The following is a 144,179-nucleotide window of genomic DNA, read 5'->3' as shown; positions in this document are numbered from 1 at the left end:
GAAACGCAGTGGATCTAATTTACCTAGATTTCAGTAAGGCGTTTGATACCGTGCCACATGGGGAATTATTAGTTAAATTGGATAAGATGGGGATCAATAGGAAAATTGAAAGGTGGATAAGGAATTGGTTAAAGGGAAGACTACGACGGGTCCTACTGAAAGGTGAACTGTCAGGCTGGAGGGAGGTTACCAGTGGAGTTCCTCAAGGATCGGTTTTGGGACCAATCTTATTTAATCTTTTTATTACTGACCTCGGCACAAAAAGTGGGAGTGTGCTAATAAAGTTTGCGGCTGATACAAAGCTGGGAGGTATTGCCAATTTAGAGAAGGACAGGGATATCCTACAGGAGGATCTGGATGACCTTGTAAACTGGAGTAATACTAATAGGATGAAATTTAATAGTGAGAAGTGTAAGGTCATGCATTTAGGGATTAATAACAAGAATTTTAGTTATAAGCTGGGGACACATCAATTAGAAGTAACGGAGGAGGAGAAGGATCTTGGAGTATTGGTTGATCATAGGATGACTATGAGCTGCCAATGTGATATGGCCGTGAAAAAAGCTAATGCGGTCTTGGGATGCATCAGGAGAGGTATTTCCAGTAGGAATAAGGAGGTGTTAGTACCGTTATACAAGGCACTGGTGAGACCTCACCTGGAATACTGTGTGCAGTTCTGGTCTCCCATGTTTAAGAAGGATGAATTCAAACTGGAACAGGTACAGAGAAGGGCTACTAGGATGATCCGAGGAATGGAAAACTTGTCTTATGAAAGGAGACTCAAGGAGCTTGGCTTGTTTAGTCTAACTAAGAGAAGGTTGAGGGGAGACAGGATTGCTCTCTATAAATATATCAGAGGGCTAAATACAAGAGAGGGAGAGGAATTATTTAGCTCAGTACCAATGTGGACACAAGAACAAATGGTTATAACTGGCCACCAGGAAATTTAGACTAGAAATTAGACGAAGGTTTCTAACCATCAGAGGAGTGAAGTTTTGGAACAGCCTTCCAAGGGAAGCAGTGGGGGCAAAAGATCTATCTGGCTTTAAGATTAAACTCGATAAGTTTATGGAGGAGATGGTATGATGGGATAACATGGTTTTGGTAATTAAATATTCATGGTAAATAGGCCCAATGGCCTGTGATGGGATATTAGATGGGGTGGGATCTGAGTTACCCAGGAAAGAATTTTCTGTAGTATCTGGCTGATGAATCTTGCCCATATGCTCAGGGTTTAGCTGATCGCCATATTTGGGGTCGGGAAGGAATTTTCCTCCAGGGCAGATTGGAAGAGGCCCTGGAGGTTTTTCGCCTTCCTCTGTAGCATGGGGCACGGGTCACTTGCTGGAGGATTCTCTGCTCCTTGAAGTCTTTAAACCACGATTTGAGGACTTCAATAGCACAGACATAGGTGAGAGGTTTTTTGCAGGAGTGGTGGGTGAAATTCTGTTGCCTGTGTTGTGCAGGAGGTCAGACTAGATGATCATAATGGTCCCTTCTGACCTAAATATCTATGAGTCTATGAGGATCTTGGCAGCTCCTGGCACTGCTTCCCAATTGTGGCCAGATCCACTCACTGCTCTATCTCTTTAGTTCCCTCCTCTACAATTTCCCCTCAGAGGCCTTATTAACACTAGGAATATCGACAAGCATTTTTCTGCACGAGTGCAGCTCTGCTAGTTGTGGCAGGGTTAGATGACCATGGTAAAAACACCTGTCTCCATCAGTACAGCTGCACAGGTGCAGAAAAACTCCTACGGATTTTCCCAGTGTACATGCACCCAGTGTCCCCCTGTTTGCGAATAAAGCTACAGGACTTCAGACCAGGGATGACAGTAACTTACTGGTATGCAGGGCGGCCGGGGTCCTGGGCAAGGGGGAGGGGGGCGCTCTGGGCCCCTGGAAGGGGCAGGACCTCAGGCAGAAGGGGTGGGGCTGGGGCCAGACTACCCAGCCAGCCCTTCAGCGCTGCCCAGCCTGGCTCGGTAGCGGCAGTGGTGGCCAGGAGCCCCGGGCCCTTTAAATCACCGCTGGAGCCCTGGGGTAGCGGTGGCAGCCGGGAGGGTAGGCCCGGGCCCTTTCAAATCACCGGGCTCCGGGGCAACTGCCCCCTTTCCTCCCCTCACCCCCCTTCAGCGGCCCTGCTGGTACAGTTGGCTGTGTACCGGTGGCCACTTTCTTACGAGTACGCTGGACCGGACCGGACTGGCTTACTTTCACCTCTGCTTCAGACACATGAGAAGACACTCTGCTCGGCCTTCATGCAACTCTGTTCCTATTTGTGGGGTCATGGGCTTCTCCTTAAGGGACCCCTAAAAAGGCACTGCATATTAGATATGCATCTAGCAGTCCTGCAGAATCCACCATGGCCCTGATGCATCTCACTGCTTCAGCATGAAACCTGGAAGGCTTTGGCTGGATTCAAATCAGGGGTTGGGAATGAGTTGTGAGGTTGTTTCCTTTTCCAGCTGAACCAGTTGACCCACCCTAAGTCCTCTTTCCTTTCCCATTCCTCCTTCTCTCTTTGGGCCTAATACAAGGCCCACTGGCATTTATGGGCATTGGATCAGGCCCTTAGTCTCTCAAGAAGGAAAGGAAAACTGTTAGAAAGTGGCCATCACTTCAGTGACGCAGCACACTGAGATTATGTGGAATCCTTAGGAACTGATAAGATATCGGTGGAACTGTTATGAAATAGTCCTTGGAACTATTTTTCAAGTCCATATCCTTACATATGTGCATCTTGGGTTTGGTCGAATATTACTTACACACCTTAAAGAATGCCTCCCTGTGCCCAGGATTCTGAGCTGCCTGCTGTATGAACTGTGAGTTTACATCCGGGGAGAAACACAACTGCAAGTCTTTCCCTTTGGGAGACCTGCTCTACATTCACGACCCACTGAGATAGCTGAGCTTCTCTGGGATGACGAAATGGGGAGTGCTTAGCATGGTCAAGACCCAGATTTTCCAAAGTGGCCTCTAATTTTGGATGCCTGGATTTTTGCGTATTTTATTATAGACACCTGGGGCCAGAACTGACATGTGGGGAGAGGTATATGGGGTCACATGCCCCTCCCCCCATCAGATTTGCTGCTTGGCTTGTACTGAGCATGCTCACACAAAATGAGCATGCTCAGTAACACTTTTGAAGCCAGCTGCCCTCACTCTGCCCCTTCTCCCCCCACTATCAGTAGGCATTGGTCATCTCTACCTGAGGCTCCAAGTTTCAGATGTGCTGAGCATCCACAACTCTACTTGAAGTCAAGGGGAGCTCTGAAAATGCTTTTCATAACCTACAAATAGTTGCCAGTTACAAAGGAAGAAAACAAGAGCACTGTAAAAACAATGGGAGTCCCAGCCTCCTTTTGGGAATTCAAGTATCAGTTACTCATAGACATAAAAAAACAAATTCAGATGCTTTTGTATTTCCTGAAGTTAGCAGCTGGGTTGCCTTGATGTGAGTGATGCTAAATGTCCAAACAACACACTGATGTTGAGTAATGTGTGTTTAAGATTAAAATAAGAACAGGTTAGACAGATTTAGGCCTCTCCTGGTTCAGGAAGGTTAATCTGTGCAAATTTCCATGCCCCTCGTGATTTCCAGATAACTGATGTGCTCATCCTGCGGGAGGGCAGATTTGAATTCCAACATAGGAGTTGAGCCAGGAGAGGCTGTGGACGTTATGAATCTAGGCAGACTTCATGTCTCCAGAAGCCAGGCTCCCTTTCCAGCTCATGGGGCTTACAGTTTAGAATTAATCTGGCCCAATGACTTGCTTTTAGAAAATGAATCCAGAAACCTGCGTTCTGCCACAGGCTTAAGTTACATGACCTACCTCTGCCTCATTTTCCCAGTCTGCAATACGGGAACAAAAACGTTTACCTACTTCATAGCGTTGATGTGTGAAGCTTAATTTATCAATCTTTGTTAAGGACTTTAAGATCATTGGGTGGAAGGGCCATAGAAAAACAAAGTATGATTAGGCACAAAATATTGTCTTTGCTCCATGGAGAGCACTTTGCAAATTAGTTTCCAAGCTGCACAGACTGGAATTGGGAGAGTTGGGGCTTGGGGAGGAGGTAGAGGAGTATCTAGAAATAACACAGTCAGGAAGAAATAACCAGCTGGCTGAGGATTTCAGCAGGAAGAAGTAATGCCAAAGACAGCATTCCACATCTCCCACTGCTACTCAAAGCAGTCAGTTCCCAATGAGAAACACAGACTAAAATCTGTAAGAATGAATCATCATGGTACACTGGCTTCAGCCCATGCCGAGAAGGCAGCTGACCAGTTCCCAGAAAAACATCACCAGAATTAGCAGTTCCAGCAGTGATACCAAGGACTGAATGGTCAATGGGTCTTTCTCAACCCCAGCAGATCCCTCAGCTGCCACTGCCTATGCTACCCCTCTCCCGTGGATAAACAGAATAAATGAATGATGTGAAGTGAAGTGCATAATAATGAATAGATTTAAACATGAATAAACAGCGCCAGCTATTTAAATGAATTATCCGAGGGCAGGAGTAAACTTCTGGTGCATACCAAGTGGAATGAGCTGTCCGACACCGCTGGTGCAGGGGAGAGATAGCTCAGTGGTTTGAGCGTTGGCCTGCTAACACCAGGGTTGTGAGTTCAATCCTTGAGGGAGCCATTTAGGATCTGGGGCAAAAATTGGGGATTGGCCCTGCTTTGAGCAGGGGGTTGGACTAGATGACCTCCTGAGGTCCCTTCCAACCCTGATATTCTATCGTGTCAGGACTTCCCATACAGTTGTTCTAGCTCCTGAGGGAGTCTTCTGGAGCCAGTTAGCATATCTGGAGCCTTTGCTGCTTGAAAATGTTTTTCCAAGATCTGGATTTACATTAGAACATAAGGCGGCCATACTGGGTCAGACCAATGGTCCATCTAGTCTTCCAACAGTGGCCAGTGCCAGGTGCTTCAAAGGGAATGAACAGGGGATTGGACTAGATGACCTCCTGAGGTCCCTTCTGTGACGGGTCTGATGTGCCAAGACTACTTCTGCCCCTGCTTTCCCTGCCACCTTGGGACTCCAGCACCCTGTCTTGTTGAGCCAGACATGCCTGTCTGCTCCAACACAGACGCACAGTCTGAACCACGTTCCCCAAAGCTGCAGACTTAACTGAAAGCAACTTAAGAAGTGTTCCTGTCTTTAACACTCAGATGCCCAACTCCCAATGGGGTCCAAACCCCAAATAAATCCGTTTTACCCTGTATAAAGCTTATACAGGGTAAACTCATAAATTGTTTGCCCTCTATAACACTGATAGAGAGAGATGCACAACTGTTTGCGCCCCCCCTCCCCAGGTATTAATACATACTCTGGGTCAATTAATAAGTAAAAAGTGATTTTATTAAATACAGAAAGTAGGATTTAAATGGTTCCAAGTAGTAACAGACAGAACAAAGTGAATTACCAAGCAAAATAAAATAGAACATGCAAGTCTATGTCTAAGAAAACTGAATACAGATAAAAATCTCACTCTTAGAGGAATTCCAGTAAGCTTCCTTTTACAGACTAGTCTCCTTCTAGTCTGGGTCCAGCAATCACTCACACCCCTTGTAGTTACTGTCCTTTGTTCCAGTTTCTTTCAGGTATCCTTAGGGGTGGAGAGGCTATCTCTTTAGCCAGCTGAAGACAAAATGGAGGGGTCTCCCCTGCTTAAATAGACTTTCTCTTGTGGGTGGCGACCCCCCTCCTCTCTACTATGCAAAGTCCAGCTCCAAGATGGAGTCACGTGGGCAAGTCACATGTTCATGCAAGACTCAGTTTTTACAGGCAGAAGCCATTGTTTACATGCTACCTTGAACGTCCTCAGGTAGACTTCTTTTGTGGATTGGAGCCTTCCAAGATCCATTGTGCATTAAGTGCTTCTTGATTGGGTACTTAACTTGCAAATTCCTTTCTAAAGAGGCTGACCAAATGCCTTACTAAGGTTATTTAAAATTGAACAAGAATACAGCCAATATTTATAACTTCGAATACAATGATGACACATGCATACAAATAGGATGAATATATTCAGTAGATCATAACCTTTACATAGATATGTTATATGGCATATGTAGCATAAAACATATTCCAGTTATGTCATATATTTATATTCAGAAGCATATTTCCATAAAGCCTTATGGGGGGCACTGTCACACCTTCCAACCCTGATATTCTAGGATTCTATGCACAGAACAGCTAATCATCAAGTGATCCATTCCCTGTCACCCATTTTCAGCTTCTGGCAAACAGAGGCTAGGGACACCATCCCTGCACATCCTAGCTAATAGCCATAGATTAATCTATTCTCTATGACTGTATCTAGTTCTTTTTTGAATGCTGTTATAGTCTTGCCTTCACAACATCCTCTGGCAAGGAGTTCCACAGATTGACTGTGCATTGTGTGAAGAAATACTTCTTTTTGTTTGCTTTAAACCTGCTGCCAATTAATTTCGTTTGGTGACCCCTCATTTTTGTGTTATGAGAAGGAGTAAATAACACTTCCTTCTTTATTTTCTGCACACCAATCATGATTTTATTTGTTTTCTGTGTCTTCTACTGTGTCACACGCACTGCTTTCAGCATAGTCGGTGCAGTGGCGTCTCCTCCTGTGGCAAACTGCCCCCTTTTTTTAAGGTGTGTGAGTATCACTAGAAATACAAGGCTCTCATAATCAACTTTAGCTACAGACATTTGTTTCAAATGGACATTTTAGGATATTAATTCTTTTACTGCCTCAAGATTTTCCACACATAGCTGATGTGCAAGTTACTCCATGCTGTCTTCTGGGACTGGCACTGCTATTGTCACTAGCAAGTCCTATTTCCAAAACATGACCAGTTTCACCTTTGAGGTCACAAAGTGACTTCAATAGAAGAGCAATCACTGAAACAGGCTGTTCAGTGACATACGTTGAATGGGTTTGATGGACTCTAGTAGTGGACAAGGCCTCACATAATGAAAACCATCACCACAGTTGTCAGTAATTTGCATCTTTGTTGGCAATCTCAGCCGACAGACCGAGGATGAGTGGGTCATGGTGACCCTTCCAATTCCCATTGATGAGTCATGTCACTGCAGAGATCGGCTGTCCATGTTGGATTTTTGCCACAGTTTTCTTGTAATTTAAAAAGACAAATTCTGCTCTGGCTTCTCATTGTTTAGCTCGACCAAGAATTGATGCAGGCCAACACATTTCACTTATTTCTTTCTTCATGAATTCTTTGTGTTATCAAAAATATTTTTTTGCAATTTTCCCTGACTTAGGGGTGGTTGAACATCTGTTGGAAGATGGGTAGGGAGTAGTTTGGAAGTGGTCATGTGTGGAATCAGCACTTGGTAATGAGTCATCTCCCTTCTGCCTGCATGCAATCATTTTGCAGTATATTTTCTGTTTCCCATAACACATCAGCAACTGGAATTTATCTGGAAAACTTAACAAAAACAATGTGGAATGCCCAATTTGGCTCATGCTGCATAAACTTATTTTATCTCTGATTTATTCTGGAAACTACTGTGAGCACCACCCCATCGGTTACAATTCTTCCCTGCCTTCATTTCAAGTTCTGCAGTGGCAGGGGACAGTTGTGTAAACAGTGTTTTCTCTTATTTGGATTTGAGGGGCTCTGATAGACTCTGGTGGAGAGCTGGGGTAAGCTCTAGGTAGTCGCTTTCATAGTGCGTAATGAAGAGTTTGAAGAACAGCATGATATGTGATCTGCTACACATTTTGTAGGCTTTCAGCAATCCCATGTCTTGGCAAGGGAATCAGTAATACTGACTTGGACTGGGAAATATTTGGTCAGGTAGTTCATGAAGCCCACTCCTAAAAGGAATATAATCAGGAGCAGTAGACAGGGCTGGTATTATTAAAGTTGCCCAACATTTCCCCTATTTTCAGTTACCTATAACTTTGCCAGCTTTTAACCAGTTGAACTGAATGGAAAATTTCAGCCAAAGTGGCTCAACTATTTCCAAGCACAAGGCTAAAGAGAAAAGTATCCATGGTAAAAAAACAAACAAACTCTGGTTTCAGAGTAACAGCCGTGTTAGTCTGTATTCGCAAAAAGAAAAGGAGTACTTGTGGCACCTTAGAGACTAACCAATTTATTTGAGCATAAGCTTTCGTGAGCTACAGCTCACTTCATCGGATGCATACTGTGGAAAGTGTAGAAGATCTTTTTATATACACACAAAGCATGAAAAAATACCTCCTCCCACCCCACTCTCCTGCTGGTAATAGCTTATCTAAAGTGATCACTCTCCTTACAATGTGTATGATAATCAAGGTGGGCCATTTCCAGCACAAATCCAGGTTTTCCTTTTCTTTGAAAAATTCTAGTGCCCCCATGCTTTGGAACAAGGACTTGAAATGTGGCAGGGGGTGGCCTTTGTGTCAGGGATATGCTTTTTGCCATCACCATGAAAATCTGCCCAAATTTATGAGCTTGGGAGGGCGGGGGTGGGAATTAAAGATCAAGATTTCAACTGCTAAGATCTCCAAAGATTCCTTACAGCTCCTAGTGGGGTCCAGACTACATATATACCATATCCATAGATCGACTGAGCATACTGCATTCCCCTCACAAACTGCATTCCCCACCCTGACCAGACTCTCTGTGCCACCTTCAGAGTGACCAAGCATGGTCCAGCCCAAGGCTACAGGGTCAAAGCCAGTTTTTCCCTATAAAGGCTGCCTCCAGCTACTCCAGCCCAGGTACCAGAACTGAGAGCAGGGAGCTTGTCTCCTGTGCTCTCAGTGACCCTGGTGCTGTCACAAAGGGAATGTGGAGGAGGAAGCCATCTGATTTAAGTGCAGAGGGGACAAGTGCCAGACTGGTGGGAGGGAAAGCAGCAATTCAATTAAAATACACAAAAATAGCATTTTAAAACTTAAAATAAAACTGCCTTAAATGTTCTGGTTAATAGGGGCTGGGGGGAAAGGAGGAAAAGATCAAAATCTGTAGGAAGTGATTTTACCTCATTGTTTCTAGTCACCATATACTTCAAGATTTTAGAACTAATAAATCTCATCCTGTCCCCACTTTGTTTTTATTCATAGATTGAAAGAGGGAAACAAACTTTTCAATTTTTCAACTTGAAATGAACTAGCGATGTGCTAGACCAAAACTTTGATGGCAGGGAAGTGCTAAAAATCTGATTTAAATAAAAACAAATTAATTGTTAAAAAAATTAAGCCAAGCACTTATAAAAATTGATTTTAACACTTCAGCTTTTGACAGTACAGTACAGTCTTCTGCAAGTGTAGAAAGAATATTTTCTAGGTTTGGTCCAGAGTAGCTTGGTACTGTAACATTTCAGTAACATCTCTAATACTGTTTTATGACAGTAGGATAATCTTGCTTTTGGATTCTTACTTTTTAAAGTTTTAGTTTTTTTAAATCAGAGTCTCATTAAAATCGTGTCTCAAAAAAATTTTGCCTCCCTTTTTCTATCAACAGTATAGCCATGTACAAATAGAAGCTTTATCCCCTGTTGTATTCATCCTGTTTCACACAGTGCTTTACAGCTCAGCATCTGAGTATGAAGTCACAACGTACACCATTGCTAAAGCACAATTTGATTCAGAGTTTGTGACGTCTGTGGCAGAGTCAGGAACAGAACCTAGGAATCCCAATTCCAAAACGTGTGATCTAGTTTCTATCCTTTGTAGTACAGTGCTGCCCTTTTTGTATAATAAGAGGAAGTGATGTTAATGCTGGTGGAAGATATCAGATTGATAGTCCTGCCAAGCAAAGTCCAGGATAATAGGTACAGCATACACAGCAGCAGTACAAGCTTGCTACACGCTACCCTTATCACCGTTCTCCAGTGACCACAGTCAGAAATGAGGTTAGTTCAGACACGATGGCACGCTCAGTCCTTGCCCTCTCTGCAAGGTGGATTAAAAAAAGGACCAAAGCAATAAGATTGTTATATTTGAGTAATTTAAAAAACTAGTTAATTTAAATGTGAAATTATGACAACCTATATTAAGGTCTAAACATTTACAATAATCTATTAAAATTATTTAAATTAAAAATATTTAAGTGCTACATTTTTTCTGCTGAAGTTTTAAAGAAAGTCAAGCTAGTGAACTGGTGGAAGTCATTAGCCAAGCACCTGAAACCAGAGTTTGTTGGAGTCCTAGATCAGCAATTATTTGTATTACTGTAGCATGTAAGAGCCCCAGTCACGGACCAGGATCCTATTGTGCTAGGCGCTTCACCTAGCATATAGAACAAAAACAACAGTCCCTGCCCTAAGGAAATTACAATCTAATTATAAGCCTCTTCTGCAAATACAGAAAAACAGTTTCTTCATTTCAGTATAAATTAGTTCAGTTCAATGACTAGTTCATTCAAGATTGAGGAACTGATTGGGAGATGGAAAAGCAGGAAGCTTGTTTTCCTCTTTCAATCAGCGTGGCTGGAAGAGGCTCTGGCCCTGCCCCTTCTTCTCTGGTTCTGGCCCTGCCCCGGCCAGCTACTGGGGGAACACTTGCCCCTGTGCCCCTTCCCCCCTCCCCCCCCCAATGAGTCCTGCATGCCTGGCCGCTGTGAAAGCCTCAGGGGCAGACAGCACCGCAAATTGGCTGATGCTTTCTCTGCTTGGAGGCCGCTCCTGTGTGGGCGTCCGAGGGGCTGGCCGCGGTATTGGAGTTGCAGGCACCTGACAAGGCGCTGCATCGTTCCTTCCAAAGGTCAGGCAATCTTTCTGCCGGTGTTCTACCCTAAACCGCCTGCAAACAGAGGGGAGCAGTGCTTCCACTCATTGGATGTTCGGCCGGCCCTGACTGTCCACGTACAAAGGACCAAACAATTCCACAGATCCACTAGGCTGCTCATAGCAATAGCGAAAAGAATGGAAGGTCTCCCCATTTCTGCACAGAGAATCTCCTTGTGGATCACTTTGTGTTTCCTAGCGCAAGTACCGAGTCAGGAGATCTGCAGGGCAGCAACCTGGTTGTCCGTTCACGCGTTCACAACACACTATGCCACTACACAGCAGGCTAGAGATGACGCCAGCTTCGGCCGTGCAGTCTTGCCTGTCCTTGATCTCCGAACACACCTCCTGTGCAACTGCTTGGGAATCACCTACGCTGCAATGGACACGTGCAAGCCCTTGAAGAAGAAAAAATCGTCACTAACCTTTCTGTGACTGTCGTTCTTCGAGATGTGTTGCACACGTCCATTCCAAAACCCACCCTCCATCCCCTCTTTCGGAGCCGGTCAGCAAGAAGAAAGTGAAGGGGAGTGCGGTCAGCAGGGCCCTTTATACTGGCGCTATAGGTGCGTGACACCAGAGGCCACTGGAGCTGACCCAATGGATACAACAAAGGGGAAACAGTGTTGGGAGCTGTGCTAAGGGCCTGCACACGCCTACATTGGGATGGACAGGTCCAACCCATCTCGAAGGACAACAGTTACAGAATGGTTAATAACCATTTTTTCCCCATAAGGACACACTCTTCCTACACAACAGGTGTAATTTTAAGGCTACAGAATTGTACCCCATTATTCTCACCAATAAGCTCATTAAAAAAATACTGTTGTTTGATAAATATATTCGAGGATAGCAGTCGTCTTTAAAAGAAAGTTCTTGGATACTGGAATCAAGTTGACAAGAATTAAAACAAAAGGAAAAAAGATATTTCAGATGAACACAATTTAAAAGGTAACACTTTTTAAAACCGTCTCAGTAATCCATAGTCAGAGTTAAGCTGGTGGTTGTTGCCATGAGCTAGGCATTTCTTTGAGAGGAACAGAGCTAGGTCTTCAGCCTTGGGTCAGTGCCCAGAAGCACAAAGGGAACATAAAGCTGTCTCATCAGAAGCAGTTGGGGATTACCCATAGGAAGGGGAATTCTCCCGTAGAGTGTAAAAACCAGCCATTCACTTCAATCACTGCGCAGCGAAAATGCTGAGATGACCATGTGATGGAGCAGGACTAGAATGTTTTGCTCCGGCAAACATGGCCTTTACCCCACAGATGCTCAAACTTTTACTGACCGCCACTTCATCCCCCAGCCAGCCTCCCTCAATCAGGGGTGACAGAGTGGTGTTTTAACTTCCCCTCCACCAGCTGCAGGAACTTGACCCACCTGAGGATCAAGTTTGTGTGAATGTTGTTATGCAGGCACACTGAAGTTTTATGGTGCCCTTAATTATTTGTTCCCTGGCTGTTAAGTGCCAGGATTTTGTAAACAATGGGACATGTAATTGCAGCGCTGTCACTCAGGAATGTGAACTTGGAAATGACATCATTTTGTTTGGGAATTTTTAAAAATTTCCACAACATCTTGTGAAATTAGAAGAGGAAAGGGGAAGTCCAGCATGTTGCAACCTCATGGGGGCTGCATTTCATTCCTTGGAAACGCTGAGGAAGTGGTTTATTTCTGTAGTTTATAAAAGTGTGGTTTTTGTGTCCTCTATTGTCACACACATAAAAGCAATGACTATCTGCTCCTGGGCATAGGTGCATCCGTTGAATACATGATAAAAGCTCTCTGACCGGCAAAGCATGCCTCCTGTCCCCACTAAACCTGCTCAGTCTGAAGTTAGCGTGGGGACAGGGGTGTCATGTTCAAATGGGCTGATGACCCCCAGTTCTACGCTGGTCCAGTGTCATGGTTTACTCAGCGTACAGATGAGCCTGTGGGCTGGATGAGGATCAGTTCAACACAGATGTTGAGAGAGACAAGTTTTGTGCTTACACAGAGCTCTTCTTCAGGTCTGTGGGAGTGAGCTCTGGGTAAGCGCGAAAGCTTGTCTCTCTCACCAACAGTAGCCAGTCCAATAAAAGAGATTACTTCAGTCACCTTGTCTCTCTATTTCCAATAGTGGTTTACAATCTGGATGTATTATTAGATTCTGAGCTGACCTAGAGGTCTAGCTAGCAATTGTGTTCTAAATAGTTATCTCCCCATCTGTGCATGGCTAGAAGAGCATGTTTTTCTCTTTTCAGATGTGGAAGTTGCTACAATTATCCAAGTCATTGTCTCCTTTTGATTTGATCAGTGTGGTGCACTCTACACGGGGCCATGCACTGGGACCATCTAGAGACAGAAGCTAGTGCAGATCACGGCAGCGGGAAAATGCCCACATCTGATTCTAAGGAATTGTGCCTGGAATGGCTTCTGCTGGCTCCCAAGGGAGTGCGACTCAGACAACCCCAGGCAATGAATGGGTTGCTGCAATGTGTGGCCTGTGGGTGAAGGGTGAAAACACAGGAGCCTGGAGGAACCCCCACTATTACAGTGTTGCCGAGTCTTGTGGTTTTTATTGCAACTCAAGAGACTTAGGGGTATTTTTTTCCAGTCTCCTGAAACTCTGATGAAAGGCACCACCTCATGAATTTTCCCTTATTCAAAATGGCCACCATCTCCCATTACTGGGAAATGTGGGGGGCAGAAGGGAGGCTGAGGGGGGTGGGGAAGGATACTGAGGGGGTGGGAGATTTAGGGATCAGATGGTAGCTCCCCCAGCCTTGGGGTGGTGGGATGGGGAAGGGGAGTCCCCTTCCCAGCAGCCAGGGGAAGGCTGTATTGTAGTGTTGCCAACTTTTGTGAACTGATCAGGAGTCATGGGATTCTGGAGCCTTCAGAAGGAGCTCTTGCAATGACGTGAGAAGGTCCTCTGAGCCCATGAGTGTCAAGCCAGGGCAGAGCTCTCTGTGAGAGCTTTGGGGCTGAGGACATAGACCTGCCCTGAGACTGAGCTCTGCCTTTGGGTATGGCCCCAGAGCAGAGAGAGGGTTCCGGGGCAGTGGATGGGAGGAAACCCAGCAGAAACGCTTCTCTGCCTCCTACTGCCTTGGGATTTCTCCTGTACCTGGGATCTGGCTAGAAGTGGGGGGAGTTGGGCAGGTGGTACTGCTGGACCAGGGAAGGGGAGCAGCCTCAGAGGCAGGGGAAGTCAGAGGTGGGGGAGTCAAGACAGTGAGAGAGGAACTGCCACTCGTTTCTTGTCTTAGGGATGAGGCCAGGGTAAGCAGAGTCTTCCTCTGGGCAGCCGGGGGAGACATGCATTTTTTGGGTGTGGTAGAGGTTGACTTTTCAACCTGAAATTATGACACACAAGTAGCCAGAGGAGAAGAGGGGCGTTCACAGTCCAAAGACAGACTGAAAAACATCGCTTGGTGAGGTTTTTAAAATCTCATGGTTTCTGGGGCGAAGCTCGTGACTTTGGGGGAATCTGACTCTTGATTTTTGATCTCTTGAGGCCGGCAACGGGTGAAGACGGGACCGAGCAAAACAGAGCAGGGGGAGCAGAAGAGGGAACTGACAAAAGCCAAGCAAGGAGATGAGAGTAGGAAATAGGAAGCAGGAGAGGGGCAAAGAGGAAAAGGCTCCTGGGCTTGGGACAGCTCTCCAGTTTCCATGAGCCCCGTGCCCCCTCAATGCTCCTCCTCTTTCCGTGTCAGGCTCCTCACTGCACTGCCTGCTGTCGTGCCCCAGCACCTGCTCAAGTTTGACTGCCAGGCCTCGGTTCTCTGCCATGTACTGGGCACACTTCTGGCACTGCTGTAGGCCGAATGATATGATCATAGCTGAGCTCCTCAGACTGGAAGCTGAGAGAAACTGAGAATTAAAACCTCCCTCTTACGCAGAGAACCTGAACGAGCCGAGCAGGGCAATCCCCTAACGCACAGGGAAAGTCTTCCTGGCACATCAGTTATCCCTGCAATAGGACATACATACACCTGCCAAGAATTTATGTGGCCTGGCACTGTAGCTCCAGCTATAAACCTACAGGGCCAATTTTTTCTGCCTAACATCTCTAACATACGCTCTTTCCTAGCCATCCGCACAGTTCAAACTCTCATTCAGTTGTCGTCATCTCATGTCTTGATTACTGCAACATCCTTCCCTCTGGCCTTGATAAATAAAATCTTGCCTCACCCTTATCTATTCAGAATGGTGCTGCAAAGAACGTTTTCCTAACCCGTCGCTTTGACCATGTCACCCCTCACTTTGTGCCCTCCACTGGCTTCTCCTTGTCTATTCCATCAAACTGGTTACTGGTCTTCACTTTCCAGGCCCCTCATGGCATATCCCCACCCTACCTGTTATCTTTCATTCACTATGGAGATGTTGACTCCTGCCTCTGATAGGCCCATAATGCCAGCCTCCATTGCCCACTTGTTACATTGTCAAATCAACACCTTCATGCTTTTTCCCATACTGCCCCTCATGCCTAGGAGGAGCTCCCCATAAACATAGAGATCGTAGAAACATAGGACTGGAAGGGACCTTGATAGGGAATCTAGTCCAGTTCCCAGCACTGAGGCAGGTCTAAGTATTTTCTAGACCAGGGGTCAGCAACCTTTCAGAAGTGGTGTGCCGAGTCTTCATTTATTCACTCTAATTTAAGGTTTCACGTGCCAGTAATACATTTTAACATTTTTAGAAGGTTTCTTTCTATAAGTCTATAATATATAACTAAACTAATATTGTATGTAAAGTGAATCCTAGAATATCAGCGTTGGAAGGGACCTCAGGAGGTCATCTAGTCCAACCCCCTGCTCAAAGCAGGACGAATCCCCAGCTAAAATCATCCCATTTTAAATAAGGTTTTTAAAATGTTTAAGAAGCTTCATTTAAAATTAAATAAAAATGCAGATCTCATCAGTTTAGTGTGATCCTTGCCTTTGCTTTTCCTTGTTGAGTTTTCCGATGTCTGGCACATATCTGGATACTTTAAGCTGCACACAGGCTTCTGAGTGATCAGTTGTTAACCGGCTCCAAGAGGGACAGATTTCATGTGTGAAAATACCTGTTCACACAGGTATGTGGATCCAAATGCTGAAAGCATTTGTCTTCAAATAGTTAAATTTCACTGGCAGGGACGTCCAGCAGGTCAGAATAGTGGCCCCATGATGTCTCTCGGTAGCTTCAAGTGCACTCCGCAGATCTCCAAACTTTGATGCCCACATTTCTGAGCTTTATAACTGAATGAGCTGCATTTCAAAATCTTCAACACCCATCCACTGAAATACAGATAAATCCAAGTCGCTTTCACCGAACTTTTCAGAGAAAAGAGAGCATTGGGCCAAATTGCTGGAAATCTTGAAATCTGTCAGAAAATTCAGATTCCAGTTCTTGCATGTATATTCTAATCTCAGCGTCAAACAGTGCGCTGTTCCACGTGGTGTGATAGTGATGTAAGCAGCAAATCAGGACTTAAAAATATCCCAGCACAGTGGCGCTGGAACAATTTTTAAGGTGGGGGTGCTGAGCTGCGCCCCCTCTTGCCCCTGTCTGCACCCCTCACTGCCCCAGGTTGAGGCCAGTGGGCCACAGCTGGGGGCGGCTGCAGAGCCCCAGGCCAGCAGCAGAGCCCCCCTGGACCAGTGGCCAGGACCCAGGGCCAGCAGCGGGCTGAGCGGGGCCGGCGGACAGAACCCCGGCTGGCAGGGGGTCGGTAGCCGGTACCCCAGGCTAGCAGCAGAGCCCCCCCAGGCCAGTAGCCAGGACCCAGGGCCAGCAGCAGGCTGAGTTGGGCCAGCAGATGGAACCCCAGCTGGCAGGGGGCCGGCAGCCAGTACCCCAGGCCAGCAGCAGAGCCCCCGGGACCAGTGGCCAGGACCCGGGCAGTGCAAGTGCCACTGAAAATCAGCTCATGTGCTGCCTTTGGCATGCATGCCATAGGTTGGCTACCCCTCTTCTAGACTATCCCTGACCGGTGTTTGTCTAACCTGCTCTTGAAAACCTCCATTGACAACCTCTCTAGGTAATTTATCCCAGTACTTAATTACCCTGACAGTTGAGTAGTTTTTTGTAATGTCTAACCTAAATCTCTCTTGCTGCGATTTAAGCCCATTATTTCTTGTTCTGTCCTCAGTGGATGAGAACAATTTATCCCCCTCCTCTTTATAACATATGTGAAACCAGGGTGTCTCTACAGTGCGCTGACTTGCCATGCACTGATGTCCTGTAGACCAGTGGTTTTCAACCTGTGGTTCGCAGACTCCTGGAGGTCTGCAGACTATGTCTAAGGGGATCCACGAAAGGTTGTCCTTACCATAGAACAGTGGTTTTCAACCTGTGGCCCGCGGATCCCTGGGGATCCACAGATCATGTCTAAGATTTCCAAAGGGGACCTCACCTCCATTTGAAATTTTTTTAGGGGTCCGCAGATGAAAAAAGGTTGCAAATCACTGCTGTAGACAAACTCTTACACAACTGCTTTGTGTAAGCGGTGTCAGCTACCTATAAGGAGGACCCTGGATATCAAGATTTCACACAGCATGCTTAACGCTATGATACAACAATTAGAATATAGTTCCATATTTACTTTAATGAAGAGTTGACCATGTTCTTTGTTCATGATCGACAAACTGCATGCAATAATATCTTGCCTGCCAATGGAAATACGAATAAAACCTTCACAATGGTTTGAAGAAAGCTAATAAGAATTGTGTCCACATGTCCCTCTCAGTCTTCCCTTCTCCAGAATAAGCAAACCCAGTTGTTTTCAATTTTTCCTCATATGTCATGTTTTCCACACCTTTAATAATTTTTGTTGCTCCCCTCTGGATTTTCTTCAGTTTGTCCACATCTTTCCCAAAGTGTGGTTCCCTAAACTGGCAGAGTACTGCAGCTGAGGCCTTATCCGTGCTGAGGAGCGCAGAAGAATTACTTCATGTGTCTTGCTTACAGCACTCCTGCTATACATCCCAGAACGACATTCGCTTTTTTTGGTAACAGAATTACATTGTTGACTCATATTTAGTTTGTGATCGACTATGACCCCCAGATCTTTTTCCGCAGTCCTCCTTCCTAGGCAGTTATTTCCCATTCTGTATGTGTGCAACTGATTGTTCCTTCCTAAGTGGAGTTCTTTGCATTTGTCCTTATTGAATTTCATCCTGTTATTTGAGGCGATTCCTCCAGTTTGTCAAGATCATTTTGAATTCTAATCTTGTGCTCCAAAGTGCTTGCAACGCTTCCCAGCTTGGCATCGTCCAGAAACTTTATAAGTGTACTCTCTGTGCCTTTATCTAAATCACTGATGAAGATATTGAATAGAACTGGATTCAGGACACATCCCTGTGGGCATCTTCTTGATATGCCCTGTCAGCTTGACTGAACCACTGATAACTACTCTCTCAGTGTGGTTTTCCACAAGAGTAACCCATTATCCTCCTTCAAAACCCTCCTTAAAACTTTCCTTTGTTGTGACGCCTTAAAATTAAGCTGCTGGTATAGAGACCACTGTTGATCATGCTGATCATGCTTGACAAAGCCCGGGCTGGGATGATTTAGTTGGGGCTTGGTCCTGCTTTGAGCAGGGGGTTGGACTAGATGACCTCCTGAGGTCCCTTCCAACCCTGGTATTCTGATTCTATGATCTCCCCATAGCAGTCGGTGATTTTGGCTATGTCTTCTCCTTTTGGTCACAAAGCAAAAATACTGAACTGATTTGAAACAGATGCATCTCTTTATTTGTGTAAACATATCATATAACAAGCAAAATTCCAGGGGACGAAAGATGGTCTTCTAGTGAAGGCATCAAACTAGGAGTCAGTACTTTCCCCAGCTCTGCCATGGACTCCATGTGGATGAAACTTAAGTGGTGCATGGCTCTTGTGCTGGTCCTCTTCAGAGGGGTGAATTTCACCCTGTGTGACTTAGGGCAACTCAGTCTTTCTGTGTCAATTTCCCTGTCTGTAAATAGGGTAAATAATACTACCACCCAGTGATATTCAGTCTTCATTCATGTTTGTAAATCACTCGGAGCTCTGCCGCTCTAGATGAGCAAAGTATCATCGTTCATATTAGTGGTGGAAGAGGGTTCTACGACCCAGAAATCATCCCCTAACGAACACACACACAGTAGGGATACAAAGCTTCTTCACCAACCAGAGCATTATGCCACTGCATAAAATATGTACAGTCTGAAAAGATATTGTAAAAGGCCCTGATGGTGCAGTTGGATCCGTGCAGAAGGGCCTCTGTACCCACACAGAGCTCCAATTACTTCAATCAGATCCACCCCTGTGGACGTGTTTAAAGAGGCCAGGGCCTAAAATACTACCCACTTTTGTTAAAAGTACCCGCTTTTGTTTTTACTTTCAATACTGGGTTCAGTTGTTTTCATTCCTTTGGACTATAAGGCATCCTTGCTGAACATCCAAGACGGCAAAAACAGGGATTTAAGCCTTTTAAATATTGTTTATTAATTATATTAAATACAAACAGATTAAAAGCATGGGCTTTCAACAAAGACTGTTTTGAGCAGCACAGATATATTAAAATATTTTCATTCTAAAATGTAATTATTTAGGTTTTTAGATTTAAGCATTTTATAAGCAAACCTATATAATAATTATAACATCACCTAACTCTTATATAGCACTTTGGGAGGTGTGTTCATTAGCAGTACAAACACACACAAAGCTAAGGTATATTGGCTCTCTGCATGGCTACATCTATCTTTAGTGTTTTATTGCTCACATTAAGGGCCTGGTTCTGATCGCACACAGTTATTACAACAATGTAACTCCATTGCCCGCTATAGAGTTACTCTTGATTTACACCAGATCAGAATCCGGCCCAGAACCTGCCGATTGAAACAGCGGTGACAGTCAAGGCAGCGAAACAAGTCTGCTCCAGTCTGAGACCAATTCAAAGTTTCTCTGCTATAGTTAGTAGAATTGAACAAGAGGATGGAAAGAATTTGAAAACTGGGCTATGATCAAAGGAAATCAGAACCATCACACCAGTGTAGCATTTTCACAGCTGTTAAAACCAAATGCTTCAGAGAAAGGTACAAGAACCCCACTCCTCTCTCACTCGCACCCACACCCATGCATCCTCAAAACCTTCCACTAGGTCTAGGTCCCAGTATGCTTTGTGTCCAGTTTGTGTCGTCTGTCTGTTTTGACCATAGGGAACTTAAAGCAGGGACCATGTCTTCTACTGGCTCTTGCAGAGCAGTGTTTCTCAATCTTTTCAGGTTGGCAATGCCTTACTCTGAGTCAGTTTTTGGACCACCTTATGTTTACTGTAAAAATAAGAGTAAAAAAAGTGTATCCATGCTAACCATTAGCCTGTGTAACTTATTTGTGAATGTGATTCGAAAGGTTGACCGAGAACACTTGACCTTGAAGGATAAGAGTTTGCAGGGAATGAGGGAAGCCAGATTTTCTTTTGCTTTAGAGAAATAAAATTTGCAACACGTCATGACCTGAACTCCCCCCTCTCACCCCACAATTATCTATTCTGACCCTGACTGGGGGTTGTGACCCCTGGATTGAAAAACACTGTTGTAGGCATTTAACAAATAATAATACAACAAACATTCTACTGGTGACCAGGCCCATTTCATAAATATTTGATGTAGGCCGCCACATCAGGAATGTATAAAGTGCGTACTTATGTCCATCCCTGTTCGGCAGAGTACTCAGCTTGAAGCAAAACACATGCTTAAGTGCAGTGAACAAAAGCATGAGTGAAACACATGCTTAATTAAGTCCTTTTCTGAATAGGGTTGTGCAGCTGAGTTGTTGACATAGTCATAGGCGCCGACCCCGTCGGCAGCTCCCCGCCCTGCCCCCCGCCCCAGCTCACCTCCACCTCCCCCGAGCGCCGCTTCTCCGCTTTTCCCCCTGGCTCCCAGCGCTTGTGCCGCGAAACAGCTGTTTTCCAGCGCCCACTGGTGCCGGGAAAAGTTGGCGCCTGTGGACATAGTCCTAATTATCTTCAAAGCATTAGATTGCAATTAACTATTTCTCCCAGCAGCTCTGGGCAAGCGGGAAGTATCATTATTCCTATTGTACAGATGGAGAGATTTAGGCAGTGGTTTTAAGTGACATGGCCGAGGTGTCATGGCAACTGGCTGAGCTGGGAAGAGAACTCAGGAGCTCCATACTTGTGTTCTGACCACCAGAGCACGCTTCAGGCTCCTAGCAAGTTCTCAGGACAGCCTCTAGCATTGTAAAGTTTGGGCATCTCTGCAACAGAGCAAACCTAAAGGCCAGCTCAGATATACTGCACCCAGTGGAAGGCAGTAAGGAGTACACGCGCACACAGTGCTAGCCAGAGACATTTTTCGAGTTAACCAGCAATATTTAAAATATTGTGATGTGATCTTTAGCGTTATATATTTTTCCCTCTCAGCTTGTATTTTTTTCATTTCAGAAAGATGCAGCGTGCCAAAGGAGGTCAACAATGCAGATGTTCAGGTCGGCAATAATAATTTGTTGAATGCCAGCCTGCGGTACACGTGCAGAGACGGTTACAAAAGGAAAGCTGGGACATCCAGCCTCATTGTGTGTGTAATGGACAAAGTCACCAAAACGCTCCGTTGGACAGAGCCAAATCTACGTTGTATTAGTAAGTAACTGCTGTCAGTGTGGTATGATGCCGCTGTGCTTAATGCTATGACTAAATGTAAGGAATGCAATGTCAGAAGATTATCTGCAGGAGGGTAGACAAAAGTGAATCTCAGCTAGAGGACAATGATCATTCTATAATTGTGCTGCACTGGGATGATACTGGGTCCAATCGATCCCTGTGTGGATTTAGATGTGGCTATGCCCACTTACACCAAGGATGCGTATGGCCTATTGTGTTCAGCAAAATATGGACTAAGGGCCAAATTCTGCAACATTGACACTGAGTAGCACCCACTCATGCAAATAGTCCCATTGAACTCAATGCTCAGGGAAGTAAGCACTCAACCTGAGTGGGATTTGCAGAACCTGGCCCTCTGTAAGTAGGTGAGAGGGATGCCTAAGCAGTATGAAGTGGTCTCAAATGTTTGTGCTTGGGACACGAGGAGAGATCCAGCGCAGGTTGAGGATTTGCCATGGAAATCAAAGCACTGGCCAGTCTGGTATGGTGTCCTGACTCTGGCAGCGGCCGGCATCTGGATGTCAGAAAGGCAAAAAAACCCCTCCAGTAATGCACCTAGCCAATTACGCAGTGCTGTGGGGAAGCCATTGCTGGTTTGTGAGGCACCTGAAAAATCGGACTCCATCTGAGAGGTTGTGGCATCCCTATTCTGCACCTCTCCACACAGTCACTGCATGCCTGATTCCCCCAAGTTCCTTAACACTCACGTGGGGCCCCGTCTAAAGCCTACTGGAGATGACTGGAGTCTTTCCATTGACTTAATGGAGCCCCACACTACAAAGAAAGGTGTCTGTGTGTTACATGCTGCTCTCAACACTGAATGGCAGAACATTACCAGCTGCCTGCTAGCTATCTTTGATTTTTAGGTAGAGCTACAGGGTGGATGAGTTCTACCTTGCTAGGGCAAAGATAATTCCAGTTGTTATGTAGAGGAGCGGTGTGATCTAGTGAATAAAGCAGGGAATGGAGTCAGGACTTCAGGGTTCTACGCTTACATTTGTCTTGGGCAAGTCCCTTGCTTCCTCTCTGTCTCACTTTCCCTGGTTGCAGCTAATAATTCCCTACCTGAGGCTTCATTTAGTACTATTTGTAAAAGTGCTTTGAGCTCTATGGGTAAGGGACACTATGGAAGGGCAAGGTGTTGTCACTCCTTACAAGCATACCATTGTGTCTTCTTTCACCAGGGGACCCTGCTCTACCTCCTTTAACTTCCAGCCCCAAACAGACATCAGCAGCACCTAGGACAGAGGCAACCAGTCCTGTCAGCAAAGGTAAGCTCCCTTTACTACAGAGAATCCAAGCTTTTATTTTATTTTATTTTTTGGGTGGTGGGGGGAGAGACTGAAATTCAGGTGTTGATTTTTAAGTTAGATACAGTGGACCAGATCCTGAGCTGCTGTAAATCAGTGTGGCTCCACTGAAATCAGCCACGCCATGCTGATTTACACCAGCTGAGAATCTGGTTCACTATTTCTCCTCCTCCCCTGTCCTTGATGGTTGTGGCTGCAGTGGTACTTAAACATACCTAAGCCGTTGTTGCCAAAGGCAGGTGTTTAAAGTTAGGCACCTAAATCCTTCATCAGAGTGGCCTGATTTTCCAAGGTCCTGAGCAACTTCATCTCCCATGGGCTGAATCGAAAACGAGGCCATTTTTCACAGTGCCTCAATATGGGTTTCAGCGGCTAATTTAAGCACCCATGTTTGAAAAATCTGGTCGCAGTGCCTAACTCTGATCTCTATTATCTCCTCCTCCTCCGCCCTTCTCTGCTGTTTACTACACTCCTTTGTAGTGCCTCATTTTAAGTCAGATCGTCAGCTCTCAGGGCAGGGACAGTCTTGCACTATGCGTTCATACAACACCTAGTACCATGGGGCTTGACCCTGCCAGGGAGCTCCACTACTAACACGTCTGACAACAACAACACAAAATAATCTATTAAAAAGTTAACTATATAGTTGAATATATTATAAAATACTATTTTATTGTCATTACACCTCTTCACCTTGTAACCCAGAGACAAGAGTGCTCAAATCAGGTATCTGCCCAGGGAAGAATGAATCTGAGTAAGAAACATTCACATGTTTAGTTTTTAAGGTCTCATTTCAGGACAGTCCTTAAGCATATGCTTAACATTAAGCATGTGAGCAATCCCATTAATTTCAAAGTTAGGCATCTGCTTATACACCTGCCTGAATCGGGACGTAAAGAACTAAAATAAAAGCAACAGTTCATTTGTCTTTCAAATGTGCCTAAGAATGTATTTAACCACTTGCTAGAATCAAAGACTTTTACACCAGCTAAACCACCAGTAACCAGAGTAACTGCAGAGATTACCACAGTCCCAGTCATGGCCTCCACACCACCCTATGAAAGGGAGACCACCTCACCACTAGCAGGCCCCGTCTCTCAGCTCAGGACTGACAAGCCTTCATGGGGAACACTTGCAACAGCAACAACTGAGATCAGGTCATCAAAGGGGCCTGCTGGCGTGACCACGGAAGACACAACACAACGGCGCACGACAGCCACCCAGGACACACACACCTCCCAGCTCTGGACTGATGAGCCATTGTTGGAAACAGTTACAACAGAAGGAGATTGGTCAACAGCAGTGCCAGCCAGTGTGACCACAGGAGACTCAACACAGCTTCTCACAGCAGTCACCCATAGCACTAAAGGTTTGTCACCAACCAATCCCTAGTATTCTAACTGCATGGGCCAAACTAACCTGCTAACAACGCTGCCTGCTAGGCACCCTGCTTAACCATTTCAGTATCACCTAGTATATCAGAATATTCACAGGGACTACATGCACCTGCTGCCTTGTCCACACACACACACACACACGGCACCAGTTTAACTCAGGTTTTGTCTACACACACAAGTTGCGCTGGTTTAACTTAAATCGGTTTAAAAAACAATTTAGTTAAACTGATACAAACCCCAATGTGGACACTCTAATCTCAGTTTAAATGTTGTTTATATCAGCATAAGATGTAAATAAAAGTGTCCTATTCCAATAAATTAAATTCAGTAAAAATACCAACTTACATTACACTGAAATCATATACTCTTCATTTGAAATAAGTGTCCACACACAGATCTGCATTGAAATAACTAAGCTGTGAATTAAAACCAACTTCGTTATTTTGGTTGCAGTTTGCATATAAACAAACCGTTACAGGTGCAGTCTAAACTAAATTAAGCCCATTTTAAAATCATGTCCACACACAAAGTTGTACCAGTTTAACTAAATTGGCTGAAAAGCCCTACCTGTCATGATAACCAGTATTGTCTCATTGTTCCCTATTGCCCTCGTCTTATACTTAAATTTTAAACTTGCTGGATAGGGAACCGTCTTTTGGGTCTGTGTTTTTATAGCACAATGAGGTCTATCAGTGAGCTACAACTGGTGTTCCTTGGCTCTGCCACAATAGAAATAATAATGGTCAAACCAATGCAAGTTTACGTGGCTCTTATTTCGATTTCAGAATGTCTTATTTCAATTTGTTTAATCAGTTAAAAAGAAAATTAGATTATGCTAAAATGAAATAAGCCACTCAATAATCCACAATAAGAATATCATCACTGGGTTTTGCACCGGGTTAACGAAACTGGTGCAACTTCTGCATGCAGACAGCTCTGTTCCATTGTATACAGGGTCATGAATTTACGGCTGGGGCAGGGGGTGTGGTGTGTGGAAGGGGTTGTGGGGTGCAGGAGGTTGGGGACTCAGGGCAGGGGGTTAGGGTGCAGGAGGGAGTGCAGAGTGTGGGAAGGGGCTCAGGGCAGGGGGGTAGGGTCTAGGAGGGGGTGCAGAGTGCGGGGGGGACTCAGGGAGAGGGTTGGGGTGCAGGAGGGGTGTGGTGGGGGCTCAGGCAGGAGGTTGGGGTCTCAGGGCAGGGGATTGGGTTGCAGAAGGGGTGCAGCAGGGGGCTCAAGGCAGGGGGTAAGGGGCTGAGAGCAGGGGGTTGGGGTGCAGGACTGGTTTGGGGTGTGTGCTCCGGCCCAGTGCTGCTTACCTGGAGCGGCTCCAGGGTGGCAGTGGGGCTAAGGCAGGCTCCCTGCATGCCCTGGCCTCGCTTCTTCCCAGAAGTGGCCAGCATGTTCAGCAGTGGCTCCAGGGGGTGGGGTGGGGCAGGTGGCTCTGCTGCACGCTGCCCTCACCTGTGGGTACCACCCCCGAAGCTCTCATTGGCTGCGGTTCCCCGTTCCGGAGCCCTCTGCCCCCCCCTCCCCAGGGGCCACAAGGACATGGTGCCGGCTGTTTCCAGGAGTGGCGCAGGGCCAGGGCAGGCAGGAAGCCTGCCTTAGCCCCACTGCGCCAGGGGGCTGGCAATCCCACGGGCCGGATCCAAAGCCCTGACAGGCCGGATCCAAAGCCCTGATGGGCCGGATCCAAAGCCCTGACAGGCCGGATCTGGCCTGAGGGCCGTAGTTTGCCCACCCCTGATATAGATGCCTACCTGGAGGCACCCAAGTGTGAACAGTATGGCCTAACTCCAGTGACCAGAAGGGGTAGATTTAATGGAAAAAGCCCAGTAGGCAAAGAATGGGGAGGGCCCAATGATTTGGCCCAGTCTAGGCCTTGGAGAATGGGAGAAAAGAACAGTTAATCTGTCCTTAAATGTGTGCACTATTTCTTGCTGCTTCATTCTTCCCTCCGTTTCTTTCCTCCCTGTTCTCATTCCTCCCTTCTTGTCTCCTCTTCTAGCCATTTAATGTTTTCTTTTCTTCTTTTTCTCTCCTTTTTATTGTTTTTCCCCATCCTCCCATCTTTCCCCTCTCCTCTTTCCAAGGCACGACACGTCCCGCTTGACTTTCTGTTCTCCCCACCCAGGGCGTCCCTACCCACACGCAAAGTACGCAGCTGTGTAGGGCATCAGGAAATTTGGGGCACCACATTTCCTGGTGCCCTACGCAGCTGCATGCTGCTCCAGCCCCTGCTCTGCCTCTTCCCCATGGCCCCCGCCCCTGCTCCGCCCCAGCCCTGCTTCTTCCCATCCCTGCTCCACCCCAGCCCTGCCCCCACTCCACCCCTTTCCCAAAGCCCCTGGCCCCGCCCCTTCCCCATGGCCCCCACCCTGCTCCACCCCATCCCCGCTCCACCCCAGCCCTGCCCCAACTCCCCTGAGGACTGCAGCAGGGCCTGGCCTGCACTCACTGGCGGTGGGAAGTGCAGCGACCCGGCCCCAGCCACGCCGCCGGTGAGTGTTGGGGGGGCGGTTCCCCACTGCCCTTGAAGCCAGCCCCCCCCACCCCCACGGAGACCTGGGGCCAGCCCCACACCCCTCCCATGGAGACCTGGACCCCCACACACACCCCACCCCACGGGGGGGACTGCGTAGGGCCCCCAAATGGCTAGGGACAGCCCTGCCCCCACCCCCCCATCTGCCCACAGACGCTCCTACTGGGTCTCCCCAACTCCTCTCCCATAGTCTTTCACCACCCCACCCCACTCTGTGGGTCCCAGCCCCCCACACCTTGTGTGTCTTGGAGCCTCTTCAGCCCCATTGGGTTGCTTAGACCCCTGGTTCTTTCACCCTCCTCCACTCTCTCAATTCACACTGTATCTCTGGCCCCCCTTACTGTCTCTCCCAATCCATCATATAGATGAAGACAACAGCATCTATACCTCCTGCACTGGCCTCAGGGGTGGGGAGTTGTGAGGCAGGCCTGGAAAGGAGGAGGAAGAGGAGGAAGGGGAACTGGCCATCCCTAGTCATGGCTGCGGTACTCCTCCAGCCCTGTGTTCACATCATTGGGCAAGGGGCCTAGGCAGTGCACACTGACCCAGCCACCGCGGCTGATTCGGAGTGAGGCACACTAAATCTTACCTCACAAAAGCCCGCGGAGACACCTCAGCCCCAACCCAGCTAACTAACCTAGCGCGATAAACTCGCCTTCACATCTGTTTGCTAATCTGCAGTGCTCCCTATTGCTCTAGTCCTGCCCCTTCACCTCCCCAGCTCTGCCAGTTCACCTCAGTCACAACCCACAGGTCCCCGGCTATTCCACTGCACTCTGCCGGTTCATCTCAGCCCTGACTTGCAGCCATTCCAGCCCCGGCCCTCTCAGGCTGCCACAGCCAACCCTGCCAGACTCCGAGGTGGTCCATAAACAGACCCCGGGGACTAGGATGAAACATCAGAACAGCTCCTGTCCATTTGTTACTTTGGATCAGATTTAAACTCAAGTCCAGCAGCTATGATCTAAAGACACCTGTCCATAGTGAAAAGAAAAGGAGTACTTTGTAGCACCTTAGAGACTAACAAATTTACTAGAGCATAAGCTTTCGTGAGCGAGAGCTCACTTCATCGGATGCATATTTTCCACTGTATGCATCCGATGAAGCGAGCTGTAGCTCACGAAAGCTTATGCTCAAATAAATTCATTAGTCTCCAAGGTGCCACAAATACTCCTTTTCTTTTTTACGGATACAGGCTAACACGGCTGCTACTCTGAAACCTGTCCATAGTGCTGACCCACCGCACTGTGGGCCTCCCCATCTCTACACCTGCTTGTTTTTTAAAGTATGTCTCTTCTTAGAGCCAGTAGGAAAAATGGGCTAAGTCCCTCTAAATCGTAAGTCTCAGAAACAGCACTTTTTCTTGATATGTGTCTGAGTACTGTCAGCTTTCCTAGCTTATAAGGGAAGAATAAAAGGCAGAGAAAATGGCTCTGCAAGGGGAGGCTGGATCTAGTTTTTATTTTGAAACGAAATTGAGACGTGGGAGATCCAGATATCGACCCCCTCACCACAGTATCTGAGCACCACTGAAACCAGATCTCCTGAGTCTCAGTCCAGTAGCTTCATCACAAGACTTCCCATCCTCTCTTTCAATCATAGTAATCCATTCATGCTAGGAATGAAGTGTGTTGTGCGCATACATATGGTGTGACTGGGATCAGGCTTTAGAACAAGTATGACGATGCAGAACTATTTGGCTGACTCACCCTGACAACCCGCCTATCTGGTCTCATTAGCTCCACTCAGGAATATAAGGGATTCAGCATCTTCCCTGGTGCAAAAGAGAACTAGGGGGAGATTCTGCAGGAAAAACCCTTAATTACCCTGCTATGGAGGGAAAACATTTTGGGTTAAGGCTCGTGTTTGTAAGTGAAGTCCTGCTTTGGGGATGCGTTAGTTTAATTAAGAATAAAGAGAAGCCACAGTGAGGAGGTGAGTTTGGGCAATATCCATTATCTGTGTGGCATCTGTGGGACACTTCATCTGTTTGCAGGGGGTGTTGCACACCCCAAGGTTGTATGTATTGTGACAGGGTCAGGCCAGATGGCTACAGGAGAGTGAAACCTTGAAAACCTACTGACTTCACTAGCTTCAACCCCCAATCTTCTCTGAAATATCCCCAGATTTGTTCTCCACTCCCAGGCAAGGTAGAAAGACAAAAAGGGAAAGAAGGGCAGCTAAGGCCTTGACCCAGGGACAGAGGTCGCCCTTGTGGGCAGGTGGCCCAGGGTAGCTGGAAAGGAGGCTGCCCTGCCTGACCCCCCCACCCTAATGTCGCTGAACCAGGAGAGGCAACAGAGACTGGCCCCCTAGAGCTCAGGCAGATTAGCCCTGGGAGAAAAATTTTTGGATGGGACCGAGCTGAAGACCCAAGGTATGACAACATTAGGAAGGAGGTGACCGAACTAGATGGGGTCCCCGTGGAAGGGAAAACCCAGGGACCAGGACCCTACTTCATAATGAAAAAGGATCTCTTGTACCGGGTTGCACCAGTATAGGGGCAGAAGGCACAGCAGCTTCTAGTACCTCCAAAACGCTGTATTAAGCCTTGCCCATAGCCATCTTTTTGGGGGGCATTTGGGGATAGAAAAGACCCTGGCATGGGTCCTACGATGGTTCTTCTGGCCCGGGGTACATGAAGAGGTGCGGAGGTACTGTGCCTCCTGCCTGGAGTGTCAGCTGTACAGTCCCCATCCTCACTTGAGGGCACCTTTAGTACCCCTTCCCATCATAGAGGTACCCTTCAAGCGAATAGCCATGGACCTAGTGGGACCCCCTGGAGAAGACGGCTCAGGGCCACTAATATATACTTGTCGTTCTGGATTATGCTACTCGCTACCCAGAAGCCGTCCCCCTGTAGAGCACAGCCTCTAAAACGAAAGCCAAAGAGCTGGTGGGGATCTTTCCCCAAGTGGGGCTACCAAAGGAGATATTAACAGACCAAGGAATACCATTTATGTCAAAGCTAATGAAGGACCTCTGTACACTGCTCCATATACACACCGTGAGAACTTCAGGTTATCATCCGCAGACCGATGGGCTGGTAGAAAGGTTTAACCGAACCCTCAAGGCTATGATAAGGAAGGTGGTAAGTCGGGACGGGAAGGACTGGGACACCCTACTACCTTACCTTATGTTCACCACTCGGGAGGTACCTCAGGCCTCAACTGGGTTTTCCCCCTTTGAATTATTATACGGGCACCACCCCCGTAGCATACTAGATATCGTCAAAGAGATCTGGGAAGAGGAACCCAATGAGGGGAGAAGTATAATTGAACATGTATTGCAGATGCGAGAGCAGATCGCCCGGGTCACCCCTATTGTACGGGAACATTTGGAAAAGGCGCAGGAGGTCCAGCGAACCCATTACAATTGACAGTCAAAAGTCTGACAGTTCCAACCAGGGGATCGGGTGATGGTCCATGCTTTTGGCCCAATGGCAGGGGCCCTATGAGGTGGTTGAACCCTATGAGGTGGGGGAAGTAACCTACAAGCTGCCAGGATGCCAGAAACAAGAACAGATTCATCATATTAATCTCTTAAAGCCTTGCCACCAGGGAGGTGTATGTAGTGACCCAAGAGACCCCGATCCAGGGAAATAACCTCCATGAGCAGATCAGGATATCCACTGATCTGAAGAAGGAGGTAACTGAGATGATCAACTGGTACCAGGACGTGTTTTAAACCAAACCGGGCTGGACCACTGAAGCATATCACCACATGATCACAGACCCTGGGGCAAAGATAACTTTAAGGCCCTACCAGGTCCCAGCGGCAAAAAGAAAGGAGATCAAGGCAGAGGTAAAAAAAGGATGTTGGAGCTGGGAGTCATTGAAGAGTCCCACAGTCAATGGTCGAGCCCGATTATATTGGTGCCCAAACCCGATGGCACCACTAGGTTTTGTAATGACTTTCGCCGGCTGAACGAGATATCCAAATTCGATGCATACCCCGTATCGATGAGTTAGTTGACTGCCTGGGCAATGCCCGATTTTTGACCACCCTTGATTTAACAAAGGGATACTAGCAGATCCCCGTTGCCAAAGATGCGAAAGAGAAAACGGCATTCTCTACACCAGAGGATCTGTTTCAATATACTGTTCTTCCTTTTGGACTGCATGGGGCACCTGCCACCTTCCAGCATCTTATGGACAAGCTCCTGTGGCCCCATACCAGTTATACAGCTGTGTACCTGGACAACGTGATTATTCACACCCCCGACCAGGAGACCCACTTGAAAAAGGTGGAAGCGGTTCTGGACACGCTAAGACAGGCTGACCTCAAAGCCAACCCAGCCAAGTGTGCTATAGGGCTAGCCGAGGCTAAATACCTTGGCTACATTGTAGGAAGGGGCATGGTCAAGCCCCAACTGAACAAACTGGAGGCCATTCAAAATTGGCACTGGCTGAATCGGAAAAAGCAAGTCCGGGCATTCCTGGGTATGGTGGGGTACTACCGGTGATTTATTCCTCCTTTTGCCACCAGAGGAAGTCCCCTGACTGACCTGATAAAAGCCTGGGGTCCGGACATGGTGAAGTGGACAGACGCTGCAGAGAAAGCATTCACAGATCTACAGACAGCAATAACCCTATGCTTATAACCCTATGCTTATAGCACTGGACTTCAACAAAGAGTTCATTTTACAAACAGATGCATCTGAAGCAGGATTGGGAGCTGTCCTATCACAGATGATCGGAGACAAAGAACACCCAATCCTCTACCTCAGAAGGAAACTCCTCCCGAAAGAGCAGAAGTATGTAGTGGTTGAGAGAGAGTGCCTTGCTGTGAAATGGGCCATGGAAACACTACGTTATTACCTACTGGGATGACGGTTTAGCCTTGTGACCAATCATGCACCCCTCCAGTGGAAGCAGCGAAATAAAGAAAAGTACGCAAAAGTGACCAGATGGTTCCTGTCTCTACAACCTTTCCAACTCACCATACAACACTGGGCTGGAAGCCACCATGGCAATGCAGATGGCTTGTCGCTGGTACACTGCCTGACATCCCAAGTTGCCCAACCCTGTGGTGTTGAGTGGGGGGGTAGTCAGGCCAGGCGGCTACAAGAGAGTGATTGATGGTAGATACATTAGCCCCAGATTAAGCATGTCCCTTTTCCCTGAGTAAGATAATGGGCTGTTCCAGAACAATCAGGAAGTTGCTGGAACCAATTATGGCAGGCAGGCTAATTAGGACACCTGGAGCCAATTAAGAAGCTACTAGAATCAATTAGGGCAGGCAAGCTAATCAGGGCACCTGGTTTAAAAAGGACCTCACTTCAGTTAGGTGTATGCGAGGAGCTGGGAGCAAGAGGTGCGCAAGGAGCTAAGAGTGAGAAAGCATACTGCTGGAGGACTGAGGAGTACAGGTGTCATCAGGAGGAAGGTCCTGCGGTGAGGATAAAGAAGGTGTTGGGAGGAGGCCACGGGGAAATAGCCCAAGGAGTTGTAGCTGTCACGCAGCTGTTACAAGAGACACTGAAGACAGCTGCAATCCACAGGGCCCTGGGCTGGAACCCAGAGTAGAGGGCGGGCCCGGGTTCCCCCCATCCTCCCCAACTCCCTATTTGATACAAGAGGAGTTGACCTGGACTGTGGGTTCCACCGGAGGGGAAGGTCCCTGGCCTGTCCCCCGAACCACTAGGTGGGTCAGCAGAGACTGCGGGGATTGTTCTCCTCCTTTTCCCCATGGTGGCCAGTGATGAGGTTAGCTGAGTGAATGGCAGGTTTGAGCCACTGGCAAAAGTGGCCAAACTGAGGGCTGCCATGAATCTCTGAGGCGAGCAAATCCGCCAATAAGCGCAGGACCCACCAAGGCAGAGGAGGAACTTTGTCACAGTATGTATGTTCCAGGCTCTTCTTTAGGTCCCCATGTTTGAAACCAGGAGTTTAATGCTGAAGAAATTAGAAATCTAAATGATGATAAAATAAATGAAATGTGACATAAAACAAATAGGCAGCACTGGGCCATAGTTTTAAATGAAAATTTAGTAATGTCCTGTTTAAGTATTCGCTCAACCTCAGTCTGGTAGAGGAAGAAAGGGAAACATTTTTGTCATTGAAAAAATTTGCATATTTTCCCTTTTTTAAATAAAAGGTCAAAAAAATTCAACATTTGTCAAAGTTTCAAAAAATCTCACTCACTGTACAAAACTGATTGAAAACCATCGGGGGGGGACATCACAGAAAGCATTGAAATATTACCCAATTTTGAAATTCACAGATTTTTTTGAACAGCTGTAATACTCACTGAGAAATTCTTAAAAGGGCGTGGGGGGAAGGGAAATCTCTAATGTTCTGGGGAGCTCTACCTACATAGCCTTACCAGGACTTGAAAACAACCAACAGAGAAATAGCCCCTGAAGAATTCATCCCAGGTCATTCACATGAGCCACACTGCACGCTGGGCAAGGAGGTGAAGTGCTGTGCCCAGTGCTCTGCAGTTTGGATGCATTCAGAGAGGTGTAGGGTGTGCCCATTCAGCTCTGCAGGGGGGCCAGCAAGGAGCTGCATGCCTTTTGGAGCGAGTGCATTCTCTGTTGCTCCCCTCCAGAGGTGCAGCATGCTTCTCCCTCCATGGCCAGCCAGCTCTACTATGAATAGGCTTATATGATGGATTTGATGACCCAGGAAGTCCCTTCCAGTCCTGTATCCTGCTGGGGCAGTGGGGGAGCCAGGGCCTGTCACCTCTTTGCCCCGTTCCCAACCTCCTTTGGGGTGCTAGGAGCCCAAGGCCACTAGGAGGACGTGACTCCTGTGCTCAGGGGAGGGGAACTGCAGGAGAATGGGGTGGAAATGTTCTTGCCAGCATCTCTGTCTTCTGAGTACCTACGTAGGGGCCAGGCATAATTGGCTTTAATTGGTTCCTTAATGCAGAATCAGAAGGCGAAATCCAGCCTTAGTGTCGGGGTCAGAACTTTGTTGGAGTCACTGGAGTTGCACCAAGGCCTAATTTGGCCCTTCACCCATTAATTCAAGGCTCTCAGAAACGATGACACACCAGGCACTAATTTAAGGCCCCGCCCCCTTCTTCCTCTTCTCACCGCCCTGCCCCCCTCTACGTGAGTCACACGCCGCCGGCAGTCACACACTGTAGTGCTGCATTTGGGTTTGCTTTGCTTCCAGTGTTGCTGTGCAGCTTTTGGAGGGGCTGGCAATGTGGGCAGGAGGGAGGTATGGCTTACTGCTTCCGTGGAGTGGTAATCCAGCTGTAAACATACATTCTTCCATATTCTTTTACAGTTTCCACCCGAGTTATGTTTTCTTCTGTGGGTAAGAACTATTCTGCTACATTAAGGTTTATAGTCTATAAATCTGAGAGGATGTGGTTTGTGGTTTGGTTTGTTTGTTACACGTCAGCCGCCAAATCCAGCTCAGGCTGGGATTGCATCTAATCCCTCCAGCTAGGCAGCATCGGATATGCATGGTAACTGGATGGGAGACCCCCTAGGACAGGGGTGGCCAACCTGAGCCTGAGAAGGAGCCAGAATTTACCAATGTACATTGCCAAAGAGCCACAGTAATATGTCAGCAGCTCCGCATCAGCTCCCCCGCTCCCAGCACCTCCCGCCCACCAGCAGCCCCGCCAATCAGTGCCTCCCCCTCCCTTCCCACACTTCCTGATCAGCTGTTCCCTGGTGTGCAGGGTGGGGGGAGGAGCCAGGACATGGCAGGCTCCGGGGAGGGGGTGGGAAGGGGGGAGTGGGTCAGGGCCTGTGGCAGAGCCAGGGGTTGAGCAGTGAGCACCCTCCCTGCCCATTGGAAAGTTGGCAGCTGTAGCTCCAGCCCTGGAGTTGGTGCCTAGACAAGGCGCTGCATATTAACTTCTGAAGAGCCGCATGTGGCTCCGGAGCCCCAGGTTGGCCATCCCTGCCCTAGGAAGAAAATCCAGCGTGCTGCAGAAAGCAGTGCTGTCAGGGTAATAGGTGGTCATCTTCGCTCCACATCATGGCTGAGCCAAGGTCGGACCAAGGGGGGAGGGGCACTATGCTACTGGAAGAGTCATCTTGCAAATCAGATGTAAATTGAGGTACCAGCTCACTGGTTAATGAAATAAAGATCCCTTTGGTGCTTTTCCCCCAAGAGCAGAAGCGTTTACTAGAACTCAAATTTGGCCAGGACACCGGGGTTCCGAGATGTAGATGTCACATCATTGGTCTTTATTTTAAATATAAAAGAGTTTAGTTTTTGTTTTCTTCTCTGGCAGCGTTTCCCATGTTGCTGATCGTTGTAGCTGTTGTGTTATGTTGTGTCTGGAGACAGCGAGTGTAAGTATTCCAATAATGTAATTACATCATGATGCAGTATAGCGAAGTTGCAGGAAAGAAGCAGCCTGAGATTTTTCAAAACCATGCAGGGAATTTAGATGCACAACTCACATTAACGCTCATAAGAATTGTGAAACTGTGTATCTAAATCCCCTAGGCAGCTTTGACAGTCTCAATCATAATTTCTTTCTCCAACTAACTGAGACTGTAATTAAATTTTCACTGGGGACACATCAGTTAAGCTGCCGATAAGCACTGATGAGTGAAATTCCCCTCGGTGCTGAGGGCAGCTCTTAAATTCTGCTTACGTCCTCAAAATAGGGTTTAACTGGAATTTAACTGGGGAACAGGCTCTGTACTTGCCCTTTACACATGGGTGAAATTCACCTTGATGCTATTAAGACAGTTTCCAAATTGCAAGATACCTGGAACACTGGGGCCATCGCTTGTATTTTTAACTATTCTCCTATTTTATCGTCAGTCTTTTATGTTTTATTATTTAAATTTTTAAAACAAAACCTATTTACAAGGAGACCTTCCACAGCATTGGCATGGTTTTTAGTATAACACTTGGAAAGAGTTCAGAAGAGCAATAAAAAGCAATAATTATTTATTTAAGGGGCAGTCAGGATTCATTGAAAAAGAAAGGCCAAAGATCCCATTTTTAAAGAGGACTTTAACCTGCCTCCATTTTTGTGCCTATAAATAGCTGCATCCATAATTAACTGTGGCAATAAACACTGTCATTGAGACAGCTAAGTGCCCAGTTTGTGAACCCCGTCACATATGTAGGCAAGTCAACAGAGTTACGTGTAAGTGAAATGTTGTGCCCCCAAAATGCAGGTCACTTTTCAAAATTGAGCCCTACATCTGCTAGAGAGTCAGAAACCTGGAGACAGGTTTCAGAATGGTAGCTGTGTTAGCCTGTATCAGCAAAAATAACGAGGAGTCCTTGTGGCACCTTAGAGACTAACAAATTTATTTGGGCATAAGCTTTCATGGGTTAGAACCCACTTCATCAGATGCATGGAGTGAAAATACAGGAGCAGGTATAAATACATGAAAGGATGGGGGTTGCTTTACCAAGTGTGAGGTGAGTTTAATGAGATAAATCAATGAACAGCAGGATACCAAGGGAGGAAAAATAACTTTTGAAGTGGTAAGAGAGTGGCCCATTACAGACAGTTGACAAGAAGGTTTGCAAACATTAAAAGGTAATTATTGCAAACATTGGCTTAGCTGGGGTCATGGTAACCATCACTGACTTATTTGTAATGTGTAAACATGACAGAGGGAAGAGAATTATTTAGGGTTGTACAAGGGGTGAAACTAGACGATGAAATCTAGAAGGGAAGATTTAGCCAGAATAGCATCAGGAAACTCACAACAAGTTACTGAGCTACTGAGATTGTGAAATAGCCTCCCGAGGAATGTGGTAGAAGGCCTGCAGCATGAATCATTTAAAGTTAGACAAGGTAGAGCACTCACAAATATAGTACACCGAGATCCGTGCTGTCTTGAAGGGACTGTAGATGGCCTGAATAAACTGTTCAAGTACGCCTTTTCCATCTCTAATTTCTGAGGGCTTGATTCTCATTTACACTAGGGCTCCTTGACAACACACAAACGTCAGATCTTACACCCACTTCAAGATGTCTTTATGCTGCTGGAGCTGTAACAAAGCCCTAATGTAACAAAGAAGCCCAGAAGCACGGCCTGGTATCTAATTAGTCAATAATCAAAGACTGAGACTGTCTGTGATTCACGTGTTTCCCCACTGACATTTCACATTCCTGGTCAGCATTTTAGCACACAGACAGCCTAGCGGATTCCTTTAGCCTGCAGTCGCCAACCTTTGCTGATCCCATGAATTTTTCCTTTTGCAGCCACATGAGGCGACAATACATGATGCCTGTGATAGCCATTTCCATGACCACAGAAGAGTCAGAACAAAGGGACAGAACACCACCAGAAGACAATGGCTCAGACGGTCCAGAACAACCAAGTAAAGGGACAGAGATGATGTCATCATCTTGTGTGATATCGACTGGTTGAATAATAAGACTTAGTGAAATCAGTGCATCCGTTAAACTTGAAAGGGGCCAAGGGATCCTTACTGCTTACAAAGACCAACAGGCCAGTTGCATTAGGCGCTGACTTGTCAATTACCACATGCCAGCTACTCAACTTGAGATTGGAAATACAGCCTCATTTCTAAGATGTGGCAGGTATGCAGAGGATCTGATTTCCAGTCCCACCATCGTTTCAAAGAGAGGATAGGAATGGTCTCATAAACCTTATTACATACTTGGTCTGTTCTTTGAGCTGAGGTATGAACAGACTGAACATCCTGTACCCATAAGAGAGTGTCTAGATAATTTGGACATATCTCTTAATTCTTGTTTTAATGAATGGTTGCTTTCAAAAGAGAAGTCACACGGGCGTTTAAATGCCCAAGGAGAACTGTCCATGTGGAAGTTCTGAAAAAACTTCAGGTGACCTCTTATATGCAGTGTAAAGACCACGCCAGAGAAGAAGCGGTTGATGATCTGATAGTGAAGAATACAGCTTAGGACCACCTAGGACCCATACAGAGAGAACATAAAGGTGAGCTGCAAAACATCTTTTATATATACTTAATTCATAAAGAAACAAACATTAGGTCTCATTTTCAGACACCCAGAACTCCTGCAACTTCCATTGATGTCATTTGGAGTTGTGGGTGGTCAGAACTTCTGAAAATCAGACCTAATGGGATTTTATTTAAGCGAGCGTGCTGCATCTGCTTGGATTTTTAAGAAATAGTTTCATTTTTAGGTTTAAAATAAGGATTAAAAAAAAAATCTCCTAAAATAAATTGAAATCAGTTTGACGAGCAAGCTTAGAAGTTCACCCAGATGCTTCCTGGCAGTGGTAGGTCCATTCATCAGTGGAATAGTGTTCCAATGAAAGTATTGGAATCCCCACTGTTTGGTCATTTGACACTAGACTGCACAAGGCATTGGGAGAAATCTGGCCCTGCCAAACAGAGATGAACAAGGTGACCTTATCTCTAAATAGAACAGAAGAAAGACCCAGAGAAGAGAAACAAAAAATGAATGGAGGCATAGAGGGGAAGAAGCTGCCTTCCTACATAGAGAGATGACGACTAGTCCGTAATCTAGAAAGGGGCAGAATAAGAAGATATGATGGAGGTATTTAAAACAACAGAGAAGGTCTGTCAGGCACTTAGGCCCTTTCATATAAATCCAAAACAAGAGGGAACTTGATGAAATTAAAAGGCACAAGTTTAAAACAGATGGAAGGATATGACCTTTGTTGTCATACATGATTTGGGTGTATCTTAAGTATTTATTTGCCCGCCATCTGTAGTATCTGAGCACCTCACAATCTTTAATATATATTTCTCCCAACCCATCTGTGGGGTAGGGCAGTGCTAATTATCCCCAGCTTACAGAAGGGGAACGGAGTCACCAAGAGACTAAGTGACTTACCCAAGATCACATAAGAAGTCTGTGGCAGAGCCAGGAATTGACCCTGATGCTCTCCTGTCCCAGACGAGTGCCCTAATCACTAGACCATCCTTCCTCTCAGTTCTTGTGTTGCTCTTGCAGGATAGTGAAGAAAAATGCGTAGTAAGAACTGGAAAAAGAATTAAAGCTCTCTCTCCTTATACATAGCACCTGCAGGTGCTCTAGACAGATATGGGATAACCATCCTCATGCTTCAGGGCCATAAATGGATCACTGGTTGCAGTCAGAAGGAAGTTCCTCTCTTACCCTATGGCATAGTAGTGCAGAGTTAGGTACCTTATTGGTTGGTATACACTTTCCCTTTGTAGTGCCAGGAGTTAGTACCTGTCTCAAATAGAGGCCAAATCTGATGGACCTTGGTCTGTTGCACCATAGCAGCACTCATGTTCCTTTATCTTTCACTCAGTATGTATTTCACCCCCGCACCTACAGCAAACAATAAAGCTGGTGGCAAAAGCTTCCAGAGTATGGAAAAAGCTGAGCTGCACCATCCCCAGGCAGGATTATTCAGGGGAACACATAGGAAACAATCAAGTAGCTGAGAAATATTATCTGTAACCTCCTGCCAAAGCACTATGATGAATGCAGAGGAGCAGTACACTGGTAACCCTCTGTAACCAATATTACTGAGGGCACCGACCCAGATTACTTCGTACCACTGATATTGGGGAACATGCCTATCATATAACAAAATCTTGGAGTCTTCTAGATACAGAGACTCTGTGAATCGTTTCCTTTCCAGGATTCGAATCTCATTTTGAAGAGGGACCCCCAAACCAGCCTCTATTATTGTGGGTATCGTCAATTGGTTAGGCAGCTGAGTGCAACCAGTTTGCCTGCAAAATTAGAGGCTACTGATCAAAATCAGGCCCCAGTTTGCAGCCCCAGGTATTGGAGCAGTTCTTATTCTGAAACACGATTTGGACAGCAATTTGGAGCGTACCGAGGCTCAGCCCTGAGTCCCAAACGTATCAGGTAAAGTGAGGTGGGGTGTGCTGCTGGGAAAGATGGATAGAGAAGGCCTGGAGACCTGCAGCCTGGTGAGTAAGATGGTCAGGGGAGGAGACAAGTCTGTGAAGTAAGCACTGCTCTGTCCATAAAACAACCACGCACCATCTTTACTCTGACCTGCCAAATGCCTTTGACAAGCACGTCCAATGTTATCTCCTCCAACTGCCCAAACCTTTATGCATCTCAACCCTCAGCAATCCCCACCTGACTCTGGAGCTGCCCCACAACAATATTACACAAGACATTTTGTTCCCTGCATGTGTCAGTGTCTATGGACCTAAATCATTTATTAAAGCAACATTTTAACTTTGTCCAGCAGTGACTGAACACACACCCTACAGTCTTTCCCATCTTTCATCCCCTCAGTTCCATGACCTCTGTTATCCACTCTCTTTCAGACAGCATTTATCTACGAAGCCATCAAATGAAGAACACAACTTATTTTCCTTCTGCTACCAGCAAAATCCTGAGTAAAGAGCAAGTCTGAGACTCAGAAAACTTACCCTGAACCACATCTAACTATTTCAGGGTCAGCCATGATAGTTTGCTCAGGAATCTTTCAGACATGTTAGAATGTGATCTCAGATGCTTGTAAGTTCCAGGTGCTTCCAGAAGACAAGAGACAGATGTCCTTTGGACCATACCACCACCAGCATAGCTCTTTTACAGATGTTACCAGTCAATGGCCAATGCAATGGAAATATTTTACATTGCTGTTTTCCCTCCCAGGGAGGGCAAGTACCTATATTCTGTGGGTTTCAGAGTAACAGCCGTGTTAGTCTGTATTCGCAAAAAGAAAAGGAGGACTTGTGGCACCTTAGAGACTAACCAATTTATTTGAGCATAAGCTTTCGTGAGCTACAGCTCACTTCATCGGATGCATCCGATGAAGTGAGCTGTAGCTCACGAAAGCTTATGCTCAAATAAGTTGGTTAGTCTCTAAGGTGCCACAAGTACTCCTTATATTCTGTGGGCTCCTTCTCAGATGGCCCCCTACTCCACCTTGGACCCGTCCTCATCCACCAATCCTTTCCCTCATGCTGTGCAATACATTAACACGTTGCTTTGCACCACTGAATCTAATAAATATTTTTATAGACAGTCTCTGCCACACTGTACCTTTTTCAGCGTCTCTAGTAAGAATAGCTGGCGTACGGGCTGGGAAGTTGGTAAATAGTGGCATAGTCAAATGGGAGAGAGGGAATGGCTCCCAAGTTGGCTCAGAAGCACATGTTCGGGGTTAATCAGTGCACAGAGCCGAGTCCCTGGGTCCCTTTATACCATGCACGCACGCAGACAGAGAAATTATTAATCCAGCTCAACGAGTATCTAAGGAAGACAGTCTCCAGGAACAGCTAAAAGCAATGGAGTTCCAGTACCCCAGCCTATCTCTGCACCGCTGTAACTTCCTCCCCATCCACCCTCATCACGTTGGCTCTGTCTGTTTCAGAGACATTTGCACCAGTGTAACCATATCAATGTAGTTGCACTAGCACGAGCCCCTGATGTGCTGCACCAGTGTAAAGCAGGATTTAGACCAGCACATTACTGTGGTAAGCTCTACGGCACAGCGTGTAGCTTGTCTTCACTAGGGGTTTGCATTGGTGTAACTCCAGCTGTACCTATGCCAGCCCTCATTGATTTCTCGAGAGCAGTGTTTCCCAAACTTGGGATGCCGCTTGCCCAGGGAAAGCCCCTGCCGGGCCGGGCCGGTGTGTTCACCTGCCGCGGCCGCAGGTTCGGCCGATCGCGGCTCCCACTGGAAATGTAGAGTGGGAGTCAGGACTCGGGGCCCATGTCATCAGAGAGCAGCCGCCAGCGAAGCTCTGTCTACAGGAGCCTCTGTGCCCCTGTTTACGTCTTCATGTTGGATAAAGAGGCCCTGAAAGGTTTGGGATTTTCCCCCCCCCTTGCTTCTTTCTTTAAACTTACAGATGCCTACGGTGGTGTTTTCTGATTTTGCTGGATGGGGGGGGGGTCTCAGGGTACAGCTCTGCCAACTGAAGAGTTTTTAACATAGACAACTTTTCTCCCAAATCTTACTCAAGCATTGCATTGCAGTCAAGTAGAACTACAGAACAACACTAAGAAGGTTAAACACTCTGAATAACGATCCCCTCCCCTCTCAATAGCTCAGTTTTCACTCTTGGTTCTTGTGCTGTCACCATTTCACTAGCGCTCCACTACTCTTCCAGCCTAGACAGGACTTGAATGTGTTGAGTCGGTGGGTCTCGAACGTGACTGCCTGCAACCCACTTCTAACAGCAAAAATTACTACCTGACCAGCCTGAGGCAGCGGACCTCAGGCTTCAGCCCCAGGCCCCAGCAAGTCTAACGCTGGCCTTGGCAACCCCATTAAAATGGGGTCATGACCCACAGTTTGAGAACCGCTGTCCTACGTAAATGGCAATTTTTGGGTGGGACGAGGAGAAATGAACAAAAGAAAAATTTCAGCCCTCTTTTATACACCACAAAATAGCAAAATAAGCACAATTTCTGGGTTTTTTTTTAATCCTTTATCCAGTAGCTGAGGTGGGAATGACTTGAGAACTAAGAGATTTGAACTGAAGAGATTCCAAAGTGGGTTGGGGGGGTGGGGGAGGGATGGACTCTGTAATTCTGAGAGGATTTTGCTGTATGAATATTTTTGAGCTTCAATACAGTACCAAGGCCAAAAATGCCTTACGAATACAATAACACAGATTATTATTATCGATTTGTATTGTTGTAGTACCTAGGAGCTCCAGTCATGGACCAGGGGCCCATTGTGCGAGGTGCCATACGAACACACACAGGTACCAGCCACAAGCCATGTCTGTCCCATAGGACTGTTTTAGGCACAGTTATTAATCACCAGCGCTAGGGGATTAGAGCGCATTGCCTATAAACCACAGCAAGGCTGCCATTTTGGCTTAGCTTTAAGACCGAATTAATTATTCTAACTAGAGATGGGTTCACAGTTTTGGTTGGGGCCCATCTGTAACTGAAGACACGGAGAGAGACACAGGGGGTATGTCTACACTGCATTTGGGAGTGAGCCCCACCCAGCCTGGGTTCACAGATGGCTCATGCTAGTGTGTGGACATTGCTTTGACATTGCAGCTCAAGCTGAAGCTCGGGCTCTCAATTCCCATCCCTTCCCACCCCGGCTTGAGAACCTGAGCTCCAGACCAAGGGACAACACCCACACAGCTCTTTTTAGCATGCTAGCTCAAGTCCCATTAGCACCAGCCTTTGAACCCGGGCTGGGAGGTTCACTCCAAGCTGCACTGTAGACATGCCCTAAGGGGTTTGAGCCTACAAAGTGCCAAGAGCCTCACGAAGAGCTGTAGGTACTCAGCACCTCGCAGGACAGAGCCCCTGGTGGGATCGGAACCTAAACCAGCTAGACCAGGCGTGGGCAAACTTTTTAGCCTGAGGGCCACATCAGCATTCTAAAACTGTATGGAGGGCCGGGTAGCGAAGGCTGTGCCTCCCCAAACAGCCTGGCCCCCACCCCCTAACTGCCCCCTCCCACTTCCCACCTCGACTGCCCCCCTCAGAACCCCCGACCCATCCAACCCCTCTGCTCCATGTCCCCTGACTGCCCCCTCCTGGGATCCCCTGCCCCTAATCACCCCCTATCAAACCCTCCCTGCTCCCTGTCCCCTGACTGCCCCGCCCCCTATCCACACCCCCGCCCCCTGACAGGCCCCCCGGGATTCCCATGCCAATCCAACCCCCCCAGAACTTCCTCCCCATCCAACTGCTCCCTGGGACCTCCTGCCCCTTATCGAACCCCCCCCCCCCCCGCTCCCTGCCCCCTTACCATGCCGCTCAGAGCGGCCGGAGCTCGCAGCCACATGGCCCAGCCCGAGCCAGCCACGCCGCCCAGAGTGCTGGCGGCCCAGCAAGCTGAGGCTGCAGGGGAAGGGGGACAGCAGGGGAGGGGCTGGGGGCTAGCCTCCCCAGCCAGGAGCTCAAGGGCCGGGCAGGATGGTTCTGCAGGCCGGATGTGGCCCGCGGGCCATAGTTTGCCCAACTCTGAGCTAGACACATGCAATTACTTACCGTCTTTCTTTTGATTCGCCACAACGTGCCTCACCTAAAGCACTATGGTCTTCCTATATTAACATGCACACACATGACTATACAAGACAGTAATAAATAGGAAAGCCTGCCAGAAGCAATCCCTACACGACAAACTCACCGAGCAGACACCCTGCATCTCACGCTGGCCCTTACAGTATGGAGGTGTGTGGAAAAGGTTAACTCCAAGGTTGAGGAGTCTATTGGCTATTTCAAACCAAGGGTTACGTCCAAACTGAGCTGCCAGATGTTGGCAGCTGCAGCAGTATGGCACAGAGGGAGAGAGACATTTTCCACCTAGGCAGGTCCCAGGCTGTCTAGAGCTTGTTACACGTAATGCCTTGTTAATTCATTTTTATGGCATTAACCCTGTGAATCCTGATGGTCTATGAGTTCTCAAAAGCCTTTAGCTCTTTCCTGGTAGCCTGAGCTACTTAAAAGAAAAAAAATAGAAGCCACCCCCTGGTTTAGTAACATTCTTGGAGTGATAACTGCATAAAATGCTGAAATCACATTAAAAGTTAAGGAAAAGGGAGAAGTTGGGTTTAGTGATTAATAATAGGATAGAATAAATTCTATTGTTCCTGGGAACGGCCTGCAGTCATGTCAAAATGAGTTTTTGCACGCGTTTCAATTGCTCGAGTTACTGGAGATCTAACATTGCGCCACAGGGACAATGCCTGCCCCATCTGTTTAACGGTTTCAAAGGGCTGGTTTTATTTTGTGGGGTTACAAAACCACCCCCACTATGAGTTCCGAGGCAACAAAACTGCACAGGAATGTGAGTGGCTGGGGGTGAAATGCTAAGGCCTCTGCTGACACCTAAGCTGATCCCTTGAGAAAGTTGGTGACATTTTCACCCAGCCAGGTTTCCAGCTGCAGCTAGCCTTTCCTTGATAGCTCAACCTGATGCAAGTCCTGCTACACAACAGAAACATGTCTCGGCCAGTATAAATAAAACACATCCCTTTACTCCAGCAGGCTTTCCTAGTCCTTTGAACATTTTTAGCTCCCTTTGTGCTGATGGCAACGTCCTCCTAAGCATTTATTTGGATTGCTTTCAGGGGTTTGGGGGGATGACAGGGGAGAATGCTAGCAGTTTAAGGATTCAGTTCTGTGAGGTTATCCATGGTGCAATGGCTGCTTCTCTTGTTGGCTGCTAGAGTGCTACATGCCTCCTTCACAAGGCTCCAGGGCAGGGAAAGCATATTACCCTGGGCGAACTGCTGGGTAAAGTGATTCTGGTGAAAAACAGACTTAATGACAGAGGCTATTGGTATGGCAAACAGAGCATGATTCACTCTGATGGGCAACAGGGTGCGTCACAGCAAGTGCCAATGTCGAAAAACATTTCCTCTCACACTAACACTCCATGCTGCCAAACTAATTACTCTTTGCCCCGTATGGCACCCGAGGGGATCCGCATCAGAACTATCTCGGTTTTAATCTCGAATGCATCACCCCTCCCATAGATAAAGCTTTGTGCAATCCTCCAGCTTGTTAAACTACAAGAAGCCTTTTCTCAGAAGATGTCCCTAGCCTCTCTTCCCTGCCAGCCTTCTAGCACCTTGCCAGACTTCAAGCAAAGTCAGCCTCGTCTTGCAGTTAACTCTGTTGTCGCTCCAAAAGGAGTTAGAAGGGCCCGAAAGGGTCATCTCATCTACCCCCTGCCAAGATTCAGGGTTTTCCTCATTACTGCTGCCACTGTGGCTCATCTGAGAGCACTTGACGAACTACATACCTACCAGCATAGGCGTGTGCAGCATGTTTCATTAGGGTGTACACCCAGGGAATTTTTTTTTAAAGGAGAACATTTATTGAATAGCCAATCATAAAGGACATTATTTTTATTCATCAAACAAACCAAAGAAACTAAAACTTAACGTTTTTTAAATTAACAACTAAACTTTACTTAAAAAATACAAACTTAAAAAATGAGACACAAAACACCAAATTTTTGCTGTAGTGATAACCAGGCATATACAAAGATACAGTCAATTTTCATGATCTTTATCTTTAACCAGATAATGAGCTAACCCAAATTGACCAAAACAGATTAAGGTTTCTTCATCTTCCTGTCCTAGAGAATGGGTGTTATGGACTTAAAAATTCCTCAATCACATCATTGTAATTAACTGATGAAGCCAATTCTTGTTCAACGTACAAAATCATGAGTGAGTCGAGGTGCTGTTGGGACATTGTACTTCTTAGTTTGTTTTTAACATGTGCTAGTTTCAAAAAGGTCCTTTCACATAAACAGCTTGAACACATAAACAGATCTGTAAAAGGCCTGGAACATGGAAGACTGATCCGATTCCTTTAGCCAATTAAGCCACTCTCTGGTGGTGTTTGTAGTGCTACCTTTAGGAACAGATCCGTCATAACCCCTGTCATAAATAGAAAGGGAAGGGTAAACCCCTTTAAAATCCCTCCTGGCCAGAGGAAATCTCCTCTCACCTGTAAAGGGTTAAGAAGCTAAAGGTAACCTCGCTGGCACCTGACCAAAATGACCAATGAGGAGACAAGATACTTTCAAAAGCTGGGAGGAGGGAGAGAAACAAAGGGTTTGTGTGTCTGTCTATATTTTGTCTTTGCCGGGGATAGACCAGGAATGAAGCCTTAGAACTTTTAGTAAGTAATCTAGCTAGGTACGTGTTAGATTATGATTTCTTTAAATGGCTGAGAAAAGAATTGTGCTGAATAGAATAACTATTTCTGTCTGTGTATCTTTTTTGTAACTTAAGGTTTTTGCCTAGAGGGGTTCTCTATGTTTTGAATCTAATTACCCTGTAAGGTATTTACCATCCTGATTTTACAGGGGGGATTTCTTATTTCTAATTCTATTTTTATTAAAAGTCTTCTTGTAAGAAAACTGAATGCTTTTTCATTGTTCTCAGATCCAGGGGTTTGGGTCTGTGGTCACCTATGCAAATTGGTGAGGCTTTTTATCCAACATTTCCCTGGAAAGGGGGGGGTGCAAGTGTTGGGAGGATTGTTCATTGTTCTTAAGATCCAAGGGTCTAGGTCTGTAGTCACCTAGGCAAATTGGTGAGGCTTTTTACCAAACCTTGTCCAGGAAGTGGGGTGCAAGGTTTTTGGGAAGTATTTTGGGGGGAAAGACGTGTCCAAACAGCTCTTCCCCAGTAACCAGTATTTGTTTGGTGGTGGTAGCGGCCAATCCAAGGACAAAAGGGTGGAATATTTTGTACCTTGGGGAAGTTTTGACCTAAGCTGGTAAAGATAAGCTTAGGAGGTTTTTCATGCAGGTCCCCACATCTGTACCCTAGAGTTCAGAGTGGGGGAGGAACCTTGACATGGTGGCAGAGTGGTGGGATTAACCTGAAATCATTTTGAGATCCAGTTGAGATTTTTTTGAACTAGAAATACAGATTTTTAAAAAGGAGATTTTTTTCTCTTTCCTTTGGAAAGGAAGTCCAGAAGCAGCTGAAACTGAAAGCAGCTTGTTTTTTTCTCTGCTTTGTGGCCAAGCAGAGACAAAAGGGGATTATCTTTGTGAATTGCAGGTTTTCTTTGCCTGGAGGCAGGGTACTTAACTCCTGCAGGGAAATTCACAGTCTTCCAACCCAGAGTTTTTTTTCCCTAAAAGTAAATAGAAGGGGGGGTGTTCTACCCATTTGCCTGGAGACAAAAGTGGCAGGGTTTTTTTTTTTGATTTTGAGTTTTTACAAGGAGCACAAGTTTAAAAAGGAAACTTGTTTTTTCTTTGGGCTGGGTAAACAGGTTTCCAAGTAGTTGGAAGTTTTTTGCTTTGATTTGGGCCCAGAGCAGAGACAAGGGAATTGTCTTTTTCTGTAGGCTGACAATCACTATCAGAGAATAGGTATTCTATTCCAGCACAGCAAAATTTTACAGCCAAGTTTTGTTTGTTTATTTCTAAACTTTGGGTGTAAAGTTAGTTAAAAACAGAGAGGTTAGAATGACCAAATCCGCGGCTCGACTACAGCTGGAATTAGCCAGATTTCAGGCTGAGGAAAGACAAAGGGAACATGAAAGACAGATAGAACTCATGCGGCTGAAGAAGGAGGAGAAGGAACAAGAAAGGGAGGCAGCGAAAGAGGCAGCAAAAGAGGCAGAACAACACCAAGCGGCTGCTCACAGGAGAGCTATGGAAGCAAGGGACAAAGAACTGGAGGAGAAGGAAAAAGAGAGGAAGTATGTGGAGGAGATAGAGAAGATAAAGGCTCAGCAGAATATCCCAACAAACCCTAGCAATCCTTCTCCAAGTACCACTTCCCATCCCAGAAAGTTCCCCACCTACAAGGCAGGCGATGATACTGAGGCCTTCCTAGAAAACTTCGAAAGGGCCTGCCTTGGGTACAACATCTCTACTGACCAATACATGGTAGAGCTGAGGCCACAGCTCAGTGGACCCTTAGCTGAGGTAGCAGCTGAAATGCCTAAAGAACACATGAACAAGTATGAACTGTTTAAATCCAAGGCAAGAGTCAGAATGGGGATAACACCCGAGCAGTCTCGTTGGAGGTTCAGAGCCCTAAGGTGGAAACCAGACGTGTCATTTACCCGACATGCCTACCACATTGTGAAACTTTGGGATGCCTGGATATCAGGAGCAAGTGGTGAGTCTCCAGTAAATTTGCCCTTCCTAATGCAAATGGAACAATTCTTAGAGGGTGTTCCTGAAGAAATAGAAAGGTACATCCTAGATGGGAAGCCCAAAACTGTAATCGAGGCAGGAGAGATTGGAGCCAGATGGGTGGAGGTGGCAGAGAAGAAAAAAACTGGTCGCAGTTGGAGCGGAGACCAGAAGGGACAACCCCAGGCCACACCCTATTACCGGGGGCCGCCCAAAGCCCCACCTACCTCCCAAAGAACCCTCCAGACCCCTTATCGTCCCACCACCCCGTTCTCCAGCAACCCTCCTCGCCCCAGTGACCCGTCAGCTGGACGATGTTTTAAATGTAACGAGCTGGGGCATGTAAAGGCCAACTGCCCCAAGAACCCCAACAGATTACAGTTCATTGCACCGGAATCACACCAGAGGTCCACAGGCCCAGATACCTCCCAGATACCCTTGGAGCGGAGGGAAACTGTGAGTGTGGGCGGGAAGAAGGTCACCGCGTGGAGGGACACCGGAGCACAAGTGTCAGCTATCCATGCTTCCTTAGTGGACCCCAAGTTAATCAACCCAGAGATCCAAGTGACAATTCAACCCTTCAAGTCCAACTCTTTCGATTTGCCTACAGCCAAGTTGCCTGTCCAGTACAAGGGCTGGTCAGGAACGTGGACTTTTGCAGTCTATGATGATTATCCCATCCCCATGCTGTTGGGGGAAGACTTGGCCAATCATGTGAAGCAGGCCAAGAGGGTGGGAACGGTCACCCGCAGCCAGGCTAAACAAGCCGTGAGGCCTTGCTCTGTTCCGGAAACTTCTATCAGGACCCGGTCAGAGGTGATGGACCCGGACCCCAGACCAATGTCTGCAACAGCAGTAGTGGATCCAGTCCCAGAGACCCAGACGGAACCAGTCCCAGAACCGGAACCAGCCGAACAACCAACACCAGACCCATTGCCAGCACTGAATCCAGTACTTGCAACCTCAACACCAGAGGGCCCCACCGACCCTGAACTGGTAGCAGCCGATAACCCTATACAAGAGGCTCAGCCGGAGCCTGAATCCCAACATAGTGCACCAGCGGAGAGCGGTTCACAGTCAACAGAAACAGCTCCATCCCCTATATCACTTCCAGAGGGACCAAGCCTAGGTCCACAATCCAATGAGGAACTGATGTCTCCAGCATCAAGGGAACAGTTCCAGACCGAACAGGAAGCAGATGAAAGCCTCCAGAGAGCTTGGACGGCGGCACGGAGCAACCCACCGCCTCTCAGCTCTTCTAATCGATCCAGGTTTGTTGTAGAAAGAGGACTTTTATACAAGGAAACTCTTTCTGGTGGACACCAGGAAGACTGGCATCCTCAGAGACAGTTGGTAGTTCCAACTAAATACCGGGCCAAGCTCTTGAGCTTAGCCCATGATCACCCTAGTGGCCATGCTGGGGTGAACAGGACCAAAGACCGTTTGGGGGGGTCATTCCACTGGGAGGGAATGGGCAAGGATGTTTCTACCTATGTCCAGTCTTGTGAGGTGTGCCAAAGAGTGGGAAAGCCCCAAGACCAGGTCAAAGCCCCTCTCCAGCCACTCCCCATCATTGAAGTTCCATTTCAGCGAGTAGCTGTGGATATTCTGGGTCCTTTTCCGAAAAAGACACCCAGAGGAAAGCAGTACATACTGACTTTCATGGATTTTGCCACCCGATGGCCGGAAGCAGTAGCTCTAAGCAACACCAGGGCTAACAGTGTGTGCCAGGCACTAGCAGACATTTTTGCCAGGGTAGGTTGGCCCTCCGACATCCTCACAGATGCAGGGACTAATTTCCTGGCAGGAACTATGAAAAACCTTTGGGAAGCTCATGGGGTAAATCACTTGGTTGCCACTCCTTACCACCATCAAACAAATGGCATGGTGGAGAAGTTTAATGGAACTTTGGGGGCCATGATACGTAAATTCGTAAATGAGCACTCCAATGATTGGGACCTAGTGTTGCAGCAGTTGCTCTTTGCCTACAGAGCTGTACCACACCCCAGTTTAGGGTTTTCCCCATTTGAACTTGTATATGGCCGTGAGGTTAAGGGGCCATTGCAGTTGGTGAAGCAGCAATGGGAGGGATTTACACCTTCACCAGGAACTAACATTCTGGACTTTGTAACCAACCTACAAAACACCCTCCGAACCTCTTTAGCCCTTGCTAAAGAAAACTTACAGGATGCTCAAAAAGAGCAAAAAGCCTGGTATGATAAACATGCCAGAGAGCGTTCCTTCAAAGTAGGGGACCAGGTCATGGTCTTAAAGGCGCTCCAGGCCCATAAAATGGAAGCATCGTGGGAAGGGCCGTTCACGGTCCAGGAGCGCCTGGGAGCTGTTAATTATCTCATAGCATTCCCCACCTCCAACCGAAAGCCTAAGGTGTACCATATTAATTCTCTAAAGCCCTTTTATTCCAGAGAATTAAAGGTTTGTCAGTTTACAGCCCAGGGAGGAGACGACGCTGAGTGGCCTGAAGGTGTCTACTACGAAGGGAAATGTGCTGGTGGTGTGGAAGAGGTGAACCTCTCCATGACCCTTGGGCGTATGCAGCGACAGCAGATCCAGGAGCTGTGCACTAGCTACACGCCAACGTTCTCAGCCACCCCAGGACTGACTGAACGGGCATATCACTCCATTGACACAGGTAATGCTCGCCCAATTAGAGTCCAACCTTACCAGGTGTCTCCTCAAGCTAGAACTGCTATAGAACGGGAGATCCGGGATATGTTACAGATGGGTGTAATCCGCCCCTCTGAAAGTGCATGGGCATCTCCAGTGGTTCTAGTTCCCAAACCAGATGGGGAAATACGTTTTTGCGTGGACTACCGTAAGCTAAATGCTGTAACTCGCCCAGACAACTATCCAATGCCACGCACAGATGAACTATTAGAGAAACTGGGACGGGCCCAGTTCATCTCTACCTTGGACTTAACCAAGGGGTACTGGCAGGTACCGCTAGATGAATCTGCCAAGGAAAGGTCAGCCTTCACCACACATCTCGGGCTGTATGAATTTAATGTACTCCCTTTCGGGCTGCGAAATGCACCCGCCACCTTCCAAAGACTTGTAGATGGTCTCCTAGCGGGATTAGGAGAATATGCAGTCGCCTACCTTGACGATGTGGCCATATTTTCAGATTCCTGGGCAGACCACCTGGAACATCTACAAAAAGTCCTTGAGCGCATAAGGGAGGCAGGACTAACTGTTAAGGCTAAGAAGTGTCAAATAGGCCTAAACAGAGTGACTTACCTTGGACACCAGGTGGGTCAAGGAACTATCAGCCCCCTACAGGCCAAAGTGGATGCTATCCAAAAGTGGCCTGTCCCAAAGTCAAAGAAACAGGTTCAATCCTTCTTAGGCTTGGCCGGTTATTACAGACGATTTGTACCGCACTACAGCCAAATCGCCGCCCCACTGACAGACCTAACCAAAAAGAAACAGCCAAATGCTGTTCAGTGGACCGAAAAGTGTCAGAAGGCCTTTAACAAGCTAAAAGCGACCCTCATGTCTGACCCTGTACTAAGGGCCCCAGACTTTGACAAACCGTTCCTAGTAACCACAGATGCGTCCGAGCGTGGTGTGGGAGCAGTTTTAATGCAGAAAGGACCTGATCAAGAATTCCACCCTGTAGTGTTCCTCAGCAAAAAACTGTCTGAGAGGGAAAGCAACTGGTCAATCACTGAAAAAGAATGTTACGCCATTGTCTACGCTCTGGAAAAGCTACGCCCATATGTTTGGGGACGGCGTTTCCACCTGCAAACCGACCATGCTGCACTGAAGTGGCTTCACACCGTCAAAGAAAATAACAAAAAACTTCTTCGGTGGAGTTTAGCTCTCCAAGATTTTGATTTCGACATCCAACACATCTCAGGAGCTTCTAACAAAGTGGCTGATGCACTCTCACGTGAAAGTTTCCCAGACTCAACTGGTTAAAATCGTCCTTGAGATGTGGAAAATATTGTTAGTCTTTATGTACTTGGTAGCATATTTAGAGATGCATGTGTCTTATTAACTCTGTTTTCCTAGAGCTCCAGGAAGAAATCCCAGCCAGTGTTTCACCCTAGCTGAGATTTGGGGGGCGTGTCATAAATAGAAAGGGAAGGGTAAACCCCTTTAAAATCCCTCCTGGCCAGAGGAAATCTCCTCTCACCTGTAAAGGGTTAAGAAGCTAAAGGTAACCTCGCTGGCACCTGACCAAAATGACCAATGAGGAGACAAGATACTTTCAAAAGCTGGGAGGAGGGAGAGAAACAAAGGGTTTGTGTGTCTGTCTATATTTTGTCTTTGCCGGGGATAGACCAGGAATGAAGCCTTAGAACTTTTAGTAAGTAATCTAGCTAGGTACGTGTTAGATTATGATTTCTTTAAATGGCTGAGAAAAGAATTGTGCTGAATAGAATAACTATTTCTGTCTGTGTATCTTTTTTGTAACTTAAGGTTTTTGCCTAGAGGGGTTCTCTATGTTTTGAATCTAATTACCCTGTAAGGTATTTACCATCCTGATTTTACAGGGGGGATTTCTTATTTCTAATTCTATTTTTATTAAAAGTCTTCTTGTAAGAAAACTGAATGCTTTTTCATTGTTCTCAGATCCAGGGGTTTGGGTCTGTGGTCACCTATGCAAATTGGTGAGGCTTTTTATCCAACATTTCCCTGGAAAGGGGGGGGTGCAAGTGTTGGGAGGATTGTTCATTGTTCTTAAGATCCAAGGGTCTGGGTCTGTAGTCACCTAGGCAAATTGGTGAGGCTTTTTACCAAACCTTGTCCAGGAAGTGGGGTGCAAGGTTTTTGGGAAGTATTTTGGGGGGAAAGACGTGTCCAAACAGCTCTTCCCCAGTAACCAGTATTTGTTTGGTGGTGGTAGCGGCCAATCCAAGGACAAAAGGGTGGAATATTTTGTACCTTGGGGAAGTTTTGACCTAAGCTGGTAAAGATAAGCTTAGGAGGTTTTTCATGCAGGTCCCCACATCTGTACCCTAGAGTTCAGAGTGGGGGAGGAACCTTGACAACCCCGAAGCAATCCGACTTCAGCTTCCAACTCATCCAAGGACACTTTAAATTTGTTGAGGTTTAAATTTGTAAGTTGAGGTCTGGAGCTTGAAGAGCCTTACTCACTTTTACCACCATCTGGAGAATAGGGTGCATCATGTGAAGGGCAAAGATGAACTTGAATGAATTTAGTTCATGGATAAGGTCCCTGGCTTTTATTTTACCATCAGCAAGGCGAGTTGTTTCGATAATCTCTTGTAAAGCTTGTAAAATGATGGAGTAGTTTTGTTTTACAGCAGCCACTGCTTCTGCTCTGCATGCCCATCTTGTGTTTGACAGGGACTTCAAAGTCTTCAACTAGGATCTACTTCTTGTGAAATCTTCTCCATTACTGCATGTCGCACAGGACTCCCCTCCATGAAGGCATAAAGAGTCTGAATAACATGAAAAAAATCAAAGACAGTTCTGTTTTGTTTACTTGCAGTGCATGAATCTTCTAGGATGAGGTTCAAACAACGTGCATAGCAGTGTACATAGAGTATTTCACTGTTTCTTTCTCTACATTTCATTTGAACTCACGGAGTACATCCAGACATAGTAGATGCACCATCAAAACAGACAGACATCACTGAGGACCCGTCAATTTTAAGAATGCCAAGGACGTCATTTAACTGGTCAAACATAGACTGAGCATCAACTGTTAATAGTCTCTGAACAGACACAAAATGTTCAACTGGACTATGTTTTTCATTGTCAAAATACCGCACCGCAATGGACGTCTGCTCATGGTGTCCACAGTCAGTAGTGTCGTCGGCAATTATTGAGACCATTTTTCCATTTAGTGAAGACACAATCTTTTGTTGCACAAGGTTGTGCAAGGCTACAATTCAATCATTTGGGATGCGATTACTCAGAGAGGTAGCATTTAGAGGAGATTGTTGCACATGCTTTGCCATTACGGGATCATATTTTTGGAGATATTGACAAGGTTTAGAAATAAACCTTTCTCAAAACTGTCAGCTTTTTCATTGTGACCCCTGAATGGTCTCCCACCTTTCACCAAACACAGAACAATGACAATCAGTTGCTCCATTACACTTCAATTATGGCACCGTTCTTCTTCTTGTTTAGACAGATAAGCCTGCTTGGCCTCATCCAACAATACATCAATAGGTTTCCCTTTATTAAAACTTGACCATGAAGAAGAGCTCAACACATGAGATTTTGACAGTTCGTGGTTTTTAAAACATTCGTTAGCCCTATGCCAGTTTCTGAATCCCTTATCAATAAATGCTGGATCAGTGTGACCTTTGTTTGCTGCATCATTAGAGGAGACGAAACGGCAGTAAAAGCAAAATGCTGCGTCCTTTGATGGGCTATATTCTAATCACCTAGACTTTTCATACCAATCGGACTGAAAACTTCTTTGTTTATTCCCTATTTTACTTCCTGGAAACATACTCAATCTAGGCCGATAAAGACCTCTAGGTAATCGAGACTGGCGTTCTAATCTATTTTTTGGAATATCACAGACCGGGTCATCAGATGGAATGTTTGATGGCTTTGAATAGGAACGACTGACTTGAACTAAGAGACAAAGTCTGTTTCTGTTGGTCATTACTCAGTTTATTGCACGCACTGGAACTGGTGGCGGCATTATCTTCATGTAAGTTCTTAACCGAGGAGTCCGAGGTATTTGTTATAATTCAGTTTGCTCCTTTTCTTATATTAACAACGAACTGATCCATATTTTAAAATTAAAAGGGGGTATCGTACGATTGAATTGAAACGTAAAGCCACGGGCTTGTTATGCTATTTCAGTAGAGTACACGCGACAAAGATTACAAACACTGTAGACACTGCGCTGGGCACGCCTGATGCGGCCGCTTATAGAGGTCAAAGAATCTTCTAGAATAGTAGTCGGAGGGGAGGGGAGGACCAATGGGAATGCGGCGCTGCAATAGTGGGGACGCATGCTGCGAGGGAACGCGGGCTTTCTATACATTTCTACATCATCTATATTATGCAATTCGGCGCTTATTGCATAATACAACATAATACAACTGCAAAACTAAGCATTTCTGATGGTATCTTCTAGACTGAGCACTGAGTCCCATTGGGAAGATAGAAAGATTAACCTAAATAATCTATACAGAAGCCCGTGGAACCCCACAACATTGGGTCCCTAATCCATGAACTATTAGAACTCATTTACAAAACTTTTCTTAAACATGACATGAATATATTGTCTCCCACTATAGAATTAGAACTTATCATCCCTATTCCATGATGAGATATAATGTATCTTAATTACAACTATCTTCAGATATGTTTTTTCCTCAAAAATCCAATTTAAATTAAAAAAAATCCAATATTTTTGATTTTTTTTTAAAGTCATACGATTTTTATCCACCCTAACAGCTGGGCATGGTGAGGACGGCGGGGTGGGGCGGAAGGATTGGTCCCCAGCTGGAGTGAGGCAGGGACCAGGGGCAAGAGCACAGCGGGGTATGGGGGCGATTGGTCACCAGCTGGAGTGAGGTAGGGGCCAAGGGCAAGAGGAGCACAGTGGGGCATGGGGGGAGGATTAGTCCCTGCTGCCTGGAGCAAGGCAGGGGCCAGGGGCAAAAGCACAGCGGGGCAGGAGCTAGGGTTGGTCCCTGGAGCAAGGGGGGGGCTGTGGGTAAACTGCAAGTGCAGCAGGGCTGGGGAGGGGGTAAACAGGATACCTCCCACTCCTGCCCACATAGAGTGGGTACCTACCTTCTCCCTGGTTCTAGCCCATTCTCTTTGTCTCTCTTTGCACCGAGCTGAGGGTGGGGGTGCACTGAGCACAGGGCTGGGGATGCAGGGTCTGGGAGGGAGTTAGGGTGCAGGAGCAGGCGGGGGGTTGGGGTGCAGGGTCTGGCCAGGAGCAAGAATGAGGGAGGGGGCTCAGGGTTCAGGCAGGAGGTTGGGGTGTGGAGCGCTTACCTGGGGCAGCTTCCATTTGGTGCGAGGGGTGCAGGTGGATATGTGGGCAGGAGGGTGCAAGAGCTCCCCGTTTGGGTCTCAGGGTGGGCGTGGGGATGTGGGGGGGGGGGTGCAGGAGTCAGGACATGTTGTGTGGAGGGCTGAGTATGTCTGGAGGTGCAGGAGTCAGGGCAGGGTATGTGTGTGGGTTGCAGGAGTCAGGCCAGGAGGCTGGGGTGTGGGAGGGGGGTGCAGGAGTCAGGGCTGGGGTTGGGAGTTGCAGGGGTCAGGGCAGAGGGCTGGGGTGTGGGTGCAGGAGTCAGGGCAGAGGGATGGGGTTTGGGAGGGGGTGCAGGAGTCAGGGCTGAGTCGTGGGGGGTGCAGGAGTCAGGGCAGAGGGCTGGGGTGTGGGAGGGAGGTGCAGGAGTCAGGGCTGGGTGTGAGGGGGGTGCAGGAGTCAGGGCAGGGTGTGTGAGGGGGTGCAGGAGTCAGGGCAGAGGGGTGGGTGTGTGGGAGGGGGGTGCAGGGGTCAGGGCTGGGGTCGTGGAGGTGCTCCCAGCCCCCTGCCCTGAGTGGTTCACAGCAGGAGGCTGGAGGGGGATACCCCAATTCCACCCCCTTTCCCAAGGCCCTGCCCCCGCCTCTTTTTCACGTCCCCCTCTCTCTGCCCGGCACACCGCGGACCGGGGGCAGGGGGAGAGGGAGCGGAGGCGGGGCGAGTCCGCAGCGTGCTGCGGGAAGAGGCGGGAGCTTGGCTGCCAGCGGCCGCGGAGCAGCAGGACCGAGCCCGGGGCGCGCAGCCCCACCAAGCTTCTGCCCCCGCAGGGGAGAGCGGGGGTGGAGAAGAGAGGCCGGGCCGGGCCCCCCTCCCACCCTGGACTCCCCCACCCCCATCTCCAGCAGTCCGGCGGCCCCCCCTTTTTTTTTGGTGCTTGGGGTGGCCCTGATTAGGGTGTGGCTGGGCACACCCAGCACACCCCGTGTACACACCTACGCTTGGGGAGCAACTGGCGCACCGTGTGGCACGGCAGAGTGAAGTTTTGGCCAAGGATATCGGTGCAAACCCTTCTCTCTTATACAGGGAGAGTCGTGGGACCTTTCATGTCAATTCACAGGGGCTCACAACTCTGTTTTCAGGGAATCAGCCGAAATGACCACGACAGGATATGCAGCAGGGGCTCAGCTGATCTGCGAGAGTCAGGGCTAGGGGCTAACATGTGTAAGCCTGGGTGGCTGGCTGTGTTTACACACGTATGTGGCCTGATTTTCAGAGGTGAGGCCCAGTCACTCACAAGTCCCACTGAAGCCAATGGGAAGTTCAGTCAGCTCAGGCAGCCCTACTGCAAATTGGGCTATTTATTTAGGTGTGTAAATATGGATTTAAGTGACTAACGTTAGGCAGCCACCTATGAAAATTTTGGGACCCAGCATCTGCTTAGAGATCTGGCAGGTCCCAGGCCTTAAAATCACCACCTTTCCTCCCGCTAGCTGTAAGCTATTTTACATATTGTTGGCGGCTGTAAGGTATGGGTTATAGGCAGGGCTGGCTCCGGGCCCCAGCTTTCCAAGCAGGTGCTTGGGGCGGCATTCAGAATGGGGCGGCAGTCCGTGTCCCGCGCCAGGCAATTCGGCAGCAGCTCCGCCGCTCTTCCCGTCGCGGCGGCTTTTGGGCAGCAGCTCCGCCGGTCTTCCGGGCGCTCTAGAGAATATGGTGGCGGTGGTGGAGAAATGTAAGAGAGTGGGTCTTTGACTGGCATAACTCCCTTGACACCCCAGCACACATTTACATGTGCTGAGACTACTTCCTTTTGAGGGCATGAGTCACCCAATGCAAGGAATGAAGAGCATTCTGCAAAAGATAATAAACGTACTAGGACAAGAAGTGTAAGCCCTGGGACGTGTGGCAGCAGATATGAAGACGTTGCAGGCAGAGCGGCACACATGCCAATTATTCCTGCCCTACAGACAGCTCCTGAAATATTCACTGTCTTTGCAATGCACATTTTGGAACTGGTTCTGCTCAAGTCAGCACACCCCCTGCGGGGAGTTGACAGTGCACAGAACTGGAATTTGATTTCTTCTCCTTCATCTAGATCAGTGGTTTTCAAGCTGTGATCCACAGACCCCTTAGGGTCCACAGACCATGTCTAAGATTTCCAAAAGGGTCCACACCTCCATTCAAAATTTGTTAGGGGTCCACAAACAAAAAACGGTTAAAACCCCTGATCTAAATACACATCCAGCTACTTCACTATGTTCATTATGTTTCCCCAGGGTAAATGAAGTCACTCACCCCTGATAAAAGAGGGATACCTAGACACATTAAATTCTGAGTCCCCTAAATCCATAGGGTTAATAATGGATATATTATACAAGGTGCTCCCTGAATTCCTATAGACAAATAGGATGCACGACTGCCCCTTATAAAACGGCGCAGTGGTGGGCCGAGCTGGAACATGATTTGTTGTCCAGAAATTGCTATAACTACCTCTTTTCTCTTTATCAAAGGTTCCCACGTAAATTGCTGCTATGTTGCACGCCCACTAACGAGTTAAAAATTAGCTTATTCTTTTATTATTTATTTTGCGGTTGGACCTAGAAGCTCCAGTCACAGACCTGGGACTCACTGTGCAAGGCAAAGTACGGATTCAGATCTCACCTTAGAGATCCCACTGGAAGACTATTCAGAGAAAACACTACTTGTTCTCCAGTTTCTCTTAGATGTTAACTTTGCCACTTGCGTTCCATTTGGACAGATTTGTCTCTGCCACTTAAGAATTCTTTTCAGTTTCTGCAGGCCCTCGCGCCAGGATGTTGGGTTTACGAAGCAATACAACAGTGAGGGATTCAATTCATGCCCTTCCTCCCACCCCCCCAAAAAAAGAGTTCTTTAAACTAATAAAATGAACAATTGCTCTTCACAGGGAGTTACACAAACCCCCTTTCTTAACTCAAACCTTCACTTAGGGCCCAGAGAAATTGACTGTGCCCAATGATAGGATCGCGTCTAGGTTCGTGGCCAACCACAGCCGACTCCGTGGTCAGGCACACAGGACTAATGGGTTTTATTTAGCTATCGCCCCCTTCAGGCACAGCACCACCTTCAGCAGTAGTGTTCACCATCAACACCAACGAGCAAGGCACTGAGAGCACGGCATAACCGCCGGCCCACCTCAGGCCTACCTTCCCTCAGGTAGGCCGCAATGCCTCAAGCAGTTTCTGGCCCCAGCCAGGCTCCTCTCACAGAATGAGGTCTGCTGCCCTACTCAACACACTCGCAATCACCTTTACTCGTTACAGATTCCTCCCCTCGCCCCCGCACCCCGGAATGTCTACGTGGCTTCAGCTTAAGCCAAAGAACAAGCCCGCTGGTCATTCCCCTTCTTCTACATCTGCAGCAGTGGGATAGATATTTGAGTATTTATGTACTTTTAACATACCAGGGGCCAGCTGCTCAGGTGGTGTGAATTGGTGACACTCCACTGTCATCACAAGGTCATGAAGCTGAGAGTCTGGCCCCTGATTTAAAAAAAAAAAAATTTATTCATTGGTCAGGCTACACTTACGACTGTACATGTGTTGTATCAGAACCCCCCTCTTGTCCACACCTAAACCCCAGAAGCATGTGTCTGAAAGTGAGTAGTGGGCGAGTAAGCTACCAGGTCCGAGGGGTGTGGGTAAATACATACCTCTGGCTGTGACATGGCCCTGTACCCACGCCAGTGTGTAAGGCAGATAGGAGTAAGGAGCATGTACTAGGTCTCAAGTTTCTTCCAGCCCTATAATGCCTTTTCTGCCTGACCCTTACCCAGTCGATAGAGGTCCCTGTCCCCCTGTTGTCATTGGTAGCAGTGTGATGTGCAGACTGCATCAGAACAGGTTTCCAGTGCAGGTCAACACAGGTGAAAATGGATCCTGCTCCACGAGCAGCCGGCTGGCCCACCAAGCACACGCGGGTGCTGATCAGTGTGCGGTAGGAGTACCGACCTCCACAACTTTGCCCAAAGAGAAAGGAACATTCATCTGTACCAGGAAATTTCATGGAGCAGGTGGGCATTCAGTGGACTCCCGCCCACTGCCTGGACCATATCAAGTGGCTGAGATTCCTGTACAGCAAGCAGGGCTGGCCTTACCATGAGGGGAACTGAGGCAGCCACCTCAGGTGCCAGACTGTGGGGTTGCGCCACTAGGACCCAGAGTGTAGAAAATTGTGTCTGCTGCTGGTGCATATGCATTCTCCCTGCTCTAGACGCACAGAGACGGTGGAGTGCTGTGCTGTGCTGGAGGAAGGAGGGCACAAGAAACATAACAGGCAGGCAGGAGAAAAGGTGAGAGGGAATAACAGAAAGCAGCAGGAGCTGCAGGGAGATAGAGGAGGAGAAGCCTCTTATGGACCTCTCTAGCACCTCCAGGAGCCTGGACTGATTAACCCCAGCTACTCAGGGAGCTTCCTGTTTCCTGCTACTTCCCTGAACCCACTTGAGGAGAACAGGCGGTCAACTGACGTAGTAGGAGCCAGATAGGCCCTTAAGACCCTGATATCTTCCCTCACCCAGGCCCTGCTACCAGCCTCCCTATTTGTCCCCTTCAATCAGGGCCAGCTCTAGGTTTTTCCCGCCCAAAGCAAAAAAAATTTTGGTTGCCCCCCCCCCCACTTTTTTTTGGCTTTTACACACGTTTGCCCTTTGCAATGTTCTTGTTTTGTTTTTGACTGTTTAAAATTTAAAGAAAATGAAAACAGAGAATGTGTAGTTAGTGAAATAAAACAATTTCCTACTAGTGTACTTATTTAATTTTAACAAAATCACAATTACAAACAATTTGGGTTCAACTACACACTGTAATGAGAAACGTTAGTGTCTTCTGGTGTGCCCAGTTTCTCATAAATTAAAAGCATTTATATGAACTGAATGTTTCTGCTTTTCCTACTTGCGTAGTCTTTTAATAATTCAGTGAAATCTAAATTTTTTGCAATGGTACTTTCAATTGAAATTAATGCAAGTCCTGACAAACGATTTTGAGACATGGTGGACCTCAAATAATTTTTTAGTAATTTCAGTTTTGAGAAACTGCGCTCACCAGAAGCCACGGACACTGGGAACGTTAAAAGAATGTGTAATGCTATAGCAGTGTTTGGAGTGAGGTGCTTGGGGCTGTACATCTCGCCCGTGGGCCCCCAGCCCGATCTCAGACCTGGCCCCACCCCCACAGAGGGGACATTAACCAACAGAGCGGCTGGGGGGTGAGTCAGCCGGGGGGAGGGGGACGGACCAGGGGCGCCCGCCCAGCGCCGAGCCGCCAGGGGCAGCGGGTCCCTTATTGCCCGCAGGTCCTGCCCTGATCCCAGGCTCCGCTCGGCTCCTCCGCTGCTTGTGACACATGCGGCAGGGGCGGGCGGGGCGGGGCGGGGCGGGGCGTAGCTGCATCGCCCCGCTCCCCAGGCGGCGGGGGGCCAGGGCAGGGACCACCCCCGGGCCGGGACCCCCACGCTGAGCCCTCCGCCCCACCCCACCCCAGGCTCATTGGTTGACTGAGCGGGGCCGGGGGGAAAAAAGGATGGCGGGAACGCCGCCCTCTGGAAACGTGCTGCCCCACGCACGTGCTTGCTTTGCTGGTGCCTAGAGCCGGTCCTGCCTTCAACTGTGTGTTGAGAGCTACTATCGCGGGCACAGAACAGCAGTCATGAGTGAAAGAAGAAAACGCCCCTGTCAAGGTTCCTTCCCCACTCTGAACTCTAGGGTACAGATGTGGGGACCTGCATGAAAAACCCCTACGCTTATTTTTACCAGCTTAGGTTAAAACTTCCCCAAGGTACGAACTATTTTACCTTTTGTTCCTGGACCTTATTACTGCCACCACCAAGCGTCTAACAAATATAACCAGGAAAGAGCCCACTTGGAAATGTCTTTCCCCCAAAATCCCCCAAGCCCTACACCCCCTTTCCTGGGGAAGGCTTGATAAAAATCCTCACTAATTTGCATAGGTGAACACAGACCCAAACCCTTGGATCTTAAGAACAATGAAAAAATAATCAGGTTCTTAAAAGAAGAATTTTAATTAAAGAAAAAGTAAAAGAATCACCTCTGTAAAATCAGGATGGTAAATACCTTACAGGGTAATCAGATTCAAAACATAGAGAATCGCTCTAGGCAAAACCTTAAGTTACAAAAAGACACAAAAACAGGAATATACATTCCATTCAGCACAACTTATTTTATCAGCCATTTAAACAAAACAGAATCTAACGCATATCTGACTAGACTGCTTATTAGCTCTTTACAGGAGTTCTGACCTGCATTCCTGCTCTGGTCCCGGCAAAAGCAACACACAGATAGAGAGAACCCTTTGTCCCCCCCCCCCCCCCCCCGCTTTGAAAGTATCTTGTCTCCTCATTGGTCATTTTGGTCAGGTGCCAGCAAGGTTATCTTAGCTTCTTAACCCTTTACAGGTGAAAGGGTTTTTCCTCTGGCCAGGAGGGATTTAAAGGTGTTTACCCTTCCCTTTATATTTATGACAGCCCCTCTAGGGCAGCATTCAGAAAAACAAAGAAAGCAAAGGAAGCTTTTCTATCTAAGCAGGAAGAGCTCTCCTGAGATACATAGACACAAATGACAGGTTTCAGAGTAGCAGCCATGTTAGTCTGTATTCGCAAAAAGAAAAGGAGGACTTGTGGCACCTTAGAGACTAACAAATTTATTTGAGCATAAGCTTTTGTGAGCTACAGCTCACTTCATCAGATGCATTCAGTGGAAAATGCAGTGGGCAGATTTATATACATAGAAAACATGAAACAATGGGTGTTACCACACACACTGTAACGAGTGATCACTTAAAGTGAGATATTCCCAGCAGGAGAGCGGGTGGCGGGGGGGGAACCTTTTGAAGTGATAATCAAGGTGGGCCATTTCCGGCAGTTGACAAGAAGGTCTGAGGAACAGTTGCAGGTGGAATAAACATGGGGAAATAGTTTTACTTTGTGTAATGACACATCCACTCCCAGTCTCTATTCAAGCCTAAGTTAATTGTATCCAGGTTGCAAATTAATTCCAATTCAGCAGTCTCTCATTGGAGTCTGTTTTTGAAGTTTTTTTTTGAAGAATTGCAACTTTTAGGTCTGTAATCGAGTGACCAAAGAGATTGAAGTGTTCTCCGACTGGTTTTTGAATGTTATAATTCTTGATGTCTGATTTGTGTCCATTTATTCTTTTACGTAGAGACTGTCCGGTTTGACCAACGTACACGGCAGAGAGGCATTGCTGGCACATGATGGCATATATCACATTGGTAGATGTGCAGGTGAACGAGCCTCCGATAGTGTGGCTGATGTGATTAGGCCCTATGATGGTGTCCCCTGAATAGATATGTGGACACAATTGGCAACGGGCTGTGTTGCAAGGATAGGTTCCTGGGTTAGTGGTTCTGTTGTGTGGTGTGTGGTTGCTGGTGAGTATTTGCTTCAGGCTGGGGGGCTGTGTGTAAGCAAGGACTGGCCTGTCTCCCAAGATCTGTGAGAGTGATGGGTCGTCCTTCAGGATAGATTGTAGATCCTTGATGATGCGTTGGAGAGGTTTTAGTTGGGGGCTGAAGGTGATGACTAGTGGCGTTCTGTTATTTTCTTTGTTGGGCCTGTCCTGTAGTAGGTGACTTCTGGGGACTCTTCTGGCTCTGTCAATCTGTTTCTTCACTTCAGCAGGTGGGTATTGTAGTTGTAAGAATGCTTGATAGAGATCTTGTAGGTGTTTGTCTGAGAGGTTGGAGCGAATGCAGTTGTATCGTAGAGCTTGGCCGTAGACAATGGATCGTGTGGTGTGGTCTGGATGAAAGCTGGAGGCATGTAGGTAAGCATAGCGGTCAGTAGGTTTCCGGTATAGGGTGGCGTTTATGTGACCATCGCTTATTAGCACCATAGTGTCCAGGAAGTGGATCTCCTGTGTGGACTGGTCCAGGCTGAGGTTGATGGTGGGATGGAAATTGTTGAAATCATGGTGGAATTCCTCAAGGGCTTCTTTTCCATGGATCCAGATGATGAAGATGTCATCAATATAGCGCAAGTAGAGTAGGGGCGTTAGGGGACAAGAGCTGAGGAAGCGTTGTTCTAAGTCAGCCATAAAAATGTTGGCATACTGTGGGGCCATACGGGTACCCATAGCAGTGCCGCTGATTTGAAGGTATACATTGTCCCCAAATGTGAAATAGTTATGGGTGAGGACAAAATCACAAAGTTCAGCCACCAGGTTTGCCGTGACATTATCGGGGATACTGTTCTTGACGACTTGTAGTCCATCTTTGTGTGGAATGTTGGTCTAGAGGGCTTCTACATCCATAGTGGCCAGGATGGGGTTTTCAGGAAGATCACCGATGGACTGTAGTTTCCTCAGGAAGTCAGTGGTGTCTTGAAGATAGCTGGGAGTGCTGGTAGCATAGGACCTGAGGAGGGAGTCTACATAGCCAGACAATCCTGCTGTCAGGGTGCCAATGCCTGAGATGATGGGGCATCCAGGATTTCCAGGTTTATGGATCTTGGGTAGCAGATAGAATACCCCAGGTCGGGGTTCCAGGGGTGTGTCTGTGTGGATTTGTTCTTGTGCTTTTTCAGGGAGTTTCTTGAGCAATTGCTGTAGTTTCTTTTGGTATCCCTCAGTGGGATCAGAGGGTAATGACTTGTAGAAAGTGGTACTGGAGAGCTGCCTAGCAGACTCTTGTTCATATTCCGACCTATTCATGATGATGACAGCACCTCCTTTGTCAGCCTTTTTGATTATGATGTCAGAGTTGTTTCTGAGGCTGTGGATGGCGTTGTGTTCCGCACGGCTGAGGTTATGGGGCAAGTGATGCTGCTTTTCCACAATTTCAGCCTGTGCACGTTGGCGGAAGCACTCTGTGTAGAAGTTCAGTCTGCTGTTTCGACCTTCAGGAGGAGTCCACCCAGAGTCCTTCTTTTTGTAGTCTTGGTAGAAAGGTCTCTGTGGGTTAGTATGTTGTTCAGAGGTGTGTTGGAAATATTCCTTGAGTCGGAGACGTCGAAAATAGGATTTTAGGTCATCACAGAACTGTATCATGTTTGTGGGGGTGGAGGGGCAGAAGGAGAGGCCCCGAGATAGGACAGATTCTTCTGCTGGGCTAAGAGTATAGTTGGATAGATTAACAATATTGCTGGGTGGCTTAAGGGAACCACTGTTGTGGCCCCTTGTGGCATGTAGTAATTTAGATAATTTAGTGTCCTTTTTCTGTGTCCACATATCTATTCAGGGGATACCATCATAGGGCCTAATCACATCAGCCACACTGTCAGAGGCTCGTTCACCTGCACATCTACCAATGTGATATATGCCATCATGTGCCAGCAATGCCCCTCTGCCATGTACATTGGCCAAACCGGACAGTCTCTACGTAAAAGAATAAATGGACACAAATCGGACGTCAAGAATTATAACATTCAAAAACCAGTCGGAATTATAACATTCAAAAACCAATCTCTTTGGTCACTCGATTACAGACCTAAAAGTGGCAATTCTTCAACAACAAACCTTCAAAAACAGACTCCAACGAGAGACTGCTGAATTGGAATTAATTTGCAACCTGGATACAATTAACTTAGGCTTGAATAAAGACTGGGAGTGGATGTGTCATTACCCAAAGTAAAACTATTTCCCCATGTTTATTTCCCCCCTCCACCCCCCACTGTTCCTCAGATGTTCTTGTTAACTGCTGGAAATGGCCCACCTTGATTATCACTACAAAAGCTTTTGTTGTTTTTTTCTCTCCTGATGGTAATAGCTCACCTTACCTGATCACTCTTGTTACAGTCTGTATGGTTACACCCACTGTTTCATGTTCTCTGTGTATATAAAATCTCCCCACTGTATTTTCCACTGAATGCAGTCGATGAAGTGAGCTGTAGCTCACGAAAGCTTATGCTCAAATAAATTTGTTAGTCTCTAAGGTGCCACAAGTCCTCCTTTTCTTTTTGCGGATACAGACTAATACGGCTGCTACTCTGAAATCTAGTGATGGGTTATCTATGCACCGCAGTCAAGAGTTCCTTTATAAGCTCATCTAGAAATTAACATGCACTTAAATTACTTCGAGATGCCACTGGATGGGGCCTCACAGCTCATCACATAGAAAACTGGGCTGGAAACCAGGTGGGTCAGGTAGGCGTTCCCTTGTTGAAAACGACAGATGCGGTCACATACATGCTAATGACCCTGTGCTTCCCTAGGGCCTTTCCCTCTGAAGGGGCCCCTGGTGTTTTACAAATGTAGCTGACTGAGATACCAGCTAGATACAGGGCTGGTCTACACAACTGCTTAAATTGCTGTAACTTACGTCACTCAGGGGTGTGAAAAAGACCACCCCCCCCGAGTGACGTAAGTTACATCGTCTTAAAAGCGCTGTCCACTATGTCAGTGGGAGACGCTCTCCTGTGGACCTAACTCGGAAGTGGAGTAATTATGCCAGTGGGAGACCGCTCTCCCGTCGGCATAGCACGTCTTCACCAGACGCGCTATAGCTGCGCTGATGTAGCATGGTAGCGTAGACTGGCCCAGAGATCACTTCATCCCTCGCTGGGACAGAGCTGCCGGAAGCAGCAGCTGTTTGATCAATACACAGCACTGTTACACGGCCGTACAGACCTGGGAGCAAGGGATACTTTTTGTAAACTGAAGCTGCAGGGGGAATTTAAAGGTGGCAGGATGTAATCACCCCATTAGAGATCTGCCCTCTTATGAAAGGCAAAGGATTTTTACAGATAATTCCTAAAAGCAACTGGGGGTGGGGAAAGTATGTTGCAAAATGGCAATGAGAATGCACCTGTGTGTTGTCCGGTGGTTCCTTGCATGCTCTCCCCTGTTCCACTCCTCTCTACCTCTAGCTGCATCTGAAGAAGTGGGTATTCACCCACGAAAGCTCACGCTCCGTCTGTTAGTCTATAAGGTGCCACAGGACTCTTTGCCGCTACCTCCAGTCTGTCATTTTAGCACTTAAATGACTTCTCCGCTTCTCTCTGGGACGTCAGAATGGGGGAAAGCAGTGTGTTGCCATAAGGAACATTGTATTCCAGAAACAAAGGCAAACCTGCTATAATGGTATCAATTGGAACCAGATCAAATGCTCTCAGAGACCGGACATGGAAAAGTTTCAGACAATCTCTGCTCAAGTTAGGACCAGATGAAAACAAGAAGTTAATCTAGAATCATCCACGTTTGTCCTGGTTAGGTGGAGAGCGACTACATGATTTCACGGGGCTCGCATAAGAAATTGCTTTGGCTCACACTGAATTGACCGGAAACTGTGTCCCATGAAATGCATATACCCTGTAAGGTACACGAACAAATAAGACAGGGTGCCCAAGATCAGGCTCCTTCTGAGGTATGTTTCTCCTTTGATCATTGTCATAAATATTGTACAGTCAAGTCGGATGCTTTGGTGCTGTGACAATTGTAGAGTAAAAGCCCAGAAGTAAGTGTGTTCCTAGGAGGGATAACCTTGTGTTTTGCTTCCCCAGATGCAGGGCTAAAACCATCATTAAAGCAATACATATTGTGGTTTTATCTCTAATGAGATCTTCAGTAAATAAATACAATCAAAAACAGCTTTTTCTCCAATTAAAAAAACCCACTGTTTAATACAAAAAGGCTTCTGTTTTTATTACATACTTGATCATAGCACAAGACACTCTGGTTCTCTACGATCATCATCCTGAGGTTTAACTGAAGAACTGATTTTGTTTTGTTGAAGAGATTGATGCACAGGGAAGAGAGAACCAAGGATGAGAGAAAGAGGCAGTGATGGAGAGACTGGGGAACACCCACAGATTACATGTTAAAGAAAGACGTTCTCGACTCGATGCATGGGAAGTCAGCTATTCCTCCCCGGAGATGAGATTAGCCCTATGAAAATTAACTCCAGGAATGAGTTCTTTCATTAGTGTAAAAGCATTTTATATCATCTCCCTTAGTTTTGCATGTTCGTCTCAGTTTGACCAATGACCAGAATGCATTGGGATGGGGCTTAAATATTGCAAAGAGGTGAGGCAATCATAAAAGCCAGCCACCTGAATGCACACCACTGGCAGAAACTAGCCACCCTGAGGGGCAACATGTGGGACAAGTGTGCAAATGTTCAGAAAGAAAATCTGTCAAGTTTTGTACAAGATTGTTGTACAAGTAACGCAGTCCGGGTTTCGTACAATGAAACGGAACAGACAGGCACTTGGAACACACATCGACCAAGATACCCTCTTGTAATAGAGGGATAACCCCAGGCCTTATTCACAGCATCCTCATGAACAGCTCTCATCCTGTCCTTCTCTTGGTGAGCTCGTCCATGGACCATCGACCTCATTTCTCCAAGGACATCAGAGACGCTATCTACAGACCTCCTCACTTCCAACACTTCAGAGCCAGATCTAGGACATAAAAAACAGCCCCTTCCTGTTTTCAAAACAGGTCATGCAGGACAGCAAGGTGCCTTGGAATTTCTAACGCTTCATCGACGACATCCATGGTCAGGACCAGCTCAGGGGAAATGGTTAGCTGTGTCAAGGGTCCGAGACGCTGCTGCACGCAAGCATGGCACAGGTAGCCACCTTGGTCTTTGGTGCCATTGCTCTGTGGGAAAAGGACCAGTAGGAAATTGTAAAAGGAGAAGGGAAGGATTGGGAAATCCAGAGTTTCTGCTTCCTCTCCCTCAGACATACTGGGCCAATGTATACACTGAACTCAGACACAGGATGAAATAGGAGTTGGGGACATTGCTGTTGATTCAGACCCAGTGTATTTTGTATCTGTCACCTATTTCTCACTAAAGAAACCCCTTATAAAGCAGCCTGCAATAAAATTTATACATGCAATTTCATTATACCGGGGCGTGATCCAGTGGAGTAAGGACTGGTGGGCTCAAGGGTCAGGTATATAACTATGTACTTATATGGCTCCGATCACAGGAGTATCATGCACCTCTCAAACATGGTCAGTGAATGTTTTTCCTTCCTCACCTTCCTGAGGAGGGAAGTCAAATTATCTGTTTTACAGAGGGCGAGCTGAGGCACAGAGAAGTCACAAGCCAGTTCCTCAGCTGGTGTTAAGTTGGCGCTGCTCTATGGACGTCAACATAAGGATCTGTCCCGCAGTGACTTGTCCACAGTCATGCACCATGTCTTTGGCAGAGCTGGGAACTGAGCCAAGATCTCTGGAGCACCTTAACTCCAAGGCCATGCTACTGAGATAACAGATGTCTCCTCAAGGTTCAAACCCAGCCCTGTTTGGTAGGGGTCAAGATTATTCTGTTTATCAACCATAGTCTATGTGAAAGGAAGTCGTGGGTCCAAGTCTAGAAGGTAGGTGTCTACATCACACACAACGAAAAACACCCCAGAATTACAACTGGCACAAACCGAGCCCATTTTAAATTTTAGGGTATGTCTACACTGCAATTTAAAACCCGCAGCTGGCCCATGCCAGCTGACTCGGGTTCGCAGGGCTCAGGCTAAGGGGCTGTTTAATTGCAGTGTAGACATTCAGGATCGGGCTGCAGAGGTAGATCTCATCTGCTACTTCTATGCTCATGGCTAACAGCATGGGCGGTGGGTATTGTAGGCACGGGAAGGTGTTGCCTTCCCAAACAGCCTGATGTCCCCCTGCCCATGTTCCACCCCCAGTCCCCATCCTGTTTGCTGTTCCCTGGGGCAGGACGGGCTTGAGGACGGGCAGGCTGGGGGCCGCGCTGCGTCCTCAAGGCCGCGCCACGCTGCCCGTCCTCCTGGCGCTGGGGCCGCACCACCTGCCCAGCACTGGGGCTGGGTCCACTCTGGCTGTGCTGCCTGCTCAGAGCTGGGGCAGGCAGCTTGGCCGGGGGGCACCTTCAGAAATGGGGGGCCAGCCGGCCGGGAGTTGCAATGGGTGGCACCACCCAGAGAGGCTGGGGCCATGCTGCCCAGCTCTCCGGGGACAGGGAGCAGGGGCTACGTTGCCTGGCTCTCCGGTGCTCTGGGACTAGGGGCACTAGCCTGGGGCAGGGGTCAGCGACCACAGTGGGGGCTGGGCTCCAGTGGGCACAGAAGGGGTGGGGCTGGGGGGCTAGCCTCCCCAAGCCAATGGTTCACCCACCACCCATGGCTAAAAGGCTGGTAAGTGACATCTCCAGGGCTATCAACCTGGCACATTTCATTGGCTCCAAGGTCACAAAACACAACTGACAAGTAGAAAGGAGAGGAGAGGAGACTCACGTAAGCGAGGGGCACTTTCTTCATGGTTAGAATCGAGTCGGCAGGCACAGCATTGTGGCACTGTGACACAGAGCAACGAATTGCCCCTTCCTTTAAGGCCTCGCTAGTCAACTCTGGCCGCAAGAAATACTCCTGACAAGGGAAAGAACAAGGCTTGCTGTGAACTCAGGGCATCGGAACATGTTGTGAGCAGTGGGGATGATCTGCAACGTTAGGGCTTAAAAAAATCCAACCACAGAAAAACACTTCAAAGGAAGGAACTGCACCAAGACTATGAGGGCTGGACGCGCAGGAAAGGGAACACGCACACTTGTGGTAATGGAGAGAGGCAGAATCAATGCTGTATTACAGTCAGATACGAGTCTAAAAGCAATCGTCATTGAACACTGAGGCTGCACTTAAAACCACAAGGTCAGGAAACGGGAAGGCTAAGAACCAAATATCTCCTCAGATACTCTGGACCTAAACTGGTGTCACTCAGAGGAGAATTCAGCCCATTGTTCAGGGAACAATATGAATCTTAGTTTCCCTCCTTACAATTTAACTTAACCATCCTTTACTCTGCTCCTATCCCATCACCAGACCTCCTACACCCCTCAAGCACGAGAGACTTTAGCACAAATGTTATGGGGAGCAAGCACTCAAAAAGTTACATGTATCGTTTTCTTGTTAACTTGCCAACGACCCATTGTAACTTCCATAGGTGCCGACTCCATGGGTGCTCCAGGGCTGGAGCACCCGTGGGGGGAAAATTGTGAGTGCTGAGCACCCACCGGCATCCCCCCTATCAGCTCCCCCACCCCACCCCCAGTGCCTCCTGACTGCCGGCGGACCCCATAGATCAGCACCTCCCCCTCCATCCCAGTGCATCCCACCCACCGCAATCAGCTGTTTCGCAGCGTGCAGGGAAGCTGGGACGGAGGGGGGAGGAGCAAGGACGCGGTGCACTCGGGGGAGATAGGGGTGGGAAGAGGTGGGGCAGGAGTGGGGCCTTGGGGGAAGGGGTGGAGTGGGGGCAGGGCCTGCGGTAGAGCCGGGGGTCGAGCACCCCCCGGCACTTTGAAAAGTCGGCGCCTATGGTAACATCCCACTCCCCCTGCTCACAGATCCAAATTACAGTACCCACCGGTCACTTTGCCATGGCATCTTTAACTCACCCCAGCCAAAGTCAAAAGGTATTCTAGGGACTTTGTCATTAACAGATGCTTTTTGGCACGTGTCACTGCAACATACAGCAAGTTCCATTCATCTTCAGAAGACATGTCTAGGCAGAGATTAGAGAGAAGAAGTCAGAAAAAAAATAAGTGCTACAAGATAACTGATTGATAAAACTTTGGAATTTGTTCTGGTATTTCAGCTAGTTCTAATTCACTGCTGAATCAGGATGAAAATTTAAGACAAGAGCTGGGTATGTCACAGAAACATGGTTGGTGTCTCTGTTACGAAGGAGATAACGGTTAGGGGGGAGGGATAGCTCAGTGGTTTGAGCATTGGCCTGCTAAACCCAAGGTTGTGAGGTCAATCCTTGAGGGGGCCATTTAGGGATCTGGGACAAAAATTGGGGATTGGTCCTGCTTTGAGCAGGAGGTTGGACTAGATGACCTCCTAAGGTCCCTTCCAACCCTGCTATTCTATGATTCTATGGTACCCTGCTGTGTGTTTGTTACACAACCACGACAGGACTTGTGTGAGACATCAGAGACAGCAAACAGAACCAATATTCTCTCCCCTTGGAGCATACACATTTGTTGCTGATCAAAGCAGGAACAATGCGTGTTCCCTGAGTGATGAAACCTGCCCTTAAGTGACATGCCCATCTCCCAGGCACAGACTTACACAAAGGAACTGCACCCCAAGTGAGAAGTCAGTAAATGACAGCAAGCTTGAGAGAGGACATTGCTAGGTACAGCCAGAGACCACCCCAAGCCTACCTCCAAAGAGTGCTGACTGATGGGGTGGTGCCAATGGCCCATCCTGTGCATCACCTTTCCCTTTAGGGAAAAGAATGGTTCCAGTATAAAGGATCACCCTTACCGGCGATAAACTGAGGCAGCCTCTGGAGATTATGCCTGGCACAAGGGACTTTCACAAAATCATCGGCAACCAGCACAGTATCAAACTCCAGGCCTTTGGCTTTGTGCACGGTGCCTATCACGTAATCTAGAACCACCAGATTGCGGGGGGGGAAGGGGGGGGAGAGAGAGAAGGGGAAGATATCAGCCAATATATCTGTATTGCTGTTTTTATATCTTGTTATTTACTGAACACTATGTACAGATTAATTTACTATGTTCTGCATTTATAGTTTCACTTGCTTTTAAATGTGAACTGGAAGCCAGACAGGGTGGGGGAAGTAATATCTCTTACTGGACCAACTGCTGTTAGTCTAATAAAATATATTACCTCACTTACCTTGTCTTGCTAATATCCTGGGACCAAGACAGCTACAATAACACTGCAAACTGGAAGCAAAGCAAAGCAAAGCAGAGAGAGAGAGAAACACCCAGACCAGAGCTCCTGTCCTGCACTAATCCACTAGCCCATTAACCAGGACTGGCCCCCCAAGAAAATGCCCAGCTACCTCACACCCCAGTACAGACATGAACTTAAAGAAGAATGGTTTGTTGTTTTTTGATAGTCCACCATTATTCTGCCAGAAATCACTGCAAATTTAAGCCAGTACCCAGGAGATGTATTGAATGTGAATTTTAATAGGCAGGATAAGATAAGGCATTGGGTCAGACGGCTACATGCCAGGAAATACTGACTGAATCCTCATTCAGCTCCAGCAGAACCTCACTTATCAGTGCTCCAGTGGAAAAATCATTCTACTACAACCCCAGGAATGTCCCAGAAGGAGTTGTCTCATTCCTTCCTGGGCGCAAGACCATCTTGGACCAAGTGCACTATTTCTGAGGGGCAGGGGGAAGTGGGGTTGGATTGAAAAAGGAGAACCAATTTCCTTCTCGGAGCCGGGGGGGAGGTGCGTTTTGCTTTACCTGCAAATGCTATAGTTGATACATGACTGTTCTTTATCCTCGCCACCAGCTCGGGAATGCGGACATTGTATTTCTCCACTATTGTGATCTTCACCTCCAGCTCCCTGTCTTCAGTTTTGGCTGCATAGTTCTTTAAACCCTGGAAGCCATCCTTCTCAACCCACTTCTTGATAAAGTGGTCGTCAATTTGAAGTTTCACTAGCGAGAAGTGCATTGGATAATGTCAATACACAAGAAAGGCACCAATGGTCACATTTTTAACTTCAAATGAAATGGAGCTAGAGAGTAGCAGAGGTAACATGGTCTAGTGGGGCGAGCACTGGACTAGGACTCAGGAGACTTGGGTTCTATTCCCAGCTCCAACCCTGGCCTGCTAGGTGAGTTTGGGCAAGTCACTTCACCTCTCCGTGCCTCAGCTTCTCCATCTGTAAAATGGGGATGATGATACTGACCTCCTTTGTAAAGCACTTGAGTTGTACCGATGCAAAGCTCTATATAAGAGGTAAGTATGATTAGCAGTAGCAAGTGTCCCCAAAAGCCTAAGTGATCTGGAATGCTTACGGATCAATGTCCTAACAGACAAAGCACAAGATGTGGTATTAGTTGGTGTCAGCTACAGACCACCAGATCACTCCAGGAAACAGGATGACCGCCTCCTAGCGCACCTATCTATAAAGAATAGGAAAAAAAGCTGAGTGATCATGGGAGATTTAAATTTGAGTGACATATGCTGGAGGTCTCATGCTGCCAGTGCTAAAATATTCTTGGAATTTCTAAACATTATAGATGACAATTTCCTAACTCAAAAAGCACTGCCAACATGGGGGAAATCTTTATTTAGACCTTGTCCTAACACACAAATCACAGAACTAAAAGTTAATGGTAGCATAGGTACAACTGATATGACTTGATCATATTTATAATGTGCAAACTATTTTGAACCAGAGTAGCAGCCATGTTAGTCTGTATTCGCAAAAAGAAAAGGAGTACTTGTGGCACCTTAGAGACTAACCAATTTATTTGAGCATAAGCTTTCATGAGCTACAGCTTACTTGCATCCGATGAAGTGAGCTGTAGCTCACGAAAGCTTATGCTCAAATAAATTGGTTAGTCTCTAAGGTGCCACAAGTATTCCTTTTCTTATTTTGAACCAGATCAACTGGAAGGAAGAATTCAATCAGAAAAATATGAATGATAATTGGGACTCGTTTAAGAACACCTTATTAGATGCCAAATAAGACACAAGGCTGTGCCATTTAAAAAAAACAACAACCTGGTTTAGAGGGGAAAGCAGTTATAAAAATAAACAAACAACATAACTTAAAGGAAGAAAGAGAAAGTTGATATTAATGAACATAAATCAGAAGCTAGGAATTGCAGAAAATTGATAAGGGAAGCAAAGGAACATAAGTAGAAGTCGATGGCCAGCAGAGAGTTAAAAAAAACCCGTCTTCTTACTGTCCTTAACTATATTATGAAAAAACAGAACAACGGTCCTGGTCTATTACTAAATGGAAATGATAGAATTATCAATAAGAATGCAGGAAAGGCAGAAGGGTTCAATAAATATTTCTGTTCTGTATTTGGGGATAAAACAGATTAGATAGTTTTATCATATGGTGATAACACTCTTTCCATTCCATTAGTATCTCAGTAGGATGTTAAACAGCAACTATTAAAGTCAGATATTTTAATATCAGCAGGACCAGGCAACATGCATCTGTGAGTGTCACAAGAGCTGGCTGAGGAGCTCATTAGACTGCTAATCTTCATTTTCAATAAATCTTGGCGCACTGGGGAAGTTCTAGAAGGCTGGTAGAAAGCGAACGTTGTGCCAATTTTTAAAAAAAGTAAACAGGATGACCCTGGTAATTATAGACCTGTCAGCCTGACATCTATCCCAAACCAGATATGGAGCAGCTGATTTGGGACTCCATTAATAAAGAATTAAAGGAGGGCAACGTAATTAATGCAACTCAACATGGGTTTATAGAAAACAGATCCTGTCAAAGTAACTTGATATCTTATTTTTATGAGACTACAAGTTTGGTTGATAAAGGTAACAGTGTTGATGTAATACTTTGACTTGACTTTTTGATTAAAAAATTAGAAGGATATAAAATTAACATGACACACATTAAATGGATTAAAAACCGGCTAGCTGATAGGTCTCAAAATGTAATTGTAAATGGGGAATCATCAGTGTTTCCAGAGTGGGTTCCCAGAGGGATCAGTTTTTGGCCCTACGCTTTGAACAATATGCATTTTAATATGGCTAAACGTATACATGTAGGAACAAAAAATGTCAGCCATAATTACAGGATCGGGGATTCTATCTGGGGAAGCAATGACTCCAAAAAAAGATTTGGGGGTTGTGGTGGATAATCACTGAACATGAGCTCCCAGTGTGATGCTGTGTCCAAAAGAGCTAATGCAATCCTGAGATGCATAAACAGGGGAATCTCAACTAGGAGTAGAGAGGTTATTTTATCTCTGAATTTGGCACTGATACAACTGCTGCTGGAATATAGTGTCCAGTTCCAGTGTCCACAATTCTAGAAGGATGCTGATAAATTGGAGAGGGCTCAAAGAAGAGTCATGAGAATGATTAAAGTAATAGAAAATGTGTGTTATATACAGATTGAGCTCCTTGAGTCTATTTAGCTGAACAAAAAGAAGGGTAAGGGGTGACTTGATTACAGTGTAAGCATCTACATGGGGAACAAATATTTAATAATGGGCTCTTCAATCTAGCAGAGAAAGGTATAACAAGATCCAATGGCTGGAAGTTGATGCTCCACAAATTGAGACTGGAAATAAGGCATGAATTTTTAACAATGAGGGTAAATAACCAGTGGAGCAATCTACCAAGGGATATGGTGGATTCTCCAACACTGCCAATTTTTAAAATCAATATTGGATGTTCTTCTACACAAGATCTGCTGTAGGAACTCTTCTGTGGAAGTTCTATGGCTTGTGTTACACAGGAGGTCAGAGTAGCTGATCACGATGGTCCCTTCTGCCCTTGAACTCAATGACTGAATTTAGAGTGGGACAAATCACATTTTTAACTGACAGACAGCCAAGATCCATGCAGTTTAACCCAATCACATAGAGGTTATGTTCTTGCTCGAAGGCACTTCTCCTAATGGCTCATATTCTAAAGTCACTCCCATGTTGAAGGCTGCAACTAAGTTTCCATTACAACCCCGGATTTGCTCCTGGGCTCCACCTAACATCAACAAACAAAGCTTCAACACTGTAGATTAGGTCCAAGGTACAGGTAGTTTGTTGTGCTTTTGTTTTTTTGTTTTTTTTTTTTAAGTGAATTGGACAATGTTCTTCTAAATGACACCCTAAAACTAAATAAAAGGTGTTCACCAGCGTGCAAAATGTCTAATACCTACCTCCATTTTATGTCAAAGAAATGGAAAGGACAGAGATAAAACATAGTTTACTGGACTTTTCTAGATGAGACCAAGAATCTCAGAGGACAGGATCTGGAAGTGTAAGCTGTTCTTATGACGTCAGAGTCCATATTTCCAATGCACCAGTAGAAACACAGAAATAACCATCACCGATAACCGTTCCCGTCACACAATCAGCAAGGCACAAATCACCCAGAAGATGAACAACCAACATGATCCCCACTCACACTGAAGTGAAAGAGGTTTACATGTACCAGCTGGGGCAGTTGGAGATATGGTAGAAGCTAGAAAAGTTAACATCATGGTACATAACTTCTGGGGAAGAAGACAGGAGAACATACTCACATCTCACACGAGCCTCTTCAGGTTGAAGGAGTTTCCAAATATCATGAATTTTGTCTAGTCCAAAATTTTTAGGCCCCTAAACAGATAAAGATTTTCTTAAAATTGACCTAATTGAAGGTTATACTTAAAGTTTACAAATGAGCTAGTTTCCTGCCAAAATGTATCAGATTCACTAGCATGCAAATAGGAAAAACAACTCAAAAGACTCAAAGGTGAAGCTATATTCCTAAAATGCACACTATAGTATGCATGATCAATATGAAGCTAGAAATAAATAATCTAGCCTAAAACTAGTGAATGATCCCAGATGACACATAGCAACCAACCAAAAACACACAGAATGAGCAATGGAAAACAAAATCCCAGCTGGTCATCATGTTTTGTGGCCAGGAATGTATTTTGTGGATTAGTCTGCATTAGAACTGGTTGGGAATTTTTTAATCGAAATGATTTTTCAAGAAAATGCAGTTTCAATTAAAAACAACAAAATAAAAAACTTTCCTTGGGAAAACGTCAATTTTGCAGTAAAATTTTCATTTTCCAACAATTTTCAGTTCAAATAGAAATATTTCTGTTTGTTGAACTGAACCAAAATGTTTCATTTCAAGTCAGTTTGACATTAAATTGCATTTCCTCTAGTTTGCTCCATGGAAGTTGTAGTTCTGGGTGCTTCATGACTCAATTCTCCCATATAGCCTTGGCTCCATGGCTGGACTTCATCTCCCATGATGCACCACATGCTGTCCCCTCTGAGCTGTGGGATGCATCGTGACATCATGAGGGAAGGGAGCAGAAGGAGACTCAGCCGATTGGAAGGCGTGGGATGCACTGTCCTAGGGTTGGGGGTTCCACAACCACCGCTCCCAAGAGAAGGAGGCGGGTGGTGGTGGTCGGGGACTCTCTCCCCAGGGGGACTGAGTCATCTATCTGCCGCCCCGACTGGGAAAACCGAGAAGTCTGCTGCTTGCCAGGAGCTAAGATTCACGATGTGACAGAGAGACTGCCGAGACTCATCAAGCCCTCGGATGCTACCCCTTCCTGCTTCTTCACGTGGGCACCAATGATACTGCCAAGAATGACCTTGAGCGGATCACTGCAGACTACGTGGCTCTGGGAAGAAGGATAAAGGAGTTTGAGGTGCAAGTGGTGTTCTCGTCCATCCTCCCCGTGGAAGGAAAAGGCCTGGGTAGAGACCGTCGAATCGGGGAAGTCAACGAATGGCTACGCAGGTGGTGTCGGAGAGAAGGCTTTGGATTCTTTGACCATGGGATGCTGTTCCGAGAAGGAGTGCTAGGCAGAGACGGGCTCCACCTAACGAAGAGAGGGAAGAGCATCTTCGCAAGCAGGCTGGCTAATCTAGTGAGGAGGGCTTTAAGCTAGGTTCACCGGGGGAAGGAGACCAAAGCCCTGAGGTAAGTGGGGAAGCGGGATACCAGGAGGAGGCACGAGCAGGAGCGCGTGAGAGGGAGGGCTCCTGCCTCATACTGAGAAAGAGGGGTGATCAGCAGGTTACCTCAAGTGCCTATATACAAATGCATGAAGCCTGGGAAACAAGCAGGGAGAATTGGAAGTCCTGGCACAGTCAAGGAATTAGGATGTGATTGGAATAACAGAGACTTGGTGGGATAACTCACATGACTGGAGTACTGTCATGGATGGATATAAGCTGTTCAGGAAGGACAGGCAGGGCAGAAAAGGTGGGGGAGTTGCACTGTATGTAAGAGAGCAGTATGACTGCTCAGAGCTCAAGTATGAAACTGCAGAAAAACCTGAGAGTCTCTGGATTAAGTTTAGAAGCGTGAGCAACAAGGGTGATGTCGTGGTGGGAGTCTACTACAGACCACCAGACCAGGGGGATGAGGTGGATGAGGCTTTCTTCTGGCAACTCGCAGAAGTTAAAAGATCGCAGGCCCTGGCTCCCATGGGAGACTTCAATCATCTTGATATCTGCTGGGAGAGCAATACAGCGGTGCACAGGCAATCCAGGAAGTTTTTGGAAAATGTAGGGGACAATTTCCTGGTGCAAGTGCTGGAGGAACCAACTAGGGGCAGAGCTCTTCTTGACCTGCTGCTCACAAACCGGGAAGAATTGGTAGGGGAAGCAAAAGTGGAGAGGAACCTGGGAGGCAGTGACCATGAGATGGTCGAGTTCAGGATCCTGACACAAGGAAGAAAGGAAAGCAGCAGAATACAGACCCTGGACTTCAGAAGAGCAGACTTTGACTCCCTCAGGGAACTGATGGGCAAGATCCCCTGGGAGAATTACATGAGGGGGAAAGGAGTCCAGGAGAGCTGGCTGTATTTTAAAGAATCCTTATTGAGGTTACAGGGACAAACCATCCCGATGTGTAGAAAGAATAGTAAATATGGCAGGCGACCAGCTTGGCTTAACAATGAAATCCTTGCTGATCTTAAATACAAAAAAGAAGCTTACAAGAAGTGGAAGATTGGACAAATGACCAGGGATGAGTATAAAGATATTGCTCGGGCTTGCAGGAGTGAAATCAGGAAGGCCAAATCACACCTGGAGTTACAGCTAGCAAGAGATGTAAAGAGTAACAAGAAGGGTTTCTTCAGGTATGTTAGCAACAAGAAGAAAGTCACAGAAAGTGTGGGCCCTTTACTGAATGGGGGAGGCAACCTAGTGACAGAGGATGTGGAAAAAGCTAATGCTTTTTCTGCCTCTGTCTTCACGAACAAGGTCAGCTCCCAGACTACTGCACTGGGCAGCACAGCATGGGGAGGAGGTGACCAGCCCTCTGTGGAGAAAGAAGTGGTTCTGGACTATTTAGAAAAGCTGGATGAGCACAAGTCCATGGGGCCGGATGCGCTGCATCCGAGAGTGCTTAAGGAGTTGGCGGATGTGATTGCAGAGCCATTGGCCATTATCTTTGAAAACTCATGGTGATCGGGGGAGGTCCCAGATGACTGGAAAAAGGCTAATGTAGTGCCCATCTTTAAAAAAGGGAAGGAGGAGGATCCTGGGAACTACAGGCCAGTCAGCCTCACCTCAGTCCCTGGAAAAATCATGGAGCAGGTCCTCAAGGAATCAATCCTGAAGCACTTAGAGGAGAGGAAAGTGATCAGGAACAGTCAACATGGATTCACCAAGGGCAAGTCATGCCTGACTAATCTAATTGCCTTCCATGACGAGATAACTGGCTCTGTGGATGAAGGGAAAGCAGTGGACGTGTTGTTCCTTGACTTTAGCAAAGCTTTTGACATGGTCTCCCACAGTATTCTTGCCAGCAAGATAAAGAAGTATGGGCTGGATGAATGGACTATAAGGTGGATAGAAAGCTGGCTCAACGGGTAGTGATCAATGGCTCCATGTCTAGTTGGCAGCCGGTATCAAGTGGAGTGCCCCAGGGGTCGGCCCTGGGGCCGGTTTTGTTCAATATCTTCATAAATGATCTGGAGGATGGTGTGGATTGCACCCTCAGCAAGTTTGCAGATGACACTAAACTGGGAGGAGTGGTAGATACGCTGGAGGGAAGGGATAGGATACAGAGGGACCTAGACAAATTGGAGGATTGGGCCAAAAGAAATCTGATGAGGTTCAACAAGGACAAGTGCAGAGTCCTGCACTTAGGACGGAAGAATCCAATGCACTGCTACAGACTAGGGACCGAATGGCTTGGCAGCAGTTCTGCAGAAAAGGACCTAGGGGTTACACTGGACGAGAAGCTGGATATGAGTCAACAGTGTGCCCTTGTTGCCAAGAAGGCCAATGGCATTTTGGGGTGTATAAGTAGGGGCATTGCCAGCAGATCGAGGGACGTGATCGTTCCCCTCTATTCGACATTGGTGAGGCCTCATCTGGAGTACTGTGTCCAGTTTTGGGCCCCACACTACAAGAAGGATGTGGAAAAATTGGAAAGAGTCCAGCGGAGGGCAACAAAAATGATTAGGGGACTGGAACACATGACTTATGAGGAGAGGCTGAGGGAACTGGGGATGTTTAGTCTTCAGAAGAGAAGAATGAGGGGGGTTTTGATAGCTGCTTTCAACTACCTGAAAGGGGGTTCCAAAGAGGATGGATCTAGACTGTTCTCAGTGGTAGCAGATGACAGAACAAGGAGTAATGGTCTCAAGTTGCAGTGGGGGAGATTTAGGTTGGATATTAGGAAAAACTTTTTCACTATGAGGGTGGTGAAACACTGGAATGCGTTACCTAGGGAGGTGGTGGAATCTCCTTCCCTAGAAGTTTTTAAGGTCAGGCTTGACAAAGCCCTGGCTGGGATGATTTAGTCGGGGATTGGTCCTGCTTTGAGCAGGGGGTTGGACTAGATGACCTCCTGAGGTCCCTTCCAACCCTGATATTCTATGACAGTCACAGGACCATGGGGCACCATGGGAGATGTAGTCTAGCCAGGGAGCCCAGCTAATAGGGAAGAACAAGGCCATGAGACACTGGAACTACAATTCCCATGAGACAGCGGGGCACTAAAGGGAACTGCAGTTTGATGTTGCAATTTGGTTCAACAAACCAAAATGAAACATTAGTTTTGATAATGATGAAACGTTTCATTTAAAATTCCAAGAAGTGTCAAAACAAAACATTTCCTCATTTCCAAATCAAGATTATTTTATTTTATTTTTTTTAGTTTTTCGTTTCAGGAAATTTTGGGGCTTTTCAGTCCAACTCAGGATGCAAAAATAGTGACACATCAGAATTTCCCACAGCCTGGAGATTCCAATTTTTCTTCAGCTTTAGTTTACAGCTTCATGACTAAAGGGAGGGCAAAATGGTCTAGTGCTTACAGCACAGGATTGAAATTCAAAAGATCAGAGTCCTATTCCTGGTTCTTCCACAGACTTGTTGAGTGACCTGGGCAGGTGACTTAACCTCTTTGTGCCTCCAGTTCCCCACTGGTACAACGCAAATAACTCCCCCATTTTGCACAGGGATTGGAGGGCCTTAATTCATAACTCTTTGTAAAACACTTTGAGCGCTTCAAAAGGATTGTGCTATTCAAGTGTGAAGTATTATTCTTAAAGTGCATCTGCAAAATTTGAGCAGGCAGAAACACGAATAAATGTTTATGCTCGTACTACAAGTGCGCACACATTTTTTGCAGATGCAATTTGGTATGAATTTGGAAACCATGACTCCCAAAACTTTCTAGTCCTCTTTATCTGCAGACCTGAAAAAAATTCTACAGAGAGATAAAATGCCAAAAATCAAACACCTTGTCGATACTACTTGCACCTGTCCAGTTGGGTTATGATGATGAACATTTTTTCCGGGTTTTACAAAATGCTCAACAGATGAAAGCCACTAGGCTCCTGTGTTGACAATTTGACTATTAAGAAAGTTAACTGAAACCACAAGAACTAAGTCAAAGCATTTGGTGCTGGCTTAACTCTGCTTTCACGGAAGTCAATCGGAGCTTTACCACGGACTTCAATAGCAGCGGACTTAGGCCAATGCTGAGTGCACTGATATGCACCAATAACTTTTAAAGACCAACGTACACCTAGAGAAGCTTGGGAATTAAGAGTTAGATTTGATACTACCTCCTTCACAGAAGTATAACTGAAAATTAGGTGTCACTACAGAAGGGAATATTCACCGCTTCACCTTAATCCACTATAATACCCTTTTCCCATTAGCGAGTGAGCAGCTGCTCTCACCATGAATTACTTTGCTTCGTGACTTAACAAGATCATACGCTATGTTCAAAAAAGAATTCGATACGTTCATGGAGGATAGGTGCATGAATGGCTCTTACCCAGGATGGGCAGGGACGGTGTCCCTAGCCTCTGTTTGCCAGAAGCTGGGAATGGGCAACAGGGGATGGATCACTTGATGATTCCCCGTTCTGTTCATTCCCTCTGGGGCACCTGGTATTGGCCACTGTCGGAAGACAGGATACTGGGCTAGATGGACCTTTGGTCTGACCCAATATGGCCGTTCTTACGGACTCTTGAGGATCTAGGACACTTACTTCAAGACAAGCGTTTATACTTGTGACTGAAACTGCTTAGAGAGAGGACCACCCCCAATTAGAGTCATTTCAATGCCCCCTCCCCCAGAAGCTTTCACAGCTTCCACATACAATATAAGAAATCTGCCTTACCCCAAGCAAGTGTATTTTTGTTGGTCTCTCTCCTCCAGTAATTGTCACTGCGTTTTCAAACACATTCAAATTGCCCCGTGATAAGAAAGCAGTGTTCCCAGTCATGCTGCCTCTGACATCACCTGGGAGATGGAGAAAAGGCCCAGTAAGCCAGTGCATGAAGAAAAGCAAGTATGACTGTAACGGTGGCTCCCATAAGGCTTTATGGAAACATGCTTATGAATATATATATGACATAACTGGAATATGTTCTATGCTACATATGCCATGTAACATACCTATGTAAAGGTTATGACCTACTGAACCTATTAATCCTATTTGTATGCATGTATCATTTTTGTATTTGAAGTTATGAATACTGGCCATGTACTGGTTTGATTTCTAAATAACCTTAGTAGAGCATTTGGTCAGTTTCTGGAGAAAGGAATTTGCAAAGTTAAGTACCCAATCAAGAAGCACTTAAGGAACAATGCATCTTGGAATGCTCCAATCCACATAAGAAGTCTTCCTGGAGACATTCAAGATACCATGTGGGCAATGGCTTCTGCCTGTAAAAACTGTGAATCACGCATGGACATGTGACTTGCCCAGGTGACTCCAGAACTCCATCTTGGAGCTAGACTTTGCATAGGAGAGAGGAGGGGGTTGGGAGACCCCTCCATTTTGTCTTCAGCTGGCTAAGGAGATAGCCTCTCCATCCCCAAGGATACTTGAAAGAAACTGGAACAAAAGACAGTAACTACAGGGGGTGTGAGTGATTGCTGGACCCGGACTAGAAGGAGATTAGTCTGTAAAAGGAAGCTTATTGGAACTGGTGAGGTTTTGTCTGTATTCAGTTTTATTAGACATAGACTTGCGGGTTCTATTTTAATTTTGCTTGGTAATTCACTTTGTTCTGTCTGTTATTACTTGGAACCACTTAAATCCTACTTTCTGTATTTAACAAAAATCACTTTTTACTTATTAACCCAGAGTATTTATTAATACCTGGGGGGGGGGGGGGGGCAAACAGCTGTGCATATCTCTCTATCAGTATTATAGGGGGTGAACAATTTATGAGTTTACCCTGTATAACCTTTATACAGGGTAAAACGATTTATTTAGGGTTTAGACCCCATTGGGAGTTGAGCATCTGAGTGTTAAAGACAGGCACACTTCTGTAAACTGTTTTCAGTGAAGCCTACAGCTGTTAGGGGACGTGGTTCAGACCTGGGTCTGGGTTTGCAGCAGGCTAGCGGGTCTGGCTCAAACCAGGCAGGGCACTGAAATCCTAAGCTGACGGCAGGAAAGCAGGAGCAGAAGTAGTCTTGGCAGCTCTCAGGGGGTTTCTGTGATCCAAAGTCACTATGACTTTTTTTAAAAAGCATGTATTGTTATTATTTGTATTGCAATAGTGCCTAGGAGCTCCAGTCCTGGATCAGGACCTGTGCTAGGCGCTGTACAAACACAATTTAATTTCTTACCCTCTTGATTTCCACCCACTAACATCTTATTCCGGATTTTCTTGCAGACATCCAAGATAGTAGATCCAACGTAAGCTATTTCAGGGCCAAATCTGAAACTCTACAAGATGGAGCAAAGGAAGCAGAGATTAGGCAAAAAAGTAAATCCCACACCAAAAGTACACGGGAAATTACACCGGCTTATGAAACAAAGATGACCCACTTTGATTAATAGACTTGTTTTCTCGCTGCTAGCTCTTGGAAGAGGCAAAGTCATTCCTCTTTAAATTTTAAACAGAAGTAAGCATAATACTGAAGAGAATGATGGGTCTTCAGCACTGGAATACACATGCACACACTGCCCAGTCTTACCTGTGTGAGATAGAAGATGTGGGTGTGTGGCACTGCAAAGAGTGCATTGACAGCACCTCGGAAGGTATAGATCTGTTGGTGTGGGTCTCCTACAAAGATTATTCCACAGGTCTGGGACAGCACAATGTCCATGATGGCTGCAGCAAAAAGTGAAGCATGAACGAAACTCAAAGGGACCTGCTCGCCAAACCAAAACCAACTTCACGTGGTTAAGAAAATGGCTCCAGCCCAAACAAGCAATTGGGAAATAAACAAGCCCTTTAACCACATAAGTGACAAGAAATTATTAGAACATATTGATGGTTTTGTGGATAAACTGAACTGGGACATAGGACGCCTGGGTTCAATTCCCTTCTCCACCATGGACTCCCTGTGTGACAACCTTAGGCAAAAAATCACCATCTGTGTTTTAGTTCTCCAACTGTAAACCCAGGAGAACAATCCTTCCATTTCCCCGCACACTTTGTCTGTCTTGTTTATGGACACCACGAGCTCTTCAGAACAAGGACTGTCCCCTTACTACGTGTTTCTACAGGGCCTACCTCAACAGAGCCCTAATCTTGGTTGGTGCCTCAAGGCACCACTTATAATAATGATGCTGCTGCTGCACAGAAATTGAAGGCATTTGTGAAACACATAAAACCCCTCTCTCCCTCCTCCTAATGCGCCCCGCCTACCCCCAAACAACCAGGTCCATATGTGCGGGTTAGTGATCTGAGCACAGGCATAGAAACCAAGTTCCCCTCCTAGCTCGGTTACCAGTTCCCTCGGTGTCTTTATTTCCTATCGGTGGTACAGGAATAATGGGGTTAATTAGGTAATTATTTGTTCAGATGGTCTCCTGCCTTACTCACCTGGCGTGCAGTCTTGTGCTTCATCCACAAATATGGCATCATATGTATAAAGCCGCGGCTTCTCAAGCTGCCAAAGCTTCAAATACCCTGGAAGAAGGATCGGACGATCAGGTATTTCAGATGTAAAAGTCACAACCAAGGGCAAGTTACTGTCAGTTTAATGAGGCACTATCAATCTGAAACCCAGTCAGTTTTTAAAGACTGTTTTAAAAGCAGTTTCTGACCACTGATTTTGTGGGTTTATACATATTATTTATTTGCTCCCGTACGATGCCTTCTCCCTAGCTGCTTGTGGAAGACAAACCACCAAAGGGGAAAATAATTACACAGGTTTTGCGATTCTGACCATACTCCAGGAACTGTTGAAGGCACACAAGAGCTGTTTGGACAAAGCAAACTGGGAAAAGAGCGGTTTCTTCTCCCTCCGATTGCGGTCAGTAAAAGCCATCACAGGTGTTACTATTTTTGCTGTTTAAACTGAGGATGTCCCTTTTAACGTCTGTATCTTTCTGACAACATACCATCCGATGTCATTTTGCAATTCAGTTCTGTATTTCCATTTAGAATTTTCATATTGTCCCATATCCGTCTTGCTTCTTCAACAATGATCTGGAAAGCAACATCAGAAGAATCCAGGTAGATTTTCATGCACAAAACTTCATTTTCTGCTGTCTCAACTACTTCGGCATAACTGAGATGACAAACCTACGGTCTGTGTTGTGCCTAATCACATTGTCCCTCCTCTGGTATCCCAATGACTCACCTATCAAGCTTCAGTTTCTCTTATAGCCCTGAAAGATCACAGCCATTCTTCCCCTGGCTTCCATCTCTGACCGCATCTCCTGATATATTTCCCTCCTGTGTGGGCCCTCCACATGGCAATAACACTGAGCTCCCCCTGCACGGGGAACTCCCTCCCCAAAACTTATTTGTTAAATCTGTCCACTCCTAACTGAAATCCCTCCTGAAAATCGCATGTCTGCCATGCCACAAAATGAATTTTTTTTTTTTTTTAAATAGCCCAAAACAACAGTTCTATGGAGCAGAAACTCAGGAGATGCATGTGTCAATCAAGAGTAACCATGTGACCGTTTTGCTGTAACACTGTTTCTTCCTCACCCCAATCCTCTTGTTTGTCACCCATCATCTCTAAAATTTAGGCCCCAATTCTTCAAAACCTTGTGGATGGGAATAGTCCCACTGGCTTCTAAGGATGAATGGGAAGTTCAGACTTCATGCCTATTCATCCCTTGGTCTCTCTGGTAAGTTTGCCCATTAGTCCCAGCTGAACAGGTTGGTTGGTTTGCTTGCTTGTTGTGTGGTATAGGGCAGGCAACGTTGGAATAACTGGGCCCACAAATTTACCCTAATTGTAAGCTCAATTGTAAAAAGTGAGTGAAAGTTCATAGAAGGTCACAATAACCAATTACAAATGTTGATGAGAAAAGGTGCAAAAGAGAGATACACTAAATTAATCCAAACAGAAAGGCCTACTGATATAACTCAAGGACTGTGTTAAGATTGTGCCTGGTAAACAAGAATGGTGTGGGACTGAAAATCAATGGACTACGCTTGGCACGTCGGAAGTTAGGCCTCATGGGTGAGCAAAATGGGAAAGGGTGGGAAAAATGGGCAGATGGACTACTCCACTCATCACCCCTCTTTCAGGACCCTTCATAAAAGATTTTTGGGGGTAGGGACTGGCAAACCAATTAGCGGAATTCCTGCAAGAGGGGGAAGGCCCTCAGGCCTCTGTCCTACTCCACTCCAAGGACATTGTCCTTCACCTGTGGATCCCAAAGGTCACTGCATCAATGTGATGTCCAGACCCTTATGTACCAACAGGAACACCTGGTCCTCACTGCTGAACCAGCAGAGGTACGCAAGATCCTGCTTTGCCTCTCCTTCCCTTGTGTGTTCCTCTCTGCCCCACTATTTTTCCTCTTGTTCTCTCTCTCTTGGCTTTCCACCTGATCTGATCCTGAAATCAATTGTATCACATGGCACCAACACAATGAGATGAGACAGCCCATCCCTCCAAGCCTGAGAGAGAATGGTACCAACCAACCAAGAGAGGAACCAACCAACCAGATGACATCTCGGACTCCAGACTGGGAAATGGGCCAGAGCCCAGTGAGCTGCTTTCATGGTTAGCCTGCCAACCCAGAGCATCTGTCTATGATTGACTTGCTGCCTGGAATCCCAAGAACATCAACAAAAGCCGAATTTCTTCCACATTTACTATCCTGTCTATTCCTCCCCTTGCATCTGTTTGTCAAAAGCAGAAAAAGTAACCATCCTTTACATCTCTAAATTGAGCAACAAAACTAAGCCTTTCCTCCCCACTTAGAAGGGTTGTCCAACAAAATAAGGGACTCTAACTGATGTCCTTTCTTTAAAAGGGTCTTTTAATAAGAGCTGATTAAGTCTGTCTCATGTAATCACTTAATTTCAATTTTAAACTGCTTTATAACTTGTTTTAGCTTCCCCCCCCCCACCACCTGTATTTTAGTTAATAAATTGCTAAATTTTAGCATCATATTCTTAAAGTATGTCTACAGTAGGAACACTACAGTAACATAGACGCTACACTGATGGAAAGGGTTCTTCTGTCACTACAATAAATCCATCTCTTCAAGAGGCTATAGGCAGGTCAAGGAAAAGTTTTTCCACCAACCTAGAGGTGTCTACACTGGGATTTAGGTCAGCTTAATTACATCGCACAGGGCATGAAATTTTTCACAGCCCTGAACAACGTAGTTAAGCTAACCTAACTTTGTAACATAGACCAGCCCTTTGTGTGTTTGCCATGAAACAAATCGAGGGGTCTGTATATCCAACTCCAGACCTTGTTTAACACTGTTTAATGTTGGATAGTGACAGAGTCATGTCGGCACCGTTAACTTTTTGGGCTTAGATATTTCAGCTAAATTAATATGCCAGCACTTGTCACTGGGAACTGGATTGAGTCCAGTATTTAATTCTCAGCATGCAGTCATTTAGTAGCCTCTGTGAAATGAATTCCAGTCAGCCAATTCTGACCTGAGGTGGATTTGAAATGGTGATCTAGAAGTGGAATCATAGAATCATAGAATATCAGGGTTGGAAGGGACCCCAGAAGGTCATCTAGTCCAACCCCCTGCTCGAAGCAGGACCAATTCCCAGTTAAATCATCCCAGCCAGGGCTTTGTCAAGCCTGACCTTAAAAACCTCTAAGGAAGGAGATTCTACCACCTCCCTAGGTAACGCATTCCAGTGTTTCACCACCCTCTTAGTGAAAAAGTTTTTCCTAATATCCAATCTAAACCTCCCCCGTTGCAACTTGAGACCATTACTCCTCGTTCTGTCATCTGCTACCATTGAGAACAGTCTAGAGCCATCCTCTTTGGAACCCCCTTTCAGGTAGTTGAAAGCAGCTATCAAATCCCCCCTCATTCTTCTCTTCTGCAGACTAAACAATCCCAGCTCCCTCAGCCTCTCTTCATAAGTCATGTGCTCTAGACCCCTAATCATTTTTGTTGCCCTTCGCTGGACTCTCTCCAATTTATCCACATCCTTCTTGTAGTGTGGGGCCCAAAACTGGACACAGTACTCCAGATGAGGCCTCACCAGTGTCGAATAGAGGGGAACGATCACGTCCCTAGATCTGCTCGCTATGCCCCTACTTATACATCCCAAAATGCCATTGGCCTTCTTGGCAACAAGGGCACACTGTTGACTCATATCCAGCTTCTCGTCCACTGTCACCCCTAGGTCCTTTTCCGCAGAATTGCTGCCTAGCCATTCGGTCCCTAGTCTGTAGCGGTGCATTGGATTCTTCCATCCTAAGTGCAGGACCCTGCACTTATCCTTATTGAACCTCATCAGATTTCTTTTGGCCCAATCCTCCAATTTGTCTAGGTCCTTCTGTATCCTATCCCTCCCCTCCAGCGTATCTACCACTCCTCCCAGTTTAGTATCATCTGCAAATTTGCTGAGAGTGCAATCCACACCATCCTCCAGATCATTTATGAAGATATTGAACAAAACCGGCCCCAGGACCGACCCCTGGGGCACTCCACTTGACACCGGCTGCCAACTAGACATGGAGCCATTGATCACTACCCGTTGAGCCCGACAATCTAGCCAGCTTTCTACCCACCTTATAGTGCATTCATCCAGCCCATACTTCCTTAACTTGCTGACAAGAATACTGTGGGAGACCGTGTCAAAAGCTTTGCTAAAGTCAAGAAACAATACATCCACTGCTTTCCCTTCATCCACAGAACCAGTAATCTCATCATAAAAGGCGATTAGATTAGTCAGGCATGACCTTCCCTTGGTGAATCCATGCTGACTGTTCCTGATCACTTTCCTCTCATGTAAGTGCTTCAGGATTGATTCTTTGAGGACCTGCTCCATGATTTTTCCAGGGACTGAGGTGAGGCTGACTGGCCTGTAGTTCCCAGGATCCTCCTTCTTCCCTTTTTTAAAGATTGGCACTACATTAGCCTTTTTCCAGTCATCCGGGACTTCCCCCATTCGCCACGAGTTTTCAAAGATAATGGCCAAGGGCTCTGCAATCACAGCCGCCAATTCCTTCAGCACTCTCGGATGCAACTCGTCCGGCCCCATGGACTTGTGCACGTCCAGCTTTTCTAAATAGTCCCTAACCACCTCTATCTCCACAGAGGGCTGGCCATCTCTTCCCCATTCTGTGATGCCCAGCGCAGCAGTCTGGGAGCTGACCTTGTTAGTGAAAACAGAGGCAAAAAAAGCATTGAGTACATTAGCTTTTTCCACATCCTCTGTCACTAGGTTGCCTCCCTCATTCAGTAAGGGGCCCACACTTTCCTTGGCTTTCTTCTTGTTGCCAACATACCTGAAGAAACCCTTCTTGTTACTCTTGACATCTCTTGCTAGCTGCAGCTCCAGGTGCGATTTGGCCCTCCTGATATCTTTCCTACATGCCCGAGCAATATTTTTATACTCTTCCCTGGTCATATGTCCAACCTTCCACTTCTTGTAAGCTTCTTTTTTATGTTTAAGATCCGCTAGGATTTCACCATTAAGCCAAGCTGGTCGCCTGCCATATTTACTATTCTTTCGACTCATCGGGATGGTTTGTCCCTGTAACCTCAACAGGGATTCCTTGAAATACAGCCAGCTCTCCTGGACTCCCTTCCCCTTCATGTTAGTCCCCCAGGGGATCCTGGCCATCTGTTCCCTGAGGGAGTCGAAGTCTGCTTTCCTGAAGTCCAGGGTCCGTATCCTGCTGCTTACCTTTCTTCCCTGCGTCAGGATCCTGAACTCAACCAACTCATGGTCACTGCCTCCCAGATTCCCATCCACTTTTGCTTCCCCCACTAATTCTACCCGGTTTGTGAGCAGCAGGTCAAGAAAAGCGCCCCCCCTAGTTGGCTCCCCTAGCACTTGCGCCAGGAAATTGTCCCCTACGCTTTCCAAAAACTTCCTGGATTGTCTATGCACCGCTGTATTGCTCTCCCAGCAGATATCAGGAAAAATAAAGTCACCCATGAGAATCAGGGCATGCGATCTAGTAGCTTCCGTGAGTTGCCGGAAGAAAGCCTCATCCACCTCATCCCCCTGGTCCGGTGGTCTATAGCAGACTCCCACCACTACATCACTCTTGTTGCACACACTTCTAAACTTAATCCAGAGACACTCAGGTTTTTCCACAGTTTCGTACCGGAGCTCTGAGCAGTCATACTGCTCCCTTACATACAGTGCTACTCCCCCACCTTTTCTGCCCTGCCTGTCCTTCCTGAACAGTTTATAACCATCCATGACTGTACTCCAGTCATGTGAGTTATCCCACCAAGTCTCTGTTATTCCAATCACGTCATAGTTCCTTGACATCACCAGGACCTCCAGTTCTCCCTGCTTGTTTCCAAGGCTTTGTGCATTTGTATATAAGCACTTGAGATAACCTGTTGATCGCCCCTCATTCCCAGTATGAGGCAGGAGCCCTCCCCTCACAGACATTCCTGCCTGTGTGGAAGACTCATTATCTCATTTCCAGACCCCATTTCTTGAGGATTAAAAATGTGCTTTGCAGGAAATAACTTGAAGAACTTAAGTCCTTGCAAAAATTAATTTTATAAACTGACAGAGTTTTGGCCTCTAGAAATGAATCTCCATTAATGATACTTGGATGACTAAATCAAAAATTACGTATTTGAAGAAATTAACATGTTAAGTGATCATTACAGGCATTCAAAATATTAAAAAAAACAAAAATAAAAACCAAAACCCTGGTTAAAAATAAACCTAAATGTTTATTTATCTTCCTAAATGTTCTAAATAAATCTTCCTAAATGAATGTTCTAAATAAATCTTCCTAAATGTTAACATGATGTGATTTTAACAACAATGTATGGATGGGTTAAGACACAAAATTCAAATAAAAAAATCCCAGCCAAACAACTAGCTACTGCCAAAGTTTTGTTCAGCCATACAGTTACTGGTTAGACACAGGAAATGAACTGTTTCAGAGTAGCAGCCGTGTTAGTTTGTATCCGCAAAAAGAAAAGGAGTACTTGTGGCACCTTAGAGACTAACAAATTTATTTGAGCATAAGCTTTCGTGAGCTACAGCTCACTTCATCAGATGCATGTAGTGGAAAATACAGTAGGGGGATTTTATATACATAGAGAACATGAAACAATGGGTGTTACAATACACACTGTAACAAGAGTGATCAGGTAAGGTGAGCTATTACCAGCAAGAGAGAAAAAAAAACCTTTTGTAGTGATAATCAAGGTGGGCCATTTCCAGCAGTTGACAAGAACGTCTGAGGAACAATGGGGGGGAAAACTACGGGGAAATAGTTTTACTTTATGTAATGACACATACACTCCCAGTCACCTTCAGCCCCCAACTAAAACCTCTCCAGCGCATCATCAAGGATTTACAACCTATCCTGAAGGACGACCCATCACTCTCACAGATCTTGGGAGGCAGGCCGGCCAGTCCTTGCTTACACACAGGCCCCCAGCCTGAAACAAATCCTCACCAGCAACCACACAACGAAAACACTAACCCAGGAACCTATCCTTGCAACAAAGCCCGTTGCCAATTGTGTCCACATATCTATTCAGGGGACACCATCATAGGGCCTAATCACATCAACCACACTATCAGAGGCTCGTTCACCTGCACATCTACCAATGTGATATATGCCATCGTGTGCCAGCAATGCCCCTCTGCCATGTATGTTGGGCAAACCGGACAGTCTCTATGTAAAAGAATAAATGGACACAAATCAGACGTCAAGAATTATAACATTCAAAAACCAGTCGGAGAACACTTCAATCCCTCTGGTCACTCGATTACAGACCTAAAAGTGGCAATATTACAACAAAAAAACTTCAGAAACAGACTCCAACAAGAGACTGCTGAATTGGAATTAATTTGCAAACTGGACACCATTAAATTAGGCTTGAATAAAGACTGGGAGTGTATGTGTCATTACACAAAGTAAAACTATTTCCCCGTGTTCCCCCCCTGTTCCTCATATGTTCTTGTCAACTGCTGGAAATGGCTCACCTTGATTATCACTAAAAGGCTTTTTTTCTCTCCTGCTGGTAATAGCTCACCTTAACTGATCACTCTTGTTACAGTGTGTATGGTAACACCCATTGTTTCATATTCTCTGTGTATATAAAATCCCCCTACTGTATTTTCCACTCCATGCATCCGATGAAGTGAGCTGTAGCCAACGAAAGCTTATGCTCAAATAAATTTGTTAGTCTCTAAGGTGCCACAAGTCCTCCTTTTCTTTTTGAAGAAATGAACTGTATTCTTAAGCCAGAACTGGCCCTCTTAAATCTATCTAGTTATTTTTATACCACTGTCAACACTGTAGTACTGGAATGCCTTCCAAATATTAGCAGAAATACATGGAATCTCAAGTTTCTCTCTCTGTTCCTCATACGTATATTGAGTCTGGTCTAAACCCACTGGAAAAGTGTCCCAATGACTTCAAAAGACATTGGATCAGAGCTACGATGAGTTTCTTGTGTCATCTGCTTCTAGAGGATCACACAAGGAGGACATATTCCTTTTTCATAGACCAACCCACGGGAAACAAGAAAAATGCATTTGATTGGTAATTTCCGACCGCTGAATCATAAGGACCACTGTATCACTGGAGTCTGCTTCGATGCACATGTTCTACTCCTTCCCAGCTGGACTCTTGCCTCTCCATCAATACTCACTTGCTTCTCTTCTTCACAGACTAGGACCCTCGCTCCGTGCGTATTTTTGCACCATATGGGGGTGTGCTCCACCGATATGAATTCATCTGAAGAAGCAAAAAAACTTCCAAGCGTCTGAGTTACTGTCTTTGCTCTTACGAAGACAGATTGTCCCGTGCGGTGTTTGAGGATGAAGCTGATCGTGTAGGGTGACAGGTTGGAAAAATTTAGTTTGCCTTTTTCTTTATAGCTGTGCCACAGACAAAAAAACCCAACACATTATTAGTTTGCAAGAAAACTTATCAGAGAAGTGACTTAGCCTTTCCTTCTATTACTAATACTGAAAGGAGCAAAGAGGAGCTACCTAAGGTATTTATATGGCCCTCCCACACTACCACAGATCTGGGAACCTCACAATCCTTAATGTATCTACCCACACTACAGCCCTATGACATAGGGAAGTTCTGTTATCCGCATTTTACAGATGGGGAAAACTGAGGCGCACAGAGAGGCTAAGTGACTTGCCCACAGTCACATACGGAATTTGTGGCAGGGCAGGGAATTTAACTCACGTCTCCGGAATCCCAGCCTAGCATCACCACCACTGGGCCATCCTATATGAATGAATTCAAAAACTGCTGGTTGCAAACTGGTTTAAAGGTGACATGTAAGGGGTTGAAAATTGCATGCCAGCCCTTGTTTGCTTCTTCCTGATATCTAAGAAGTCCTGAAAGGCTATTTCAAAAGAAGGGCTCCTTTTCTTCCACACCTTTTACCTTAGAAATACCAGGGCTGTCAATTCTGGTCTTCCATGTTTTTCTGGAGGTCTTTATGGAGGACCTGGATATGTTGATTTGGCACCCACACAGCCCTTTAGTGAAGGAGTGGAAGATGCTGAATTTTTAACAAAAGAGGTTTTCTTTCCAATTGTTTATTGAGGCCTTTGGGTTAAACAGGTTTTAACAAACAGCAAAAAGACTTTAAACAGTCTCAACAAAAGAAAAAATCCTCTCCCAGCTCACGCCTTGTCTATATTCCAAGTCGATCTCGTTTGTCTTTAAACCAGTTTAAAACTGATTTAGTTAAACCTGTGCAAAACTGTGTGGGCTAAAGCTAACTCAATGTATGCCAGGTTTAAACAGCATTAAGAGTGTGTCCACACAGGACTTTGCATTGCTTTAACTAAATCAGTTTAAAATAGCGGTGTGATTTTAAACTGGCGCGACTTTTAATATAGACAAGGCATCAAAAGCCAATTCAGGAAAGCACATGTTTAATTTTGAGGATGTGGCCAAAGGGACATAAGGAAGTCTGATTATATGGTTTCTCTAGTGTTTTAATCCTACCAGCAATCCAGTCATTCATAGGCTCATCCAAGAAGAGACAGGAAAGACTATACACAAATTTCTAGCGTAAAAAAACCAAGGAAAAACAAAAAACCCCTCACAGGTCTTCTTTAAATCTCATAAGGGAGCAACGAAAGGGACATTTTTTTTTTCTTTTACCACCACAAAACAATGAGAAAGAAATATAAAAAGTGATGCCCATAAACAGAAAGGCAATTCAAATAGGATGTTTTGCAAAATTCCCTGCAAGATGCCCACGGCCATTTCTTTTATTCACTCTTTTAAAATACCTTAAAGATTTCTATGCCAATTTAGTGCCCTTCGAAGTGTGGCACTATCAAGGAGGCAGCAGTGCAAACTTCCCCCACGCACTGCCCTCGACTGATGTAGAAGAACCATCTGACAGCTCCGAGGCTGATGCATCCTTAGTTTCTCTGCTGACCACAGAGGTAAAGCGCTGGCTGGGGCCTATACGCTGACATTCTGAACAGCACACTTTGCCCCACCCTGCTCTATGAACAGGAAAATGAGAAGATCGCTACTTACTTTTTGCCGACACTCGCGTACGCTAACGAATGGAAAGTCTTGCACATAACGTTAGGGGGGAAGACACTCTTTCCGTTCTCCACGATGGCCTTGTTAAATGCCACATACAGAAAGCTGAGATGGGGAAACTTCTCTGCATACTTGATCAAAGTCGAGGTCTTTCCCGTACCTGAAGAACAAAAGAAGGAAAGGTGTCCTTGTGTCAGAATCCTACCTGTATTCCCAGCACTTCTCGCCCATCAGGCTCTTCATCACCCCTATATCATTAGCCTAGTCTGCACAATGTGGTTAAGATTTTCCAAGTCAACTAAAGCGTTTAGCCAACCAACCTCCACTGCAATTAATGGGAGGTGCATGGCTAAGTCCCCTTTGGAAATCTCAACCTGTAGCCACAAGTGTTATGAACAGTTATAAAATCACGCAGTACTTTTAAAACACTCCAGCCAACCTATCTGACATGAGGACATTCTGGGAAAATGAACTGCACCAGTTGTCTAGACAGGTGGCAAGTTGAGTTTACTGTCTTGTGTAGGTGTGGTGGAACAGATGACACCCCACCAGCCAGTCAGGGGCTAAGGAACTCCTGTGGTCACTATCAGACCAAACTCACATGGCAAGTCAGGCTTGGAGGCAGGCGCTCAAAAGGGAGGACCTCATGCAGTTGAGGCGACACTCAGAAGCAAGTAGAGCCAGGGGCCCCAGACTGGGATCCGGTGTCTTGCAAACGCTACCTGCCTTGGCCTTCTAAGGAAGAAGATGGGCCAATCTGTTTTTCTGTTTTGAAGCCCTGCTCCCAGATTAAGCCCCAGCCTTTACTTGCACTGAAGAGTGGGAACCTCGACTGCCTGTGGGGCCTGACAGATTACTTCCCTCTCCCTTGCTCAAGGAAAAGGGCTATGGAAGTATTTTCCCGTTGTTGGGACTGCTTTCTATCCCCCAAAAGGGGATGGATTCACTAAAAGGCACAGCTGAAGGACTGTCCCCCAGACCCAGATCAGAGGTTTGCAGCTACTTAGAGAACTATGCATGATGTAAGCAAAGTGCCCACTCTCACCCCAAGGGGGCGACCTCAGGATGTAACATTTCACAATGTGTAATGTGTTCGTCACTCTCCCCCACCCCTTTTCTATTATTTCTACCTGTTGCACCATATTATCCTGGTCTGTGTACTCTCCAGGACAGGGGCTGCCTTATTTACCTGTTTCTATAGTGCCTAGCACCAGGGAGCCCTAATCCAAAGCTGGCACTACTGCAATACTGCTACTAAGAGTGAGGTCAAAAATTTATTTTCTTTTAAAATTTACTGCACTTAATTTCTTTTTTGTGTTATTATACGACACCCTCTTTTATTCCACTTGTAGGAGGAGCTAGAGTTGTGTACGAGTATTCTAAAAAGCTGCTTATTTCCTGCCTACATGTTTATATAGGTATTTGATTTCTACACAAAAATCTACCTCTTGATTCATTTTTGTTAGCTGTAAGCAGTGTTTGCCATGTGTACCTCCTCAGCTCCAACAAAGGAAAAAACACATCAGAACTGGAGTTTGCTTAATTGTCTAATAAGCCAATTTCTTTTTTTGGATAAAGCGTCCCTGCAGCTTGTTTCGCAGTCAGCTTTCTTACCTGCAAATGCCATAATTTTCACTACTTGACCAGGCAAGATTGTGTGGTTTAGGATCCTTTGCTGTTCATGGGTTAGTTTTATGTCAAGCTTATTACTAAGAAATAAAATAAGAACAAAACAATTATTTTTCTGTGTTAAAATACACAACCGACGAGGAACTTATAGCAACGACATGCCTGAGCATGGAATTGCAACGCCCTCCTACTGGAGAGGCTGGACTGGGGAGAGACAAGGGGCAGTCAAGTCAGACAGGAAAAGGCTACAGCCATATAAGGCCAGAGATAACAAGGGCCAGAAGGAGGGTTGTAGCAGTGGGGACCATGTAGAATGGGCAGATATTGGAGAGAAAAAAAGCAACATGACTGCAGATGGGAGAAAGAACGGGTGTGACCTTGCATAAGGTCACTTGGGAGCCTTTAAACCTAAGTCATTCAGGTGCTAAGTCCCATTTCCAGAAATGACTTCAGCTCCTAAATCTCACTGAAAAAAGTCAGTGGGACTTAGTCTTCTGAGTCGCATCTGAAAATAGAACTTGGGCTCTTTTCAACATTTGACCTTTAAGTAGTGTGACCAGATGTCCAGTTTTTAAAGGGACAGTCCCGTTTTTTGGAACTTTTTCTTATATAGGCGCCTATTACCCCACACTCCCTGTCCCATTTTTTCCACAGTTGCTATCTGGTCACCCTACCTTTAACCTCTCTGTGCTTCATCTCAGTTCCCCAGCTGTAGCATGGAGGATCGTTATCCTTTATCTCACAGAGGAGCTGTGAGGTTTAATTAACGTTTATAAAGCAATTCAGTATTTCAGTGTTGTTTTTATAAATAAAAATATAATTAATTGTAATAAACCTACACAGCAAACTACCCTTTTCCAGAAAGTTGGCGTGAGATACCAAGAGAAAATTCCTCCATCTAGGAATATCCTCCTGATTCTTCCAAAGCCCTTTGTTAACAAACGACTATTCTCAGAAAACTCCCTTTCTACTGACTACAACTGTGAAAGAACCATAATTAAACTAAGATTTCTGGGTGAGGGGCTGGAACTAAGGGCTGGGAAACAAGAGGGTCGAATCCCACATGTTCAAAGTATCTAAGGAATTCCCATCACCTCACCTGTGAGGTAGGGCAGTGCCACTATCCCCATTTTACAGATGAGGAACTGAGGAACAGAGAGGCTAAGTGGCTTGCCCGGGGTCACAAAGGATGTTTGTGGCAGAGCAGGAATTGAATCTGAATTCCAAAAGGCCCAGGCTAGTGCTCTAACCACTGGACAATCTCTCCTTTAAGTAGCAAGCTTTCAGCAACTTGTATCAATACAGATGACAGGATGGAGTTTGTGTGGACAAGAGATATGCCAGCAAACGTCTGATGGCTGGTTTGCCTCACTGCCTCTCCTGAATAAGCAGGCAATGGTAATAAGCATGCATTTATTAAAATTATTTCCTTTGTGGTAGCAACATGAGGAGTTGAGGCCCCATTGTGCTAGGCGCCACACACACAAAACAAACAAGCTTTTCTAAAAGGGACCATCAAGCTTAAATTTGACCAGCCACACTCCCTTCATCCCCCAAAACATCCCCATGGATAGGGAGGGGGCAGGAGTCTTCCCTAGGAACTTGGGGTGATAATAGTCATTTTAGCCAGCAGTAGTCACGTTATAGGCATATAACTGAGCTGTAGCTCACGAAAGCTCATGCTCAAATAAATTGGTTAGTCTCTAAGGTGCCACAAGTACTCCTTTTCTTTTTGTGTTTAATAGATGCTTCTTACCAACTGTGGTCATTGTAATGAGTAAAAACCCCTCATTTTAGTAAGAAAATAAAATACGTTGAATTTTTATAGCTTATGGGTCTGATTTTGCTTTCCCCTGTGGCAGATTAATGACACTCCAATGAGACAAAGAAGCTACTCGGATGGACGCCAGTGAGAATGAGACTGTAAACTAGCCCTTTCTGTGAAGTGTTTGCTCAGTCTCCAGGACTTTACAGGGATCTGTGTATTTGGCCCTCTCATTTAGATTAAATACATGAGCAGTACCTGGGCCAAGCGCCTCTTCCACAGTCTGAACTGGGTGTTTCCAGCTTTGTTGTCTTAGTAACAGGGCAAGAGTTCTCCATCAAATACAAGCAGTAGAAAATACTGTAGTGAAACCTAACAGAAAATATAAAGACAGATAACAAATATAATGTAAGAGGATCTTTAACAATGCTCAGTTAAACGTCAGTTACCTCCCTCTGCCCCCACAAAAGACCCCAGAAGCCGTTTATGCTGCCCATAAAGAAATATTTGGAGAGCTCACTAGCTGACTTATCCAATAAGGTGCCAGACTGGACCAGAGGACTTCAAATTCGTTTCTGAGATGAGTAAAACTGCATGTGGAAAGATAACATAGTGCCCCCGGCAATAAAGAGCTGAAGGTGCTGAGGAAAACAGCCAATCAAGATCCTTCCTGTTTCAGTGGATGGATCAGAGATTTCCCATCACTATAGAAGTGTCCTAAGTGGGCAGCATTTGGGACATTAGCGTACCCAAGATTTTCATCAGATGTGTAGACAGCCATCGCTTACACAAATAGAAAAGCAAGGCAGGCCACAAACATTCAATGAGTCTAAACAGGGAGACAACATTATCATTTAAAGTGCTGTTATAGTCTGAAAAGTGATTGTAAAAGTGGCATGGAGGGGCTCCTTATTAACTGCCTCTCATGGACCCAAGAGCAAGTTGGCCCACCTTGTAAAAAGATTATCTTTATAACCATCCACTCCACAAAATAACCTAGGATCGGAGAATCAAGCTGGGTCCTTTCCTTCTCATAGATCAACACCTGTAATAAATATTTTGCAACTGAAACCTAATTAATCACCCTGTTGCTGATATCGGATTTATAAGAGAATCCAGATCAGTCGGAATAATAATCACAGATAGCATTTTACATTATGTCTACACAGTGCTTTGATTAACGAATTAATCCTCATGAAACCCGCAGAAGTGCATTAGAAAATGCAAAAAGAACAGGAATACTTGTGGCACCTTAGAGACTAACAAATTTATTTGAGCATAAGCTTTCGTGAGCTACAGCTCACTTCTTCGGATGCATGCAGTGGAAAATACAGTAGGGGGATTTTATATACACAGAGAACACGAAACAATGGGTGTTACAATACACACTGTAACAAGAGTGATCAGGTAAGGTGAGCTATTACCAGCAGGAGAGAAAAAAAACCTTCTGTAGTGATAATCAAGGTGGGCCATTTCCAGCAGTTGACAAGAACGTGTGAGGAACAGTAGGCTGGAGAGGTTTTAGTTGGGGGCATCATCAAGGATCTACAACCTATCCTGAAGGACGACCCATCACTCCCACAGATCTTGGGAGACAGGCCAGTCCTTGCTTACCCATAGCCCCCCAACCTGAAGCAAATACTCTCCAGCAACCACATACCACACAACAAAAACATTAACCTAGGAACCTATCCTTGCAACAAAGCCCATTGCCAATTATGTCCACATATCTATTCAGGGGACACGATCATAGGGCCTAATCACATCAGCCACACTATCAGAGGCTCGTTCACCTGCACATCTACCAATGTGATATATGCCATCATGTGCCAGCAATGCCCCTCTGCCATGTACGTTGGCCATACCGGACAGTCTCTACGTAAAAGAATAAATGGACACAAATCAGACGTCAAGAATTATAACATTCAAAAACCAGTCGGAGAACACTTCAATCTCTCTGGTCACTTGATTACAGACCTAAAAGTCAAAATATTACAACAAAAAAACCCTTCAAAAACAGAGTCCAACAAGAGACTGCTGAACTGGAATTAATTTGCAAACTGGACCCCATTAAATTAGGCTTGAATAAAGACTGGGAGTGGATGGGTCATGACACAAAGTAAAACTATTTCCCCGTGGTTCCCCTCCCCCCCATTGTTCCTCACACATTCTTGTCAACTGCTGGAAATGGCCCATCTTGATTATCACTACAAAAGGTTTTTTTTCTCTCCTGCTGGTAATAACTCACCTTAACTGATCACTCTCGCTACAGTGTGTATGGTAACACCCATTGTTTCACCTTCTCTGTGTATACAGAATCGTCCTACTGTATTTTCCACTGCATGCATCCAATGAAGTGGGCTCTGGCCCACGAAAACTTATACTCAAATAAATTTGTTAGTCTCTAAGGTGCCACAAGGACTCCTGTTCTTTTTGCGAATATAGACTAACACGGCTGCTACTCTGAAACCTGTCATTAGAAAATGCAGGTAGAGATGTGAAGTGACTTGCCCGAGGCTACATGGTGAGTCAATGATAGCTGATTGAAACTCATAACTTCCCTTAGAAACTCACTGCTTCTCATAGCTGGGTTAACTCTGTTGTGCTAACAGGAGTAGAAACAACAACTTGCTTTCACAACAACGAGGACTCCAAATACACATAGGTGGTTGATCTGCTGTGTATGGAAGTATTTGTTGTATACAGTCACTTTTCTGAAAATAACATCACTTAAAAACCAGCCTGAACTACTAATATACTGGACACTTAGCTGCTGTGAACTAAGTTCAACGGGGCAAGGATGTGCTCACAATAAATAAGCATTCCAGCTGCAGATTTTCATTTTAAGATATGAAAATCTCCCCCTCCTCACCTGTTACTTATATTGATGCCCTTCTCCCTCATTGCATTCAGCAGCGTGGCCATACAGTACAACGTCTCAGTGATGTCCAGAACTGAAAGGGTAGAGCTGGGTCTCCTCAGACACGCCATCAGCTTCTGGATGTCACGAACGCCATCAGAGAAGAGCACAATAGCTGCTATCACAGCCCACACGTTCACAGCCTAGAGAAGGTGATGGCAAAAAGAAGAATGGAGAGAACCAAGAGGACTACAGAGTTTGTCTACTCAGGGCATTGGGGGAGGGGAGAGAGAGAGATAGAGAGGCCGGCATTGTGAAAAGATCCCTGTGAGTATTAATAGCACGAGTAACAAATTTCCTCAGCCAATCCCCTTCCTCTCCGTGACTATTTAACATTTCCTATTTACGCTAACAATTTATCACTGGCAAATGCTTTTCTTTAGGAAAACCCTTTATGCCCATTGCTCCAGATATGACCCACAAAGTAAAACGTAAGACCAAAAAACCCACCAAGGAATGTTTAACCTACCCCCGCAGTGCCCTCTAAATCAGGCAGTCTCTGGATGATGCATTTCTCTGCCTTGGTAAAGAGATGGTGCTGCTTCAAGCACCTGAGAACTGCATCAGGGTCCATTCTCCGGTCAGCGTTGGAGGCGGCCATATACCTGTGCAGAAAGTGCCCAAAGTCAAGGAATGAAAGTTAGGTCATCTGCAGTACCATTAAGCCTGCCCTCCGGTATGCATGTAGCCAGATGGGCTCGATCCTGCCAGGCGCTGAGCACTCTGGCTCCGATCCAGAAAGGCACCTAAGCATGTGACCAGTTCCTAGTCTCACTGACTTCCAGGGATTAAAAGTTAAGTGAAGCACGTGCTTAAGTACTTTGCTGGATGAGGGCCCTGGATTGTAAACTCTTCAAGGCAGGGATCATATCTTCGTGCATGTGTAGACAGCGCGTAGCATACTGTGGGTGCTACAGGAGTATAAATAATAATGCATAGGGCAAGGAGATGAGAGGGGGCTGCGAGGATCACAGCTATTACTGCTAGTAATGAGGAAGGCCTGTGGAAATCCAGTGTGCACTGATCAGAGAAAAGATAAACTTTTTTTACGCGTTGGTTTTCCAATCTCTCACATCTTAAAAAAAATCGGACTACTTTTGATCCCATTTGCCTCTCCAACTTTCACCTCATCTTCCTTCTCCCTTTCATATCTAACCTCACTGAATACACAGTTTACAATCACAGTCTGGAGTCTCCTCTATCCTCTCCAATCTGGCTTCAGGCCCAGGCGCTCCACGGAAACCACTTGCCAAAGTCTCTTAAGACCTCTTCCTAGACAAACCTCAAAACCAGTACTTCAGCCTCAGCCTCTTTGCTTGTCAGCTGCTTTGGATACCATTGACCATGCTCTTCATCTTGCAATCATGTCTTCCCTTGACTTCCGTGACTGTCCTCTCCTGGTTCTCTTCCTTCTCCTCCAATTGTTCCTTCAGTGTGTCCTTCAGAGGATTCTCCTCATCTCATCTCCAACTTCCTGTGGATGTTCCACAGCAGTCTGTCTCCCCCTACACTTTATTTCTTGGTAATCTCATCCGCAAATTCAGACACCATCTCTATACTGATGACTCTCTGATCTACCTCTCCACTCCAGTCCTGCCTCCTTTCGTCCACATTAAAACCATGGCCTCTCTCTTTGACATCTCCTTGTGGATGTCTAGACATCAGCTAAAGCTCAGCACAGCTAAAACAGAGCTTTTACTCTTCCTACCACTCCCTTCCTGGTACCTCTTTTCTCAATCACTAGGGACAACACAGCGTGGATAAAAATTGATGATTTATTAAAAAACAACTTAAAAAGTCAGATTTATTTATTTAAGTTAAACACTGGTTTGGTTTTTTTTTTTATTAAAAAATGTAAAATTAAATTTGAAATTGACAACCTATTTAAGGCCTACATTTATTATAATCTATTAAAATCATTTAAAATAAATACAAAATATAATATTAAGCAGAAAATGTTCACTGCCAAGTGTTAAAGTCAAACCACTGAACTAGTGGAAGTCACCAGCTAAGCACCTGGAACCAGAGTTTGTTGAAATGCTAAACCAGCAGTAGCCTCTTCTACAGGTGCAAAGAGAGAATATTTTCTTCGTATCAGTTTATTCAACTAGTGCAGTTCACTGACTGGTTGATTCAAAGTTAATAAACCAGTGGGTGTTAAAAAAGCAGGAAAGCTTGTTTTCCTCTTCCAACCTAGTAATGAGAAGTGTGTGTGAGAGGATGAGATCTACTAGTTTCAAAATCTTGAAGGACATGGTGACCAGAAACAATCAATTCCATTAGCTAATTACAGTTCATACTTCCTTTGTTGAATAAATCAGTTAGTTTTAAATGCAAAACATGTTTTGATGGACTTTTTTCTTATATACCCAGAATATTTAAAGGTTAAAAAATTAAATTGCTGTTTTAATTGAATTTGGGTTTCCATCCAGCGAGAGATGCAAATCAAAAGTAAAATATCAATCTAATAAATAAGAGATGCATCCTTCACCATTTACTAACATAATAAAAAATTTAAAATTAAGAATGAATATATATTAAGGTAAGCTATGTAATTGTTTAAACAAATGTGTATAAGATATAGTGTATCAAGACTAGCAAAAAAAAAGCACCAAATTTAGCGTGAAGGCTATATTTAGTTGCCAATCAACATGTTTTAGTGGTTACCATTTGTTAACTAAGCATTGGGCGCTTAATAATTTTAACCCTTAGGATTCTGGACCAGCCCTAAATAGTAACATCCAATTGGTTGGCGTGTCTGTCCAGTTGGCTATTTAGTGGTTTAATGATTATCAGCCAAGGAAAATAAAGTACAAATGCAAAACAGGGTTAAAATCGATTTAAAATCAGTGTGTGCTGCTTGCTGGTTTAAATCATGATTAAAATTGGGGACTTAAATCGTTCTGATTTAAAAATCAGCCCTCGCTGGTGCAACACCACCATTGTGCCTATCACCCAGACCTGTCTCTAGATCCTCAGACCTAGGCTGTATTTAATTCTTACAGACTCTTTCGAGATAACATCTCTTACGCACGGCCTTATACATCCACACGCTCAAATTCTCAGCCAGGCTCTCATCATCTCACGTCTCAATTACTGCAACATCCTCCCCTCTGGCCTTGACAAATGCCGTCTTGCTCTGCTCACACCCATTCATAACGGTGCAGCAAAGATCATTTTCTTAGTCAGTTGCTTTGACCACATCGTTCCGCTCTTTGCAGTCCTTCACAGGCTCCCCCTTCTCGATGGCATCAAGCACAAGCAATCAGTCTTCACTTTCAAGGGCCCTCATGACCTATCCCCCACCCTACGTATCAGCTCTCATTTGCTATCTAGATGTGACTTTCACCTCCGATCGGCCTTGTTGCCAGCCTCCATTGCCCACTTGTTAATATTTTCCCATGTTGCTCCTCACACTTGGGAGGAGCTCCCAGCAAGCACCTGCAAAGCGAACACATTATCTTCCTTAAAACTCTTCTTTGCCAGGTTGCATACAAAACACTTCACAATGGTTCGGCCCCTGGTGTGCTGAGGCCACTACCTACCGTGCTGAGCTACCCTGTCTCATTGTTTCCTTGGCTTCCCCGTCTGTCTGTATCCATCTGTTATCTCATACTTAGATTGCAAGCTCTTTGGGGCAGGAACTGTCTTTTTGTTCTGTGTTTGTACAGCGCCCAGCACAATGGGGTTCTGGGCCGTGACTAGGGTTCCTATGCACTACTGTAATACACATAATAAATAATAGTAGCCAGAAAATGGAATGATTTGGAAATTTAGAGCATCACCTCTAGGTTATATTTTTATGGCATAAATACTTGAGCGGTTAAGGCATCTGATTAAGGGAAAATGGAAACAGGAGATTTTTGGGTGGAGTGGGGAGAGCGAAGATGGCATTTTTTGCCTAGCCCAGAAGGTCCATTGATCAGTTTTACTTCTCATAACTAATTCCTCCTCTCCCCTGCACACCCCAATCATGTGAAGCAAGATGTGTGAGAGGAAGTTAATCACCTTCCTTGGCAAAGCACAGCATAAAATGGAGGCAAACCTACAGCAACAGACTGGAAACAGGGCAAAGCACTGTGGGGCTGCTTCCCCCATCTGCTGACGTACAGCTGCAAAATCACACGATGAAACAGACTCACCTTATAAACCCCAGCACGCACTGATCCTGCTCTTGGGTTATACTGTAACGATCCAGAATCCATTCAACTGTGAGCAGAGCCTGGGCCTCCTTCATGAGGTACTGATGGTACAGCTTTTTCCACAGGATAAACTAAAATGCAAATCAATGCCCCTACCTGAACAGCACCTTTCAACCCAAAACACTGTATAAATAGGCTTCTGACAAGCACCAAGAAGCAGCATTGCTCCTCGGGGAGACATGTAATTTCAGTTTAGCAAAACCCAGCAGCTTGATAAAAAACAAGCAGGTGGCTCATGATGGGGCAAAAAGAAGATGGAGAAAAAGGAGGGATGGAGGAGGAAAGAGTGAAAATTCTTGCTCCTTGTAGCCTAAGGACTTGTCTACAAAAGGCTTGTTTCTCTAGAATTTCTCACTATAGGTACCCCTGGCTTAACCACCCAATGCTGGCAAGGTACCATCGGCCATCAGCATTTTTAACACTGTCACTCAGACCTACTTTGAATAGGATTAGAAAACACAGTGCTTCTGACACCCTGTGGCTCTCTGGAGCCTGTCCCCACGAGCCCTCCCACCTACCCCTTTGGGACTGTTTTGGTAGACACTGCTAAGGGCTCATCATCTCTTACGGTCTCCAAATCTAAAACAACTCCCAACAAGTTCATCATTATTTATTATTTGTACTGTGCATAGGAGCCGCAGTCATGGATCAGGGCACCAGTGTGCTTGATGCTATACAAACAAAGAACTAGAAGATGGTCCCCTGTCTCCAAAAACAAACGGCCAACCTGTAAGCGAGGACAGGTGGATGCAAGCAGATGGGGTGGTGCCTAGTAACAGAGAGACAATACTGCTCAGCAAGATAGGCAGTGGGTCACAGTGCACGAGCTAACAACAGAGAATTTTTTGTAGGGATCACTGCAGAGGGCAGTTTTAAGGACGACAGTGGGATGGCCTTGCAGACATTTACAGGTAGCTCCTCCAAAGCAGGTGGAACCCACATAAGAGAAAGCAAAAAGGTAATGGTTCAAAAATGTAACTGGTGGCCGATGAAGGTGGGGGAGGAGTGTCACCTCCTAGCACACACTCGGCACCTCACAGACAAGACTTCACAAAAGAGTGAAGTAAGGGAGGTTATGGTGATTACTGATGGGACAGATAAGTGGAAGAAGTGGATTCAAAGGAAGAAAGAGAGAGGTCACTTAGCTAAGCAGACCAGGGCAAACGTTCCTGGTGCATAAGCAGGAATGGGACATGATACAGGCAGCAAAAGAATCTGAATTAAATCAGTAAGACAACACCCTCACCAATGGATCACTGACAATCTCTCTCCAGCGATGACACACCAAGCTCAGGTTCAGATAGAGATCAGTCACAGGGAGGAAAGAAAAAATAATTCTCAGGACTTCATTGGGCAGCTGGTCAATGTGTCCTTGGGGTTCTTTACCGCATGAAGTCCCTAGAAGCCCAAAATATGAATCAGGAATTGGATCAATTTCTATGACATCAGGGTCTTGTCTGATTTCTGTGTGTCCTGGAGAATACTTGAGGGAACTGTCCATCGTGGGCTTTTTATCAGTCCCACCACATTTACTGTATTCTGTATAATTACTGCCAGCTCCTTCTGAGCAGAGAGGCCGTTTTCTAGAGGCCACAGGAACCCCGGAAGCTGGTTTAGCATCCCCATCATATCCAAGCAGGGCACAGTAATCCTCCAACCCATCGTCCATGAAGAAGGAGTCCAACGACTCTTCCTTAACTTCATTGCTTTTTGCCACTTTGTTACTGGTAGTTTGCGTCTGAATGACTTTGAAGTAATCAGTGATGCTCCTCTGATGATCCTGTCCTACAGCAAAGACAAGAAGAAACAACACAAGCAAAATGTGTTTCTCTGTGTGTGTCCAATGCCTGAAAGCCTCTAGGAGACTTTAAAACAAAAGGGCAAAATGCTAACACCTCACTGCTCCCCTCCCCATGATCTTTACACACAAATAAATACATAGAAAGAAAGCTGTAATTTCTACTTCACATTAATTATTTCCTCTGAACGGACAAACACGGTGACAAAGGAAGGAAGCAGAGAGATAGGAGGATAAATAAAACTACCGTGGTCAACCTCTGAGATCAGCATAAAGCTCTTCCTGCTACAGTTTACTTTTCAGAATCCAGTGAATATGAAAACAAGTTGAAACAACAGTGAAGCCGCAAACTGTTTCGAGCTTAATGTGAAAATCGCAGCATAAACCCCTAAATCAACATTACTCAAATGCAGCCACCGGAGGATTTTTTTTGCAGCCACAACAGCCTCCTGGGCAGAGACTGGGGGGACAAAGCGGCAGTCCCACCCTGCAGCACCCAGCTTTTGCTCCTGGATGTGCTCCCTTGGTGTTTGCTGGCGCCGCCAGCAGGGTTCAGTGCCCTGCAGCCTCCTTAGGGGCTCCAGGCAGCGCCTCTGGAGTCACATGGCGCTGGTGTGCACGGCACCAGAGGAACCTGGGGCTCCGCCAGCGGCTGATGAGTTCCTGACCTTCCTTCTCAGGGGTGACAGGGCTCGGGCTTCAACCCTGGGGCTCCCACTTCAGGCTTCAGCCCGAGGCGGCAGGGCTCCGGCTTGGAAAAATTGTCAGAGTGGCCACCAGCAAGAGTTGGTAGCTGCACTCTGAGGCCACCAAAAAACTTGTTGCGAGAACCCTGACCCTAAATGGAACAGGCCTTAAATACTTATTGAAATTTTAAGAAAAGAGATCAACATTTTTTTAAAGTAATAAAGCTAATTTATTACCAGCCACCCATTGATTTGACTGCAAAAAGATTATAGCACAGAAGTGAAACTGAAAGTCTACGATGAACTCTACTCTCAGCAGCCTGTCCTTTCACTAATACAGCAACCCACACTAGCCAAACCCCTGGAGATGCACTTCACCTAAGCAATCATATTATTGGTTTGGATATTAATGCGTACCTATGCCAACATTAAACATCATTACTGGTCCACACAAGTTCCATACTCTTCCTAGTCTGCAACTCACAGCCATTACTTTGTGCTTCCTAATGCTTAACCAAGAGGCAGTGCTGGAAAAACAAGTGGGGCCAAGATTTTCAAAAGCAATTAGTGATTCTGAAAGCCCAAGTTGGCATGCCTTAAAGGGCCTGAGCTGAGCACCCAAAAAGTAAAGCATCCAAAAATTACTAATTTTCAAAAATGACCTGGCCGAAGACACGTATTCAGAGTCTACAATGGAAATGAAACATGATCCAGCAGTTAAGGCATAGAACAGAGAATCAGGAGCCCTGAGTTCTAGTCCTGACTCAGCCACAGACTCTCTCTTTGACGCTGAGCAAGTCAATTCACCTCAGTTCCCCTGAGGAAAATTTCCAAAAATGTTTAAGTGACTTAGGAATCTAAGTGTCACTTTCAAACACAACTTAGCCACTACTCAGGCTCCCAAGCACCTAAATCACTTTTGAAAATGAGACTTGGGCACTTTTGAAAATTGTACCCCATGTATGGAAAATGGGTATCATAATAGTTCCCTGCCTCACAGAGAGGTTGTGAGGATTTGTTAGTTAATGCTGTGAAGTGCACGGAGATCCCTGAATGGAAGGTGCTATAGAACATTAGACAACCAACACTTAGAGAACTAACTAAATGAGAATGCATATTAAATAATGAATATCCAAGAGTATCTCCATAACTGCAGATGCTGCAGTGTATCTCAATTAGGGCTGCCATTTGCAGCAAGCAGGCTGGTCTAACGAGGCTGGCGAGTGCAGCTCAGCTTTTCAAAGCAAGAGAAAGGCAGAAGACATTTGGAGTTGGTGTAAACCAAGACTTAACCCAGCCCTGGTGTGGGACTTGCCCTCCTTGGGAGGGGAAAGGACTCGTGACTGTAAAGGTAGCTCTCTCCTAAGTTGCTCGCCATTGCTTAGTTAGGCCGCTGCTTAAGTACAGTTATACCAAAGGGTGATTACAGTATGGATCAATCAACTTCTTTCATTGTGGACATTCAATTAGACCTCCTCCACTGCTCTTCCCTAAGTAACTGCTCACAGTAATTGGGGTTAAATTCCACTGTTGCACAGAGTCAATATTAACAGTACACTCTCAGCTCTAAACTTGTTTGGAAACACTGTACCTTCTTGTTGTCTCTTGGTCCTGTATGTAGGGTAGAGGCCCCTGTTTAGATCTCCGCTTGCCTGTCTTTGACTGAAAGGCTGTGTCAGGGAAGATGAGCCTTCTCTGCTCTGGCTGAAGGCTTCACAGTCACTGGCTGTAAGGTGCTTTCGTTTAAATGGTCTCACTGTCACCAACACGAAAAGAAAATTGCATGGCTGTTAATTTAATTAAGTTTATGTTTATTTTCAGGTGACATGCTGTGCCTTTGGTAGACTTCGACAATCAGTTCATTAGGGATCAGTTATTTTATAAAAGCCCCATGGGATGATCCCCACATCTTAGCCAACGTGCTCTCTTTCAGTAGCCTATGCAGAAATTTATACAGAGCTTTGAAGATATACTGTACAGTAAAATACATCATCAAGACACTTTGCAATGTTCAAAGCTATGTGGTAATTATAAAGTTTACACAATAACTTCACTCCTGGTGTCTAATTCATCACTGTACAGGACTTTGGGATATCCTCCGGTATGAAATGGCTACACCACTGTAGTGTAGACAGCTGCTATAGCGACAGAAGGAGTTTTGCCAACGCTGTAGTAATCTGCCCCCTGGATCAACAGAAGAATTCTTCCATTGACCTCATGGCATCCACACCTGGGCTTAGGTTAACTCCATTTCTCAGGGCTGTGAATTTTCCACACCTCTGAGCAACATAGCTAGATCAACCTAAGTTTAAAGTGTAGACCAGGCCTAAGTCTAGGGATCTGGTTACGACAGAAAAAAACCTATAATGCAGATGAGTCTTCAAGCCTTTTGCACAAATGGGCTAAAGCTTTGGATATGTCCAGGACATTAGGCCTGTTAAACTTCTATCTAGACTCAAAATTGCAAACTGTTAACTGGGCCCCTTACTCAGATATATTTGCAGTGTAGCTCTTACCCTTACTGTTGGCAGTAAACTAGAAAACCTTGTGAGCAATTTTAAAATGTTAGACTGTAAATAGAAATTCACAAGAACACATCTATTTTGATAACAGGGACTGGCAAGGATAGATGACCTAACTTCCAGTTACAGAATTATGAGTTAAAATCTAAAATGACCATGTGCAATAGTGCTTCCAGGTGCAGTAAAAGCATCCAAGCCACGTTGCTCACTTGGCTTCAGTTTTTAGTTCTTTTTTATATCACACAGTAGAGAATGAGATCCCATGCCATAAACCATACCCAGGATATCTATGAAGCCAGTAAGTGCTTTTGGTTTACAGTAGCATCAAAAGGTCAAGTCATTTTCCTTCACTTCTTCCTCCCCCTCAGAGCTATTACACACCACTAAGAACTTTAGCAAAGACCCCTGTGGTTTCTGATGCCTTATACAACCAACACTTCGCTGCCCCAAAACATACCAGAAGCAAATGTCTAAGGAAGAACAAATTATTTGCTCTTCAAGATCAGATGCTTTTGAAAAATATTCCAATTAAAAAAAAATTGTTTCTCTCTTAAAAGGAGAGTGGACAGAGAAATCAAAGTGGGGAGTGCAAATACTTCATTGACAGGAATACTAATTTTAATTATTTTAATTAATTATTTTAATCAAATCATAGCATTTTTGCTTTAATGGTTGAAAATCTTAAAGATCCCAATGAACGATGAATAAAGCCCCCCACCTCCTCCCCAGCCATGACCTCAGAAACCCCGGGTATTAATTCTCCAATGCAGCACCAAGGCTCCTATAAGCGTTACCTATTGTACATGCCTCCTGCCCCCAATCCCTGTCCCCAAAGCAGACCCCACCCCCAGGTCCTATCCCTGCCCTCAATGCAGACCCCCCTCAACCAGATCCCAGCACCCAATGCAGCCCCTCCCATTCCAGGCCCTATCCCAATGCAGACCCCTCCACCTCAATCCCTTGCTCCCCAGTGCATACCCCTCCCATTCCAGCTCCTATCCCTGCCCCAGCCCCGATCCCCGACCCCCAGTGCATACCCCTCCCATTCCAGGCCCTATCCCTGCCCCCCCCAATCCCTGCCCCCCAGTGCATACCCCTCCCATTCCAGGCCCTATCCCTGCCTCCACCCCGATCCCTGCCCCCCAGTGCATACCCCTCCCATTCCAGGCCCTATCCCTGCCTCCACCCCGATCCCTGCCCCCCAGTGCATACCCCTCCCATTCCAGCTCCTATCCCTGCCCCCCAGTGCAGACCCCTCCCATTCCAGCTCCTATCCCTGCCCCCCCAATCCCTGCTCCCCAGTGCAGACCCCTCCCATTCCAGCTCCTATCCCTGCCCCCCAGTGCAGACCCCTCCCATTCCAGCTCCTATCCCTGCCCCCCCAATCCCTGCTCCCCAGTGCAGACCCCTCCCATTCCAGCTCCTATCCCTGCCCCCCAGTACAGACCCCTCCCATTCCAGCTCCTATCCCTGCCCCCCAGTGCAGACCCCTCCCATTCCAGCTCCTATCCCTGCCCCCCCAATCCCTGCTCCCCAGTGCAGACCCCTCCCATTCCAGCTCCTATCCCTGCCCCCCAGTACAGACCTGACCCCAGGCCCTAGCCCCACCCCCACTCTAGACCCTCAACCCAGGCTCTAGCCCCGCCCACAATGGGGACCCTCCCAGGCCCTAGCCCCGCCCGAGCCGAGCCAGCCTCACTCTGGTCCCGCCGGCGTTCGGAGCCTGCCGCAGCAGCTCCGCTTCCCGAATCCAAAATCCTGCACCCGTGACGCCCCGGCTTCCCGGGATCCCGCTCCCCGCCTCCGCCTGACTGACTCCGCCGCGCGCCAATCAGAGAGCGCGCGGTCTCAGCCCCCTCCAATGAGACTCGTCCTGGCTCACTGAGGGGCGGGACGCGGCCAAGGGACGAGCGAAAACGTGCCCGGAGTTTGTTTACTTCTCCCCCTGCCGCCGCCGCCACGTGTCCAGTTCAACCCTTCGCGGGGGCAGTAACGCTGGGGCGGCGGGTGCCCCGCCCGCAGGTCACACGCCGTGATGTCATCGCGACGTCGCGCTGGCGTCACCCGGAGCTGTGATGTCATGCTGACGTCATGGCGACCTCGCCTTGGGGTGACGTCACCCTGCAGCGGAGTGGGAGCGTAGCAGTGGCAAGGCCCCCCCCCGCCCCCCGGGCTCTGCGTCACCGCGGGGCTGATGGGAGGAGAGGCGATTGTGGCCCCGAAACGTCTGTGTAAATAACGCCCCTCAGGCTGGGGGGGCCGGGTCACACCGTGTGCCAGGGCCCGAACGCCTCTCGAGGGGCCGGCTGCCCCTCGCAGACAGAGGCCGCCCCGCATGCGGGAGGCAGCCTGGTCAGACGGGGCCGTGCAGGGCCATGGGCTGATGGTGTGGGCGCCGGGAAGAGATGGCCCCTCTCCCCGGCCAGCGCCGTACCTTGCTGGGGAGCGACAGGCTTTCAGCGGAAGCGGCCAGCGGTGGCCATCGTGGGAAGCCCGGTGCCAGACTAGTCCAGCCGGTAATAATAATACCGCGCTCCTGTCTGGCGCCTCCCATCAGCAGATCTCCCAGCACTTTACAGAAGAGGTTGGTATCCCCATTTTACAGATGCGGAAACCGAGGGACAGATTAGTAAAGTGACTTGCCCAACATCACCCGTCTGGCTACCAGCCACACAGGGACTTGAACTAAGGTCTCCAAAGTCCCCACTTGCTAGGGTGACCATATTTCCCAAAGAGAAAACAGGACACGCTGAGCTGTTCGCCCGGGGCCTACCCAACCCCCATACGATGCTCTGGCTGGTCACTGGAACCCTGCGGCCTCCCCCCTCGGCTGTTGTCTGTCACTGGAACCCTGCAGGGCCCCCCTCAGGAGGCCGTTGCCCGTTGCTGAAACCGTGCCAGCCCCCTCCTCCACATGCTGGAACTCTCTGCACCCACCCACCCCCCGCCTCCTCCCCTGGCGAGGGGCTGGCATCTCCGTTCGCCCACCCCGCACTTTCCGCCGCACCGGATTTGTCCTCTTTTGCCCTTGCCAACTGATCAAGTTGGCAAGAACAAGAGGAGACAAATGCCTCCATTTGAAAAAAAAAGTCGGGAGGACCAGGACAGGGCTTACAAAAAGGGACTGTGCTGGCCAAAATGGGACATATGGTCCCCCTACCAGTTGCAGGTCTACCCACTAGCCTAATCTGATCCATTTGCTCAGGCAGATTTAAATCATCCAGCCCTGAGATAGGGATGCAGGTCTCTTCCCATAGCTCTGTTACAAAGCAGTGATCATAGTGTTCCTAAAATAAAGTGTCAGGGCAAACGCTATTTGTCCACAAGAAGAAGACAGCTTGTGTAAGGGGAAGGAGTTCAGTGCAGCACAGCACAGCAGCAGCAGCAGCTATAGAAGCCGTCAGTGGATTCTGATGTGCCTGGTGTGAGCCTTTAACCATTTTAATGTGACACATGCAAGTGGCTTGGGTCTTTTTCATTTTGCGTAGCTGATCCCACAAGCTTTTTTAACTTTGTTTAGATGATAATTTTATGGCTGACTGTTGAAAAGCCTGGTATTAAATAATAACTGCTGTCTTTATGCATATGATCCAAAACTGATTTATTTACTGACTTATTTACTACATCTTCAGTTCAGGTATGCGGGGGGAGCATTTTTATTTATAAAAGCTATTTTTATGACACTGATTGTAAGAATTTCTTATCCACTTAAGTTTCCCTGCCCACTTAGGAACCTCCACTTGCTCACAAACATACACCGTCTCTCGATATTTTCGTGTGGACATTTTAACACAGTGATGTCAGTTTTCACAGACTTGCCACCTTTGATTCATTTGGTGGGAGACACCTTTGCTTTGGATTTATATTAAGACTGTTTTTATGATAATAGATTTTCCAATTAGCCTTTAAAATCTCATCACTAATTTTATTTTGTAATCTCCCTGTCCCTAACTTACTTGTTGTTGTTGTTTGTTTTAATGTCTTAGGAGCCACATGTTTCTCTATGGCTGAAGCAGAAAATCAGAAACAACTTCTCAGGCTGATTCAAGAAGGCAGGCTAGACCTTTTCAAAGAGGAGTTGCAGAGAGATGAGGAAATGAGCAAGGAAGTGCAGCGGAAACACTATGGGAAATCTGGGGATACTCTACTGCACTATGCAGCCAGGCACGGTCACCTGAATGTTCTGACCCATTTAGTAGAAGCCTTGGAAATGGACATTGAGATGTTTAATAATGACTACAAAAGGCCCCTCCACGAAGCAGCTTCCATGGGTCACAGGGATTGTGTGTTGTATCTGCTGGATAAAGGTGCAAGGATAGACTGCTTGAAAAAGGCAGACTGGTAAGTCACTGGCTTGTTTCACTGTAGGATCTGGCTAGTGTTATAAATGTGTTTGGGGGATGGTGGGGGAGCATTGTCTAATAGTTGGCGCATAGGTCCAGGAATCATAATCTAATCCAGATCTCCCACTGACTCACTGATTGACCCCAGTCAAATCACTAACCCTTTTTTGGCTTGTTTTTCCACCTTTAAAATCTAGGGCGCCCAGATGAAAGGATGAGTGAATGAGAAATTCATGGGCAGATAATAATACCTACTTCTGAGTGGTATAGTGAGCCTTAATAAACTGATATTTGGAAATCACTTAAAATGGCTAGCACAGTGGGGACCTGATAACACAAATAACGATATGGTAATACAAATAATAATATTATCAGATTAAAATTGCTATGTAAATGTAAAGTATTACTGCAAGGGACGGAAGCTGCATTATTCACCAAGGTGGTGGTGGGACAGGATTTCCATCACGTGAGGCAGCAAAGAATTCTCAGTTAATATTTAAAGTTGAAATTAGAGCATGAATAGGAGGCACTGACCTAATTCTTATCATTACAAATCATTAGTCTGTTTAGTACTCCTGACATTGACATAATAAGCATGAGCAGGGGAAGATACTTGTCTCACATAGCAAATCTAGATATGTTGTTACCTTTATATTCCCATGGCACCTTTCATTCCTACAAATTCCAAAAGCAACAATACATACTTGTTTGCCCAGCCTCTGGCCGTGGAATCCAGTTGCATTGGGATTGATGCATACCAATCTGTGGCCTTACATATACTATGCATACTTTAGCAAAGAGAAGATTAAATCTCTGCCTACTTGAGAATACATTGTGCTTTCTGTCAGTGTCAAAGAGTTTTGTCCCATCTATGCTTGCAGTTGAATTGTTAAATCATTGCTAATATCAGGTTAGTGCGGTAAAAAGATAAATGTAAGTAGTAGTATGGGAAAACTTCCTGGAAGTGAGATCTAGTATTCACTTTACTTATTTACCCAATTACTAAACTCTCTGGGCACACAGATACTATTCATGCAACGCATGACAAAATTGGGCAACAGGGAAAAGATTTACCCTTAACAGAAATATACATCCACTCACCCCATGCCCCAGTTTAAAACCTGAGGCCTGGTCTACACTTAAAACTTATACTGGGTAGCTGTGTTGGTCATGGGTGTGGAAAAACCACACCCCTAGTGACATAGCTATGCTAACCAAACAGTCAGTGTAGACGCAGCTATGCCGAAAGAAGAGTGCTTCTGTCAGCATTGTTAATGTTATTTGGTCGAGGTACATTGCGTCTGCAATAGGGGCAATGCCACCATAGGCTCTGTAGTGTAGATATAATCTGAGAAAAGAGCTTAGACTCTTTATGCTGTGAAAATGGTGGAGGCCTCTTTGTTTGGGACATTGAAAACAAGGCTAGACCAAGTTCTTCAGTTTGTATCGTGAGGAACAATACAGTACTGCCAGGAAATCAGTGGAGAACTTTCTAGAGTTTACTTTAAGGGATTTGTTTCCCTCCCTCCCTTTTGTAATACATTATGATTTATTATGCACCCATTCTTGGCCTGTATTTAGTCAAAAGTTACGTACTTCAATCAAGCCAATGTCACGTTATCGTCCCTTAAACTGGCATGTAGGCTGACAAAATCAAGCCAGTGAAGAAGCAGCTAAGGGTGACTGTGTGGCAGCAGCCCAGCCAGCCAAGTGGCAGTTTTCTGCTGCAAATTGTGTGCAATCTGCAGTAACCAGCCTTCCGTGGAAGGCGCTGGGTAATGCAATGGTCTTGTCAGGACTAAGGCACAGACCATATATGACTATGCAGCATGCCCTCTGAGATACCAGACTGCTTGTAGCAGCTGTTAAAAAAAAGACACCATGTGTCGCTCCCTCATGGCATCAAAGAGGAGGTGAGATTGTAAAACAAAAGAGAAACATTCTAAGGGCGAAGGGAGAGAGACAACCTCGGGGGTGTCTGCCCTAGATTGAATTGAAGAAATCTCCCAAGAATAAGTAGGCTATAATCCCATCCTGGGAATAAAAGGGAGAGGATTTAGTGGAGTGTTGTTGAGACTTGTCAGTTCTTCATTCTGTTAGTGTTTATATGGTCCAGCTAGACTGAATTTAACACCTCATTGTGCTGAATGTGGTGATGGCTGGTAGGCTTGGCACCTTTGCTACTGCTGTTTGTCTAGAGACATGTTAGTGCAGCAGAGGATTAGTTTAGGTTGTAAACTACTTGGGGACAGGGACAGTGTCTTCTGATCTGCTTGGAGTTCACGAGAATGCTCAAAAAGTACCCACTGCAAGCACTGCCGGGTTTACAATGGTGCCAGTGGCACCATTGTAGCCAGGCCCATGCTCAGAAGGGGCCCTGGCCTGCTCCGCTTGCACTGCGCCCCGAGACCCCGCTGGCTCTGCCGCCCACCACTTGCTCCCCTCAGCCTGCCCGCTGGCTGGCCGGCCGAGGGCTCCTCTCCATCCCTGTCCCCACCCCCCTGCTTCTCTCTGCCCCCTGGCTGGCCTCCAGCGCATCTCTGGCTCTGGGCAGTCTCTGCTTCCCATCACCTGTGCGGCCCTGCCTGTCTCCCCAGAGCTGAGCTGCCTAGGACTGGTGCAGAAGCCTGGCCAGTCTCAGGTCTCAGCTGGTGCGGGGGGACGACAGTCGGGGGGGGGGAAGGGGGTTTGACTGGGCCTCTCCAGGCCCTGGCTCAGCTGATCGCTCCACTCTCAAGGGGCTAGAGCGATTCGCTGCCCCGGGACCAGCCCTGGCTGCGCTGCCAGCTCAGCCTGGCAGACAGTCGCCTCCCAGCAGGGCTGGTGAGGCCGGGAGGCAGGGCGTGGGGGAGCGGGTCTCTTAGGGGTCTGGGGGGGTGCTGGGCTGTGAGGGGGCAGGGAAGATGTGTGTGTTGGGGCACTAGGGAATGAGGGTTCTACAGGGGGTGCTGGGTGTTTGTGGGCAGGGGGGCGCTGGGCAGGGTGGTGTTGTGCAGGGCGCTGTGCGTTTGTGGAGGGGTCGGGCGGGAGGGGTGCTGGGCATAGTGGGTCCAGGGGGGCTCTGGCCATAGGGAGTTGGGGAGTGTTGGTTGGGGGGGCTGTGTGGCGCAGCATGGGCCCGCCCCCTGAGGGGAAGGGGCATGCTGGCAGCACAGGACCAGGTGGGCCACTGTGCCTCTGGCAACTGCTGGTTTGTAAACAGTGCCCTCGCACTGGGCTGGGCGGAGTGGGGCCGCTGCTGCCATGCCATGCCCCATTGCCCCTGGCTGGCCCCTCGCTCTGGGGACTGACCTCCCTGCGCCATGGTCCATTGCCTCCATGGGGGCCCACAAAAGGTTAATCCGGCCCTGACTGCAAGGGTGAAAGAAATACTAGGAGACTGCAAATGTAGGTCCTGACCCTGTAATAACTAGGCACGCTTGCATGTGAATAGTGCCATTGAAGTCAATGGGATTACTCACATGTGTAAAGTTAAGCAGGTGCATAAGTGACTGCAAGAATCAGATGCGAGTCAGGTGGTGCCCAAATCAGTGTCCTGATACTCAAATGTGGACTGTGGCACTGGGGTGAAGCCATAGCTGATCAAATGTAGTTTATTGCAGTTAAATTAAAAAGGGGGCAATGCTATCGAATCAAATATTATTACACTTGTATGCACTTATTTTACCAACATATAAAAGGAGGGTCTTGCGGTTAGGATGTCAGACTGGGTGTCAAGCTATGTGGGTTCTGTTCTTGATTCTGCCACTGACTTGCTATGGGCTTCAGCAAGTCACACTGTATCACAGTTACCCCATCTGTAAAATGAGAATGAGAATTCTTTACTTCTCTGCTGGACATAAGTGTGGTCGTTAATGCTTATGAGAGACACTGAGATTCTCAGATGGAAGGGTCACAATATTAAGTACAGGTAGTCATTACTTTTATTATATAGACCAATTGGGGGTAGTCCTCAAGGCCTTAGGAAGATGCCAGTGCAATCCACAGTCTTATCAAGTTTTTACACCACAATGTAATGAGGACAGTCTTTAATGTTAAAAAAAAAATGTATGAAGAATCACACTTGTGCTGATTGCCCCGCATGAGTATCTCACTGTGAGGCTAGTGCATATTGACTTAGAAGAGGGGTTTGTCCAATTTGTGATTTGTTATCTACAGTCACACCTATCGATGCTGATGAAGGGAATGGGACGGTAGGGGGTAAAAAGTACTGATCTGACCAGCTGCAGCTACAACAGAAAATCTCAAACTGCCTTTCTTTTCTCTCTTATTTTAGTGGAAAACAAGAGCGTGTTGGTATGCCAGTGTGCCCATAAAATTGATTGGTTCCTTGTGATGAGAAGATTTTCCAGTGTCAGCCCTTTGGCTCTTTCTCCAGTTATTCTGCTGTCGCAATGTTTCAACTGGTTGAAACTCACTTGGGCCCAAGTGGCACAGCCAGCCAGGGTGCACAGTGGACAAACTAACTGTGAGAAAATGGTGCTCTAGAATCTGTCATGAGTTCATATGCTGCACCTGTCCAGGCATGCTGATGATCAGCCAGACCATCCACATGTAGCATTGGGGATAGAATCCTGGACTTTGATTTCAAAAGCACCTTGATCACTTGAACTAAAGGAGATCTCCCCTAGATTGTAGTGGCTTTAGTAGATCATCTGTCCTGTCGTTAGGCCGGCTGTAAGAGGATAAGATGATAACACCGCGTTCACTAGGTCCATAGTCCTAGTCCACACTGGCTGGCCAAACTGTCATAGAATCACAGGCCAGAAGGAAACACTAGATCAGCCAGTCTGACCTGCTGTATGTCACAGGCCACCAACACCATCCAGCATCCTCAAACTAAACCCAACAACCAAAATATTGTAGCCCACAAGAGACTAGACTGTTTCGTGCCATAGGCAGAGAACAGGAGGGGCCTGCTGGAGGTCCCTGCAAATGCCAGGTAAATGATTAAATGAGGTATACCCAGATAATCCTGGCAAGTGACCTGCACCCACACACTGTGCTAGAACCCTCTTTAGCCACGATCAACCTTAAATCTTGCTTCAAACTCAGTTGTTACAGCAATGGAGTCTGGATCTTAATGGGTGGGCTGTGGAGCAGTTGGTGGTATAATGAGGATGCATTGTGTTTTTATTCTCCCTTCTCTTTTCAAGGACTCCTCTCATGATGGCTTGCACCAGGAAGAACGTGGAGGTGATTAAAGATCTCATTGAGCATGGAGCAAACCCATTGTTAAAGAACAAAGATGGCTGGAATTGCTTCCATATAGCAAGTCGAGAGGGTGATCCACAAATCATCCAGTACTTGCTTACTGTATCTCCGAGCAGTTGGAACACGGAAAGCAAAATAAAGAGAACTCCTCTGCACACGGCAGGTATGGACCCTACTTCTAATGGCCCCAGAAGAGTTTGTGTCATTCAGGGATTAGAAGAGCATAAGGCTATAATTTTTATCACTTGCAGTTGCCCCTAAAACGGCAGTTTTGAACTGTGCCTGTGTGAAGGGTGATAATGTATTCCTTCTAGGGGTATGAATAATCAGTGCTGGATGTTGGAGCTGTTACTAGACTGGGAGCATACCTGGATTAGCATGCAGGCCTGATTCTCCACTGCATTGCATGTTATATAGTCCTTTTACACCTGTGCAAAGTGTGCCTTATATTCTAATAACATTAATCATGTGCATGGTAGGGAGTGGGGGCTAGTGATCGGATCCTCATTCCCTCACTCACTGTCCCTTAACAGCTTGGTGCCTCAGTTTAACAATCTGTGAGTGGGGATAATACTTGCCAGGCTTCACATGAGTACTTTCAGGATTAATTAACTAAATGCCCCAAAATTTTACTAACGCAGAGTTAAGGTTGCCTGGCTGTGTCTTGTGCCCTTCCAGAACGTTGAGTTCAGCTACGCTCAAACCTCTGAAAATCAAAAAATGAACATTTAAAATTCACGTCACCCCCATAACACAACCTTAATTCTGCCCCTCTGGAGCTGGCAATAGCCCCTGAGAATGGGTCAGTAAGGATGGTGCAAAACTTAACAAACAGCGAAGGGAAATGGTGGATTCTCCATCTCTTGGAGTCTTCAAGTCAAGCCTTTCTGGAAGCTGCTAGAATCAAACACAAGGTATTAGGTGCAACACACCAGTAACTGTATGGAATTCTCTGACCTATGTTATATAGGAGGTAAGACTAGTTAATAGTCCCTCTGGCCTTAAAATGTATGAGTCTAGAATAAGTAGATATGAGGAAGGATTAGGAGAATGTGTCATCGTTGTGTTGTGTTCCATAGATTTGAATTCCAGCATTTAATGTGTAAGTGCTGGAGCTCCATTCACTGTGTGGGGTGTAAGCGTACAGAATGGTAGAGGGACCAGTTAGAACAGCTCGGCAGAGCTGTGACTGCAATGTGAGAAAAGGCCATGTGTACCTTCCGGTATCAAGCATAGCTTATTTCAGTGCTGAGCTCTGTCGTCTGTGTCAGTAGCAGTGCATAGGGGTATTCTTGCCGTGGGGACTGTCAGCAGTGTGGTGGTCTCTGCGGCTTAGTGAGGGGCGAGTGAAGGCCATGTATCAGAAGGAATCCTCAAGGCAAGGGTGAAGGGATGGTAACATTTATCAAGTCTAGAGTGGTTTGTGGGGAGTGGGCTCAATGTTTGAGTGTAGGCCCAGGTGTAGTGTAGGTAGCTCCAGTTTGCGACACCTGATCTAAACCTGAGTTTTGCTTTAACGAAGAGAAAGTGTTTGTTAGACTTTGTTCAACAGTGCTCACGTGCTCTGTTCTCAGAGTGATCTGTAGAATGCTGGTGTGTACTCTGGGTGTACTGGATCATCACTCAAAGAGGGCAGAGAGAGCTAAGGTTGCTTTGCGGGGGTGGCATCCACCTTCTGTACTTCCTGGATTTCTGAAGTTTATTTGCTTTACTTTAACTCTTGGTTTCCTGGCTTTCAGAGGTTTGAATGCAGCTGAACTAAATATTCCTGAAGCCCATGAGGCACCACTGGGTGTCCATAACTCTGCTCCTTGCCACTCCATGCCCCTGGTAAGCTTGGAGGGGGCATGGGGAGGTGGGAAGATGGTGTGGCTGTCAAAAGTCCACATACCAGCTGCAGGCAGGAGAGCGGGGCAGGAGAATGGAAATGCAGATCTGGGCCTGGTGTATGGGGAATGAGCTCTCATGTCCTTCTGCAACATAACAGACTCAGGTGTGAAATGGCTCATTCATCTCAGTGAGATGTTGTCAGCTGAATGAGACCACCCCATAGGAGATGAATTTAGCCTGTTACAATAGCTCCTTACCCGAGTCTCAGCAATGTGTTTGAGGCATGCTTTGAGCCTGCCTGTTCTCAGTTCCCAACCACAATCTTAGTGCTGTGTGTAGTGCCATGCAGAGTACACCTGTTCTCAGCTTTGCATGCCAGTTTCTGCATTATGTGCCCGTTCCATGCACCGAACATGCTTGTTCCCAGCTCCCCATCCCAGTCTCAGCACTGTGGGGACTTGTTTTGAATGAAGGACAGAAACAGGGTGTGTGGATGTGGGGAAGTTGGGAAGGGGGTAGAGCTGAAGGCCCCAAATCCCCTATTAGCTCTGGTATAGCTCTGGCCCCTCCTTCTTTCCTCCCTACACTCCCCTGCACTGCTCTGACCTCCCTTTACCCCTAGAAGCAGCAGTACTGGGGGAAGGGTGAGCCTCCACCCCCTTCCCCGCTGCTGGAGGCAGCATGGGAAATGGGATGCTCTGCCCCTTCTAGATCTCAGCTCACATTGGGGGGCAGAGAGAGCGGCTCCACGCCCCCCTGCCCCCCCAAAAGTAGCAGGGCCCTGTAGATGCTGGTTCACACATGGGGGTGCCCAGCTCTCCCCAGGGCTGGGGGATTGCTGCTGCCCCAAGCCCCCCTCCCATTTGTGTGAGGTGCATTCCCATTTGGCACCCAGCTGTCGCCCTGAGAGATGTGGGTGTGAATGGGAGACATCTCCTACCTACCCCTCCACCACCCTGCTCAGCAAGGACAAGAGTAATGCCTAGATACCCAAATTAGCGATCAGGGCTCTATTACACTGGGCCCTGAAGACACACGTAACAAAAAGATAGTCACTGCCCCAAAGAGTTTGCAGTCTGAGTATAAGACAAGACAATGGGTGGGTACAACAAAAGACGGGGAACTCATTGTGACTGATCAGTGCTATAAACCATGACCACAACACACCAGCTTCATTGTTCGACTGTTGCTATTACAGTGTTGCCAACTTCCACAATTTTATCATGGCCCTAGTGATTTTAGGGGTGAAAACACGGCAAAAGGCGCCAACTCGTGAATTATTCAAAATGGCCGCCATCTCCTATAATTGTCAGTGGGGCTGAGCTTTGAAGCCAGCAAGACGGCCACTATTTCCCTACAGTCTATCTGCCTGTGGAACGAGGCTACCCTTAATAAAGATGGCTGCCACCTCCCACTGTTTGCAATGAGATAGAAGCCGTGTCCACGGGCAGAACGGCCCAGAGGGCTGGGTAGAACACAGGGACTGTGAGGCGCAGCAGAGACACTGTGAAGGGTGGGCGAGGAGAACGATGGGGAGCACGGGGCAGATTTAGGGGTTGCAGATGAATGGGATGCAGGGGAAGGCTGAGAAGGGAGTTGCAGAGAAGTGGTGGGGGGCAGGAGGAAGGCTGCAGGGAGTGCAGAGGAGTTGGAGGAGCAAAGGAGTATGGGGGACAGGAGGGAGGCTGAGGGGGGCGGAGAGAACAGTGATGGGGCAGGAGATGGAGGGGATTTAGTGGCAGCTCCCCAGCTTGGGGATGATGATGGAGAAGGGGAGTCCTGTTCTAGCAGCCAGGGGAAGGCAGCGTTGCCACCTCACAAACTGATCATGTCACAGGATTTTGGTGCCTGCAGGAGAAACTGTTGCAGTGACATGAGAAACTCCACCGATCTCATGATTTTCAGGGCTGGGCACGGGGGCAGAGCTCTGTGAAGGGGCCTTGGGGCTAAGGACACAGATGTGCCCTGCCACTGAGCCTTGCCTTCACATATGGCCTTACAGCAGAGATAAAGTCCTAGGGCAGCTGGAGGTTGGGAGATGGGAAGTCAGGGAAGTAGCGCTGCTGGGTCTCAGGTGGAGAGGTCCCAGGCTAGCGCGAGGCACAGAAGTGCTGCTGGTGTACCTGGACAGAAGACAGTAATAGGAAATGGGATGACAGTTCCCCTGTCCCAGGGATGAGGCAGAAGTCTCCATCTGAGAAGCCAGGGAGAGGCGTGCATTTTTGGGAGCGTTAGAGGTTGACTTTTCAGCCCAAAATTGTCACACACGTAGTGACAGAGGAATCGAGGGGAGTTACAAAGTTAAAAGACAGACTAAAAATCTCATGATTTTTTCAATTTTGTGATTTTTGAGGGTCTGCCTCATGATTGTTTGATCTCTTGAGGTTGGCAATGCTGCTGTTAAAGCTCAGACTATCACTTGTGTGCAACATATGCTGAGAGCTCTTCTTCAGCTGCAGTTCTGTGGTTGGCTGTGGGGACCAGAACATTTACTGTGTTGTCCTCCTTAATCAAAATGAGTAAATAACCTGATATTAGCAGCTGTGAGTTTGGTTTTATTATATGAAAGTGGCCTACAAAGGAAAAAAATAGGGTTCGTCTCCCATTTTGCTGCAGTATCATGTATTAAGAAGGCCAGAGAAGATTTTACATTTGCAATTCAGATCCTTTTTACCCTGGGGTTTTCCCCCAGGAGACTTGATGACTGGAGATGTGCTAAGTGCATGTTCTTAGCATGTCTGTTCTCAGCTCCCAATGGTCAGTGTGTTGTACTGTGCTGTGCACCAAACACGTCCAGCTGAATTATCAAGGAAGCAAAACCTGAGCAACTGAGAGTGGAAAGGAATATTTTTCAGACTGTTTAAAACTCTTTGTTCTGTACACTCGCGCTCTCTCTCTCTCTTCAGTTCAGGGCAAACAGAGCTTCCACTTCACTTCTCTCTCCTGGTTTGTCTGGAGAGTCCTTGGAGGACATAGAGACGATTGGATATTCCTGATACGTCTAATGTAAAAATAACAAGCAGTAAAAGGTTTCAATTAAAATTCTTTCAGGGCTTCTTTATACATCACAAATAAGCCCAAAGGGGAACAGACCCACTTATTTTTCCTTTGTAGGTGGCAGGAAACATGAATTACCATCCACTTCCTCTCTCTCGCAGCAATGCACGGCTGTTTTGACGTAGTGAAAGCACTTCTTGAGAGGTAAGCAGGCTTCCTGACCCAATTTTTTTGTGAAATTTAACCACCCACACACACCCACTCTTTCTCCCTTCCCTCCTCCCAGCCCATTCCCCCTTTTCATTTACAGCACATGGCCTGCTTGACTAAACAGACACCAAGAACATTGATGCCATTGAGAAATCCCAGCTGCACAATTGTGAGCCCTGGGAACCTATCAATTTCCTCTCACTTTTCACAGCTGATTATGGTGATTTCAGATGTATTTACTCCCTGGATTGCCTCAGAATTCACTGTGACATAGGCTCTAATTACATAACCAGCCTGAAAAAAGAAAAAAGAAAAGGAGTACTTGTGGCACCTTAGAGACTAACCAGTTTATTTGAGCATGAGCTCTATAACCAGCCTGGGTCCTTACAACAAGGAGAGAACCATCTGGGCCTAGTTTATCCCTGCTGTAATTCCTCTGGGCTTGACTGAGCCCAGCTACTGCATTTGCCTGCACCAGGGAGACCCACTGTGCCACAATACAGGGGTTCACCCTGAGATGAGGGCACCACCTTCTTTCTTGCTTTCCTCCAGGGGTAGCTGTATTTTCTGCCTGAGGCTCCATAGAGTCCTGGCATTGGAGAGTCTTCTGGGAAACTGCATTGAATCATTCTGGCCACACTTCCTTCCTTACCAGTGCTGCCCACTGTTGAAGCTGCACTTGGAAGAAGGGAGGCTCTAGCCATCTCCTTCCACACCCTCCCCAGTATCAGACTTCACACCCCTCCAAGCCCCACTAAACTCTGGTTTACAATTGGCATGGGGTGGATTTGATCCACTGTGTTGTCACTGAGGCAGATTCTCAGTTTTGACTCAGTCTTTACTCAGGTTGAATTCCCATTCATTCTAATGAGATTTCTGCCTGAGTCCCATCCTTGGGATTTGGCTCACAATAATAATGATGTATGTAGTGCCATGTTTGTACACTGTACAATAAGGATGCAATTAATTGCTGTGCCAGCCCAGGGCCTGTGCGCCACTTATCTCCCACAGAAGTTCTATTCGGAGACTTTAAGTGTGATGTAAGTGGCGTATAGACCTTCTGCCCCTCTTATGCATGGGGGAGAAATTCACCCTGCAGGAATTGAGCCAAACAAATCACAGCTCTCTGCCCCAAAGAGATCAGGGTCACTCTAAAGGCACATGCCAACACCCAATATGATACAACACAGGACAAAGAGAGAGGGGCATGTGATCATTTTAGCTGGAATGCCTCACGTACAGGTCTAAAGCCTTCTGGTCAAATACAATGAGACAGTCCAGCTACTATGACCTGCTCCGACAACACAAAGCAGCCCTGAGTGCACCGGTTTCAAGCATGTGTTTTATGATCTTTCCAAGGTGCCCATATGAACCTGACAGCAGGGACAAATGCGGAGTGACTCCCTTTATGGACGCGATACAGAACGGGCACATTGACGTAGCCCAGCTACTTCTAGAAAAGCATAAGGTATGGTGTCAAGAGACCCACGCTGCCTTTTCTCCAGGTTCCGGTTACAAAACGCCACCCACCAAAGAGAACAATATTAGCTCTTGTACTTGTATGGGGCCATATCTGGAGGACTTTACTCATGCAAACTCCCCCTGAAGCTAATGGAAGGACTGAGTAAAAAGTGAGTGGTGTGGTTAATGGTGGTGATTCCACTAAAGACCAGAATGTGTGCCCATGACTCCCACTGATGAGCTGTTACCAAGCTATGATTGGCTCAGGGGGGCTACTCATGAGCAGCAAGAAGGCCTTCACAGTCTGACCCTAATGATCAATACTTAGGCCCAGATTCCCCAAGGTATGTGAGCACCTAACGACCAGTGATTTCAATGGAAGCTAGGTGCCTAAGTACCTTTGTGAATCTGGGCCTTAGAGCTTTACCTCTTTGGAATCATAGAATATCAGGGTTGGACGGGACCTCAGGAGGTCATCTAGTCCAATCCCCAATTTTTGCCCCAGATCCCTAAATGGCCTGCTCAAGGATTGAACTCACAACCCTGGGTTTAGCAGGCTAATGCTCAAACCACTGAGCTATCCACCTGCCCCATAATGATTTGTATAAATACTAGCTAGGTAACAGATCATCACTAACACTCCTGTGACATAGGGATGTCAGTCTCATCCCCATTTTACAGATGGGGAAACTGAGGCACAGGGTGGGTAAAGTGACTTACTTGCCCAAAGCTACAGAAGGAGCTTGTGTCAAAGCTGAGATTAAAACCTGGGCATTCCTGGCTCTCTAGCCTATGCTTAAACCATACTTGCAGAGTTTCTTCTGGCAGTAGATTTACAAGGACCAGTAGATTTCCTGCTGTGGTTGTGTTGGAAGCGAACTTTCTCTGCCTATAACAGCTGTAGCTCCCAGTATTTTTTCCCAGTGACCTCTGATTTCCTTCTAAAAGGCTCAAAGGGCTGTTGTTAGATCCAGTTTTATATTCAAAATAACAAACACTTCATTACTTATGTACTGTTGTCAACTTAGACTATGAAACCCTCAAAGTATTAAAAAAATCTAATTTATTTCTCACTGTTTGTGAAGTTGGTTTGCATTTGCATTTCTCACCGCATGGACAATGGGAAGAGACTGTTCGTTTCCTAGACAGTTTCATTTCTGGTCCTCGTGCGCTGGCGTGGTGCTGCAATGTTTGGATGGCAAATGCTAACCAGGCAGAACTGCCAACTTCAGGTTTTCAAAAATCAAGCATCAGCCCCTCAAAATCAGGAAATTGGCTTAAGAATCATCAGATTTTTTTTTTTTTTAAATTGTCAGAAATTAGGGTTTGTGGCTGAGCCTGGGACCAGCTGGCTCTGCCTCCCTAGTGAGCAAAGGAGGACTCTCAGTCGAAGCACAGGTGGCTTGCAGCAGAATCACTTGATTAGCCAGACAGCCCAATTGGCTGGAGGAACCAACAGATGTGCTCTTAAGCCCAGCAGCAGCCATTAGGCCAATGGCTGCTCAGCACGTATGCATGCAAGCTGTGATCGCTCCTGTGCCAGCCCTGCTCTACTCCTTGACTCTGACTTCTGGTTCTTGACCGCCACTGCTCAAAACACTAGGCCTGACTGCTGCTGCTCCAGCCACTGGGCCTAACCACACACATCCTGGTCCGTGACAGTATTAATGCATTTTGCATTCTTTTTATTTGCCTTCTGGTCTTCAAAATTTTCTATGCTAGCCATCAAAGCTAAAAACATACTTGTGTTTTAAATGAAAGCTGTTCACATGACTCCAGAAGCTGGGGTTTTAAGAAAAATACTAAATATAGGCACAAGACTTGCTATAAAATTGTGAGACCTGGCGGCACTTAAAAGGGGAATGTTTGCTTGTCTTAAACTCTTTCAACTGAAATTTAATTAAAAGAAATAACAGAACAGTATGATTATGATTAAGTATAACACACATTATGATAGTGCCTGAAGGCCCTCATGAGAATTGGGGCTGTACAAACACATTTGCAAATCCAAATTTGACTTGATAGCGTCCCTTTACATGTTGGGACCAGACTCCTTTGATTTGCTAGATGTTAATATCTAGCATACTGTGAAATGATGACCTTGTTGTAACTAGACTACTGTGTTGCATGCATTTGGAAAGACAGTGGTTTTATAAAGGTGTAGCTTCATTGATGTCAATAAAGTTTCTCCTGATTTACACCAGTGGAAAGGAAAGGAGAACTGGGCCCAGAAGCCTTTGCTAATCATTTCCAAAGCTTGGTAAATGAGCTGATGCAAATGTGTACACACACACACAGGTTTTATCCCAGCATTACATAATCCTGCTGGAGTAGGGTGAGTAATTTTTTTGATGGATGAGTAAAATATCATGTGTTTTCATTATTGTCATTGTCATGGCAATGGCCGGACCCATTGTGGGTACACAAGTTGGCGATCATTCGTGGCAATTTGGCACAGCTGTTCATGGGTCCTTATTTCCCACCCGCTAGGTCTGTTATACCGCTGCAGATGCTGTAGGTGCTCGGCCTTTGCACCAGGCAGCAGTCACGGCCCAGGACGAAGCCATCCGATTCCTTGTCTCTGATCTCGGTGCCGATGTCAATGAGAGAGCAACGTCAATCCAACTCACGGCGCTACATTATGCAGCCAAGGTTTGCCTCCTTTTGATTGCTCCCTGTGCAATGCACACATGCCATAAGAGAGATGATGGGATATGTCAGCATGGTCTTTGCCCTGAGTGCCATCTGAAGACTGGCTCAGTTAGCACCTTGCAGAATGGTACAACTTCTGCCATGGGCAGCGGGTGAACCCCCCCTTCCGGGAGGCTAGCCCCCTGAGCCCACCCCATCTACCCGAGTCCCCCCTCCTCCGCCCGCCGGAGCCCCAAGCGCCCTCCCTTCCTTTCCTCCTGCCCCCTGTAGCTGGAGGAGCCCCAGCTGGCCTACCTCAGCTGCTACCTCAGCTGCACTGGTTGAAAGTCCTCTTGGTTGCCAGGGGTGCATTTTATAGTGTGGGGGGGGGGGGGTGTGACTGTAAATGTGCTTTGGAAAAGATCCCAGCTCTGCCATGGCAAATGACTACACCGTTTGATTTGCAAAAATGTTTGATGGTTTTTTGTTCCTCTCTGAGAATCAGTGTCACTTGCACTGTGCAGCCTAATTTGTTTTGAGGTTTTTGTGCATTTATAAATACATTAAAATCAAATTATGCTTTCAACTCAATTTGCTGCTAAGGCCGTTGTAGCTGAGCCATCTGCTAGCTCACGATTTTTATTGCTGTCGGTGTGTGCGTGCAGTAGTGCACTGGGTGCTGTGAGCAGAGGGAATATGCAGCTTTTACAGTAAAGGGGAGGGGAGGTACAAATAAGGGCTATCCACATTCATGCTGCAGAACAAAGCCTAATTAGCGCAGGTGAGGAAGAAACAGCCAAATCAGATGCATTATTTAGGGGAAATGGGAGGGCTAAAGTTTCCTCTGAAGCATCCAAAATTGGCTACAGCCAGGGAGAAGATCCAGGACCCGATGGATCATTAGTCCATGTCACTGAGGCAATCTCTGGGTTCTTCTAAGATTCTACAAATATCATAGAAATCCTTTGGAAAATGCCAGTGCCCTCAGGGCTAATGCAAATAGATAGCAAATCCAGCTCAGTTGGAAGCTATTAATAAGACAAAGGTCTCTCATCTAAAACACACACCCACTAGTGGCAATCCTAGACTTCTGTAGTAATTAGACCAGATTTCCAGTATGGGAGAAAACACAGTTTCCTAATGAAGCCTAATGCTTTTAACAAATCATCAGCTGCCAGTATTTGTATTGTTAACAGTAAATCGAGGATTCTAGGGCTGACTGGCCAGCAGAGGATAAAAGCAATTGGATTCAGGCCTGGTCTATAGTTCAAATGTAGGTTGACATAGCTATGGCACTAAGGGGTATGAAAGCTCCTGAGCACCGTAGCAATGCCTCCCTGAGCCCCAGTGTAAACACAGCGAGGCTGATGGAAGAATGATACTGTATATCTAGCTGCCATTGCTCGGGGCAGTAGGGTTCCTGCAGTAATGGAAAAGCCCCTTCTCTCACTGTAGGCTGTCTGTGCTATGGGGCTGTGCTGCTGTAGACCCCGTAGTGCAGACAAGGCCTTAGGCATTTATGTGCGCCTGCCTACTGACAAGGGAGCGCTTCCGCCGGACAACCAGCCACCGAAATGCCGCCCAGAAGTGGCAACGCCAAGAAGCATCGCCGCTGAAATGCTGCAGCTTCTCGGCGGCATTTCGGTGGCGACGCTTCTCGATGACACCGCTTCTCGGCGGCATTTCGGCGGCTGGTCAGCCGGCGCCCGCCACACTCTTCGGGAAACATGAATATGCTATAACGACAGAAAGGTTGGGGGCCACTGCCTTAAATGGACTAACTAACATGCTAACAAGAAGCGTCTTTAGGCCTTTTCACTAGGGGTCATTCTACATGAGCTCTCCTGCCTTTGCTAGCCTGGGTGGAGCTGTACTGGTGATAAAGCAACAGTGGGAAAATTCTTTAAAATCCTCAGAGCAGACACAGACTTTCAGTCCTGGGGCCTTTGAATTCCACTTGTCATGCCAGTTGAACTCTACTGAATAACAGGACTCGTGGCATTCAGAGGCTCCAGGATTCTGGTGTATTTTGCAGGAGGATCTTGCAGGATTCAGCATTGCTCTAAAAGCAGAGCGTGGTCCAAGCTGAACTCTCTCAAGCTTGGTTCCTGATCCAGCTGCGTATCTGAACTTTGCAGCCTGGGCTTGTCTCTGTTTCAGAGGCTGTGCATCTTAGTGACATACCATCCCTCTGCTCAGAGTGGTGCATTCCCAGAATGGAGCAGAAAGGATGGCTGGAGAGCGCCATTCCCTTCCCTTACGGGGCTGCGTGTTTTTCCCCTGCTGGCTTAGTGAAGAAGGGATATGCTGACTCTAAATTCCTTGTGTGGCAGCAACAACTTGGTTCTCCTAGACCCCTGGGCTGGCCTGCATGCTTTCTGTTGTTACATACCTGACTGGGGTGGCCAATAAGTGAATTGGTGGGACCCTTGATACAGGAGACGGGGATCCACATCAAAAAACCCACCACCACAGTTAGCAATAATGGGCTTCTCTGTTGGCAGTTTCAGCTGAGCGGGTAAAGATCAAAAATAATCCTTTCACCCCTAGAGGTGATTCCCACTCAGAGTTCAGGTTAACTAGCAGGGTGTGTGGGACAAACTGCCCATACTCTATCTGTTCAGTGGATAGGTTGAGGATTTCAGTCTCCAGCATTTGAAAAGGGATCTCTCACTGGTACTCACAGTAAGGTGATGAGCATTCCCACGTGGGAGCTGAGAGCGCTCAGCACCTGACCGGATTGGGTCCTACACTCTCTCTCTCACTTTCTAAACATGGCTGTGCAATTTAGTGTGGGTTACGGCAGGAGCCTGCTCTATAGGTTTTAAGGACAATAATCTTGATTGACAGAAGCAATTAAATCATAGGGGAACCCCTGCAATTCTGCTTACCGCTGTTACGGCAAAAGAGCTCTAATAGGCATGCGAGGCCATCACAAATGTCACTCACAAGTGCTGGTCGATGGCCAGAGTCTCAGCCCTGCTCTGGTGTCTCGGCACGGCTGTGGCAGCACAAAGGGACAGTGAATACAGTTTATCTGCTAGTGGCGAATTCCCGCTGCATAGGGAGAATTGCTGAGTGGCATAGAGCTGTCCTAGTAGCTCTGTCTCTGTGCGGGAGATGTTCCTGGGGAAGAGGCGACGTGGCAGGAACACAGCTGTGCTTTGGCGATCTCCAGCTGCTGGAGTAGCCCCTTGGGGATATTGGCAGCCAAGTACAGCTTGCTGCTGCTCTAAGATATGCCAGGGGCTGAGGCAGACCCTGGTTGGCCCCAGGATCAGGGAGCCGCAGCCCCCACCTCTCTGCTCCTTGACGGGACACAAGAATCTGCACCTGTATCTATAGCTCTCCGAAGGTTTGCCAGTTTGCTTATGGTGCTGCTCATTGGCCATATAGAGAGCTCTTGTAAACATTGCTTTACAGAGGAATTTTTCTATTCCCACTCCTGTAGGTTATATTAGGCTCACAAATGAAAGATTTAAAGGGCTGGTTCTGCTTAACAATCATGCAACAGATGTGTTTGTGCTTAAAACTGCAGGAAGGACATACAAGTACCATCCAAATGCTCTTGTCCCTCGGCGCTGATCTGCATGCTAAAGATGGGAAAAGTCGATCTGGTAAGGCCCTTTGGTTGGTTGTTGTTTCTAGAGCATCAGTGCTGCAGAGGGCACTTTAAAAACAGGTAAGAAGACAGGATCCCTGCCCCAGAAAGATCACAGCATAGTGTGTTCAATGCCTAATCTTCAGCCAGTGCCAGGTGTATGACTTGTAAATGAATAGTAAGTGGAATTTGGATGCAAAGCTTGTCACCGTAGTAATTGCATTGAATTGGCAATGTCTTCTGTGCACAATAATAAATGAGTCACCCTTCGGATTATTGTTTCTAAAAATGAAATGGTTTTCAACGCAGCCAAAACTGGCAACTCATGGCTTCTCCAGAGTGATCAGGTTGGTCTAAATACTTGTTTTTAGAATCATCATGAACAGTCCCCTCATCAGCCAGTCAATCAGTCAGTCTCTTTCTCTCTCCCCCAGTCTACATATAGATCAGGTGTGCTTAGGCTCTGTTACACTCACCTGCCCCGGTTACAGTGCAAGTGGTTCAGGTCACCTGTACAGCTGCATTTTTTCCTCCATGACCTTGAGTCAGCCACTCTTGCTCATTCACTCCTTGACGCCCTACTGTGTTCTGGCTTAGCCTGGACCTCTATCCCACACTGCCTCAGCTGTTCGTGCTAGTGACAGGGGATTGTGGGTGTCTGTCATGTACTTTGGGGTATCCTCCTGTACAGAGAGCTGTGAGGTGCTGAGTGTCTCTTGCAAGACGCTGAACATCCTCAGCTCCCAGTTGATTTGAGAGCAAGTGGAAGGCTCTCGGCAGTCTGCAGAAGGCCCTTGGCGCCCAGCAGGATTGGACCAAGAAAGAAGGCCGGTGGACTGGCTAACCTAGCTATCAGGACAAAGTGCAAGCAGTACAACAGCCATGCTAGAACCCACTTACAGCCTGGTCAACATGCTGCAGCCTTGCTACTCTGCAAGACTGACACATGGTCAGAGCCGTCCCTTGAGTATGGCGAATCGGGGTGACTGCTCTGGGCCCTGCGCTTTGGGGGGCCCCGCACTTCAGTGTGTGTGTTGTGTGGGGGGCACTAGGCTGGCCCGGGGGGGGGGGTGTTGGAGTGCCTGGGGGGCCAGGCCGGCCCGGGGGGTTAACGGGGGGCCTGGTGCTGGCAGCAGGGGTTGGGTCCACACTCACCAGCAGGAAGTGTGTTTTGTATTTAATTTTTCTCGCTCGGCCACTGTTGCACCGGCCGCCAGCTTCCCAGCACCGCCGGAACACGCCAGCACCAGGCTGACCCCATCCATTGCACTTCCACCCCGGACCCCTCCCTTCTCCGGGACCCCCAGCACAGGGGGCCCCCTCACCCCAGCTCAGGTGCCATCCTGTGACTCTCCATCGTCCCCCACCCTCCTGCACTGGTGTTTCCTCCCCACACCAGATTTCACCTGTATAAAAAATGTTAACGGGGGGCCATACAGGCTGATTTGTCCCGGGCCTCCGCCCCCCCCCCCCTCCCGGGATGGCCCTGCACATGGTACATTGTATGGTTAGGGACCGTGTGCCAGATCTGCAACTGATCCTACCTCTGCATAGCTCAACTGAAATCAATGGAGCCTCTACCCATCAATGTACACCAGAGCTGATCCTGTGTGTTCCATGGATTCTGTGGATGGAATCAGCCGTTACACACAGTACAGATCTTAGCCACACACACAGTACAGATCTTTTCTTTCCTTACCAAGACTCTCAGGGCCAGATTCTGTACGTTGCTGGGGCTGGTCTCCTGTGAAAGTGGCACCCATTGATTGAAGGATCCTGGATTGTCATTCTTGCTAGTGATATTGTACAGGGTGAGGCGGATAGTGCTTTATTTGAACGTGGCAGCTCCTTGCTGCGCAAAACAAACCGAAACATTCTTATTTAATTTCCCACTCCTGTTGTCTGCATCCATAATGGACACAGCAGTGCAGTTTCAAGGCCCAGGAGTGCAGAATGCAGGGCACTGATTGCATGTGATAATTGAAAAAAGAATTAAAGTCATTACTCATCCGTGGCCAGTTTTTCCTGGATTAATTCCCTTTGCTGGGAGTCTGACATTTGCGTTGCATATGAAATACAAATCCCTGTTTGCGGATTTCATTTCCATGTTAATGTCCTGTCTCCTTACAGCCCTGCACATGGCCTGTGCAGGCCAGCACGCAGCCTGTGTGTGGCTTCTCCTGCAGGCTGGATTGCAGGACTCTCTGGACGACACTGGAACATTTGCACGGCAGCTTGCCAAGAAACCGGACGTCCTACAGCTTTTCAAGGGAATAAATGTTAGCGCATGAAACTGACAGAGGAGAGAATAAAAGTTTTTTTTCAGCATCACTGTTTTGTGTTGTGCCTGATAGAACTATTAACAAAGGGCCAAATCCTGAGGGCCTCACTCAGGCAAACTCCTATTTAAGACAATGGAGGTTGTGCTGAGTAAGGACTGAGTAAAATTGCTCATTGGAAATATATTAGGAATAAAGCTACATAGGAATGTCTCATATTACATAGATTTTGACCCAAGGGTATAATGGGGTTAATACACTCCATAGGACGGGACTTACAGACACTTGTCTAGTGCCCCATCATCATAGGATCTCTACCAGTTCTCGCACCAGCTATTTGGTTGCTGGGTTGGTTCGCGCACACTTAGGCCTGGTCTAGACTAGGAAATTAGGTCAGGATAACTGTCGAAAAATCCGCATCCCTGAGCAAAGCCGTTAAACTGACCTAACCCCTGATGTAGACAGCACTCCCACTGACCTAGCTACTGTCTCTCGGGGAGGTGGAGTACCTGCACTGACAGAAGAACCCCTGCCTTTGGTGTTGGTAGCAGCTTCACTGAAGCGCTACAGCGGCCCCACTGCAGTGTTTTAAGTGTAGACAAGTCCTACGTATCGCTTTATCTGTGTCTGTACTGCATCAAGTGCAGGGCAGTTCAAACCTTAATTGGGGCCTTTGGTCATCACTGTAATATAAATGTTTAATAATAATAGTGCTACAATTGGATGGCTGTTCGATGGCCTGTATGAAATGAGCTGGTGGGACCAGGCCAATTTCTGGTGGGACAGCACAAAACCACTGCCATAATTGGCAGCTGTTACAGAGAGGCCAAGGGTGACAGAGAACCAATTACCCTTTCCCCTAAGAAGTGATTCCCCCTCAACCATCTAGCTCAGGGTTGAAGAATATTGGTGGGTAGCATGGGGAAGCTTGCACAGCATCTGCCTATGCGATATGCTTTCTGTGGAGCAGGGACCTGAGCCGAAACCCACTGAAGTCAACAGAAACATTGAAGACTTCCACTGGCCTCTGCATCAGGCCCAAAGAGAGAAATGTATTATCCAAGACATGCATTCATAGATTCCAAGGCCAGAAGGGACCACTGTGATCATCTGATCTGACCTCCTGTATAACACAGGCCCTACAACATTTGCAAAATAATTCCTAGAGCAGATGTTTTAGAAAAGCATCCAATCCCGATTTAAAAATTGTCAGGAATGGAGAATCCACCACAACCCTTGGAGTCAATCTGACACTTCTCACCATCATTAAAAATCTTCCTCTTTGAAGTATTCAGGAAATAAGCTGTATGCTTAACACTCTGCTTGTAAGCGTCTGACAGTTTGGGATAGTCATAAATGCTAGAGCTACAGTCACTGTTTATGTTTTATATTTTTTGTTTTTAAAGACAGTAAAACACGCTCATTCTGGAATTAGATTGGAAGCATCACAGCAGATGCTGTTCAATTTCACGGGGAGGGGGGTATAAATGCACATCCCAATTTCATGTGTAACCCTTCTGCCAGGTGGAGTTGGTGCCAACAGGGGCCGATTTCAATGTCTAAGGGATTCTCTTAACAGAAAATAGAACCGGGTTGAGCCCCACCCAGTAATCTGGGAAAACCAAACACCACCCTTGGGCACCCCTAAGAAGCACTGAGTCTTTGTGCAACAAACTAAAACTTTTATTACAAAGGAAAAAGGACCCCAATGTTAATTTGGCAAAACAGCACAACCATAGGCAAACACCCACCCCCACAGAGCATTGGGCACTGTCCTTTGCCTCAGCTTCTCACCTTGCAGCATGAAAGTCCAACACTCAACTCACCACTCCCCTGTCCCTCTGAGGTACCTCATAGTTAACAAAGACCCAGGTAGTGGGGAACCTCACTGTCAGTGCAGTTTCTATGTAACCTTTCACTGTTTCCACATGAGCTAACGCTAAGCTCCTAAACTCATATAGGAATTACCAACAAGGACTCTTAATTGAGCCTAATCAGCTCTGTCATTAAATGCTGGAGTAGAACAGGTCAAATGGTATCTAGGCTTCCTCGGGTAGAGTCCACAACAGCATGTATAAATATCTACCACCCCCCCAATCTCCTCTTTGCTAGGTTTTGGCATCCCTACCCCCTACTTAGCAAGTGAGGTTCAGGACATGTTAATCAGGGCATGTTAAGCACAGGTCTGCTGTCCTTTACTTGTACATAAGAATAACAATATTTCTATCACCCCTGTATTTGAATACTAGAGTGATTTGTGTAGTAAGAGGCCCTGAAACATAAACCCTTGTATCAGAGGCCTGGTCTGAGGCCTAAAGCCTGAACCAAAGTACTTCCAGGCAGTGTTAAGCGAAGCTGGGCTGTGAGCCAGAGACAGGTCCCACTCACAGAAGTTGGCAAGAAAAGGTTGTTAGAAGCACGTACACACATAAGTGCTAATGAGAGGAATTTGTGCCAAGACGGCATCAGAAAACTCCACAGAGATAACAAGGAACAGGCAGGTGCATCTTAAAGACAGGGTCAAAAGGACAACATGATGGATAGATTCGTTTGAACTATGATGAGTAATCTGTCCTGCAACTGTATAAAAGTAGGTCCGGGAGCACACATCTTTGTCCAGCCTAGGGGGCAGTGGAGTGTCCCGCCACTGACTGAGCTGTGTCCATTGCCAGGGAGCACAAATTCGTAGTATGCTCTGTAGAGTCTATAGGGAACTATTCCTGTGTTTCGTTTGACAATAAACCTGGCTCGGGTTCCTTCATACCTTACTAGAGTCTGTGGTTTTTGGGGGATCTCTCGGTGTCTGCTGTGTTAACTATCTGTGCAGAGCTGGGGCAGCACACAGAGGGTACACGCACGCAGCCGACTGTTATCATCATCGAACAAGAGCAGAGCACCACACCGGTAGCTACTGACAATAATTTATAACCCAAACCAGCCAAAATTGATCATTTTTGGCAGAGCAGCTCCATCATGCTGCGCACTGAGGCAGAGTAGGCATGTCTATGCAAACATGGCCTGCTCCTGAAGTCACTGAAGTTGTCAAAGGAGATCTCATTCAGGTCCTGCTTACCCATGTAAGGGCATAAAGAGCAGGGTTCTGCAACTTGTTTAGAGCAGATGCTAAAAGTCATAACTGTAGCCATATTTGTTTGTTCTGCTTTACTTTCAGCGCCAAAGCTCTGCACCTGTTGGAGTTAATCGGGCCACAGTTTGTCCTGCAGTATGTGTCACAGAAAGTGTGTGAGTCGAATTCTGAGCTTGGATGTAGGTGTGGAATTCTCAGACGAGCCATCGCGGTCCCTGTTGGCAGAACTTGGCCCAGAAAGCCTGATCGAACTCCCACTGAAGTCAATGGAAAGTCTCCGATTGTCTTCAATAGCAGTTGTCAGGTCCTAAATTAGCAGCAGCTTCAGTGTGGGATCTCATTCTTCATTAAATCATGGATTACTGATCACACTGAGTGCCAGCCCAGTAATAATAAATTTGGAATATTTCTTACAGTGAGAAGTGTGCTTATATATATGAGAGAGAGAAGGTGGGTGAGGTAGTATCTTTTACTGGACCAACTTCTGTTGGTGGAAGGTAAGAGCTTTCCAGCTACACAGAAACAAGGAGTCTGGTGGCACCTTAAAGACTAACAGATTTATTTGGGCATAAGCTTTCGTGGGTAAAAAACCCACTTCGTCAGATGCATGGAGTGAAAATTACAGATTTTCACTGTAATTTTCACTCCATGCATCTGACGAAGTGGGTTTTTTACCCACAAAAGCTTATGCCCAAATAAATCTGTTAGTCTTTAGGGTGCCACCAGATTCCTTGATGTTTTTGTGGGTACAGACTAACACGGCTAGCCCTCTGATACTAGCTCCACAGAGCTCTTCTTAAGGTCTGGGGAAGGAAGCAGAGTGTCTGAGCTAAATATAGGTTGGGACAGATTGTTAAACAGCAGGGGTAACACATATTGGAGGTGGTCACTTGAAATGAAGTGAGCAATTAGGGGTTAGATTGTTATGCATAAAGGGTTTGAAGTGGGCCATTAAGGGTAGCAGGCAGGGTGGTTTGTTACAAATTTTGTTGTAATGAGCCATAAAAAGCAGTGTCCCTGTTAAGGCCAGGGCTTTTAGTATCTAGCAGATGGACACATGTAAGTTCTCCAGGGTTGCCTTTTGGAGGTATTGTGCGGGTTTCCTTAGAGGACAAGTATCGAAAGATCAGATATGGAGGGACTGTTTGTAAAAAGTGTTCGCCACAGGTGGTGTGGTGTTTTTGTCTTTTATCATTATATATCCTTACATATATTTCCTTCCTTAGGAATAGAGATGAAATTGACATGTCTGTATTTGTTTTATGACAATAGTACCGTATCATTCCCAAACCTTTGTGGACTAAAATCCTTGGATGATGCCACTGCTGTTCTGGAATAGCCTCTGTAAACTAGCTGCTGCAGCTGCTACCAAGTCAGTGGAGACAGCACAATGCATTCTGGGTTTCTCTTTTGTAAGCGCCATCAAAATAATGGCTCCTAGGTGTCTTGAGGTTTTTTTTTTTTTAGCATATTTAAAATTAGGGTTACCAGATAGCAACTGTGAAAAAACAGGACAGGGGGTGGGGGGTAATAGGCATCTATATAAGAAAAAGTCCCCAAAAACGGGACTGTCCCTTTAAAAACGGGACATCTGGTCACCCTATTTAAAATGCAAACACCTGGGATGGGCCCCCAAAGAGAGTAAGGGGAAGTCCCCCTGCCCACATTACCTCCCGTTAATTAATTATACAACCTGCACGCTCTACCATAATCTGCCTGGCAACAAGGGATCCTCGAGAGAGGCATTATGAAGAAGAAACTTTAAAATCTCTCTTCTGTGAAGGCTTTTGTAACCTAGGTGGCTCTTTAACATTTCAGCCCAATGACACGGCTCTGTATGAGAAGAATGCGTGTGTATGCAAATGGAGAGGTGGGCACCGATTCCGCAACCTTTACTTGGGCTGGGTAGCACTTGACTCCACACAGTCCCATTGATTTCAGCTGGAACGACTCCAGCTGTGTGACAGGGTTTACACTTCTGGGGCCAGATGAAATAAGCAATATTTAGGTGCCCAAAAATGCAGGTAGGTGCCTTCGGCAGTTTACACTATACTAGATGCAAAGTTGCCTCCTTTGGCACCTAAATACCTGTGTACTGAACCCTGCAAGCTGCTCCATGGGAGTGGAAGGGTCTGCAGAATTGCCTGCTCTCCCGATTTTAATCATGAGTCTTGCAATAGTTGGGGAGCGGGTGGGAATTTAAGCCCTGGCTGCTGGAGTTAAGAAATTACTTGAGAATCTCTGCTTTTATTTAAACTGGGACATTTCTAGCCCTCCTGGCTGCAGAGAGGAGCTTGGATACGTGAAGTAAGTGCATCCTGAAGGCTCAGAAACTGGAAGGCAAAGAGCCCCCCCACCATCTATGATTTTAAAAATTTCATGTTTTTAGAGCTGATCTTGTGCTTTTGGGGCCTGACTTGTGATTTTTGAACACTTGACATTGGTAATACTGGTTCTGCACCTCTGGAATGGCTTACAGGTTCAGGGTCTAAGGAGTTAAACTCCTTGTATAAAGAAAAGATAGAATCACTTGTCTCAGGCAATATTTATCATTGATCCTTCTTTTGACTCTTTGTATTGATATTTCATTCAATAAAAAGATGCACAAACTAACTTGTCATAATTTGTACAGGGTCCAATATATGCAATAGAAAGCAAGTAACCAAGGTACAGCTGCACACCTGGAAAAGTAGACAGGGGAAAACCCACCTGGGATGCTTTAGTATTACTTATATTGCTGTAGTTTGTAGGAGCCCTACTCATGGATCAGGACTCCATTGTGCATGGGAGGGCTGGACAAACCCAGAACAAAAAGATGGTCTCTGCCCCAAAGGGTTTACAATCTAAGGTATATTTTTGTTTTACAACCCAATATGGTCTTGAAAGACCCAAATCCTGGGCCCACAAAGTGGGGGCCGTAGACTCAAAAGGAGTTTGAAGGCCAAGGATTTGCAGCTCAGCAGGGATTAAAGGAGTGAAAACCTGGTGCAGGGAGATTGATGCTTTGTGGAGAAACCACTGTGTTGGGTTTCTGTCTGTGGATCACTATTTAGGACAATGACGAGCAGACAGGAGCAGGGCCAGTGGGCTGATGTACAGTGTGGTTCTGCTGGCACATGACCACATGGTCGGGCAGGGAACATGGCAGGCTGCATTTTATATCACATCAATCAGCTGTAGTCGTGACCATGGCTCTGCTTTGCTGCTGCCTTGAGGTCAGAGGGGTCAGGATTTCATCTCCCTCCTTCTACAGCTCCTGATTAGTTCTCCCCCCCCCGCAAAATTTTCCTCTGGTTTTGCTGGTGGCGTGATCAGGATTTGAGCCACAGTGCATCTTTACATAAAGCCCTGGGCAAGGCTGTTGTATATAGCATGGCCTGCCATTGTTTGACGGCTCCTTAAAATACGTAGAGCTTGAAGGACAAATCTAGAGCATTCACTTGGCTTTATGGGAACCATACACTTATGATAAGCTTTCATACTGTGACAGATTCGTCCCTGTTATTTATAGAGACTCAGCTGCACGCTGAAATCCAGCGTTCCCAGCTCTCGTGATTTTGTCATAAGTCTCATGATAATTATTGTTTCCCTTAAAGCCCCAGCTCCTGGAGTCACGTGGATCTGTGATGATTTCAGCCTTCGGTCTTAAAGAAAAAATAAGTTTCTAGCCATCGTGGCTGTGGAGGAAGCTTCCAAATGTGACCCCAGTGCACCCTAAAGTCTCAAAAAGCAGAAGGCAAATCAAAAGAACCCCACATTTATTATTTTTACATAATCTCATGATTTTAAAGCCAATCGCGGGATTTTTGGTGTGCCTGACTCATGATTTTTGAGCATTTGTGCGTGTCAATCCTGGAAACCCTTTTGCTTTTTGCATGGTCTCATTTATGGTGTTTGGTCAATGGCATGGTGGAAAGGTGGCTTCAGACCCTGGCTCTGCTGCTGACTTCCTGCGAAACCTTGGGCAAATCGCTGTACATCTCTGGGCCTGCTTCCTCCTCGGTAAAACAAGGATAATATTTTCTTACCTCACAGGGTCGTTGTGAGGATAAACTCATGGAAGTGTGAGGTGCCAGAGAGAATCCTGGCAATGCAGGGATTTTCCAGTATTACAGACAGAACTCTATTATTAATCATGTTTATTACACTAGTGCCTAGCCCAATCTGTTCCACCTAGTATTTAGCTGTGACCCTCTGAGTACATTTCCCAGGCCTGAAGAGGAACTCTTAAAGCTTGTCTCGCTCATCAACAGAAGTTGGTCCAATAAAAGATATTACCTCACCCACCTTGCGTCTCTAATGCTCAAGGACACACAGCCAGTCAGTGGCAGAACTGGAAACACAACCCAGGCCTCCTAAGTAACAGTCTGGTGCCCTACCCAGCGGAACATGTGGCCTCTCAGGGCATGTCTACACGTACAGCACTGCAGTGGCGCAGCTGCGCCCAGTCTGGTGAAGACGCTGTATGCTGACAGGAGAGAGCTCTCCCGTCGGCATGATGAAATCACCTCCGCGAGCAGCAGAAGCTGTCAGCGGGAGAAGCTCTCCCACTGACATAGCACTGTGCACACCGACGCTTATGTCGGTGTAACGTACGTCGCTCAGGGTGGTTTTATCACACCCCTGAGCAGCAAAAATTATGCTGACATAAGCTGTAGTGTGCACATAAGAATGGCCATACTGGGTCAGACCAAAGGTCCATCTAGCCCAGTAGCCTGTCTTCCGTCAGTGGCCAGTGCCAGGTGCCCCAGAGGGAATGAACAGAACAGGTAATCATCAAGTGATGCATCCCCTGTGGCCCATTCCCAGCAAACAGAGGCTAGGGACACCATCCCTGCCCATCCTGGCTAATAGCCATTAATGGACCTATCTTCCATGAACTTATCTAGTTCTTTTTTGAACCCTGTTATAGTCTCAGAGACATAGCCTCATAATGGTGGAAATGCATCCTGTAATCTGATTAGAAAGTCTTAAACATTGACAGTAGAAATTGGCTCAGGATATCTAGTCAAGGCCTATCACTGCGTATTTGCAGGCACTTCTCCAGACCCCTTTAACCTTCCCTTAGGTTTTGTCTACACTATG

The 144,179-nt window shown here is 46.5% G+C and overlaps 2 protein-coding genes across 3 annotated transcripts; one reads left to right on the top strand and one right to left on the bottom strand.

Moving 5' to 3' along the window:
• Positions 1-66,036: 66,036 nt before the first annotated feature.
• Positions 66,037-113,253, bottom strand: FBH1 (F-box DNA helicase 1). Its single transcript, XM_074942719.1, has 21 exons — positions 113,140-113,253; positions 110,510-110,674; positions 107,681-108,219; positions 106,375-106,505; positions 102,702-102,837; positions 102,185-102,375; positions 99,571-99,684; positions 97,533-97,627; positions 95,910-96,078; positions 94,039-94,267; positions 86,341-86,428; positions 85,820-85,906; positions 84,966-85,102; positions 84,615-84,714; positions 83,152-83,273; positions 77,069-77,144; positions 73,296-73,493; positions 72,331-72,456; positions 71,454-71,560; positions 70,297-70,428; positions 66,037-68,680 (listed from the first exon to the last, which is right to left on the bottom strand). Coding segments are annotated over exons 1-21 (3,114 nt in total). The 5' UTR covers positions 113,141-113,253; the 3' UTR covers positions 66,037-68,509.
• Positions 113,254-114,786: 1,533 nt separating this feature from the next.
• ANKRD16 (ankyrin repeat domain 16) lies at positions 114,787-136,034 on the top strand. 2 transcript variants are annotated; one of them, XM_074952999.1, is made up of 8 exons: positions 114,787-114,862; positions 115,427-115,781; positions 120,940-121,160; positions 125,986-126,028; positions 127,394-127,502; positions 129,986-130,147; positions 133,665-133,743; positions 135,858-136,034. In XM_074952999.1, the coding sequence occupies exons 2-8, from the start codon at positions 115,444-115,446 to the stop codon at positions 136,016-136,018; spliced, it is 1,113 nt and encodes a 370-aa protein (XP_074809100.1). In that variant the 5' UTR covers positions 114,787-114,862; positions 115,427-115,443; the 3' UTR covers positions 136,019-136,034. The 2 variants fall into 2 exon arrangements, with proteins under 2 accessions (XP_074809100.1, XP_074809090.1); XM_074952989.1 differs by lacking the exon at positions 114,787-114,862 and adding an exon at positions 114,910-115,077.
• The last annotated feature ends 8,145 nt before the right edge of the window (positions 136,035-144,179 follow it).

This window comes from Natator depressus, chromosome 1 (genome assembly GCF_965152275.1).
Source record: "Natator depressus isolate rNatDep1 chromosome 1, rNatDep2.hap1, whole genome shotgun sequence".
Classification (NCBI taxonomy): domain Eukaryota; kingdom Metazoa; phylum Chordata; order Testudines; family Cheloniidae; genus Natator; species Natator depressus.
The sequence above is the reverse complement of the archived record's forward strand: the minus strand, read 5'-3'. Positions and strand labels throughout refer to the sequence as shown.

Excerpts from the sequence above, each read along its gene's own strand:
- FBH1 (XM_074942719.1), bottom strand. Across the intron at positions 85,103-85,819 it reads AGCACAAGACTGCACGCCAG|CCATCATGGACATTGTGCTG; the intron begins GTGAGTAAGGCA and ends TTTTTGCTGCAG. Across the intron at positions 83,274-84,614 it reads AGTGGGTGGAAATCAAGAGG|GTGATGTCAGAGGCAGCATG; the intron begins GTAAGAAATTAA and ends TCCATCTCCCAG.
- ANKRD16 (XM_074952999.1), top strand. The coding sequence starts at position 115,444 with ATGGCTGAAGCAGAAAATCAGAAACAACTTCTCAGGCTGATTCAAGAA. Across the intron at positions 130,148-133,664 it reads CGCTACATTATGCAGCCAAG|GAAGGACATACAAGTACCAT; the intron begins GTTTGCCTCCTT and ends TTAAAACTGCAG. Across the intron at positions 133,744-135,857 it reads AGATGGGAAAAGTCGATCTG|CCCTGCACATGGCCTGTGCA; the intron begins GTAAGGCCCTTT and ends GTCTCCTTACAG.